Source organism: Drosophila serrata, unplaced genomic scaffold (genome assembly GCF_035046125.1).
Source record: "Drosophila serrata isolate PLE 108 unplaced genomic scaffold, ASM3504612v1 contig_376, whole genome shotgun sequence".
Lineage (NCBI taxonomy): Eukaryota > Metazoa > Arthropoda > Insecta > Diptera > Drosophilidae > Drosophila > Drosophila serrata.
The window spans coordinates 2,247,032-2,390,241 of record NW_028257274.1 but is presented as its reverse complement, the minus strand read 5'-3'; the positions used below and the strand labels follow the sequence as shown (position 1 = coordinate 2,390,241).

Here is a 143,210-nt window from a genome sequence, read left to right as displayed (position 1 = left end):
TGTCATAAATAATTGGTCGCTAACTCGCAGTTGGAGCCAAGACGAGGACCAAGACCAAGTCCAAGTCCCGGCCAAGACGTACCTGCTCCAAAAGGAGAACCCGCTGCAGATAAGAGAACCAAGAACCAAGAACGAAGAACGAAAAGCGGACTTGGGCCAGAAATTGTAAAAGCTGAAATTACGCTAAATGCTGATTAAGTGAACATTTATCATCGCTAGTTGGTTGAAAACTGGGAACTTGCAACTGAAAGCTGGCAACTTGCAACTCAAAACTGCCACGGCAGCTGTATCGAGGAAGTGAATGTGAATGCGAATATGGGGGGGCGCCTCTCTGTTGGGTTAGTTAATTTTCTTGGAAAAGCGACGGGCCACAGAAGCCACCAATGTCCATTGGCCATAGGCAATTTATGTGCGCGGAAACAGCTGTTACAAGAGGAAAAGGTATAGGTCTGAGAGGATTGAAATAAATAAGCCCAGTGCATGGTAGTTCAAGCTGTGAATTAAGTGGTAAAAGTACTTTCAGAGTTGGGAGAAATAGAAACAGAAGCTAAACATATCAAGGAGTTTAGAAGTATTTTTATCAATCACTTTTCTCTAAACAATTTTCCAAATAGAAATCCACCAAAGTCTATCCAGTAAATGCTCTACAAATCTCTCCTTTAAAGCTCATTCTTTCACTCCTATTTCCCTTCATTCCCAGAATACTTGGAACCCTTTTTCCTAACTAAGAAATAAAAGCTTGTTGCAAATCCTATAAGGCACAACTCACTCGACAGGCGCACCAAAGTAAAGAGAACAAATTAAATGGAACTTGGCGGCGGCTTATCAAAGACCAACTCTCGTGTCCAGTGTCCACTGTCCACTGTCCAATGCATCCTCCTCCTCCTTCAGTTCAATGGCCATGGACAATGAGGGAAAATCAAAGACAATGACAAGTAGCCAGGAGATGAAAATTCAAGAAGATGCAACGTCAATTTGATACATATTTATGATAATATGCCTGGCTCAGTCAGAGCCATAAAAACGGTTCCAAGTCGGTTCAGAAAAGGCGAAAAAAAGTACTACAAACAACAAAAAAAAACTGAGAGAGAGAGAGAGAGAAAAAAAGGGGGAGGCATCCAAGTTTCATTTGGCGGCAAAGAAACAAACGAATCGAATTGAATCGATGTCCGAGGAACGCTAAAGCCTCAACGGTTCCGGAGGCTCGGCAAGGTCCCAGCTTGTTAGTGGCCGGGACAGACAGTAACCGCTAGGTCTTGGCATCGGGATCTCGGGATCGAGAGCCACATCCTTAGCCTCATTGTTATCGAACCATATCAAAATGATCGGCGAGCGTCGTCGAGCCAGCCAGCCGCATTTGCGTACCCCGGCTTCAAGGCGGCTTCAACTGCGATTGTGTCCGCCGAAACAGCTACAAACAATCGCCGCCAACGATCTTGGTAAGGAGATTCTAAAGGGGATCCACCTCGAAGTAGGGGAAGGCAAGAGGATACGACCTGAGCCCCTCTTTTGGTATGCAGATCGGGAGCCGGCGGTTTGCATTTGCATGCGGTGCCAGCAAAACAGGAGTCGCGGTCTCATCCACAGACTCTTAAAGCTAAAGCTGATTCTGACTGTGACTCCAAGTCTGGATCAAAGCCCAGACCCAAAGACGACGCCAAGAGTGGCAGTACACTTAGAGAAAACTCTGCCTCAATCAAAGTCTTAATAAAAGAATGAAAGCTTCTTTCTCTAAGGTATTTTAAGCAAAGAATTATGCCTTGAAATTGGTACTTACTAAACCCAGAAACTTTCCTTGTTTTCAATGGAATTTTAGGCAAAAATCAAATAGATTAAAGTCTAGAATTTACACCAAATTGTACCCCAACTTTTCTCCCAGTGCTGACTGAGGAAATCGAGCATCTCGCAGAGCTTAGGCTTGAGTCCTCTCGGCAGCGCGATGATTTCTGGCCATTGATAAAGCAACGGCTGCCTCGTGTACGCGCTGTAACTAAAAACTAGAAGCATTTACCGCAATTGTAATGTCGAAAGTACATGATATAAGATCATAGATAAACGCTTCAGATTCTGTGCCATCTCCCTGGATCCCCTGCTGCTGCTGATTCTGATGCTGCTGGATCCTTGCGATTCCCGCGATTCCACTTGTCGGCTCGTTTGGAGCTTCAGCGTTTGTTCTTTCATGTCGTTGCTCTTAGCCTTGTTTTTGTTTCCTTTAGTTTTTAGCCTTTTGCCCATCGCCATCGGTAGCTGAAGCTGAGCGCTTCTGTCTTTTGGGGGCTTCCGATACGTGGTGGTGGTACGTTTTGGCCTGGTAATCCACGCCAACTGCTCCACGTATCTGTATCTGCGACTGGCTGGGTTTCGGTTTTATTAGATCATTAGTTGTCTGCAGCTCGATAAAGATCGCCCAGACGCTCCTCTCAACTCCCAAGCTCACAATCGATATTGGCACAGAAGAGAGCCTCAGTTGGATCGGTTTGGTTTCCTTTCCGCAGTTTTTCGTACTTTTTTTTTTTAGTTTGCTGTCCATAAAGTCGTTTTGTTTGTTCTTAATGACTGCGTTTAGATCTTGATAGTTGGCGTACTTCAAAGCGACATTGCCGCCGGCATAGGCACCAATGTGAAGCCGGAGGAGCCTGGACTGGGCCAAACTCAGATGGTTTATGGCACGATCTTGACTCTGGGAACAGGATGGCCAAGGAAAGCTTCGAGTGTCTTGGGATGACACAAAAAAATATATAAAATAAATGGTAAAAAGGAACCGCAGAAAAACCCCAAACTCAAAACACTTACAGGTGCAGCGAACTCGGGCTATTGAGTTTTCCTGTCATTAAATTTGAAAAAATAGATATTTATTTGGCCACAAATGTCAGCAATTATAATTTGGACAATCTTCGAGGAAGAATTACTAACTGTTGGGAGTTTGAGTTATTATGTTGGCCTTTTTGGGGATTGAGTCTTTTGAAGTCTTTTCAACATAATTGGGATTCCTTAAATACAGATATAAAGACTGCATAAATCAAATTGCAAAAGTTATAAAGAATTTATCTACGTTGAGTTCATAAATGTATATATTTAAAACATAACATTGTATACGATTTAGTTCCCATTAAGATCCCCTTAAATATCCTTTCAATTCTTTCAAATCTTAATATTAATCATAACCTTAAGTTGCTAGTTGAAGTAGATCGCATATTTCCTTAACTACCAACTTAATTTTAAGTTAAAATCCCTCAAAAAACCGTAAGTTTCAAAATTCCCAAAAGCCCCTTCTAGAGACTCCATAAATCCATATCTCAACCCATTTTTCGGCCAAGTCCATCAGCCAAAAATCCGCCTGTTTATGAAGTGGCCAAGACAAAAGCCCAAAATCGAGCTGTGAGCAGGTTCAGGCCATTAAGCAAACGACACTGGCCACAGCAGAGAGGTCCCTGTAGCCACCGGGAACTGCTGGAAAAGGACCCCGAACAGGATCGTGGGGGGGGGACCAGGAGGAGTGCGAAAAAACCCACATTACGAGATGCTGTGAAGTGCATAAATCGATGAGAATGGCAGGGACTATGCCACTAACAACCTAATAACTGCAGCAGGCGACTCAGACGACAACCTCGTCGACCAAGGAGGTCTAATCAGGGGCGGGGCTGTGGGCTTTTCACCCCCTCAGCCCACACATTTTCCCAACTGCAAACTGCAAAAGCCCAAGCAGCAGCAGCAGCAGCAGCAGCAGCAGCCACTTGCAGCAGGCCTGGGACTCTAGGACTCCAGTTTGGTCAGCAGGCATTGTTCTCGCAAAGGCGTTGACTCTGCGGCTGCCCAGGCATCCATTCAAACCCACCACCCCTCCCCCTCTCGAATCCAGTCAGTACCTGGCCACACCCCACTCCTCGCTCTCCCCTCACCATGCAACGGTAAATTTTGCACTTTAGCTGGCCCAAAATGTCATTGGCAGCAATGGACGCAAAAACCGCAAGTACACTTGAGTGCTGCACTCCAGGTGCCGTTGTTGCTCCACCTCTCCCCGCTTGAACCCTGATCCACGCCCACCTCTGGGACTATAGTCCTACTCTCTAGGGTGGGGTAGGGAGGACTTACGGGGTTACCTGCTCCTCATAATGTGGATGCGAACGTGGCCGGGACATGCACGACGTTGTTGATGTCTAGCCTGCCGGTCTAGTGTGTCTAGAGTGTGTGTGTGTGTGTGTGTTTGTCAAGACCGAGGCCAAAAACCACCAGACATGGCCCCAAACCCAAGCCGAGGTCCACGTCCACGTCCAGCTCTAAGCTCCAGCTCCAGCTCCAGCTCCAGCTCCAGCTATAGAGAACGATGGAGCCAAGCCGTCGGCGAGAGATTTCATGTGAAATTAGCATGTCGTGACACAAATGACTTAAAAGCACTCAATCGCACCGAACACACCAAACAAGGAGAGAGAGCTCTGAGCCTGGCCAGGAGACGGAATTGCAGAATGGCGGAGTAGGTGCACTGAGAGAAAATATATATAAAGTCTCAATGATTATTTGGGGAGAAATGAAAATCTAAATTCAAGTTTAAAGATATTTTTATGGATTTAAAGAACATGCTAGCTAGTTTTCCTCATTTTTATTAGCTTCCCTAACATTTTATATTATATTTTTGTGATTTCCTTGATTTTTTAAAAGTTTTCTCTCAGTGTTTAGAGTGGCGTAATGATCGGGAGTGTGGGCTCTGAGCCTTTTGGCCAAGTGTCGCTCGCCCGCTGCGTGCAAAATATATTCACACGTAGAGTTCATCAACTGAACTGTATGTGGCAGTACCGCCGGACTCTCCTCCTTCCCCTAACCCCCCCCCCCCTCCTCCCTTAAATCCCCCTAGATCCAACGCCCCCATTAACCCACCTGTGCACAACTTAATTAAGCCGCCGAAGGGGAGACTTCAGTGCATCTCATCGTCTTCTTCAATGGCAGCCGCCAATGGGATCTGGATCTGGAGAGACCCAAGCTGCATTCCACACAATATCCATATACCCATCCCATCCCATTGATTGCATTAATGTATTTCTTCAAAATTATTGTTTGCCCAGCCGCGCGCCTGCTTATCATAAATTATGTAAATGGAAAAACGCGAACCGGAAAACAGGATCGCAACGAACAACAATTCTCAATTAATGAAGCCCCCCGATATCAGTATCATGTGAGTCGCCGGTTTGCCAGATAAAAATGCAAAAAAATAAAATATACAAAGCAAAAAACAGGACCGCAGGCAGCACAGCACAGCCCTAACTGAGTGCTACCTGGACCGCGGGCCAGAGAATATCCACAAATACTCCTCGAATCATCCACAAAAAAAAGTAAAAAATACTCTGTCCGAGTGCGCCAAAAATTAAGCAGTGACAGTTGATAATTTGTCAAAAGCCATGGAGAGTCACAGTCACCACAAGGAGAGTCCTAAACTCGTTTCCATGTTCGATTCCAATGTCCTTCTTTGCCCGAGAAGGTTCCCTCGACTAGGATATATACCATGCAACAATGTATATTTTTATGACTCAAGAAGGGTACATATATTAATTCCCATCATAATATAATGCTATTAAGATTAGCTTTAAGAGTTTATAGTGTTAAAGATGTCAGGGAATATAATACCAAGGGGTTATGTTACCAAGATAATGCTGAGCTCATTAAATAATTAAGTTTATTTACTTTTTAAACATTGCCTTATATTATTACGATTATAATAAGAGTATTTAAAACCCGATCCTATAATGTTGTTCATAATTCAGCTTGGTTTTTTTCGTATTTATTTATTTCCCCAATGATGACAAACATGCACTGCTCATAAGCCAGGCTCAAACCGATCTGAGACGGCTAAAAGATGGCCAGGACCTGGACACGCATGCCTAAGTCGTTGTCGGTGTAAGTGTCAGTTGTGGCTGATAATTAGCGATTAAGGAGAGACAACTGTACCCTGGTTTTGGTACTAAATTAAGAAGGAATTAAATTAAATAATAATTAAAGACAATAACAAGAAACTTATAGAGTGGACTGAACATTACGAAACATATAGAATTTTAGTCAAAGTTCAAGCTTAATAAGAATGTAAAATATATATTTCTTTTTTTCGAATAGGAAGTAGTATATATTTCCAAACTACGTTTGTTTATATATAAATTACTAATAAAAACATATATTATATATTCTTTAGCATACTATCCCCACCTGTAAATTAATTTCTCAGCTCTACCTGCAACTACATCTAAGGACCTTGGTTTGTAAACCCAATTCGGGCTGTCTTGTTTTGAGGTTTTCAGGACGCTGATTAACTGTCGGCGGTTCAAAGTGCTCTCGAAAGGTGCCTTTTGACCACCACCAAATATAACCAAGTTTCTGAGCGGGGAAAACTCCAACTGTTTGCACGCACATTCTCTACCGGGGTCAAGCACGAACATTTTAATGCGATAATTTAACCAGAATTTGTGGTTACATTGACTAATTGAACAGGTGTGGCCATTAAGCAGCCGCAGGCCCTCTGACTGCAACAGCGACATCGACTGTGCGACTGCACACGCATTTGCATGCTGAAGGAAGTGCAGGACATCGTTGGACGCAGGACGCAGGACATCCCGCCGTTACTTGACCCTTTTGCGTGACACCAAAGGCTGGGCCTGTGTTAATTTGTTAGCTTGTTGAGTTGCTAACCAGGAACCAGGAACCGGGAACCATGAACCCAAAGGGATGCGTCGCCTGATAGTAATAACGTGAATCCGGCTGGTTTTGGTCAAAGTGCATTGCGGTTTTTGGACCAACACACAACAGAGAGAAATTAATTGAAATAAAAGCTTAATTTCATTAAATGTTATATATTTATTCTAATCATATTTTAAATGAATAAGAATTGTTAAAATAAGATACAAGCAAAGCTATATTTGCAGCATAAACCTTGACATTTTCAAGTCAAAACCTTTACAATTTCTATTTATATTATATAAATTACTATAAATATTCCCTCAGTGGAATCAGTATACGTCTTGTATTGGTTATATTCAGAAACCATTGCATGTGTCACGGCAGAGGGACTCGTAACTGGGGACCCTAGGAACCCCCAGTAACCCCGGGAACCCCCGAAAATTAAACACTGTTGACAGCTCGCACTCACACACGATTTGAATATTAGAATGAGGGGAATATATATATATATCTGTCGTATCTATATGTCTGTGCTCAACAATTCAACAAGCGACCCATTGTCTTGACAGTTGTTGGATTTCGTCTTTGTGGTTTTTGGGCCAGAACAAAAGGGGATTTGGTATCCAGAAACGTTTCGGTATTTCATATTTCACCTCATAATTAGGTAATTTGAGCCAGGTTGTTGTAGCCAATTAGGTGGCTTTAAATGCGACCAAGTGCGGCTTGATAACCGAAAGGCATGCTAGCCGCCAAAATTGGTTTCGAGAAATTACATTTCATTTTCGGAAAATCAAATTTTATCTGTCCCTATTAGAGATACGTATCTAGGAGATACACACGCATGCACACACCACACCACACACTCTGCACCCTTTTGTAACGCATTTTCCACCGACAGAGAGAGACAGAACTCCCCTCAGATTTTCCACTTTTCCAATGCGATATGTGAGTGTGTGTGTGTGTGTGTGTGTTGTGCATTTGCATAGTCAACGATTTTTTGACATGTTGACAGTTGATTTTTCTGACAATTTAACTGGTTTCGATGTAAAATCAGTTTCGAAAATTACACTCGAATGTCAGCTGACATTCCGACTTTAAAGGAATTTCCTCGGCTCACCTCGTGGCTGATTTCGATGTGGCTTTTGTTGGCCATGGCGTGCAGCAAATTGTTGTTGCCGCTTCTTTACCTGTTATGTATCTCAACAACAACAATCAACTACGATTTTCGTGTCGCGTTCCGCTCGGCAGGCAAATTATTTAAATTGTTATATAAAGCGGATAATTATCCAACAAAATGTAATTAGTTTTTGATTTTTATATATAAAACTCCCCTTGAACGCTCGCTGAGTCAGTGGAAACTCCGCCCCTCGATTTTTTGGTTTTAATTTTCAAGAATCCAAGAGCTTAAATCAAATTCAACAAAATGGCGCAGACTCCATAATAATTCTAGTTTTAGCTAGTTTTCTAAACAATTTATTGTCAATATACTAATGAAAATATGGTTGTGATCTTAAAATATGGGTTTTAGTTTGAAAACCAAAACTAAAATAATGGAAATGTTCTATTAGGTGGTGGATAAAGTAGAACGGATAACAATATATCTATATATAAATTTGAATTTTCTTTATAAATTTGTATGATCCTTTTCAGAGGAATTCCTAAAGTATCACCTTTTAACATATATATACAATTTTCTTTATAATTCTTTATGATCCTTTTTTCGAGGACTTCCTGAATGAGTATGTCACTCAAAAATGTGCTGCCTACTTTCCGGGCGCCTGTGAAATAAAGACCTCGCCGCCGCGAGTTGAAAGCATCCCAAAATGCAGTTCGCTTAATTAATTAATGCACTCTGGCAATTTATGAAAATATATCAAAAGCTGACAAGCTGGAAATTTATGCGCCCAACTGGTTCGCACAACCTGAAACGGGAGCAGGCAGCAAGAAACACAAGGAGAAATAAACTAAAGAACAGAAACTCTATAGTTCTTTTAGAGAAAAATAAAATCAAACTAAAGATTTAAAATTGAAATAAAAAAAAATTAATTGTGTGAAAAATATATAATCTATTTTGTAGATTGAAATTTAAATTTGTAGTATGAACTATATTCTTTCCGTGCAACTATTTTCGAGAATTCAGAGGCAGGAGTCGGCGCCGCTGCCAATACAATTTGGGCCCCGTTTTGCAGTGGCAAAACTGGCAACCGGCAAACTTAGTGGGGGCAACCTGTAGATAGAGAGGGGTAGAGTAAGGGGAGTGGAGGCAGTGGAACCTGGCATTGCATCTCTTTATGAGCAGCAAATGCAGCGCAACTAATTCGCCTCAAAATTCCAGCCACGGGCCGCTGTCAGCATCTCCGACGGTCCAATCCATTCGGCGGCGGCCGGTTCAATGCCAATGCATTCTGGCACTTGTGAACATTTTAATTATATAGTACACAGTGCGGATTATGGAGGATTCCAGGCAGCAGCAGGAGCAGGAGCAACACGCCAGGTGAAAGGGGAGTCGTCTCTCTCTCTCTTGGCGAGGTGATAAAACACCCGATAATCGGCGAGATCGTTTTGCTGCCGCTGCATCTTCAGCGCTTTTGCGCATCGAATGCAAACATTATAATTTAATTGACAAGATTTATCGCATACGCAATTAGTGTGGCAAATGGCAGAAATGGCAAATGCCGCTGCCTCTGCCGTTTGCCATATAGCTTTTTCCGCGTAATTCGGTGCCCGACGTTTTTAGACAATTTTTCCGCCGCGTTGGCATAAATCTCAGCGGACATCGTAGTCGTAGCGGCGGCAATTATGCACGTTTTGCTTTAAACGTCCCAATTAATAATTTTCACTTTGGTAATTATGACAAGAGCGCTGAAGTGACAACATCAAAGGGGATCTTCATCTAGAATGGGAATCCGGGAGTCATGCAATTGGCGCGTGGCTGCCTGAAAGGAGGCTCCTTGTTCCTTTTTTAAGTCCTAGTTTATTTGGTCTACTGCGGTTGCTTTGCCAGTTATTTTACGGGGGGAATTTTCTCGAGCATTAACCAAAATGCGCATAAATTCCAGCAACGTGCCAGAGAGCCCCAAAAATAAACAGGATAAGAGGAGCAGTAACATAAAGTGGTTAAATGTTGGGTTATCCTTAAAACCTTGCATATTATATAATCCCAAAATAGAAGCGATCTTTAGACTTCTTTTATAATTCCCTCAATTAACCCTAGAATCTTTTACTAATCTTTACTCTGTGTTGTTAGGAATTTCTGTAGTAAATTCTCTGTTGTATCTCTCACACACCTGCCTGCGTTCTCAGGTAACACCCAGAGTTTACCTGGCCTAAAAGAAAAAACCGCAAATGCTAATATTTCTGTCAGAGAGCAGCTCACAAACACACACACACACATACGGGTTTCTTGTCCAGGATTAGGATAAGGATGAGTATGGGAGTCCGCTCCTGGCAGCACCGCAATTCGCCAGGCTGAAAGCACTTTGGATTTCAATTTGTGCAAAGCGAAATATTTCAGCTGAGCTCCTCCTGCTCCTACTACAGCTGGCTGCACAGGATTCCCGCTTTAATCTTGCGGATTTCTTAGGAACACAAAAAAAAAAAGAAGGCGAGTAAAATAGATAAACAAGCGACAGCTAGGAGAAAACCCATACCCAAAGCCAGAACCCAATTCCACACCCACTCGCATGCAAACCCAATCCGTGAGGCCAAAACCTGAGCTGCAAGCCCCGTGTTATCCTTCGAGGCACCTGCTCCAGCACCAGTTTTCTTGGCCAGGATTCTCAGGATGCTTCTGTTAAGGCACTTGGAAAAATAAAGAAGCTTTCAATTTATGAGAAATTCAATTAATTTCAATCTAAATAAGAGTGTTTAAAAAACTTTCTGTATGTTATTTAACTTAAATTCTAAAGAATACTTAATAAAAAGGGCTTTAAAAAGCGAAATTTTGGTGTTTCTGTCTTTTAATGTGTTATTTTATCGATTTAAATACCTAAAATGTTGCCAAATAAATAACATATCCTTTGCAAATACTTGCTATAACTTATTTTCGGTGCATGTCTTAGCTCTTTGGTATGCATGAAATGTACGCGACGCCAAATTTGTTGTGCGGCGAGGCGAATGCTCAAAATGTTTCCAAACCATTCACACACAAAGATACCAAATGGGAGAATTTAGGGGTGTAGTTGGGGAAATCCCCTCCCCCCCTGCACACATAGTCCACATATATTTTCAAATTCTTATTGCATATAAATTCGCACGTGGTACGACTGTAATCAACATGAGGGGGCAAGGACACTTTTTATCCCAAAAACCCCTTGGTTCCAGACCCGAAACCCGAAACCCGCAAACCTCTACTCCTTCGCCTTGTAGCCAGTAGTAGTATCTTTAAAATGTTGCCATTCCTTGGCACTCGCTCATTAATCTTACTAATGATGCTGGCCAGCAAATTGCAAGCCAGCCAGAAGAGAGAGGAACGCCGAAAAAAGCCAGCTAAATGGGAAAACAAAAACAGAATCAGAATCAGTCAAGCAAAAGCCAAGACAGCGGAGTAATGAAAATGATAAGAAAATTTCTGCAGCAATGCACAAAAGCAGGAAAAACGAGCACAGAGGAGAGTGTGATGGTGGTGGTGGAGTCCGGGAATATAATTAAAATACCTTCCATCATTAGTTTTGGAAAATGGTTTTGCGTGACACTTTCGAGGGCAGCGCTGCTGCAGCCAAGCACAAAGACTGCGATAACCCGCAGGACGAAAAAAAAGAAAGCAAGAAATAACAGAAGACCAAGGAAAACCCAAGGAAAAAAGGACTATCGGGAGTGCTCATAAAAAAAAAGTTAAATTAAGGCCGCTCGCAAGCGTGGGAGAGATGCCGAAAAAAAAGGCAGAAATTTTTCATTAAAATTAGAAACAAATCAATATTTTTTTTTGTTCGCTTAGCACGGAGACAAACAACAACAAGAAAAAAATAAAGGACTCTCTTGGAGCGAATCAAAAGTCAGGGCAGGCAAAACAAAACAAGAAACAAGGATAATTAATGATTTCTGTGCGCTTATCTGGCGGCCGAAATGGGGGCTGGGGCGGTGATGTCGAGCAACTTTTGCCATTGTCTGGCATTATCTTTTTGCTCTGCGTGTGTTTATATCCTCAAACCATTTCACTGAGGAAAATGTAACAATATATATTAACAGAGATAATTAATATAATTAAATACGAAAGAAAGGCTTTAAAAATGTAAAAGAAAATCGGTATTCAAACTAAGATAATATTTATGAGAAACTAGAGTCTGTAGGTATATAAGCCCTTACAATTTCTCATCTAATAATGCTTTTACTTAATTCCTATTAAATTTTAGTATAATATAATGATTTCTAACAAATTTCTTTACAGTGTTTCATTGGCCAGGAAAGTACGGAAAGGTAAATGGCAAAAAGTTGCAGCCACATTTGACCAGGGCAGGAGGAGGACACACCGAAAAAAGGACGCGCGCGGCAGGACGAATGCCAAAGTGCCTAATCTTTAAATTCAAATCTCATTTGCTGGCATTCGAACCCCGGATCTCCGCCTGACCTCCTGCTCCTTTCTCATCTCTCCAATCCAATCCCTGTTTTTGTTTTGTAAATTAAGCGCAGTGAGCTTCGTTCTTGCTCTTTCTTTTTTTGGGTTTTGTATTATTTGGTCCTGGCTTGACTTGGGTTTGCCATTGCCATTGTTTGATTACAATTTAGCATTTCGTGACTGACTGAGCAGCGGAATGAAGGATCTATTTGTTGTCGCGTAATCTTGTGCAATCACTACAAAACGGCAATAAATCAGGATTATTGCGAATGTGGTGCGATCCGATGCGATGCGTGTGAAGCCCTAGCCGCAGTCCTGCCCACTTTTTCCCACTTTCCCACCCTCCTCTTGCTTTGGGAAATACAAAAAAATAAGGAGGAAGGAAAATCACAAAGGGAATCAGCAGGACTTGGGTTTTGTTTTCCCGTTTTCTTTTTTTTTCCTCTCTGGGCTGACTGCGTGCAGCCAATGATTTATGTTGGTGAATTTGAATAATTTATAATTAAAAAAATGCGGCGCATGGAATTTGGTTACCGCGGTACAGTGTCCTGTAGCGGGTTCCTTGACTTGGCGACTTTCCTTGGATTCCACTCTATCTCCCTCTCTCTCTCTCTCTCTATTTCTAGTCCGGGTATTCCCCCTTATTTCCCCTTTTCAGGCGTGCATACTTTCGGGCTGTCAGGCCCTCATCTACTGGCTCCTGTCTCCTGGCTTTTGTCTCCTGAGCCGCTGCTCCTTTGGTTACTGGCTTTAATTACTTTTATCCTTTCTGCCTGTTTTTTTATTCCGCGCTTTTTGTATGTTGTTCCCATTTTGACATTTCCGCTGATGCACTGAGAAAATGCTCATTACCTAATTAACAAATATTTTTTTACTATTTTAAGCATGTATTTTTGGTAAATTTTAAGCACAGAATGCAGTTCAAGAAACTCATAGTAAAAATCATGAACTATAAGCTCAGATTTAAAACATTTACAAAATTGTAGCATACCGTAAGGCATTTTTTAGTGAGATTTGAAAAGGCTTCGCCAGCTTTTTTCTAGAAGGTTTAAGCTCATGTGTTTATTTATAAAACAAATTATCTAATAAAATCGTAGCAATTTGTACCATAATTTTCCCCAAGTGCCCTTGCTTTTCCTTTGTTTCTCATTCTTTTTTTTATGCTTTCCCGGTCCCTGGTTTCGTTTCCTTTCATTCTTTTTTCTAATCTAGTTGCAGGCCTTATGGCTTTTAATTTCCTTTCCTTTCGCCCAATTTATCATTGCCCAGCTTAAGGTAGATATGGGTCAGAGAGGCACTTTCCCTGCGATGGGTTCTCTGGAATAAGTATTTCCCCCTTGATATCTTTTGGGTCTTTGCATAGATCATGCCACCTCCTCACTTATATATATACATATATATATATATATATGTACCTAATGACCTCTCAATCTGTCCCCAAAGTGCGGCCCCTGAATCTACTTAATGCAAAAGGGAAGAAGAGAGGGACTGGTACGACTTCCGTCCAGAATATCAGAAATTCATTCAAGAGGCTCCTACAAACTCGTCGGACTCCTTCGACCGATCCTTTGATAAATGCGCTTTTCGGGTATGTAAGTCAGTAGCCAGTTGTCGTCGTCATGTGAAAAATTATTATGCGTTGATTTCGCTGGCTTTGAGCAGCCGCCGCCGACGCCGCCGCAGATTAAATAAATTCTGCCAGCCAGCCAGCCAGTCAGCCATTCAGTCGGACTGCTAAAAGCCAGAGATCCGCAGCCGCATTGAAAACCCGACCCCAAACCGGGCTTAAACCAGGCAATCCTGCTCAATCCCGTGGCTGGCAAAAAGTTGCAAACTCAATTGGTAGAACCTGGGAACCGAGTGGAACGGACGGAGCAGGAGTAGGAGTAGGAGAAAACGACTGGAAATCGGGGGGAATACGTAATCCCAGTTGCTCCATCAGTCTTGTTCGATCAATTGCACATGCGCACAGGTTTTGCCAAGATTTCTGGCCCAGGCTCAGGCGCATTGTTTCCACTTGCCGAGTCGCTGGATTCTGCGTTTCGCGTATATTCTTGAAGATTTTATACTCTATACTAGAAGGTTATTCAAGTTTTCCCATCAGGAAACTAGTCTATATAATGAAAAAATATGATTAAAATATAAAATATAGGAAGAATATGCCCAAGAAAATTGTATATACTACAAGCTTAGACTCTCTTATTATTAGGAAATTATTTGAAAATACTAGAAAATTTTTGTAGTTCCTTCTGAGTTATAATTTATACAAATAACTTTAAGATAATTAAATTGTCTTATTATTTCCTTTAAATCAAACCTCTTTTTCTCAATTAAGAGTACTCTGACATTCGATCTTTAAAATATACCCATTTCCTGGACTTTTTTTGTCCAACTCTCGATCCCTAGCTCCGATCGCTGCTGCAAGGGATTATGTTTTATTTATGCCCCGCACAGCGAACTTAACTTCAATAAATGTCCGGCAAATATGTGGAGCATGTGTTTCCCCCAAGCAATTTTTGTCGTCAATTTTTATGTTTGACGGTCCATGGATGTGGACTTGGTGGACGTGGACGTAAACGTCTGGTTTTGGCCCGTTTCGATTTCAGCCTCGTTTTGGGACCGCATCGCAATGACCATTGTCGGCAATGATGTTCTACATTTCGTCATATTATTCGCGGCATTATTGTCAACTGTGGCGGTCAAGCAAAAAACTGAGATGGCGGTCGATCTGAGAGAGCAACGAAGCTGTCGCTAAGTCGTGATATTTGCGAAATGCAATTACAAACGTGGTTCGGCAAGTGAAACGAGATGGGGGGGGAGGAGAAGGAGGAGAGGGGAGACAGGGGGGCGGGGCCCAAGGCTAAATGCTTTGGCCGATCTACTCTGGCCAATTTCAATATGAAAACCCAATTATCACGACTGCCCTGAGTGACGCTTTTGTCTGTAATTGACTGTGGTTTAATTATAAAACGCCTCTTTGCCATCGCCTGCCATTCCCATACCCATTTTGGATTTACCATTTCCCAAGTCCCCTCCCATCCCCAACCCAACCCAAGTCCTCCCCTTGTTGGAATCGGAATCCTGAATCCGAAAACCGCATCCTGTAGGGAAGCATTGGACACTTTGTATAATTTGCCAGCAGCTGCTACACTGAGGAAATTAGGTGTCAAAGAAAATAACTCATATATCTTGAAGTACATTTTCTACTCTAATATTAATATACTTAAATCGAAGAATAAATTTGAATTAGTTAAGAAATTGTACTATTTTTTAATAGCATTTTTTCTGTGTGCAGTTGTCCAACTGTCTGGCTTCCATTTCGTCGTTTGGTTGGCTGTTAATTTTGCACTCGCATAATATGCATTATCAATACATTTAAGCCATTGTCAGGTTTGGACTCTCTTTTTTGGACGGGGAACTGGATGGCTTATGACCACAGAATTTGTGGAAAAGCAATTATGATTTTGTCATTTCGAGCATCCGAAAGATACCCAGCTATTTGGGGCCAGTTTAAATCTGGGGGAGTAGCTCCTGGCACTGGCACTGGCATGTTGTAATAGGAATAGAAATAGAAATAGGAGTAGGTATAGAAATGGGAGTAGGCACAGGCCCATCGTCTGAGTTATCACTGCTCACGCTTTTCGTTTGGTTTATGGACATGCCTTGCAGGTCCCGCAATGATTAGATTTGGAAATGCATTCATTTTGGTTATTGTCGTTGCCTTCACCTGGGCACGGACACCCATTCCCCTCCCCCCTCCCCACCCCCTCACGCCATCCCCCTTTCACCTGCAATTTGAGCGGCAATTGTGTGTGTTTGTGCTCACCTGTCGGTGCAAGCGTTGCATGTTTTAGTGGGCGGTTTTTGGGGGCGTCTCTGGCTCGCTCTGGTTGGCCGTTTGCGGTGCCATAACTTGGCTGAAATTAGCATTGATTTGGCTGCGGCCTGCCACAATGCATTGCCCCTAATCGATACCCAATGTTCCCTGCCCAAATGTGACTGGTTCATTGCTGCACTCAGACTTTGAATTCGAGAATAAAGTACAGTATTTTCTACAAATAATTAACTATTTTTTAATAGAAAATAAAATGCTCAAAAAATTTAATTTAATATTTATCAATATCTTTATATATTTTGTGGATCAATTAAAGCTTTAAGAAAAACCCTTAGCCACAGAGGGACTTTTTGTGGATTCATCTGCATACACAATTTCAAATATATATACTTTTAAACACTTTTAATTATTTAATAAATGTTGCATGTAAATTCCCAATGCTAAAATATAATAAGGGAAATCGGAGAATATATAAAATTCGCCATTTATTTTTCACCATTTCCTATAAAAATCGATGTATATGTATATAAATATATATTCTATGAAAATGTATAAAAACGCACTGCGTTAAAGGAAATCGAAATACATTCAATATAAAAAATATAACAAATTAAATAGGTCGTTCACTCACCGATTTCTTCATTTTCGCTTCTGCCGTCTTCTACTTCCGATATTTATTTTTTAAATCGGAAATTAAATTAGTTCAGTTCTTGCCTAACACGGGATTTTGTCTCTTTCCATCCTTTCTCTTTTTTTAATTCGCACTTTACACCAGTTAAACACCACACTTCTTAATCACGGAACACATTTTTTGTATTATTTATACACTTAAAAAAAAAAGAAAAAAATTTGTATACATTTAATTCACAATTGGTGTATTGAACACTACTCTTCTTAATCACGGAACACATTTTTTGTATTATTTAAACACTTAAAAAAAAAAGAAAAAATTTTTTATACATTTATAATTTAAAACTCAGAAAACTTTATGTATTAATTAAACACTCAAACAAAAAAAGAAAAAAATTTATTAGATCTTGCATTTGCAAACAACGAACACTTGTATTAAACACTCAAAAAAAAAACAAGAAAAACCCGAAATGGAAAGGGATGGAAAGAACTGTAGAATTTCACTCGCGATCTACAACACCAATTGTCTCTGGCATATTTAGCCAGCATTGTACTTTTATTTTCGCTTAGTCAATACACGCACTTTTTATTTATAGTTCTTGGTTTCAATCGCTTTCAAACTCCAACGGCAGGAAAAACAGTTATTTTGCACTTCTTCTTCGGCGAGATCGCTTGCCAAGCATAGGCGCCAACACACATCCATACATACATACATACATGTCGGCGGCGGCTGCTGTTGCCTTCCCTTTTCCGCGGGAGTCTCTGTTGTTGTTATTGTTGTTGTTGCAGTTTAGTTGGTTTAATTTGATATTCACAACTTGAATGTTTAGGAAATGTCTTCTTTTTATCATTTACGTATTTTCAGAGTTTTTTGTTATTATGTTATTATTATTATATTTAACTTAATAAATAACTAATTATCTGTCCCCGTGCATAAGGCAGTTAATTGAGCTTATTAAATCGCTTGGGAGGTTAAGCTTTTTCCTCGCACTTAAAAAGTTTCTCAGCCGCAGCTCACTTCACTTTGCCAAATTTGATCTGCTTACGCTGTCACTCTCTCGCTCTCATCGGCACTTCTTATTCCCAACTTGCACACGGCATTTGACACTAACACTAACACAATGTTGGCTTAACACTTCGAATTGGAATTACACGTACAGGCGGAGGCTGCTGCCGACTTGCATTGTCCGCAGGTGTCCCAATTGTTCTTGTTGTTGTTTTACAAGCTTTAACACAATTTAAACTAACCAAATACTTTGATTATGTCTTTTTCATCATATTTATGTTTGGTTAGACACCCGTTCACTTTGGCACTTTCTCAATTCCTTTTTAACGCCGCCAGAACATTAACTGAAAAGAGGCACGGCAATTAATTTTAGTTTTATGTAGGAAAATCCATGTTTTCACTGCTAACTTGAGTGTTCCCACATAAAGGGCACTTAGTTTAGTTGAATTAACTATTTTGTTGGTATTATTACACACTTTTTCCGTAGTTAAACGTTTTTTAACAGCAGCGCAACTTAATTTTTCACTTTTTTCCTCCTCCTCCTATGGACAGTTGAAATCGTTTGACATGGTAATGACGGATTTTTCGGGAGCGGGAGAGCGATGCAGCGCTTTACCCAGAGAGTGGGCGAAGATGAGGAAAAGAAGAGCAGATCATAATTGCGAAATTTTTTTTGTGGGCCAATTAAAGCTTTAAGAAAAGCCCTTAACGATTAAGGAATATTTTATGGGTTCATCTGCATACACAATATAAATATATGTATGTATATATTTTTAAACACTTTCAATTATTTAAAAAATGTTGCATGTTAAAACCCAATGCTAAAATATTAAAGGGAAATCGGAAAATATATAAAATTTGGCATTCATGTATATAAATAATATTATATATAAATATATATATATTAATATATATTTAATGAAAATGTATAAAAAAGCGCTGCATTGTACTTTTATTTTCGCTTAGTCAATACACGCACTTCTTTTCTATATTTCTTGATTTCAACCGCTTTCAAACTCCAACGGCAGGAAAAACAGTTATTTTGCACTTCTTCTTCGGCGAGATCGCTTGCCAAGCATAGGCACCAACACACATCCATACATACATACATATGTACATACATTTCGGCGGCTGCTGTTGCTGCCTTCCCTTTTTCGCGGGAGTCTCTGTTGTTGTTGTTGTTGTTGCATTTTAGCGGGTTTTATTTGATATTCACAATTTAAATGTTTAAAAAATGTCTTCTACTTTTTATCATTTACGTATTTTCAGAGTTTTTTGTTATTTTCACTTTGGCATTGGAACAATTTATGATTTTTTCACATTCCGTCTCCCGCTCTCACTGTTCTAATTAAGGAAAAAGCAGAGCTTACTTTAAATTCACTTAAATTTCTTAATATTTCACTTAATAAATGCCTAATTAAGTGTCCCCGCACATAAGGCAGTTAATTGAGCTTATTAATTCGCTTGGTAGGTTAAGCTTTTTCCTCGCACTTAAAAAGTTTCTCAGCCGCAGCTCACTTCACTTTGCCAAATTTGATCTGCTTACGCTGTCACTCTCTCGCTCTCATCGGCACTTCTTATTCCCAACTTGCATACGGCATTTGACACTAACACTAGCACAATGTTGGCTTAACACATCGAATTGGAATTACACGTACAGGCGGCGGCTGCTGCCGACTTGCATTGTCCGCAGGTGTCCCAATTGTTCTTGTTGTTGTTTTACAAGCTTTAACACAATTTAAACTCGCCAAATACTTTGATTATGTCTTTTTCATCATATTTATGTTTGGCTAGACACCCGTTCACTTTGGCACTTTCTCAATTCCTTTTTAACGCCGCCAGAACTCCAATTGAAAAGGGGCACGGCAATTAATTTTAGTTTTATGTAGGAAAATCCATGTTTTCACTGCTAACTTGATTGTTCCCACATAAAGGGCACTTAGATTAGTTGAATTAACTATTTTGTTGGTATTATTACACATTTTTTCCGTAGTTAAACGTTTTTTAACAGCAGCGCAACTTAATTTTTCACTTTTTTCCTCCTCCTCCTATGAGCAGTTGAAATCGTTTGACATGGTAATGATGGATTTTCGGGAGCGGGAGAGCGATGCAGCGCTTTACCCAGAGAGTGGGTGAAGATGAGGAAAAGAAGAGCAGATCATAATTGCCAAAACTTGAGTTGAGTTGAGTTGTGCTGCTGCTGAAAAAAATTTTAAGCGCTAGAACAAAGCTAAATAACACCTACAAAACAGTTTAATCATTTGAACTTTGTGCATTTTACTGTGTGAACACTTAATCAAGCTTGAATCAAGTGAAATATTAAAGAACTTATGAAAATGCGAAGTGCGCGCGTTTTTTCCCTCCAATTTGAGTTGTGGGAGGGGGAAGCAGAATAAACAACGCTTAAATTGTGCAAATAACGAAGTGAACATTATTAAATAACTACAAATGTAGGTACGTAATATAATATTTAGGCATTATTTAATTTAATTATCAAGTGAATATTGAATTTCAGCCACTAAAACTTCAGTAAAAAAACTGAGACTCCCGCGGACAATATGAGGCAGCACAGCCGCCGATGTGTATGTATGTGTGTATTGGAGCCCATGCATTATCTGGTGCGTGGCATGCAACCTCGGCAAAGACGCTGCAAAATAACTGTTTTTCTAGCGGTTTGAGTTTGAAAGCGATTGAAACCAAGAAATATAGATAGAAGGTGCGTGTATTGACTATGCGAAAGTAAAAGTACAATGCTAATAAAACCTGCCAGAGATCACCGGTGTTGTTGTTCGCGCGTTAATTTCACAGTTCCTTTCCATTCCTTTCCATTTCTTGAATTTTTTTTTATATATTTTTTTGAGTGTTCTGTGATTTGAATTTTAAGTCTTGCTATTTAGTGTTTTTAACGCAAATGCAAGTATTTAATATATAATTTTTTCTTTTTTTTGTTTGAGTGTTTAAGCAATACATAAAATGTTCTGATTTCAATCACAAAGTAATATATTTTTTTTTAATTTTTTTTAGTTGTTTAATTAATACAAAAGTCTACTGTGATTAAAAGAAGTATTTTTTAGTGAAAAGTGTTTTTAATTATGTGAGCTGAAAAAGTGCCTTAAATAACAAAAGAAAAGGATGGAAAGAGACAAAATATCGCGAGTGCTCAGAACTAAATGTTCTGTTTAATAATTTAATTAATTAATTACCAATTCAACAAAAGATAAAGTCAAAGAAGAAGAAAGATGCGAAAATTAATAAATTGGTGAGTGAGATATTTATTTATTTAATATATTGACTGTATTTTGATACCTTTTTACCTGTAATGCAAAAATTTTGTTTCTTGGCCTGCGATATTGAGCTAGTTTTGACCCCTTTTAGATTTAATTTAAATGGTTTTCTTCCCAAAATGGTTATATAAACTTTTTAAATTGTTTGATAATATATATTTTTTAAAGTGCTTGCTTTACTGGGTAGCAAACATTTAACTAAAATTATTATTTTACTATTCCAGGGTCCATTTATTTAGTTAATTGTTTAACTCTGCTTATACTTGAGCAAGTTGCCGCCAAATTAATCGATCAGTGGTCAATTAGTAGGGATTATTAATGTAGTTTGACAAGAAACACGATTCTTTTATAATCTTCTGAATTACAGCATATTTATTACATTTATTTACACATTTATACATTTATATTATTACATTTTTCTTAGACCATACATATTAACTATTTATTGTCTATAAGAACATTATTATTTAACCTTTTTTACAGCCACAACTAAAGCCCCTAAAGATATTTATAAACACCCAAAATTAATTAGAAAATCTTCAAAATAATAACAAGAAACTAAATAACTTTTATTTAACCATAAAAACAAAAAAACCGTAATCCATAACACATAGACACGTGACCTCGAACCAATCCAATCCCCACAAAGTTTATTTTGATAAATGTTTTTGCTTGTAATGAGTCTCCAAGCAGAACAAACCAAAGCCAAAAGGCCCAGTATAACTCGGGCCTGTATTCCCCCTTTTCTAATTACCAATGTTAATGTGGTCGAAATCCTTTGGGGAGTGCCAGCCAGTCGTGTGCGACTCGAGTGTGTGTGCAAAATATTCGAGGGGTTGACCAAAACTCAGATCCTCATGGATCAGTCACCCTTTTTTTGCTGGATTGTTTTGCCACTCGAAAAGTTTGCTTAAATTCGGGGGAAAAAGTTGGGGAACTTTTGGGAAAGCCAGGAGAAGAGGCGGCAAACACTAATTGACAAAGTGTTGAATTACATTTTCGGGGGCTTCAAAAATTCTTAACTGACATTAAGTAAATTATTTTTAATACGTTTATGGACTTGTGCATATGAACTATGAGTGGATAAGTATTCTCGCTGCGTGTGCGAGTTGTAATTATGTAATTTTCACATGGATGTGATTTAATTACCGTAATGGGATTTGATCCTTCCTTCAGGAGACACACAGGGAGGGTCTGGGTGTAATAAAACACTTAATATGATGAATGATGAATGAATCGCAGCAGCGAAGGGTTCGCTGCCCCTGGTGACCCCAGGGATCCTGTCCCCTCTCCTTTAGTCCAGTTCTGCAGTGCTCTAGTCATAGTCCTTTAGTCCTGTCTCTCCGAGTTCCATATATATGTATATATAGAGAATTGCCTTGCACTGCAGCTGGTTATTTCCCAGGCTTCCCTTTTAATTTGGCGCGTGTGGCAAATTGCGCCAATTTACTTATTAGGAACGCAAAAGGAAAAATATTTTCCCACTAGCGGCAAAAACATAAGCAGAGGAAAAACGATTTTCAATTTTACACTGAGGTAAAATTTGTTAAGTGAAGGATATATATATAAAGAAACCCTTAAAGTTGTTTGTATAAGTTAAAAGATTTCACACCGAATTTTCACCTTTATTTCAGAGCGGGTAAAGGGGCCTCTTCATCTTATCTTTTATCTTAACTAATACATATTTTTAAAAGAAAATTGAAACTATTTTGGGAAGTCCAGAGCTTAAACTTGCAGCTTGCAATTTAATTGTAGGATCTAATCGAAAAGCGAATAAATATCCCTAGAATAAATATATTAATATGACGATTTTTTCGACAAATCCAAGTTTAAAAATCTCATAACTAAGCCAAAAATCAATTAATTTTAATATGGAAAGCTGTCGTATGTTAGTTATTATAAGATTTATAAATCTGCATATTCCATTTAAAATTTAAAAAAATTTCACATTTTGTCAATTTTTTGATAAAAGAAAATTACTTAAAAAATGTTTAAAAAATTGGTAATATTTTTTTTCTCTCTGACATAGCCAGAATGAATCGTCTGATAATGCTGATCAAGAATATATATGGTTTATAGTGTCGGAAATGACTGCTTCATTGATTTTTAAGCTTCGGAATAAAATTATAATACACAGAAAATGTAAAAAGATCATTTTTTGTTTTCCTCATCTGCCTATGGATAGGAAAGCGCTCAATATCGCATTGAAAATATGATTTCTTTAATTAAAAATTGTATTGAAAATGGACACTAAAAGTGAATTTATTAAAAGCATAAATATCTCTCCAAATAATCCCCGTACATCCTATTTAAAACCAGGAAGGAAGCTACTTTCGAGGAGGCAAATTTTGTACTCCCTCGCAGGAAATCCAAAAATGCATCAATTTCAATTCGGAAAGCTGTCCTATGTCAGTTTTTATTAGGTTAATAAATCTGCATAATCGGTTTATCATTCTAAAAAATGTCAAATTTTGGCAATTTTTGATAATAAAATTTGGACTTAAAAATGCTGAAAAACAGTTTGAATTTTTTTTCCTGCCTGAGATGTCTAGATCGATTCGCCTGTTAATGCTGATCAAGAATATATGTGATTTATGGGGTCGGAAATGATTCTTTCACATAGTTTCAAGCTTCTGACTAAAATTCTATCTTTCAAGGGTATAATTATGTCGAATCCTTAAAGGTATTACTAATAGAGTGCTTTAGAAATAACTAAGGTTATTAAAATTCTTAAAAAAAAGTATAAAATACTAAGAACTAATACTTAAACTAAGAGCAAATGTTTGTATTATTTTGTAAAATGTTTAAAAATAATTTTAAAAAGATCTTAAAAGGGTTTCAAACCCCGATAGATTTATATTTTCTAGGAAATAAAATAGGTTATACTAATCTGTTTTTTTTCACTTTTTTCATTAAAGTGTTCTCCTTTATTTTGCTTTAATATTTATGAATCATAATATTTCTTTCTGTGCATTTAAGTTGCCTTGGAATTTTTACAGGACGGGACCAGAAATTGCGTTTCGTCCTGTCAATGTCAGAGGAATTTCAGTTGCCGTTGCTTGCGTTCTCCTCGTTTTTTTTTTTATTTTTTATTTTGGCTTCTCGTGTTTTTCTCTAAATCGAAAGTCAAAAAAGTTAAATTATTCATGGCAAAAAAGCAATTTGAAAGCGCAACGGCTCCACGTATTTGGTATTTCGATGGGTTTTGCTAGGTTGGCTCGTTGGTTGGTCGGTTGAGTTGGCTTAGTTTGGTGGTGGGGAGAACCCAAAAGTTTTGTTCGAGTAAACGCAGTCAAATTGCAATTAGCCTTTTGTTGGGCGCCGTCTTGATTGCCATTGTTGTTGTTGTTGCTGCTGCTGCTGCAATTGTTGCTATTGTTGCACTTTGATGCATGCGTGATGAGGAGCAGGGGGGTTGGTACTGTTGGCTGACAGCAATTTTCCAGTTGTGAATTATGTGAAATTTTCACTGCCTGCTGCTGCTGCCTTGTGCCGTGGCTAATGGAAATGATTGCCAGCTAAAACGCAATAAAAGGGGGGGGAGGCGGAGGCGGAGGAGGAGGGGCTGCCTGTCAGTTGGCTTTAATTTAATTTTGCACACGAATTATAAATGAAATGAAAGCAAAAAAATAACAAGAGGAAAAAAAACACCGTGCACAGTGCACTGAGCACTGGGCACTGAGAAATTCAAGTGAACAAGGGAACATGGCCAACAAAGGGGGGGCGGCGGGTTAGGGGGTGTGGGACTCGGTTCTGATGCCAAACAAGCGCAAAGAAATGTAAACAATTCATTGAATTTGCAATTACACGCACATTTGGCGCACACACCAACACACACACAGCGAAGTGCGTGTAATGCGCTCGCATTGTTTGTATTTATTTCGGAATGTATCTCGCAGATACAGATACGCGTCATATATCCGCATCCGTGTGCGTATGGCATCCCTCCGCCCCGAAAAGTGGGAGTGACGCCATTTAATGTTTGCACACATCATGACTCGCCCGATACGCTTTTGTAATCACAAACCAATTGGAAATACGTTTGGCATCCGCACAAAAAAAAGAGGAAAAACAACCAAGGGGAAAAAAACACAGTTTACAGTTTACACGCAGATGTAAATAAATAAATAACTGCGGTCTCACCCGCTGGCTGTCATGGGTTAAACCCACTTTAAACCCGCCCGCGAATCGCAAATCGCGAAATCAAACCTGGCCCAGGAGCTCTGCGGGTGGCAGAACCTTATCGCAGCTTTCCGAGGTCTGAGGTGAGAATTAAAGCCAAAACCGCATTATGGCCTAAAAATTTGGATAATGGACTTCCATTTCTACAATAAATAAACAATTTTATTAAAAAGCAAACTAATCAATGTGTTCAGGAGGCCAAAATTAAGATTTAATAGTAATCAAATGGGGTTTCAGCTAGAATGCCTTTATAAAGATATATAGAAATGGAATATTTTAATTTTAAACAATGCAAAATATTATAAATTATCATTAAAGTAATATTTTAAGTATTATCTATCACTTGAATATTTACAAATATTTAATATTCAATGAGAAGTATAGTGTTTTTTACGGCCTCCTCAGATTAGTTAATTCCATATGTTTCCAATTCATTATTAAGTCTCATTAGTGATAGTAAAACAAGGCTAAAAAATTATATAAATTTAATACTAATTATAGAGACTGGATTTTTACTTCTAATCTAAGTTTTCTTGAATAATTATTAAAGTAAAAATATTAACACATATGTCTGTGTCCTGCCAAAGAGATGTGTCACAAGAGTATTTTATTAAATTGAGCAGTCAAAAAAAGAAAACCCATAAACAAAACACCAAAAATGCATTTAATTTGTTTAAAAAAAATGCTTAAAATGGCTGCCAAAGCTGCGGCTCAGGGCTTTTCCTATTTTCTCCCAAGGGGAGGGAAAAGGCAAACAGGGAATGGGAAAAGGAAAAGGAGTTGGGGAAAACTCCCTAAAAGCAATTAAAGTCGCCGGCGGGCAACTGCAGTTTGCATTAGAAGCAAAACCCCCCGAACGATGCTTTCGGTTGCTGCAACATCGCCATGATTAATGACCAGACCCCTCCACACTCCATCCACCCCCCCTCCATTTTCCCAACCCCCTGTGCCACATACCCTCAAGTGAGGAGCAATTATAAACCAAGAACTGAGCAATGTTGCGAGTCTCTGGCAGACGTCAATCAGACTAAGAAACCTGACTCTTGGCACTATGAGAAAATATTTCAAATTTATTGTGTTTATAGTAGAGAATTCAATTAACAATTATTTAGGAGGTTTTTAATCTTATTTAAATGTAATTGAAGTTACTTTTTAAATATTTAAGTAAAAGGTTGAAGACCAAGTAATAAATAGTAGCTTAAAACATACAATCAAATCTCTAAACATTCTACTCAAGATAGTTTCATATTAGAGCTTTACATAAGTCTCATTTAATATTTAATTAATATAAAATCACCCCTCTTAAACAGACTTTTTCCCTCAGTGCATAAAATAGTTACTTTACTTGCCATTCCACGTACCAAAGGCCAAATTAATAAAATCAAAGCAGGAGCAACAAAAATTTAATAAAATCTCGCACTCACATGGCGGCAAGAGAGAGGGTTCAGAGGGAGGGAGGTCCTTAAGGCGGGTGGGGGGTGGGGGATGGGGTGAAAGTGCAGTGCAGGGGGTGGCAAAGTATTAAAGGGGGTGAGGTCCAGCAAAGAAGATTAATGATTGCAATAAATCCAGTGACAGACAGACACAGCCAGCGAGCGAAGGACGCACTAATAGTGCCCACCAGCAGCAGCGGCAGCAGCAAGGACACAAAAGGATGCCCCGGCTGCTGCTAATAATGCGCAAGTTGAGCCAGAGTCACAGGAGTCGCAGGACTCGAAGGAGTCGCTGAAATCGTGGCCAGCTTACACGGAGCACGGAGACGGGACCACCAGCAGCTGGCTCCGCATGTGAGCTCGGGACGGGGGCGGGGAATGGGACCATTACGCTGATTAACACACACGCAGGGGGGTGGCTACTCCTGCTCCTGCTCCTGCTCCTGCTGCTGTTCCTTCTGGTCCTGATTCCGCTGCTGCTCCCGCTGATAACGTCGCACAACATGCCATAAGCCGCCCGGCTGCCGATTGCCAACTAGCGACTGCTCATTTGACCGTTCCCATATCCTGCGGGACCTTGGGGTGCGAAACGCCAAAACAGCAGCAGGAAGTGCACTAGGAAAAACAGTTTTATTACATTATTATAAATATATATTAGATATTCCCCTATATCTAACTTAGAGAGAAGGAAAGTCGTTAATTAAAAGCTAAATTCACTTGGGAAATTCATTGTGAACTCTTATAAATTTTTGCTTTAAGAAAAAAGTATAGATCATTTTCTAGACATCTTTTAACATTTTGTATAATTCACAAATCTTAACTATATTTATTTTTACAACCATCTTCTTGAACACTTCCCCTTTAATATTTCTCTCTGTGTAACAACCAGGGCCTGCAGAGAAATTCATCATCTCGCTGGGCCGCTGGTGCCATATCCTTAAATCTAATTACGACTTAATCGACGCCACTGGCGACAGTTGCAGCGAAAATGAAGCAGTATCCTGGATTGAGGATTTGAGAATACAGGAATACAGGAATACTATAGCGTTCAGGATACAAGAAACCAGGAACCACCACCATGAGCAACCCACAGGCAACGGTGAAGGGAAAACTTCCACCACCGAGGCTTATGATGCTCAATTGATAAAGTCAAGCCCGGACACAGTCCCATGTGCTGGCCATATCCTTTTTTGGCACCATCCTCCCCGCTGGTTTTTCGCCAACTGCCACGCTTTACATGTGTTAATCACAGTCGGCACACAGTGCCCCCTGGTCCTCCTTTTTCTGGTCCTTTTTTCCGTGCTCCTTTGTTCTACTGGCCAGAGAGAGAGTGCATTGTTAGTTTTAATTGTCTAAAAAAAGCGCGAACAACAATGCACTTGGCAGCCCACTGCCACCAGCAACAACAACAACAATGGTAATAGCAGTTGCAATACCAGTAACAACAATTGCAGGAAGGACACTACACTTTACGCGGGGAAGATGAGCAGGGGACCAGGACACGGCAGGATACTCTGCCAAAGTCAAGTGGATAATTGATAGTTCTGTTTAATTTATAATGTTTACAGATGGTATAAGAGGGGAGTATTCTTTAATAAATCGTAAGAGATTAAGAAACTAAAAAGAAGGCAAGGATTTCTATTCAAATGATATTATATTTTTATTAAAAACAGTTCTAATATTCAATTTCTTAGCCTAAAAAATGACTATAAGCAAACCTGATGCTAATTAACATTCAAAACTCAAAGTAAAGTTACTACAACCCTCTCAGGATTCACAAAGGACTCGCCTACTCCTACCAACTTTGCACAAAAAAAAACAAAAATAAAAACTAGCGACAACATTTGATGATGGTTTTGTTTTGCATATTGTGCCGTGTTGTCCTGTCGTTGTCCTGTTGTTCATTTCGCTTTTGTTTTCTAACACCCGCAGCGACAAACACACACACTCACACACATAGACATTTAAGGAGCAGGGAAAAAGGACGAGGACGAGGATGATGAGGGGAATGTTTGTATACGTGCGTGCAAATATCATTGCAAAAAGCGTACGTGTGGGCGTAAATGAATAAAATGGCTCGAGCCGCCGAAAAACGATAAATTCAATCGAAAATCGTTACATGTCAATGCATTAATCGGCCATAATCCCATTATGGCGCAAGGATATGCCCGCTCCCGCACACACACACACACACACACACACTCGCTCTCTCTCTCTCTCTCTCTATCTCCATTGAGCGATGCGTGAAAAATATGGCCACGCATCCTTTTGTTCTTCGCCTGTGTGTGTGTCGCATTTTATATTCATGCCCGCTTTTTGTTTGCCCGTTTGATGTTTGTTTTGTGCTTTTCCGAAACGGTTTTATCTGCGGCTCAGCGTCGCGCATTTTCCGCTTTTCCGCCGGCTTCGCCCGCCTCCGCCGACCAATGTTTCCACGCATTTGACAAATGGCTTCTGGCCTGCCTGCCAGTCCAACGATCTGGGATTCCCGATTCCCGGGATCCGGGATCCAGGTTCCAGGATTCATCCAGCATGTCGTCCCTTTTATATTTGATAAAAATTCCATCTATTGCATTATATTTACCTTGCAACTTGCAGTGTCGCCGGATTGCTGGATTGTTAGCCGATTGTGTCCTGTTTCCCCATGTCCTGCGGCTGCTGGCCACAATGTCGATGCCGCAACAATGGCTGACACTAAATCCTAGAGATATAGATGGTTGACGAGTGCCGGTTGGAGTGGAAGTGGAAGTGAATGTGGAGTTTCAGTTTCAAGTGCAAACAATGCGACAGGGAATTAAGAGGGATCAAATTAGAAAAGCAACAGATTTTAAAGGGAGTTTTTCAGCAGAGATATATTCTAAAAACTTTGATTTAAACTAAAAATATTGTAAGAATTATTTTATATATTTTTGTAAAAGAATTTAAAATGTGTAAAAAGTAATTTCCCATAAACAAGGTTAAGGTTAACTTCGTAGCAAAAAGCAATCAAAAGTTGTTTGAATTTCCTTTCTTTCTTTTTTGTGAAACAAGTCCAGAAACAATAACTGAGTTATAGCCAAAACTTTGCGACATATCCAATATGAGGCATAAGAATTTATTAATATATTTCAGCGAAGGCTGCTCTATATACTCCATCCTCCATCATAACACATCCGAATCCCCCATTTCGTATGTCATATTTCAGAAATCATAAGCTCGGGCGCGACAACAAATAAAATAAAAAAAAATAAGAGAGAAAAGTAGCATGAAAATTGTTATAATTCCCCGGCAAACCGACAGCCATGGGACATGGGGGGGAGGAAATCCAGGGGAAAAGCGGATGAGGCACGACGACATTCGAACGCATAAAAATGCCAGAGAGCCGGTGCGATGTTTGTGCCTTAGGGCTGCTCCTTGCTCCTGCTCCTTCTGCTGCTTCCTCTTGCTACTTTATATCCACTTTATATGCTCGCAGGATGTCCCAATTACTTTGAGGCACCCATACACACACTCGCACACACCTTGCTTGCCGGGGAAAAGTGTGTGTGGGTGCACTGATAAAATATATATAGAGTATTATAATATATAGAATTGTCATCATAAATATATATAAAATACACCTGGTTACCTTGAAATCTTGAATTCAGCATGGTCTGGTCACATTGATACTAGATCCTACAAGAGTTTTTAATGAATTCCCTTAATAACTCTATATTTTAAATGATAAATTATTAAAATTTACCAATTTTATAAGTGAATTTTATTGATATAACTTCATAAACACAGTTGATCACATTAAAACCACAAGAATAATCAGGTCTGGTAGTAGTAATAATATATTTTAAAAGAAATTATGAACAGCTCACGCAATCACTTTTGTTTTACATTGCTTAACCTCAGAAATATAAGATTTATACTAACTATATTTGTTTCTTTAACATCCCCTTGACTTGATAATATTATTATGGAAATTTTCCATTCATGCATCATTTTTCTCTGTGTGCATGTATCGTATTTCAAGTCAGCCATGTGCGAATAGAACTTAATCTGCAACAAAATGTCGCCAAAGGTGGTTGGCCACGTCCTTTTTTGCCTCGCAAGATTACTTTCTATATTTTCCAACGTCTTTTCCACATATGTATCTGTGTGTATCCTTGGCACTGCATGAGGAGTATATGTGTATGTGTGTATGTCTGTGTTTTGTTGGCGTGCCTGCCCCATAACGTAGGCCACATAATTTTTTTCGCATGCCCAGGGAACGCTCGAAGGATTTGTGACGGGATTTCCTTTTCTATTATTGGCATTAGGCATGTCCTGTGTGTGTTATGCATTTAAATTGCGTATTTTTCTCAGCGATTTGTTTGCTTATCGTCGGTTCAAGCCCAGCCACGCCCCCCGGCTTCAGTTCTCCCCCTTCCTCCTTAAGGATTTTTCGTCCTGGGTTTCGGGAGGTGGGGCTAAAATTTCTTAATGTTTATGACTGGGCGAACGTTTTTCATTAAATTTTGTTCGCCTAGGCCTAGCTCTAAGTAGTTTACGATGTCCTGCGAAATTATGGCACTAAAATGTGCTTTTCATATTGCCAACAAGGAGTCCCTTTTTTTCTTTCCATTTTTTTTTTTCCAGCGCACAGCAATTTTTATGTAATTTTAAAACAAATACTAAGCAGCGGCCAAGAGAGTCCTGCCATGCTACATTACACACACACACAGGGGGAAAGAAAGAGGCTGAAAAAAAGGAGGGGGAAGGGGCGTTGGACAGACCCGCATTATCCTTTTATCCTGCCACCGCTGCTGACCAACGCTGCTGGCCACGTTATCAGCAGCAAACCAAAGCGAAAGCAAGGCAAAAGCTGAAGCCAAAAGGCAGCGGCAACAGTGAGCGGCGACCGCAGCCATTTTCAACCCTTCTCATTAGAGGATTTCGAAGGATAAAACGCGCTGCGATGCGCTTTTGTTGTTGAGTGATACTTTGCCTAGCTATCTCCCAAGAACACGATGAAAAATTAAATGGAATAATAATTGCAGTTGCATAATATTAGCTGGGAATATTGGGACAAGATTTTATGGGTGTTTTATGATTTATTTCTTAAAAACAATATACTTTTACTATATAATCTATAGGAAAATTCCTAAACGTTTCATTGTTAATTTGTCTTACTTGATTTCTTTTAAAATTCTATATTTTGCTTATTAATTCTCAAATGATATTAAGAAGTATATACATTTTCTTACTAGTAGTCTAAATCTAAGTCTTAGTCTTTGTCAAATTCTCTATTAAATATATATTTATTATCTGCTGTATTTATTTAAAATTGCTTGGAAATGTATGTGTCTATTGATATTTATAAAGATAACTGAAAAATCTCTCTCTGGGGGTCTCCTAAGTCCCTTTTTGTAGTCAGTATTTTTCCTATTTTTTATCTATGTAATGTTATCCTGGAACAGTATTAAGTTGAATTTTGAAAGTTTCAACATAACCAAAATGTCCCATAAATATTTATAAATCCTTAGCAAATCGTAGACACAAATCTGAGCTGTATTTTCTTCCAGTGCACACTCTCTGAGTGGGAGGAGTTTTCAAGCTAGCCGCTGGCCATTTGGTCAGCATTAGTTTTGGGCCCATCTCCTGCTCCTGTTCCTGCTCCGACTCCTGTTTCTGTTTCTGTTCCCATTCCTGTTTCCATTTGCTGTCGCTGTACGAGCAAGGGTTACATTTCCGTGTTTGTTTATTCAAACGGAAGCAAAGTCGTTCTGTTATAACGCCAGAAGACTGAACTGAACTGAACGGAGCTGAGCTGAACCGGGCCCCTGTCCTCATATCCTTGCCTAGTATACAACTATGTACATCAACATCCTTTTGCACCCTTTGTTGGGCACATCCTTCCACGACTCCTGTTGTTGTTGCTGATACGGATACTGCTCCGGCTCCGGCTCCTGCTCCTGCTCCTGCTCCTGCTGCTGTGCTGTGCATGCAGGCGATCAAAGCTCAGGGCAATTAATCATTTTGTTTGCCCTTTACACCCATTTATTCAGCCTGAACGCCCCAAAGAGCAGCCTCGCCTCGAACGGGTGGTGGCAATGGCAATGGCAATGGCAATGTGGGGTTTATCCTCGCAACGCTCGATAGAGCAGGACCAGAAATTCTCCTCGGCATTGGCTAGGGAGCAGCAGGAGTGGTAGGTAGCCTGGCAGTCATCATGGCACTTGCTGGCCGGGCATCAATCTCCCGCCTAAGAAGAGCGAGGCACTTTTGGGCGCTCATTTTGCTGGCCCAGAACAGAAAACAGGAATCAAAAGGACCCACCGATACGCACACGGATTTGAACGTATTAATACCTAGTTCTTGGAGAATATTGAAAGAGTTTTCTGTGTATAGAAATAGTTAGGAGATTCTATAAAATAAAAGAGATACAAATACTTTTTTTTTGGTAAAGTATGTAAAGGATAAGCTTAGGCTTCTGAAGGTCTATGAACTTCCATTTCTTTTCCTTTATTAAATTTGTAAAAATATAACTTATTGTCTAGGAGTGTATTTATATTTTCTAACATTATTTAATGATGTATTCTATCTTTTATACATTTTCTATTTAAAAGGCATCTATGGTACCTTATCCTTCTGATATTTTAACAACCTAGAATACCCACATTTTGCTTTCACTATAGTATCTCATCTTTGACGCAATTTGAAATCGTTAGGCCGCCGTAGGACTAATAGTCAGCCAGCCACCACTCCTTTTGATCCTGCCCACGCCTCCATGGAAAGCCAGAGTCCTGCACTCTTGTTCGTGGGGCGTTCAAGAGGGCGGAGCTGGGGCGTAAACCTGGCCGTGGGCCATGGCTTTAACACTAATGGAGGCGTGGTCCTGGCGTGGCATACTCGTGATGCTGGCCGATGCCATAATGAGCTCAATTCCCAAAGAATGTTGTATGCGGTCCATCCGGAATATGGCAAACTTCCCCCCTTCTATGCCGAAGCCTGTTTCAGATTTCAGATTTCTGGCTGCCGGCTTTTGGTGTTTGAGCTTCACTTTGGCATTGGCATCAATGGCGTCAATTATTTCATTGTCCCCCCCAAAATGCTCGCGTGGTCGTGGCTCTTCATCGAATCCTGATATTCCCGTCTCGTCCTTGTTGTCCTTGTGAAGTTGTAACTGATGACGCTGCTCTTTGTGGCGTTGAAAATTTTGTGCTGATTTTGCATGAAACAATTGGGATATATCATTGACTTGAGATACTCTTTAGAATGGGATTAAACGGTTGGATAACGGAGAGGATTTTTGAAGAAATTGCTATATAACAAATAAAAGAAATGGATATTTTTTAACTTATTAATAAAAGGAATTAAATTAATCTTTAACAAAGCTGATAAAACATACAATTGAGGCACTTTACTAGGAGAAGTTCACTTCAAGGTGGTGTTACTGTTGCCTTAGATTAGCAAGGACATCGGAACGTTTCGCAGAAACCTGTTCCCTGAAATCTTTTCTAAATTTGAATATAATTTCTTAAATAACTTTTAATATTTAAGACTCTAATAATCCAACTTAGAACATCACAAATTCGTTTTTATGAATTCTCTTCATTTCAAGTCGGTTGTTTGTCTGATTTGTGAGAGGTTGGTATGTGGTTTTACTGCGTACTTTGACAAATTTGAAAGCAAAGGCCAAGTTAGTAGTAAGAGGAAAACAGGATGGATGCCCGAGCAATAGACGATAATTGAGGGAATTTAAGGAAAATGTGTAGCCCGAGGCTGACATCACTCAAATCGAGGCTAGGAAAAGCGCCTCAGCTTAATTTCAATGATGTCATCCTTCAACTCCTCCTTGCTGGCGCAATAAAAAGAAAAGGACACAAATCTAGACCATCTCCGCACTGTCAGTTATTCTCAGTTAATTTTGAGTCCTGTGCAATATTTAAAACACTCACGCAGAGTAGAATCCCCTTGGCTGGTTAATAACTTATGCGGCTGAGAGGCACTTGGGTTCACCTGTTTTCTTTTCATTTTTTTTATACTGGTGTCACGGATTTATATATTTCCCAGCACTCCCCCCAAGCACCCACGCATCCTTGCTTCAAACGAAACTGTCACATTTCAGGTTACATTTTTATTTATTACATTTATTATGAGAAATTCTGCATGCGCGCATACTCAAGTGTTGAAATGCAATAAAAGTGAGATGCCAGGATGCCCGCATCTCAACCCCATTTTCCCACCCATTTCCACAGACCCGTTTTCCACAGGCTACGTGCATGAATATTCGCTCACCTTTTTTTTTGGTGCTCCTTTTTTGGTGAGCTTTTTCCCCACTTTTCTTTCTTTTTCCTCGCTTTTTTTTTGCGCCATACGCAATTCGCATAATTTTACACACGAAGTAATTTCGCAACACCCCACTCGCACACACACACTCGCATAACTCACACACTCGCAGCTCCTTTTGAATTTTCACACCAATTTTTCAACTCGACAAACCCGGTTGGAAAAAAACGCAAGTCCTGGAAATATAAAACAGCAGCCAAAAGAAGTAAAAAAAAAGAAGAAAGGATACCCATAGCGCATATAAGAAGCCATTCGGCCAGAAGAGGATGGGGCTATCATCAGGATTCCATAGGAAACGCACGCTGATGTGCGAGAAAAACACATCCTGCAGATGGAAATGGCAATGAGGAGACGGAGACGGCAGGAGGCAGGATGAAAATCCTCAATCGCACGGCCAGTCCGCCGGTTCGTTCTTCGCTGGTTCGTCTGTTAGCCCAATTTGAATGCGCTGGCGCATATATCATTCCGGTTGACAGGACAATTCTCTTATCTGCGCAAAGCCAACACAACAGCCGCACAGGCCAGGCTGGGGAAGCAGGATATTTCCAGGATATTTCTGGCCTGGCCAGCAAACGGGACTCTGACTCTGAGCCCTGGCCAAAAACCAGACCAGAGCCAGACCGATTTCGAGGCCAGAAGCCAGAGGCCAGCGGCAGCAGGATTCGGTTACGGAAAACCCAGGAGTTGGAGTTGGCTTCGCTTTATTTTTCTCTGTTCATGTCCTGGCCAAGTGTCACGGCCAAATGAATTTTTAAAAGTGAGCGAAATAAATGTTCATGTCAAATCAACTTGAACGGGGAGGCAGAGAACCTAAATCGAACTTTCTGTGGGAATCTTGTTAAACCAAAGCTATAGGGATTAGCTTAAAGCTGACTTAGTTAAATCTAAAAGAAGGTTTAAAAGGTTATGATATGTTTTTGGGTATTTTAAATAGGTTTTTTTGGAGGAAGTGAAGGAGTTAAGAAGATTTTAATATCTTAAGAGTTAAGTAATTACTTTACTTCCTCTTAAATCTCTGTTAACTCTTTTCTTTACCTTAAACTTCTGTATTAATAATCAGTTTTCCTGATATTAATACCCATTTTCTCCAGAGAAAATCCATTCCCAAACTTAACCACTTAAAGTGACATCAAAAATCGAATATCCCTCTGAAACATTGACTGTAATCAATGAGCTTGTGAGCCATTAGTGGTACAAGTTTTGATGAAGTCGCGCCATGTCACAACAAACACTCATCCATGACTACTACTCATCCACTCATCCAATGGGATACCCGTACGTGTGACCCATTTATCAGGCAGCTGCAGCACCGAAGACGATCCAAAATTAACGCAGGACATCATCCCATGCTGCTGCTGCTGCAGGAGGAGGTGGTACGGTCAATCAGGACCTCACTCTCGCCGTCTCTTCCTGCATGTGAGCTGGCTTGTAATTTGTACAAGCTGCTGTTGTCGTCGTTGTCATTAAAAAGCCATTTCGCCCATATATCATCGAAGGCAGTGGCTGTCGTCCGCCCCCGAATCCCCCGATCCCGTTTCGTCCTGCCATCGTCCTTCGCCAGGCATATAAATTACTTTATGATATTGTTTTGAACCTGCGCGACAAATAATATTGTCAGCGATTCAGGGGGGAAGGTTGGATTTAACGGTCGGAATTGGGTGAGAGGTCATGTCGCCAGCTGGCAGCGTCAAAAATTGAAAGTTTTGTTCCGGATTTTGTCCCAATACTCGGACTGGGTTTCAGTTTCTGTATATATGGATTTGGATTGAGATTTAGTCAAGCGAGCGAAGCGCTTTAACCGCACTTATGGCCCATTTGAATATCCTGTTTGATCCTGTGTGCCTGCCCGCACAGCCACTTGGAGGTGGGACTTTGTGTGTCCCGGGCAATAAAAATGTCACAGGCAACTGCCACACTTTCATTTTTTTCCAGGAGAGCTCTTCGGGGGTACTGAGAGAAATAATTATAAAACTTAATAGTTAGCTAAAGCATATTGAAGGTATTTAAAATATATTGGTTGTATAGATTTGTATATTTATGGGTAAAGGTAGTATAAATTTGTGATTAAAATAACACAAAATAAATACTAAATAGGCAAATCTAAATGTAAGACGTTTAAATAAATATCTTCGAAACTTCTTTTATTAAGAAGATATTTGTTTACTTTTCATTTAACACATATTCTATTAGGAAATGCTTTGTAAATATTAAATAATTGTATGTTTCTGGGCTTTATTTATTTATTTAAATATCCCAAAGAATGCACTTCTAAATAAGCTTATATTTTAAATTTAATTCAAAGCACAATTCCTTATTTCTTGTGCTGAATTCTCTCCCATTTCTCTCTCTGTTCATATACTTATCAGTGAGACCCCCAAGCTCCAGGACCCTGAAAAGGAAGCAAGGACATCAGTGTCAATTCAATTTTATTTTCATTGTGTCATAACAATAACATAAAATTAAAATAACATAAAAGGGAAATTGAGGATGCACATACACATCCTCCCTCCCCCCCAGATGTAGATCCTTGCGGAACACAGACACAAGGGGCATAAGGATGTAGGACGTAGGACGAGGGGCATCGAATCAACGCGGCGTGAAATCGTCAGGCAGTTATCCTTCCTTGGCTACATTTCATCAGCGGCAAGCATTTTTAAAAATGAAGAAACACAAAGCACAAAAAGGATGCCGAGCCGAAAGACGGACGAAAGTTGTGCATAAAACAGGAAACGGAAACACATCAGCGTGGCGGAAGTCAAAAAGTCGTCACATTCACATAACAATGATGGCAGCCATCGCATCCTGCCCCTTCCCCCCTTCGCATTTCATTGTTTTGTCCTCTTTTCTTTTTTTAGCAACGCACATGTGCGGGGCGAGTGTTGGTTGCCATGACGTAACAACATTTATGGCGTAAAGTAAGTAACGTAATAATGTCGCCAACAGTTACCAAAAAATAAAAAAAAGAAAACAAAATATATATATAAAATCGCAGAAAAAAAGGGGGAAAACAGCAGCGGGCTGCCACTGGCCGACAATGGCTGCCCCCATTTTTTGTTGTTTTTGTTATCCTTCGGCGTCCAGGATAACTTGCTCTTTTCTGGCGCTGCTGTTGTCATCGTTGTCGCTGTGTGTCTTTTTGTCGTTGTCAGGAATTCATTTGGAAAATTAATAAAAATATATACACACAAGAGATGAGGCTGGAGAGACAGAAGCAGGAGCACCAGTATCAGGAATCTGCGGGCTCTTTAAGGGGAGCAGCTTAAAGAGTTAACACTTAAGCCATTAGAAGAAGGGGAGAAAAAAATTAAAAACAGGGGTAATAAATGGAGGGTAAAAGTTCTACAAAAAGCATTGAAGGATTTTCTGTTCACATTTTTTGTTCAAATTTAACTTTAAATTAAGTTGCCTTAGGCCTTTTTTGGTCAAGCAAGATAAGCTTATATTGACCATAAATAAAAGTAATTTAATATCAATATAATGTTTACAGAACATATTACAGAATATATTCCTGTTTGTAATTATTACATATAGATATCCATAACCATACCTCATTACTTAATAATTAATTAGTAAAACAGGAAGAAAAATACATAACATTATCTGAGCTTAGTTACATGTTATATATAATTTGTTTTTGTTTTAAATGTAATCAATAAAGGAAAATAACTTTAGAAAGCTGAAACGTATATACCCCTGCAGTAAGTAATCGAATCGAATCGGAAATCTGTTACGACTAAACTTAAAATATTTGCATTCTTTGAATCAATCATTTGAATATGTCAATTTTTTCTAAACTCCAAGTTTAAAAATGTCATAACTCTGCCAAAAATGTCTTAATTTTAATTCGGAAAGCTTTCCTATGCTAGTTTTTATTATGCTAATAAATCTGCGTACTCAATGCAAAACGTAAAAAAATTCAAATTTTTATGATTTTTTTTTTAAATTTTTACGATGTAAAAAAATTTGAAAAATTTTTGAAACTTTTTTTTCTGCCCAAGATACCTAGATCGATCCGGCTGTTGATGCTGATCAAGAATATATTTGGTTTATAGGGTCGGAAATGATTCCTTCAGTTTGCAAAGCTATAAAAACATTCTTAAATATGTACTTAAATGATTTATTCTATCAAATTTCCTCTTTTAAAATAATAGTATTTATTTTCTTCATTATCTAATTATATGTTTCGTTAAAAAATCTACCAAATAACTTAATACATTTACAAATATGTTAATGAGTAACTGATACTATTCAGTATTTCTTTTATGCTATCACTTAATTCATTTTCCTTAAGTGCCTGTTCATCAATGTATCGTATCAATGCCCCTGGCTTCCTTTTTCCTCCTCCTCAGACATCATTAATGCCAAACAATCTGATAAGCATTATGCAACCCCCACACCAAAATTTCCCTCACCGAAAGCCAAACAATTCAAATTTTTCCCCCCTTGAAGAGGATAGGAAATCCACCCAAATTGGGAAGCAATTTTTCAATTTCCCATGCAACGCATATTTGGAATACAATTCGATTAGAAATGCTTTGCTTTTCGAAATAATAAATTAAATTTTTTCTACCACGCACCCCCCCATGCACGCGAATTTCCAATGCCATTAACACCATCTAGCCCCCCGTATCCTGCCTCCCCGATATCCTGCATCCTGTATTTTCGTACATCGCGGGGCGCAAAGGTTGCGAAATTGCGACTTTGTTGGGGAATTCCTGCGGCAGCGGCCTGGAATAAAAAAAAAAAAAAAAACAAACCCGGGGAGGTGAATCAATTTCCTGCAAACCAGAATCCTTAGAGCCTGCGAGGGCTTTTCTTAAAATAACAAAATTACTTTCCGCATGCAGGCCAAGTCAAGCCCAAAAACCAAGTCCCCAGCCCAAACCCAAACCCAAGCCCGATCCGATCCAAGCGGAATGCCATTGACAACCATTAATCATGGACGCCTGTCAGGGCGGGTCGCCATCCTCGGAGGGGGTGGTGGCAAGTCGGGCAAGGAAAGGACGACTGTCCTGCAATGTTGATACTTTTTTTTTTTTTTTTTCTTTTGCTTTAAACTCTGCCTGCTGGAACATGCTAATGCCTGCCACTGGGGCTCAAGGCAGGATTCCAGGCCACGCCCAGCTGCGAAATTGACAAGCCAGCCGAGCCGAGTGCGTCGTGTGACATGACACTTGCCAAAGGACCAGGACCAGAAGCAGGAGCAGGAGCAGGACAGGAGCAGGACCAGGCGTAGGTCCAGGACCTGGCGTGGGCGTGTGCCAAGTCAGAGGCGGAGGCGGAGGCGGAGGCATTCGGGGTAGCCAGGTTATGTATGCCATCATTAGACGTGGTCCGTTTGCCACGCCCGTGCTGTTGCAAATTGGCAGCTCGGCAATGGACGGCCATCATGTCATGTGACAAGATGTGCCACAAGGAGGCGGCAGAGAAGGACATGAGCAACCCCAGGACCATATTTAGGCACTGCTACAAAATATTAAATAATGAGATCTTAAAGCTTGACTCTATAAATAAGTATTTTAAAGTCATGAAAAGAAAAGATATTCATTCCTTTAAAAGGATACTTCCAAGAACCTTTCTGGTTATCTTTAGGGTGTGAAAAAAGGATTCTCTTTAAAGGATTACTATATGTAACCCTTTCATTAATCTTAAATTTACATTTATTTAAGAAAATGATACCCAATTTTCTCATTGTGCACTTGAATGTTGATGGCAAGTCAAAGTTCAATGCGAAAAGCCAAAATTCCAATTGCCAAGATGCAGGATACAGGAAGGCCTACAGGAGTTGGGGCAGGTTGGGACATTGTCTAATTGCTCACTTTATGGCTTGGGGCAGAGAGGGAGGTGGGGGGTGGTGCCATGTCATAAAGTGCAAATACACCCGCCCCTCTCTACCCCCCTTTCGAATTGAGCTACGAAAATTGTGAAATGCGCGCTGAAACTGTGATTTGTGTGTGCAGCCGATACTTGACATGCATTTTCAATTTAAAGGCCAGCACCTCGGCCACGCCCCACCTCCACCTTTGGCGCAGGACAACTCCTGGCCAATAATGAATTCCATTCGTTTCGTCTGTGCACCTCCTACAGCTCCTGCACCTCCCTCTTTGCTGTTCATTTATGCAATTGCAAATGCATTTCGTCCCGGGGCAAAAGTTCCGAGTCCTTGCCAAGGAAACGTGACACAGCAGGAGCAGCGGGGTAAAGTTTTTCGCCTCCCCGATAAAACTTTATGCACTCGAAACAGGAGCAATGAGCAAAGAAAGAGGAGTGAGTAGAGGGAAATCAGGAAGGGGAGGAGGCAGGCAAAGGAGCCAGGATCTGCGGGGCCCAGCATTGACATTTCAAGTGGACCCCATCCTCGGAAGCGCCATCAGAATAGTTTTAATAATGCACAAGACGACGGCCAACGAGTGAGTCCGGTCTGCAGCATAAAATCCAGGACATACGAGCAGAAGTCCTCCACTCGGGGAGGGAGGAAGGAGGACTAGGATGGCCGATAAGACCGGCACAAGTAAGTGAAAGAAATAAGAAAAAAGGAGCCAGGGAACCAGGACCAACGGAAGAAGAACAAACATGAAAATTCAATGCAACTTTGTCTATTCGATGTCAAAATGAATACTTTTGCATTATTTATGTCGGCGCATTTGTTTTGTCCAGCTACAAGCGATAACGAAGGACGAAGGAATGCTGTGGAGAAAAATGGGCTAGGGACAAAAAGGAAGTGTCCTCCGTGAGTGAGGGCTGTCCACAGTTAAAGCTTAAAGTACAAATGAAGCGAGGGAATATACTTGTATCTAACAATAAAATATCTTGTATCAAATATTTAAATTCACAGAGTCTTCAATTCATTTAAAATATATACCTTACTTCCTTAAGCTAAGGAATTAATATCATATATATCAGATATAGATGGCGCCATTGAGTGATCTTCAGATATTGTTTCAAACATAGAGCATACTTTCAGGCTTAGTTTACAATGAAGATCGTTTGAGGTTGACTATAGATTTTTTTTTAATAATATATTAGTCTTTAAAACATATATTTTTACTACCTACTATATTAAACATAATTAAATAAGGTAAATTTAGTGTTAAAGGTGGCTTGTTTTACTTTTCCTTAGCCTTAGTGAGACAAAGACATGTCCTTTTCTATTGAAAAATATTTAAAAAATATTTTAATCTTCAGTAAACTCACATCTTTATGTATTTTATATACAAGTTATATTTTTAATACAAATCCGAATTGAAATACCTTCAAACTCAAGGATTTTCTTAACTTCTCAAGACTCTATATAAACATCTGCAAGTATTTGTCCTGTATCGTCCTTTCTGTCAAGCATCCTCTTCAGATGCCGGAAAATGCCATCGTTATTTTTGGGGGGGAAAAGTCATAAAGAAATGTACCCTCAAGTGGATGTTGGTGGCTGTACTGAGCTCAAGAGGACACTCCAGCAGCCAGGACATGTGTATGTGACCAGAAGCACTCGAAAGTCTTTAGCCATCCACAGTTAAGAGGAGTTCACTTACAGTAAATAAAATAACATGATTGTAAGACAAGTTTCAATATTCCCTTTGAAATTTAAGAAGTACTTTTGTGGTGAGAAATATAGGTTTTATTTTAGTAATACAGGTTATACAATTTTTCTTCCCTGAGTAACATTTAAAAGTCTAAGGTTATCAATCGCTGCGATCCACAAACTTGAACTTAAAGGGAATATTGGCTTGAACAAAGAACCTTGCCTTGAAGGCATGTTCAATGGGATATTCGAAACCGATCTGGAAGTTCCTTACCAGCCGGGCAATTGCTATTTCCATCATCATATCCACGATCCTCTTACCGGCACAGGCTCTTGGCCCGAAACCAAAAGGCAGGTACATAAAAGGCGTGGCCGTGGCCCCAATTAGGTGAGAGTTCGAATTGGATTCATCCCTTAGCCAACGTTCGGGTATGAATTGACGTACATTCGGCACAAACTCCTCCATATTGGCCATTTGATAATTGGAGGCCATGCCCACATCCGTTCCAGCCACGACTCTATAACCGCTAAGTACCACATCGTGGGGCATGCGACGTAGGGTACCAGGACCAATGGGATACATACGAATGCCCTCCTTGATGCAGGCCCTCAGATAGGGAAGATTATTCATGTTCTCCATGGTCAGGGGAGAGTTCTTTTTGGGAAGTATGCCCTTAATCTCCTCCAGAAGTCGAGCTTGCTTGTCGGGATTCTTGGCCAGACTCAAAAGGGTGCCGCTAAGCGAAACCAGGGTCTGAAATTATTACAATATATTATTAATAATCTTTTATATAATTTTAATATAATAACTCACCGGATCTGCTCCTGCAAATAGCAAATCCATGGCTATAATCACAGCTGTTTGACGATCAAAACGTGCTAACTTTTCCAGTAAACTGGTCTCTAGACCTAACTCTGTGAGTTTTCCCGCCTTGGCATCATCTTCAATTCGTTTCAATGCATCTTCAATGTGGAAAATGCAAACGTCTGTTATCAAATCCAATGAACGCATAAGTTTCTTAAAGTTCGGCATGGGCAGATATTTCCAAAAGGCAGGCATCATGTCCAACTGGAAGCCTAGTTCAACCACATCTTGAAGCGCTGTTATGAGTTGCTTAACTTCCTGATTTTCTCGATTTTCCCCTAGAATTCCCAGATGAGTGTTGAGGGCCACCGAGCAAATGGATTCTACCACCAAATGGCGAATATCCATGGCAAAATCATCTGGCATTTCCTGGCTCACGGGATCACGAATAGATCGAATGCTGTAGAATTCAATTTAGAGTTTAGAGTTATTTCCAGAGATTGTAGTTCCTTAAACTTACCGCTCTAGAAACTCATCGCTGACCTGCAGCAAGTTTTTCATATAAAGTTTGGCATTGCGGGGCTGCAAAAGTATGGGATTCACAGCTGTACGCATTTTACCCCAAGATGGACCGTTGCTAAAATAATAAATTATTATAAAATAATTAAAAATAATACATTTTACACAACTCACCCCGAAGTCAAGCCATCGTAGCCATCGAAAACCTCACGTCTGTGTACTTTCTTGAAATAATCCATTACCTCGAAGCTTCTCCTATGCGGATACTGTCCCTCATTGCGGAAAATGATCTCATAATCCTTGGGATTCATGGTCAGAACCATATCAGTGCCAGCTATGCTGGGCATTCGAAAGATACTGCCATATTGTCGGTTCATATCAAGAAACATTTCATTGACAGGCAAGTCTTTATAGCGACCTAAAAGGGAATATAATATATTATATATATTATATAGATTATGATTATATTAAGAGATCTGCAATTCTCCAAAGAGATTATTTTAAGAGAGTGCAAATTCTGGAAAGCTTTGGCTTCCCTCACTTACCGCCCGGCAGAAAAGCTCTTATTAATTGCATTTTGCTGGGACCCGGAATATCAGCATAAGGTTTGGCCTCTTCCAAGTTCATCGATGAGGTCTAGTAAATATATATTTAAGAACTTGTATATTTAATATGATTTACTTTGTGAAATCTTTACCTTATTGGTCAAACCTCTTTGGAGGTGGTAGACCTGCCTGGCGATTTGTTTATTTGCGTTCCACTGCCTCGACAACATTTTGCAGACTGACTTAATATTATTTTCTACAACTTTTGATTAGTAAACTTTTTTTTCGTTTTCTATTAATTTGTGTTTAGAGAGCTTTACCAAAGCTTTTCTCGCTCTTTTTCTTCTCTCTTTTGTGCTCAGCGGGTGAATATTTGATTAGATTTTGTTTATGTTTATTTTGGTTTTTGTTTTGGTCTTATTTTTTGTACTTACTTCAGGGGCTTAACTTATTGGTAATGAATGAAAAACTGATGAAATTCAAAGGTTTCTTATCATATCTTGGGTTGTTAGGGTTTAAATTCAATATACTTATGTTGTGACCTTAATTATTGCATCATTTATTAGGGAAATCTATAAAATAATGCTCGTATAATAAAAGATAACTTTTTAGGCAATTGTTTAGAAATCATTTAAGTTCAAAAAATATTACAAATATATAATTGTATATATTTTTTGTATTACTTTGCAAATTTTTCCTATCTTATTGTTAGATACAACTTTGTTTCTTATCACGAAAAAACCCCCTTAAATCGCTCCCATTACGTATACGCACTGTTGTAGTTCCATGAAATTTAAAACCTTTCACTAAACTAAACTAAGCCAGCAAATTTAAGCCCGTCACACACACACACAGAAAGAGAGGTGAACAAGAGACAGACAGACAGGCAATATCTGAAAAACACAGTGACAGAAAATCTATATAGACGACGGGGCCCAGACTGACGGCTATAATAAAATCGATTTTTTATGTTTTTGGCAACTGACAAGGACGCGTCGCTCGCGTCTCTCGACCGGCGGACCCATAAATATCCTTCACATAGACACAGACAGAGTGGCACACACACACACACACACACACACACATAGAGAGACAGAGAGCGAGACAGCTGATGATGGGCATACAAAAGTTGACCTCGACTTTGAGCTGTCAAAGGCAGCTAACTAAACTGACCTAAACCAACACACAAAAATCGACTTTCGGGGGCGGCCTTAAACAACACACAAAAGCCTGAGGATGACAGCGCCGGCAAAAAAAAGGGGGCGTGGCCAATATAGCATAGGGGGCCGGGGAGGGTGAGGGGGTTTTAGGCGTGTTAAAATACAAAATATCAGCATGACGCAATGATTTCCGGCTTCCTGGGAGTGAAAATGAAACCTGTTGGAGCGGCGAGCTCTCTGTGTGTGAGTGTTGGCAATATAAACAAATTCAATTTGACAGCTGACAGCGACGGCGGTTCAAACACAACAACAAACACACACACACACAACACAACACACACAGTAACAAAAGCCGCAAGTAATAAACTTTTACGATCTGTTTTACGGCCACGCGGCACGTGCAACTAGGCCCAGGATATTTCCAGGATATTTCGGTGTAAAGCGTCTGGCTGCGGGGGCAGCTTCGGGTGCTGCTGCAACATAAATTTAATGAAGCTAAAAGCGAGGCGCAACAACAATGCACACACACACACATAGCAGTCACAGGAAGTGTAGGAAGGACACATGTTGAAGGAGAGAGAGAGAGAGAGAGAGCTGCCACAGAGGCTGGGCTGCTGCCTGGGCAATAAAAATAAAATAAAAGTAAATTGTTCAAGGCCAGCCATATTTTATGTTATTATTTTACAAATAGAAAGCATAGGCAAAGAGGGGGTTAGGAGAGCAATAGAAGGGGGGAGGCCAGGGGAAAAAGGAGAATGAAAATCGCTTCAAAAACCGGAGAAAGTTATGTTTTGGAATTTGTTAAAGGTTATTATGTGGGGTTGGTAAAGAGAAGACGTTGCGATTTTTCTAAAATATCTGTTATTTAGTATAAAAAAGATTAATTAGAAATTTTTAATATTTACTTTTTTTTTTAAAACTTAGTTTTGGATACTTAAATCTATAAGATATCTTGTTTATCTTAGTTCAAGAAAGTTTTACCTATAAGATATCGTTCTAGCTAGGTTTAATTATTAATACTTTAACTTCTTTTAATGAATTATTTTATTTTCTTAGCTTTAACATGTATATGTTCTTTTAAATAAAAATATATGGTTGAGGCATTTATATTTCCACACTATTGTAAAAGTTACTGCTCTACAGTAACAGAAGACAATATCGATTCACAACAATAAATACCTTTACTAATTCCCCAAAAATTAGGCTTAAATTAGATATAAATAACCTTTTCTTATTAGGTCAATTATAATTGACACTCAAAAAAGGGTATAATTTAAGGCAAAGACCATAAATTATAACCCATTCTTAAACGATTTTTCTATTTGAAACATTTTAAAGATTATTCTTATAATGACAGTTGCATCAAATCTTTATATAAACATATTTCGATTCCGATTTGATTATAATTTCTCTCTTTTGTGACAATAAAAATAGTACAAATTTCGCCGCATGACTCCACCGAACCAAAAACATAAAAAAGGGGATGCTAGCCAGATCCAGATCCTTGAACCAGCCCCTGCCCCCCTTTTTTTTAGTGTTGTTGTGTCTGCGACACAAAAACGTCAGGAGCACTCACCGAGAGTATTCGCCGCTGTCCTTGCCGCAAATGCCATTGATGGATGATGCGCCTGCCCATTCGCCCACTTTGCCCAGCCACCTCCCAGCTCCCATTTCCCAACCCCCTTCCAGTCCAGGCATCCAGGACGAAAGGACATTTCACCCCCTGGTTTTTGGAGGGCGAAAATAAAAACACTAAAACCTGCAATTTGTATGGAATACATCAGCAGCAGCAGCAGTAGCAGTGGCAGCCAACGAAAGTGGACTCGGGACATGGGCCAGAAAGAGGCGGCAAGAGTCCCTGCGAGTCCTAGTGAGTCCTGCGAGCTCTGAGTTCTGAGTTATAGAAGGCCATAACCTGCAGTCGCCTGCTCACTCTTTCTCTCTCTCTCTCCCCCTATATTGCGCTCTCTTTTCGTCGCTTTATTGCCAGACATAAATAAGCGCAAAAGCACCCCAATGTGTGTGTGTGTGTGTGTGTGTCCTGTGTCCCATAGTCCTGGAGTCCCGGAAAGTGCACTTCCCGTGTCCCTTTCGGCGAGTGTTTCGGTCTCACCTGTCCGTGGAAAAGTCGTGGGTGGGAAAGGGGAAAACCCAGCGGCTGCACTCCTTTTTTCGTCCCGCTGACAGCTGGATAAATGTGTATCTATGCGAGGTCCTGTCGCTGTCTTTCCTGCTTGTTTTTTTTCCCCTCCTAGTTCCTAGCTTTGCCTGGATATGTACTCAGCTCATCTCGTTTCTACTTTTCTCCTGTCTGCGCATCATCTCTTCGGAGAGCTCCAGGGTGTGTGTGTTTGGGTGTGTGTGTTGAGCCAAAGTAGCAATTCATCATAGAAAATGGCGGAAGTAAGCGTCCTTTTTGTGGGGTGTCCTTTGTAGATGTGTGTGTGTGAGTGTGCCTGGCACGCACTCTCCAAGTTGGGCATCAATTAAAACCGGAGGGTGCCATATGATAATGGCTCTTAAAGTGTTACCAGAATAAGGTAAATTGAGGAAAAGAATGATAAAACTTAAAGGGAATATAGTAAGGAATTAAATTTGTAAAATATAACTTAATGGGAATATAGTACCAATATGAAGTTAGCCAGGTTTAGGAGGAGAAAAAGTTATGTTTTTATAATTTCTAAATAAGCTTTTTAATATTATACTATTAATAAGCTATTAAATAAGGGTATTAACATGTCAAATATTATACATTTTGTGTGGTTCAATATAAAACCTATGAGAAACAATTGAAATGAAAAAAAAAAAAACGATTGAATTTGTCATTATTAATATACATCTAAAGACTAAAATAGGTACTTAAAGAAATACCTACTGATAAAAAAAGTAAAAGGAATACGAAATTATTAAATATATTAATTAATTAATTACTTTACTAAGTGACAAAAATAGACACACAAAACTTAACTAGAAAACAAATCAAATTAAAAGGAAATTATTTAAAATGTCTTTAGTAATCCGTATCTTGATAAAAGAAACATCATAATTAAAGATTATAAGAATACTTTATATAATATAATTTATAAATAACAAGCATTTTTGTAATCAAAACAGGTTATAAAATGCATTTGTATAATATAAATCTCTTTAACATTGATTAAATAGTCACCAAAATATGTTATAATTTTGTTAGTTTTCTTGAGATAAAGTTAATCTCTATTTAAACCCAAAAAAAAAAAAACCAAACCAACCAACCAAAACCAAAATATAAAAGAAATTCTAATAAGTAGACTATACATGATATTATAGTTATAAAGAATAATACTAAAGCACACCTTAAAATAATTCAAATTAGAAAAGAAAGTAAAGTTTATTTAGCTTCAGGTTTGCTTAATAATAATTCCCCAAATTAAAAACCCCTGAAGACCATTAACTAAAAATCCCACTTATTGATTTCAAATGGCAATTATCCAAGTCCAAACTGTTTATGTCAATTAAGGAACATTAAAATGCCAGAAGCTTAGCACTTGCCCAGCCACACAAGTTTTCCAACTCAGCCTGGAACTGAGTACTAGAACTAGAGCAATCAAATGTCACTTGGCACACACTCAAATGTTATGGCCCCCATCTCGAGTTAACACATGCCCCGGCTTCCAACCCATTTCCAGTTCTGGTCTCCACCATTTGCAGTTACATGAAAAACGCATCTTCTGTTCACTTAACGGCCCAACATCTCGACTATAAAGCATGTTATATAACCTGGTTTTACAGCCCCAAAGGAAAAGACGAGAAGACAGGCGGGACCAAGGGCCAAACTCATCAACTTGGGCTTAAGAGGCGGGCATTTAGTTAATTTTAAATGCTGATTAGCGCACTTTAGAGAGAGAGAGAGAGAGAGTGGAAAGCGGGAAAACCCAGGATCCCACGACACACACATATGTGTGCGAGTGGGGTGACTTATAATTTTATTATCATTGCCAGCGGCGAGTGTCTTATCAGCAGAGTTTTACGAGGCCACAGATCGCATCATAGGGGTCATGTTTTTCCGGTTTTCGTCCTTCCAAATGAAAATAAACTGTAGCTTAAAATGTTTACGATGCGTTGACGACATCGTCATCATCATCATTATCATTGTTTATATTGCGCAGGGTTTGGGGTCTGGGTTTATGTCCTTTTTATGCGCTTTTTATGCGCCATTCCTAACCTCGATTTAATTGTTTAGCCGGTGACAATCATTACCCCCAAACATATGTACGACGGAGCAGCCAGACCGACCAGACAGTGGCTTGAGTTTTACGACTCCAAGGAGCTGTCAATTTGATGTCCTCAATGGCATTGACAAACCCGCCCAACCAACCAACCAACCAACCAGTAGACCGTCCTAATAAAAACATGAAGATTACGTCTTTATGGCCCTGGAGAACCTCAACTCAACGGAAGTTGTAAAACACTCAAGTGTAATGATGCCCAGAGAGCTTTGCATCCGCTTTTCACTCACTCTCTGCCTGTGTTTGGGTGTGAAAACTAACGCCAGGACCTTCCTGAGCTTCACGTTTTACGACTTTCCTTTGGATTTACGATGATAACATCGTCGATGCATCTCAACTTCGCTTATTATTTTTCTATTACATTATAATTTACAGCATTTGATGGTTGATTTTACGATCGTTAAATGGTTCTCTGACTCGATGCACAGATTTGTCATTTGGCCTGTTAAATAAAGCGCAAAATTTACAGGTTGTCATTCTTTGCTGGTGTCGTAAAATTTTTGTGTTTTTTTTTTTGGTTTGGCCAAAAGAAAGACCATTGAGCTATTTGTGAAGGAGATTTTGTAGAGTATAAAAGGGTATATGGGATTCTTATATATGAAAGGGAATAGAGTCTTTTTAATTATAAAAGACTTATATTGAGCCTTGCCTAAGATTTATTTCTAAGCATATATCTTTTATCATAAAGAAAATTATATATTTACTTTTCAACTCAACCCTTTTCCCACTGCCTTAAAGTATGCAATATTTTGTACAAACAATAACCTAGGTATTCCATAGTCTGAACTTCAACTCTAGCTTCTTTTCTACTGCTTTTTTTTTATGGCCATACTGTTTGGCCAACAAAATGTTATCCCAGATCCTGGAATCCCCTTTTGTGGCTGCCGTGGAAGAGGTGTAAAAATGTTCCGCCATTACTATTATTGTTTTTACTGCTCATCTTACGACCCAGAGTCGTCTGGCTGAGGTCCTCGTCTTCTGCGGAGAGTCTCGCTTTTGGCTGTTTATTCAAGCGCGAAAATGGATTTGTTTTTTACGACTTGATTATTATGACTCCCGACTGCGTTTGATTACAAATATTATACTCGTTTTCTGTGCATTTTTTTGTTCACTGATTTTGGTTTTTTGATTTTGTCGAGCAATTTGTTGCTTATGTTTATTAATGAGTCAACATTCGATGCAGAAAGCTAAATAAAATCCATTTATATAGAGGGAATGGAAACTTTTTTAGTTTTCGCCTGTCCTCAGACTTGAATTGAGTTTTTCAAGTGTCCCCCAGAAATATTTTCTTGATTAAATTCCTTTGGCAATCTCTTCCATGCCATCAGATGCCAGGACAATGAAGCTTCCTGCAGCATAAAGAAACAATTTTCTTGGGCCAAAACCTGAGAGAGAGAGAGGGAGAGAAAAGTGCAATAAAATAAAATTAAATCTGCAATTTTGAGGTTCTTCTATGGCCCATAAAAAGTGTCTGCATTTGTGTCTGGCTTTTCTTTTGGCCTTTTCCTTGCAAGGGTCCGAGACAGGAATTGCATTTACCTTTGACCCACCTAAATGGCAGTCATGCAAAAACTTGAGCTTGATTAAAAATTAAACAACTTCTTGGTTTGGTTGTCTTATATTTTTTCTTCAGCGATGACAAAGCCATTGTCTTGGGTTGTCAAAGCACGTTTTGTAGCAGATTTTACCTCAAATTATGCTCGATTTGGTGGAGGATAAAGTGGTTTTAGTAGGGACTTAAGAAAAACTTAAGTATTTTATGGGTTCTTTCAAGTTTACGTAGTTTAAGCAATGTTTTTTGGTAAAAAATATATACAGAAATTTGCAATTGATTCAAAATTGTAATGGCTATTTTGCCTTATTCATGTTTATGTTTATTTAGTAATGAAATGAGCCTGCCTTTTCCCCCATCTAATCAATGTAAATTAAAGTCCAAAGCTAAGCTACGTTGCCTCGCATAATTCGGCATGAAAATTCTAAATTCAAATACCCAATTCAAATTTGTTCACGCTGATAAGACCACAGAAAAAAGGTGGGGGAAGAGAAATTCCTTGGGCTTATCAGCAGGGAGACAAAGGCTTGGGCCCCCGGATGAGTGATGGCCTCACAGTCTCAACGCCCGCGAGCTAGAAATCTCTCTTTGGTCTGGTCTGAGTCCTGGTATTTTCACCCACCTAGGAGATAAGATTACCTAACCCTCACGGCTCGGATTTTCCAACCCTCCCCCGCTGGCAGTTCCAATGAAAAATGAGTTAATTAAAGCCACGTTCTGAATGCCAAGGCGATCAAATTCATTTCGCAAAAACTTTTCCCTCCGCTCGCTGAAGATAAAACTGTAAAATGCTAAACATTCAAATTCCTTTTCGAGTCTTCGTGATGTTGTTGCTGATGCTGTCCAAGGCGCTTATTAAATCAAGTTAATAACTTTTAGAGCCGCAATAAAAGTGTCAAAGATTATAGCATAGTTATAAGGGGGCACAGATCCTTTTTTGCCATAGGATGGAGCGGGGTAAAGCAATTAAATTCGGTTTAATTACGACGCATTTTTGTTTCTCGGTCAGGATGGTGAGGAGAAGCGGCGTGGGGGCCACAGGATGTTTGTTAATTTCAACGCCTCATGCGGCTCGGCCGGCTCTGATAAAATGGCAGACAAACGCGCAGAGCCGGAAAATTTTTGTGACCAATGTCGTCGTCGTCGTCGTAGTCGGTGTCCTTTCCAATCTCCTCCACCCGGTCCACACATCCTTCGCTCCGTTTTGCATGCACAGCAGTTGCTGGCGGAGATTGGCATTGGTTGCACTGGGAAAAGTAAGGTATAGAACAAAAAGACACTGAAAAATATAACGAAATTCTATTAGGAAAATAAGAAACCAATGAAAAACTGCAGTAAATAAATTATTTATTAAATAATATACAAAAATATATATGAAGATCATGAAGTTCCTTTGCAAACTTTTCGCCAAGTGTCTTTTGGGGGAATGGGTAGCTGGTCGGGCATGTTTATCTGCACGCCGACAGATACGCCGCCTGTCGAGGATGAGCACAAGGATGCAAAAGGAGCAGCAGCAGCACGAGAAGAAGGATCAAGAGCAGGACCGGGAGCAGTGTGTGCAAATGTTGTGCGAGCCATTAATCACACGATTTCATGAATACATCAGCCAGTGAGGCGCAGAGTCAGCCAGACGATGTCACCAAGACTAGGACAACTCCTCACACACACACACATATATACACACACTTACGCACTCGCAGGACCCTCGCACACATAAACGCAACAAAACGAAATGACTCAAAAATCTTATTTTCAGCTCATGTTGTGCTCGTTTGTTATTTTTTCGAAACTGAAATGGGGGGAGAGGGTTGAATTTCCATCAGTCCGGAAAATTTCCAGTGGGTCCTGGAAAATTCGCAGGACATGCGGCCACCAGTGCAAAAGTAGAAATGCAAAGCATTTCGGGGTTCGGCTTCAATTCCCCCCCCCAAAAAAAAAAGGGTTAAAGGGGTCTCTATAGAGCCTCCAGCTGCATTAATGACCTCAGGGAGTAGGAGGTGGAAATGGAGTTACATAACCACAAGGATTGGGGGGTCTAGAGAGAGAAAGATTCTGGCTCACTGATGATGGTCTCTGTGCAAGTCGAAGGCCCAGTCAGTCACTCAAACGGGCTGCGGCTGTGACTGTCACTGGATCTGTCTGCCACGGTCAGGGAGCTTCTCCTTCTCCTCCTGAATCCTCTTGATGAATCCTTCTCTAGTAACCCTCCTTTTTTAAGACCCAGAAACATGGCCAATACTTTCCCCCCCGTTGTTGTGGTAGTAAGCATTTTGGTTGTCAAAAGCAAACCATTAAGCTTTTGACTTGTCGCCAGCAGCTGATTCTTCAAGGCTCAGGACATTTACTGGTAGTGGTCAGGGGTTTGGAATTAAGAAGCTTATATGCTTGGGTTGGTCATGCAATTATGGCTTTAATGAAATATAATATATAACATTTTTAGGGGTAAAATCATGAAGTCTGGTATTAAAAAATAGGAGCCTTATATAGAAGGTTTTATTAAAACTATGATAGGTAGCAATTTTTATGTAAAGAGTATTGCAAAGTATGATTAATTGGCTTTACATTAATTTCAAAATGTTATAGTTTAGTTTTCTTTGAGTACACAGAGTATATCTTTCTTTTAATAAATCTTCCTTCAAGTTTATTTAATTTAAAAGAAAATACATATTCTTATCCTTCAAGTTTATTTAATTTAAAAGAAAATACATATTCTTATCCTAATCCTTAACCCCCCAAACATAATTATTTATCAAAGTTTAAACCATAAATTATATAATATGAGCACTCTCCTGACTCCTGATTTCCCTTGTCGGTTTCATTTACTTTTGACAATTCCTGCAGCACTGAAAAGAAACTAATTAAGCATGCGGATTTTCCCCCAAAAAACTTTTCATTCGCTTTTCACCGTGTTTTGTGTATGTTATAATTTTTTCTGTGGGTATGAGGCTGTCACCTTCTTTGCCACGTAGCAAACATTTGCAAGTTACGCCAATTTGGCAGCTCATTTGCGAAAAATCCTTTTACACATGCATGCTGATAAACATGCCAAGGAACTTTTAAATACAACAGGAGGCAGGCAGCCAGGAGGCAACAATCCTTGCGCTTTATTACCAAACACACACACACACACACACACACTGGCATACACACTCATTTCCGCAGGAGACAAAGTTTTCTTTGGCGGCTTTAAAATAAAGTTTTTTATATTTTTAATTAGATGCACATGAGGTTTTACTTAACAAAACTTTTGACATCCGACCCACACACACACACACACACACACACTCACGGTTATGGCATCTTTAATGCCCGGTCATATTCAACGAGCTTTTGCACTTTGCATGCGCCACTTCCGCCTCCTCTGCCCCTCCACCCACTACGCTTTTCCAGCTGCAACTTCCGCACCCGTTGCGCCAAAAACTTTTCCAACACAAAACAACAATGGTGCGGGTACGAACAACAAAAGCCAAACTGGAATTTTTACAGACTTATACATCCTGACACATTCCATGCCCCGGACTTTAGTTGCAGTTGCTGGGAAAACCCTGCCCTGCATTTTCTCCTTATTTTTTATGTTGTTTTTCATTTTCCATCTCTCTTTTTTTTTTGTAATAATTTCTGCCCGCCCTGATTGGGCATATCAAGAAAAGTTTTCGCCTCGCAACTTCCCAGCCGAAAAAGAAAGCAATCTAATGCTGAAATTACTTGAAATCGGCTTAGGGAAAGGTGCCCAGTTAGCGGGAAAAGTGCACAAAAAATATAAGAAAACTTTCCCTGCTGCAGGTAAATGTCAAAATTGATGCCACTCAAAAATTGTGAAAAACTTTACGTTTTTCCCAGCAAAATTTAGTTGCTTCTCATCAGCCGTTGTTTTCAGTTGCTAATTTTTTGTTAGATTTTCCCCCGAAATGTCCGAAACAACAACAGGCAAAGTTTTGCTTTGTTTGGAAAGCGAATTTGCACAGTAAAAAATATATATAAATATATTATTAAATATGGTGTTAAATCTCTTAAGGGTTTATATTACTGTATTTTTTGTTTTTATTTATTTATTAGGTTTCAGAGATATCTATACACAGATATGAAAATTGTTCTGAATTGAATTGAATAAAAGCAATAAGTTGGTGTCATAATCCCATAGTGGAATTATATAATATTGCATCAAATGTCAAAATATCTATATAAGGGGCAGATATACCATTTATTTAATTTAATTTCCTTTTTTTAACTTTTAAGTTAATCCAAAACTATTTGCAAATGTACATAATGTGTATAACAATTATTTACTTATTATTTCCAGTGTCATATCACCATAATAATTTATTTTACTCCTTTTCAAAGAGTTAAATAATTTATTCTGATTTTGGTACACATTTCTAATAGAAATAAATGTTATTAAAGTAGAAAAAAAAGAAGGTACTATTTTTCTTCATAAGATATTATTATTATTTTTGTATAAATTGTAGTTTTTTTACAGTATGACCGCACTTTATCTAGTATATATATAGAGCATAGTTCACTAGGAAAAACCTTGGCAACGGCAAGACTCCTCGCATTTCCCTCGCACACACAATTAGCCAGGCCCAAAACAACAGAACCCAGAACCGTGCTGTGTGGAAAAGCGGGGGAAAATCAGAGAAAAGCAGGCACAGTTGGCAAGTTGGCTTTGGGCCTGGGCTTAGCCTAATTATAAAAATGAGACGTCAGCGTCACATTTTCGGTGGGCCACTGCCACTGAAGGCTGAAAATTTGCAAAAAGGGGGGGATAAAAAGGGGTAAACAAAAAAAGGAAAATAATAATAAAACAAGAAAGGAAGCTAACTTCGGCACGCCGAAGTTTATATACCCTTGCAGATAGAACTTCTATGACTTGGAATCTCAACAATATAAATTATATTTATTTGTGTTAAAAAAAAATTAAGTAATACCTGCTTTCATTTCATTCACATACATATTATATTTGCAGTTTTACATTCGCAGATTTGCATTTTTCCTCTACATCAAACAATCGTTTATATGGCACCTATATAACATAGTCGTCCGATTTTCATGAAATTTGACACAAAATTTAAGACTAATACAAAATGGCTATACCTCAAATTTGATGAAAATCAGCTGAAAACTGAAAAAGTTATAAATTTAATTGTATTAATTTCTCGATCGTTCCTATGGGAGCTATATGATATAGTAGTCCGATTTTCATAAAATTTTACGCAAATTTGTAGAGTATAGTACAATGGCTATATCTCAAATTTGATCCAATTCTATTGAAAACTGAAAAAGTTAAAAAATTTTTTGTAAAAATTTTCCGATCATTCCTATGGCAGCTATATGATATAGTCGTCCGATCCGGCCCGTTCCGACATATATACGAGTGAGAGTATATGGAAGGCTAACTACAAAGTTTCATTCAGATAGCTTCAAAACTGAGAGACTAGTTTGCGTAGAAACGGACAGACGGACAGACGGACAGACGGACAGAAGGACAGTCGGACAGACGGACAGACGGACAGACGGACAGACGGACATGGCTAGATCGACTCGGCTGTTGATCCTGATCAAGAATATATATACTTTATATAGTCGGAGGTGCCTCCTTCACTGCGTTGCAAACTTCTGACTGAAATTATAATACCCTGCAAGGGTATAAAAAAGAAAAACGAACAAGGGATTGGGTTAGCAGCCGCATGGAGAAATTTTAAATTGAATCAACTTGAGTGCTCATAAATTTTTCTAGAGCTTGTGGTAAGGATTTTGCATTGCGTCACTTGCAGCCCTTTTTGCTTCGTCCCTTTTCCCCCGGAGGGGGGGAGGGGGATGGGGTATGGGCTCAGGTGGATGAGGCAGCCAGGACTCCAGGACTCAGGACTCAGCCTGTGTCTCAGCCGCAGACGCAGACTGATACTGAAATGATGCTGACATTGCGGCAAGTTTTGGTTACATATACTTTCTAAAGAATAACAGCAATGCACGAGAAGAAAATCATTTCAAAATGTAAAAATTTAAATATAAATAAAATTACATTGTGAAATTTATTGAAATTGTTAAAGAATTTTCAAGAAATTTCCAAATTATCATACATTTAAAAAGGCTTAAAGGCAAAATATTGACAACGTTGTAATCAATGTTAAAGGAAGCTTATAAATTCTTTTAGAATTCTTCCTTAATTCTTAATTTAATATGAAGTTTTTAATATTTCTAAATACAAACTATTCAATTACCTTATATTTCCATTATTTATTCCGTTTTTTTTTATATCAATTCCCATATTTCATTTAAATATTTCTCCATGTACATCTGTAGTTGCTAGCATTTAAATTGTTAACGGTGGTGGCATCCTTTACAAGGATTTAGTGCTCAGTACAAAGTTCGAGCTAGCTAATTGCAAGTTTCTACCGGGGAGGAAGATTTCCAAGAAAACCCAATTAAGTTGTCTGTCAATCAACGAGTCTCATTGCCGCTGCCAAGGTAAGTATTCACACAAATTAATTACACTCTTGCCATTTCCCTTTTTTTTATTTTTTAAATACCCGCCAAAAAGATTCAGTTAAAAGAATCACAGAATCCATGAAAACTCGCAGCAATTTAAGGCAATCAAAAAACGGGCAACAAGCTGAGCAGAACTGAGCTGAGCAGAGACAAAGCAAACACAGATACTCACAGCGTGTCGCATGGTAATTTAAATTTTAATTTTGATCTTAATCTCTTAATGCGAAATAAAATGCCGCACACTGGTGCCCCGCGACGAAGGCACGAACCGCATTCCGTTTCAGGGTCCTGGTGTGGCATCACCAGCTTCCTCCTTTGCCACCTTTTTCCCACTCCCCCCTCAACTTCACAACATTCCCCGTTTAGATATATACATAAGTACATTCTTATCTAGACAGTCACAGTTGGCTTCTAATTTACATTTGCTCCGCCACAGCCTCCATCTACCTTCTTTCTTTCTTTCGCTGCTAACTTGGCTTTTGTCGCTTTCCGTTTTCTTAACAAAAAAAATTGTTATTTATGGCAGTTGGTTCGCAAATAACTTCATCAAATTAGAATCTACGATGGCAGTTGTCCTACTTGGCAAAGTCTAGATGGTAAGGGATATCTTAAAGTACCAAATTTGGTGTCAAGAAAGTTGAAAAAGCAAGTAAAGGCATACCTTTGAAAGGAAATGTACTGCAACAAAGGTAAAAGCGTAGCTAAATGATTAAAGTTTGAAAGAAAACTAAAACAAAACACCTAAAATAAAACAAAATAGTTTTTAGACAAGTAATCTGGGATTATATATTTTGTATGTACCTATAAATCTTTAATATTTTGAACTACTACAAGATATTAAAGAAATACAACACAAATATAGTTATCCTTTTCGAATTAGCGCAACTCGGGCACACTGGAACCCCCATAATATGTTCTATTATGAACTACTTTTATAAATAAAAGCCTGAAAATAGCAACAAATGCATAGAAAGTCTTCTAAAAAACAATAAAATCAAAAAGCAAGAAATCAAAGATATAGAAAGCGTAGTAATTTCCGTAAGACTTCACCATGTCTCGCCTTATTTCAATTGGAAGTAAATCGAAGGTTTGTTCCTTTGAGAAATGTCTGATTGGACTCGTGGTGCTAACCTTGTGTTTCCTCTGCTTTGCCATCATTTTCCTACTGCCGGAAAACCGGGTTCTCTTGGTCTACAAGCACTTGCAGGAGGTGGAGACAGAGATCTTCATTCCAGCTCCATCTGGAGAGGGTCAAGTTGTCCAGGATCCTTCCCAGAAACTTGAGGAGACGATTCCTGCCACAGACGAGGCTCAGGCTCATGCAGCAGCACCGGTGGACCAGCAGGATCAGGAACAGGAACGGAATACCAATGACGACGATGATCAGCATGTAGGGACACCCGTTCAAGGCAATGACGGCATCACCCAAAAGTCGCATCTTCCTCTCGGAGGCGGTGGCAATGATCAGGCACCAGATTCCCTGAATCCCGACCTTCAGCAGCGTCGGCAAAAGGTCAAAGAGATGATGCTGCATGCGTGGCACAACTACAAACGGTACGCTTGGGGCAAGAACGAGCTGCGTCCCCTATCGCGGCGTCCCCATTGGGACAGCGTCTTTGGTTTCCATGATCTAGGTGCCACGATAATAGATGGTCTGGACACCCTGTACATTATGGGACTGGAGAAGGAGTATCACGAGGGTCGTGACTGGATTGAACGGGAATTTCCGCTGGACAACATTGATGTGAAGCTAAATGTCTTCGAGACAAACATTCGCTTTGTTGGCGGTATGTTGACAATGTACGCCTTTACCGGGGATCCACTGTACAAGGAGCGTGCTCAGCAAATTGCAGACAAACTGTTGCCTGCCTTCAAAACTCACACGGGGATTCCCTATGCACTGGTTTACTCACAGACCGGTATGGTCCGGAATCACGAATGGACATTTGATGGCACTTCGATCCTTTCCGAATTTGGTACCTTGCATCTAGAGTTCACCTATTTGAGTGACATAACTGGGAATCCGGTGTATCGGGAAAGGGTTCAAACCATTCGTCAGCTGCTTAAGAAGATTAGGAAACCGAATGGCCTGTATCCAAATTATCTTAATCCAAAAACGGGTAAATGGGGACAGAATCACATATCCCTGGGAGGACTAGGTGACAGTTACTACGAGTATTTACTAAAGTCCTGGCTACAATCGGGACAAACTGATGAGGAGGCACGCGAGATGTACGACGAGGCAATGGTGCCGATTCTGGAGAAGATGGTGTACACCAGCCGCAGTGGCTTGATCTATGTCTCTGATCTCCAAAATAATTGGCTGGAGCACAAAATGGATCATTTGGCCTGCTTCTCGGGCGGCATGTTTGCCTTGGGAGCGGTCACAAGACTAAATGATTATACGGACAGGTACATGGAGGTTGCAAAGGGTATAACAAACACCTGTCACGAGAGTTATATACGAGCACCAACCCAATTGGGACCCGAGGTCTTTCGATTCAACGAAGGTGTGGAAGCTCGAGCCTTGCGATCGGAGGAGAAGTATTATATCCTGCGACCGGAGACCTTTGAGAGCTATTTTGTTCTATGGCGACTGACTCATGACCAAAAGTATCGCGATTGGGGCTGGGAGGGAGTCCTGGCACTGGAGAAGCATTGCCGCACGGCACATGGATATAGTGGTCTGCGGAATGTCTATCAAAAGAAACCGCAGAAGGACGATGTTCAGCAAAGTTTCTTCCTGGCGGAAACACTAAAGTACTTGTACTTATTGTTCTCGGATGACTCGTTGTTGCCGTTGGACAAATGGGTATTCAATACGGAGGCTCATCCACTGCCAATCAAGGGGAAGAATGTGTTCTACAGGCAGGCGTCAGTAGGGGTTACAGCCTCTAAGGACTAGGAAGTGGGTCTATCCATAGACCTGCCTCTTACTTTGCTCGAAATATTAAAATATTTAATGTTCTTGGGATATAACGAGCTACCAAAGTAACTCTACAAATCCCTGAAGCATTCCATGTCGCTATACTATAGATATAGATACTTTCAGGAGTATACATTTAAATAAATACAATCCCAAGTATATCACAACAATTTCGTCCCATCAACTAAACACGCTTTATTGTGTGAAAAATATATCCCGAGGCTGGTTGATCTCAGATACCGTCATTTCACATTCAATGTTAGACCCAAAAACCATCACAAAACCCCAGGCCAATCCTATTTTGTGTGTTCTGGCCATCCAGGAGATTCGGAGTTAAGCCAGAGCACTTACCCGGCTGAAAATTAAACAGGAAATGTCATGCATTTTGCATTCGAATTTGTTCTGGATACATCCTTGCATACGTATGCGAAAATACATGGTATAAACCCCCTCGGCCATAATTGTATTAGATATCGAAGTTACTCTCTCTCCAATTCAAGTCTCGGCCATTATACAAATGGTCATATTTAATTCGTTATGCTGGCAATCGAAAGGAAAAAAAAATAGAATGGTAACCCCTATATGTAGATACGCACATATATGCGTACAAGGACCTCCTCGTCCTCGTCTCCCCACCTGTGTGTATATGTGGGCATTGTACTAAATCCCGTGTCTAATCTGTGGCAATAATGCCGCATATAAAAAGATAAAGTTTCGCAGTGGACAATGTTGGTAAGGTGACCATAAACTCGTATGATTTGTTTTATGGCCATCCGAGGACGTTATTATTGCTAAAAGGCACGCCCACCCGTCTCCCTTTTATTTTCTATGTTTTCTTTTTTTTCTCCCATTTTGCCAGGTAGGAAAAGCGAGTCCTTTGGGTATTGAAAGATACATTCGAAAGAATCCTGTGCCAATGGGGGTGTATCCTTGAGGGCGGTGGATGGGGGCAGTCAATAAAGCATAATGTGGGCACGTTTTTAATTGGCGGCGCACCGATGAAAGCTGGCCGAGGTCCTGAATCCTGCATCCCTTCAGGACGGCGATCCTGACCAGAAACCAATTAGCGCCAGCCCTATTTCCCTGTGTGAGTGTGTGTGGGTGTGCTTGGTGTGGGGTGTGAGTGACTGGCAGAGTCTAATTACGCTTCAATTGCGCCACTTGCATTTAGATCGCTAAATTATGGAAATTTTTATTTTTGCAAGGCGCATTTCTTACGCTCGCCGTGTGAGAGCGATGGCCTGGGAGAGTGTGTGATTTGGGGCGCGGACACTGAGAGATAAAGAAGGTTAAATGAGTACAAAATGTTTCAGAAAATATATATATAACAAGAAAGGAAGCTAACTTCGGCACGCCGAAGTTTATATACCCTTGCAGATAGAACTTCTATGAATAGGAATCCATACAATATAAATTATATATATTTGTGTTAAAAAACAATGAAGTAATACCTGCTTTCATTTCATTCACCTATACATATTATATTTGCAGTTTTACATTCACTGATTTGCATTTTTCCTCCACATCAAACGATCGTTTGTATGGCACCTATATGATATAGTCGTCCGATTTTCATGAAATTTGCCACAAAATTTAAGACTTATATAAAATGGCTATACCTCAAATTTGATGAAAATCAGCTGAAAACTAAAAAAGTTATAAATTTAATTGTATTAATTTCTCGATCGTTCCTATGGGAGCTATATGATATAGTAGTCCGATTTTTATAAAATTTCGTACAAAATTGAAGAGTATAGTAAAATGGCTATATCTCAAATTTGATTCAATTCTATTGAAAACTGAAAAAGTTAAAATTTTTTTTGTAAAAATTTTCCGGTCATTCCTATGGCAGCTATATGATATAGTCGTCCGATCCGGCCCGTTCCGACATATATACGAGTGAGAGTATATACAAGGCTAACTACAAAGTTTCATTCAGATAGCTTCAAAACTGAGAGACTAGTTTGCGTAGAAACGGACAGACGGACAGACGGACAGACGGACAGACGGACAGACGGACAGACGGACAGACGGACAGACGGACGGACGGACAGACGGACAGACGGACATGGCTAGATCGACTCGGCTGTTGATCCTGATCAAGAATATATATACTTTATATAGTCGGAGGTGCCTCCTTCACTGCGTTGCAAACTTCTGACTGAAATTATAATACCCTGCAAGGGTATAAAAATATATTAACGATTTGACTCTTTAAAATTTATAGAAGTAATATTAATAAATATTTTTGTAGGGCATTTGTATTAGCGTATAAATCAAGCAAAACATTTAACATAATTGTTACCAAGTTGCTTAAGATTCATTAGAAAATTATATACAAGAGTTATATGAGTCGAAGTCTAGCAAATTATGTATATATAATGTTATCCTACTGAAAGTATGATAATAGCAAAAATTGAAACTAATAAGATCTTTTTGATTATGGGTCGCTTCTAAACAAACATTTCTATAATGATCTGTTTTCGTGTATGTAATGAAACCGCCTATATCTCAAGTTAGCTAAAATCCTTCATATTAAACCTAAAATGAGGTATTTATTAAAATTAAGTATAATTATCTAAAATTTTTGGTTTATTTAAGAACCAAAAACAAACATTCCGCTTGAGTTGCACTAGAATTCCCAAAGGTTTCTATCTGCAAACTGCTGATCACCATACTAAATGTGGAACTGGTTCAGTTACTGATGATAATGAGGTAATTTTCATATAAAATATCTCCATACCAAAACCTTTATGATTGTTTATGAAAGATCCTAGTGTTTCTTAAGGACTGTTTGAGGGAAAAATACAATATTTCTGAAATTTATTCTCTTTGTCATAAAGCAATATACTAAATCTAATTAGAAATGTTTTAAAGAATGTTTTGTTCAAAGTTTACATAAAATATTAAAAAGTCTGTTAATGTCAGCTGTATTATGAATACTGTCCTGCATAAATCGATGAAGAACTCTCTGACATCGAACTATCAAATAGATATAATTTCTAGAAAGATTGTTAAACAATTTCCCAAATATATTTATCTAGAATTTTTTCTCAGTTTATTCCTTCCTGGACACGTGTGTGTTTGTGCATGGGCGAAAGGCAATTTTAATTTCAAATTGACAAAGCGCAATTAGGCAACCGTCTGTCCCAGACTAACTAACCAAACCCAGTACCCAGCACCCAGCACCGGCAGGAATCGTCTCAAGCCACACCATCCCTGGTACAGGACGAAATCCCCACCTAAGAAGGACTCCTGGCCCTAATGTATTTTATTGACGTTGCCGAGGTTATTGCATTGGGCATAAATTAATTTCACGACGCGTAAATTGAGCAGTTTTTGACACAGCCGCCCCCGCAAAGCCAATTATGTGGAGCTGTATTTCCTTCTATTTCTCGTTTCGTTTTCTTCTCTCTCTATATATATGTATATATATATATATATTTTTTTTTCCCCCTTCTGCCTGAGCCTGGTGACAATTTTCGGCGCTGCTTACCTAAGATTTTCCCTGTCGTAATTGTGTGCCACACTGCAAACCATTAATTCTCGTTAGCGTCCGAAATGGCACAGGAACAACAAAAACAGCCGAAAGGCAATAAGGTTGGGGTGGTCAGCAGCTTGTCAGCTTCTTGGCTTGGTTTTCATATTAATTTAGTTGATTTTTGTGTGAATTAATTAGGCAAAAGGTGAAAATGAAGATGAATGTTTTAATTAGGCCGGGCAGGTGAAGGCATCCGTGGGTGTGGACTGAAATGGCGCGGATTTGAATGTCACACGGCAGAAAACCTTTTCAATGGCAGTCCTTCTGTCGCCTGGAGGGGGGGCAACACTTTAAGGACCTTTAAAAAGGCAATCCGCGCTGCCAAGGGACATCAGTAGAAAATCCCCACCCGGCAAAGGCTTAAGCAATGTCTGACAAAACACCTGAGACATTCAATTATATCGCCACGCGCGCAGCTCCAAAAGGGAGCAGGACCAGCAGGAGCAGGACCAGGAACAGGAGCAGAAGCTGATGTTGTAGCTGGAAAAAAGGAGCCGGGAAAATGGTTAAAGGAGGCTCAGACTATGGCCATAAGGACAGCAAGGAGTTAGAGGAACCAGAGAAGCAACAAAGAGTCCACGCTTTGCTTATGGCTTATGGAATTGTCAACCAACAAAGTTGGAACGAAGAGATACAATTTTAAAAATATTAAAGGAAATATATAGAAATTTAAATAAAAAAGGTTAAGGTGTAAACAAGGCAAGAAAGTGTTATATTTTGTAACCTTAGGGTAACATATTTGTATTTGTAAATTATTTTATTCAATGGTATCTTTCACAAGTAAACTAATGAGGCATAAACAATAATTTTTAAATGAGTTCTGCTTACTTCAAATATTATGTCTAATTTTAAAAGTATTTCTATATCATATCAAATATTCTGCAGCTCTTTTCCACACTTTTTTATATATATTTCAAAGAGCACTCTCTGTTCGGTTTACATTTCCTTTTTATCATTGCAAAACTCTAAGCTCGACCAAAGCTTGGCTGGCAAAGAAAAACAATAATAATTTGCTTGGTGGTTTTGCAAAAATTGTTAACTGCAGGCAGCCGGCAATGGCAGCAGGCACTTGAGGCGGGGATTTCAGTTTAATAAGCGCCAGACGAACCCGGACCAGATGTGTCTTCAGCCTTTTTTTTACCAGTCCCTTCCTCTTGATGTCCTTGCAGGGTATTTTAATTTTACTAAAAAGCTTGTAACTCGTTTAGAAGTCATTTCCGACCATATAAATCATATATATTTTTGATCAGCATCAAGGACGAATTGATCTAGCTATGTCAGAAAGAATAAAAAATTTACAATTTTTTTTCAATATTTTTAACAACGTATAAATTTTTAAAAATGGATAAAAATTTGAATTTTTTTACATTTTATATTGAGTATGCAGATTTTTTAACCGTGTAAAAACTAACACAGGACAGCTTTCCGATTTAAAATTAAAGCCTTATTAGCTTAGTTATGAGATTTTTATGCTTTGATTTGTTGAATAAATTTTCATGTAAAAATATCTATAAATATTGATTACAAAATTTTGTAATTCTAAGCTTAGTTATGATCGATTTTCGATTAATTATCCTACAAACAACTACAAGGGTATATAAACTTCGGCTTCCCGTTGTTAGTTTCCTTTCTTTTTTTTGCACCCCGACTGGTAAGGGAGAATGGAATAAATTGGTGAAAAGGTTGGGGTTATTTCAGTGGGTACCAGCGCACTTGTCATAATGTTTTTGCATACCACGAGCCACGGAGTTTGGAATGTCGATGAACTGGCAATGATGAGAGGCATCAACCCGGAGAGATTTCCATGCAGGAATCCGGGAAATTCCCTGCGCTATGATAAATAGCAAAAGGCAAAAGTGAAACGAACACGCTTTATGTCCTTTTAATCTGTTTGTCAAATTATATGTTTTCCGGTGCGGGATAAATATCAGTCTAGGGCCACAAAAGGCTCCCTCAATGACTTGTCAAAGAGCAAGGACATTAATAGAGCATCTGGGTGTAACTGAGGTAAAGTTTATGTCGGGCAGCTTAAAGTCCTTGGCAGCTGTAGGGGACCAACCATAACTCCCAGTCCCCCGTGTGTGTGTGTGTGTGGGTCCAAGTGGGGAAAGTGTCCTCCGAAAAGCTCATTCATACAACATTTAAACACAGGTCCCCCACGCACACTCCCTCAGACACACTCGCCCGCGCGTGTGTGTCAACCTTTGGCAGTCGGCGTAATCGCTTTCAACCACTTCAACGGCCATTTTGGGTTACATTGGGATCTCCACACACACACAAACACACAGGACACATATATATAGTGGCAGGATACTCGCAGGACAAACAAGCAGACATACCTTTATCGCTTCAAAGCACAGAAGCCGTGCTGAAGAGTGGAAGATTTATGGCGGATGTTGGAATTTAATGAAATTGCAAAACGAAAATGTAACAAAACTCGGTAGCGATTCGGTAGCGAAAGGGATGCCCAAAAAGACTCACACACACACACACATACACAAAATGGCGGCGAAGGACAAACAACAGCTGCTGCTAGGATACACCACACACCCACAAACACACACACACACTTGGCTCGCCCCACAGCTCCCAAACACACACACAGACACTGCAGGAAAATGGGAAGTTATAGGAATTTTAATTAAAGGAATTTAAATTTAAATATTGAAAACAAGTTAAGTGTAAAACAAAATATTGGAATGTTTATGGTTTATTAAGAAAACAATCTATTTTCAACGTTCTATATTATTCATTTAGTTGGAAAACTATCTGTTAATAAAACTATAAAGGTTTATCGTACCTTTAATATCAACTTGTTCGAAAACCATGTACATAGAATTTTAATTATATAGAGAAAAACTGCTTTTATCAATTTTGTCATAGTACTATTTATTTATTTATTTACATTTTGTTTGCTTATTGTTATAAATATAGCATTCTTTTTTTCTTTGGGCTATATTTATAGTCTTTTTATTTGTTTATATTTTATTTTAATACATATTACATATACATCTATTTTATATATATATATATATATATATTTATTGATTAGTATAATTGAGAAACCAGAAGCTAACATTTTCGAATTGGTTTAAAATATTAAAATATGGTTTAAGTATTTTCTCAAACACATTGTTTTATGTTAACTTTATATTTCTTTCCTAAGAAACATAAACAAAGAAGCTCTGTTTGCTTTAAAAATTAAATTATTGTCTTGAACAATTACATACAAATTTTACAATACAATTATTTAGCCTCTGGTTGACCTAAATTTTATATTTTCTGGAGACAGATTTTCTATAAATTGAAAAAAAAAAAAAATAGTACAAAAGTCAGTTAAAATAATTATTGAAACTTACAACCTCATATTTTAAATTTAAACAATCTAAAACTTACCCATTTTCCCTGTGTACTAACCCTTTCCCTTTTGTGCACTCTTCTAAATACTTGTTTTTGTGCCTTTCGGCCATCATCCCTTTTGCTTGACTTCCTTTCTCATACTCATCCTCATCCTCATACTCGTCCTAGTCCTAGTCGTCGTCCTGTTTTTTGTTTAGATTGCTGCTGTGACATTTGCCAGCTCGCTCCTCTAATTTGAATAGCCATTGCTTTTTGAGGGGGCTGTGTCAGCTTTAAGTTCCGTTTCCCCCCCTAAAATCCCATACTCTCTGTATGAAACACACCAACCCTATGCCGATTCCGCACACACACTCTCTGCCCCGCACACACGCAGTGCATTAACACGCACTTGAAAAGTGCAATCTGGCCGCAATTGGAATGAATACCCGGCCGCGAAATGGCGGCGGGTGATAAAACACGTTTTAATATCATCGGCCAACCTGCACGATTCCATTGACAATGGGACCTCGCTGCCAGGGATCAGGACTATAGCCCCCCAGGATCTGCCTTGCTCTTGCCATGTCCCCCCTCCCCCCTCTATCGCCGCGACATCCAAATGTTGCACATAACGTTTTACAAACTTTCGGTTAACTTGCAGGCTCGCTCTCGCGCTGCCAGGCTGGTGGCAAGGACGCTGCAGGCGCTGTTAAAATTCAATGAATTGAAATTGTAAAGCGCGTCGCGACGCCACAGGATATAGCCCACACACACACACACACACACACAGAGACACACACACAACACTCACAAACATACGAATAAACAGGCGTACATATAGGACTCTGACTGAAATCGAGTCCTGTCAATGCACTGCAATTTAAGTTTATTAACTGTGAAAAGGAAAGGGTTTTGTAAATGGGTTTTAAATAAAGAAAGTCAAGTAAAAATATCCTGGATACGTTAACAAATTGTACATAAAATAATTATGTAGAAATAATGTTAAATATTTTAATTTTTTTTTTTTTTTTTTTTTAGAATATTCAATATTATTTATTGAGCTGAATTTTATTATTGTACAATTACTGTAGTATAGCAACTTTTTTACAATAGTGAGGGGAGAAGTTCAATGGAAAATGGAAGGAAGGTCCGGGGGTGACCATGCTACTTACTACCGGGACTCGAACCCGGACCGGCAGTGCTACGGGTTCCAGTGTTTGTCGTCTCAACCCTTTGAGCTACCACCGGCGGCAAATATTTTAATGTATTAGAAAGAAAATATTTATGAATTCAACCTTTTCCAAGCTTTTCCTTAAAAAACCCCAAACAGTGTATTTTGATTTAAAGAATTCAAAATTCTTTCTTCAATATCTGACACTTAATTTCCAGTAAAATAAGTATTTTTTTAGCAGTGCAAATTATCAATTTAATAATTATTTAGATAGAATTAAAAATACTTTTATGTATTCGAAAAGAAAGTTCTATAAAATCAGAAGAAGAATTCAAATAACTTAACTGGTCAAAATTCAATATGCAATATGTAACACTTATTTCAAGTAATAGAAGTATTTTTTTAGCAGTGCAAATTATCAATTTAATAATTATTTAGATATAACTATTAATATTTTAATATATTCTAATGGAAAGTTCTATGAAATCAACCTTTCCCAAGTTTTCATGCAACAAAACCACACCAGTTCAATTTTATTTAAAGAATTTAACAAACTTAACTTCTCAAAATTCTTTCTACAATATCTGGCATATATTTTCCAGGTAAAATAAGTATTTTTTTTTAGCAGTGTAAACATTTAACAGTTCAAAGCCATGGCCATGACTGACTCAATGTCTATGCCTCTGTGTGTGTGTGTGTGTGTCTGCCGTGTCTGGCCGCGTGTCTGCAGCTGCGATTGTGTCTGTGTTTGTGTCTGCAACACCGGTAATTACCGCCACGTGACAATGAAAATTACCAGCAAACACCGCAGGCAGCCAAAGGTACCACCCGTATTCAGCATCCAACATTCAGTTGCTCCTTAAAGTCCTCGCTGGCGTAGAAATTCAAGTGTAGGCTCTGAAGCCACATTCGAGTGTCAAAAGCCATTGCTTGGGAAGATCTACGACCTGCGCCTAAATGACTCGACGCCTCTGCGAGAAAGTCGAGGACACTTTATGTAAGTCACAGGCACAGGGACAAAGACGACGGCAGAGGGGGAGGGTGGGATGACAGTGAGCGGCTAAAATGCTAAAATGTGGATGGGATATGGCAGCCTTGTCCAGTAGAAGCTCGAGGAAAAGCCAGAATTTAGCTGCAATTTTTTAGGCAGGGATGGGAAATCAAAAAATTATACGGAAAACAGATGGGAAATCCTTGAAACTCATTTGAAATTAATTAATAAATATTTAATAAGAGTCCAAATATATTTTACTTTCTTAATAACTGAGAGGTAAAAGCTTAATTTGCTGGAATTAAATAATTTCCGAGTTGGAATTCATGTAATTTTTGACAGAATTTCTGATGATGATAATGATTAATTTGATGTAATAATTGTTGAGCTTGATTTTCTCCTCTTTCTAAAAAAAAAGAATTAAGTTGAAAGATCTTCCCTTGAAGGACTTTGCATCCCTGAAGCTGCTGCAGCTGCCCCGCCCATGGACAGCTGCTGGGCCATCAGAGGAGCTCGTAAATAAATCAATGAGCAGTTTGGTATTATATCCTTGCGCCTTGGACTCACTATAGCCAGCGTCAAAGAGGAGGAGATTGCCTTCTATTTCTTTTTCCTATTTTTTTTTCTTCTGTTGTTGCTCTTGCTTTTCTGGGGCATAAATTTGTGCGACTTGGGCCAGGGAGCAGAACTCTGGCCAGGACTTGGACTCGGACTCGGGCTCGGGACCAAGGCTCGTCACCGCTGACGTATGTTTAGCTTGAGTGGATTTTATTGTGACAGCGTCAGGATTTACTAGAGACAGCAACTGGAACTGGCAGTCAGTAATGAGAAATACACAGGACGCTCCCTATTCACTATTCTGGTTTTGGTCAATTGGATTTTGTTTGGTTTATATGTATATGCAACTCGCTTGTAATTAATTTTAAGTTAATTTATTTACTGAAATATTGCGTATACGATGGGGTGGGGACAGTTGGGATAGATTTAAGATAGCTTAAAGTAACCTTTTTAATTACATTTTGTAAGGGAAACATATTTTATTTATTTAAATAAAGTATGTAGAACAAGTAAGTTGTTTAAAAGTGGTGTTTAGTTTAGGTAACTTGCTGAAATATTGTGTATACGACGGGTGGGACGGTAGGGAGAGGTACAAGATAGATTAAAATTATTTTTTTATTACATTTAATAAAGGAATTAAAATGTTTTACAATTTAAGTAAAGTATGTACAACAATTAATTTGTTAAAAATGTTGTTTAGTTTATGTAACTCACTGAAATATGAACGGTAGGTATAAGTAAATGTTACAAGACTAAAGGTTATTTTTCTAATTTTAGTCAAAAGATTGTAGAGCAATCCATATAAAGTATATATATTCTTGATCAGCATCAACACTTTAGCCAATCAAGCCAAGGCCGCCGGACAGGTGTCCGTATCTACACAAACTAGTGTGGCACTTTGCACTTAGTTGGATCGGATTGGATAGAAGGACTGTATCATATAGCTGATATAGGAACGATCGGAACATTTCTAGAAATGTTAGAAAGTTAGCTTCCGCTCTTGTAATATTATTATTATTATCGAGACAGTGAATAGCTTACTCTCACACTCTCTCCCACGCTCCCTGTCTCTTGCTCTCTCATTCATACTCATTGCAGCTGTAGCGATGTCGCTTACGCTCTATGTTACTCAGCCTTGCTCCAGCGACATCACTTACGCTCCCGCTCTCACTTTCTCTTTTCTCTTTCCGCTGTGACTATAAATAGAGGCGCTGCTGCCGCTCTGGCCTCATTCCGTTCGCGGCATCGCCGCTGTTAACATCTCAAGTGATAGTGTTATTGTTGTGATTAGCCTTCGACCCCAAAAATATGATGTGACCAATGAGTAAACTATGTACAACAAATTATTTTTTACTTAAACAAAATAAAGTCAGCTTTGAAATCATTTATATATATGTATATATTTCCCTTTACATATATTTTCAACTCTTACAGAAAGAGTAAAAATTATAACAAACTATACTCTTTACCCAACTAAACCCTGATTAAATCTATTTTGAAAATAAGTTTAAGTCAATATAATTTATTGAGTGCACCACCGACAGGGTTCCCTAGGGGTCATATAGGAGCTCCTCACCAAAATCAATGCTAAAATATGCAAATTTTTATTTCCGCGACAATTTCAATTTAACGACAACCAAGGAGACGGCGACAAGGAACCATTTTCTATTAACATTGGCTTGCCTTTCTTTGTATTTTTTTTACTCTCAGCAGAGCCGTTAACACCGCTTTTCCCCTTCTCCTCCTGCGAGCAGCATCTTTCCCGCTTTCTTGCATTGGAAAATGCGCCCCCAAGGGTTGGGAAAATGGCTTTCCGAAAAATAGAAATCTGTAAGCTGTAAGTAAACTTTTTCCGGCTGGCTTGCGAGTTGCCACGCATTGAGCCATTCCGGGGGATCATTATGCGTGTGCCCGCGTTATGGGGCCTCAAAGTGTCGTTGGTGGCATTGGTGGAGGGTTCCGATGCGGAAAAGTGGGTGAAAATCGGTCGACGCCGAGGGGGGTGACCGTAGGAAGGTTGACAAAGGTGTGTCTCGGTGGGATTTAAACATTCAAATTTGTATTAACGGAAAGTTAAGGGGGGCTTCTTGGTATGAAAACTGTCCAGGTTAGAGAAAGCAAAAGTTAAGTCACACTTTTTGCAATCATTTTAAGTGTGGTTTTTAGGGGAAAACTAGTTATTGATATAAAAAATTTGAAATATTATATTCTAGATTGAAAATAGGAAAAATGCAATTTAAAGAAGAGTAAAGTAGAAGATAAAACTAAACCAGAGTTTATATGAATACAAATAAAAACAGTTACATCTTTCCTAGATCTTTTCAAAGGAACTATTACTCCAATCTGCTTAAAAAAAATCATAAATTATATATTGTATTAAAACGAGTTACGTTTTTGACTCAACCCAAAAAAAGAAAAGCTGAAAGGTTAATCAAGTGTCTGTATTTATCGTTCGTTTTTCCCAAGCATTATTTATTTATTTCCAACTTCATCTCTGGGGGAAATAAATTTATTTTCCACTTTATTTTAGACCCTGTACCACAAGGACCTCTCCCTAGGACTTCTTTCGATTAAAAAGCTCTCGCAAATTGTCAACTGTCGGGGGTTCGTGTTCGGTAGTAGAATTATCGGATTAATTGCCACAACTAAATATAGAACGCATTTGTAGAATTGAATTATTTATTATTTATTGACAGTTTCCTTGAGATACACAAGTCCTGCTGGCTGGGCAACTAGCCCTAAGCTTAAGCTCCTTGGCGTATGCACACAACCCGGCAGCAGGACCTCCAACCTATCCCCAACAACACACACACACACACAACTCCCTAACATAACCCCCACCGAAGCGAACTGTAAGATTTATAGCAGCGGACTAGAGGGAAAACTCATGGGAAAATAACTTTAGCGGAACAGTGCCGACAAAATACAAGAAAATGCTTAACCAACAGAACGCGGAAAGCAGAAGGCCCAGTTGCCCAGAAAGGACCCAGACCCACTTACAAGGATGCGAGTGAGGGCCACCCAAGTGGCTCCTGACTCCTGGCTCCTGGCTCCCTCCGGTTTCGCCGACAGAAACTTCATGAATTTAATTACCGAATTTTTTCGCTGTAATTACGAAATTCTTTTGGCCGAAAGTGGAATTTTCATTTCATTTTCATTAAAATATTTCTCTGCTTGTAAGTGTTTACAAAATATGTGTGTGTGTGTGCCAGCGGGTGCCTCTACTCTTTCTACTCTTTCCTTCCTAGTTTTCTATGTATCTTTTAGATACAATATTCGGTTGATAAAGCAAAAATGAGGGAACTAATTTTCAATTTTAGATAAACTATGATGTTTAAATCTTCACTAGAAGTTCTTTCTGAGTTTTTTTTAAACCCAAAATAAGGCATAATTCATAATCCTAATCTTTTCTTTGTAAAAATCTTTACAAGTACAGAAAATATATGCATACCTAAAAATATATTGCTAAACCATTAACTCTTATCTTTATGTTTTTGCAATTACTTAAATTTAGTAACATTTATCGACTGACATACCAACGAATTTGGCTCTATTTATGGCCCACACTCGGTGGCAATGCAATTATTCATTTATTGACCCACAAAAGCCACAAAATGTCGGCACACAGCTACAGAAACAGAAACATAAACCAGAGTGAGAATCGGTAGCATTCGAAGGTGGTTCCTGCAATTGCATTGTCTTCACCTGGGCATTATTAACACGACCACGGTATAAGCTCATAATGAGGCCGAGGCTCATTTCTTACGGTCTGAGCCGTATTTTGGCCGGGTTTTGTCCTCAAATGTGCGGCCAGACGGACATCAGTTGGCTGCCTTTGAGTGTTTATCTGTGCAGGAAGACAGGATGCATTCTCTAGTTTTGGTTTGAGATATTTAAATTATTAATTAAGCCTCATTTTGCAGGGGATGTGTATTTATGATCTATTATAAATATATACTGTAGCTAGCCCTCAGACATCTAACTTAGCCACAATTATTGAGTAAAATTAGCTTAATGTTTTCTATCATTTTTTTTTTGTTTAGTATCTTTAACAAATTACCCAAGAAAAAATTACAAGAACGCAATTTTTATCAAATTTAAATTTAACGGCTGTTGAGTTCCCCAAAGACTATCGGCAGTTTTCGGAACTACACTTCCAGTCTAAGCCACCCAGCGGCAGAATTTGTCACTAATACACCCGCCTTTGTTATCGATAACTTGACCATCTGTTTAGTGTCATCTCTAAGACTTGCATAATTTTTAAAATTCATTCCCGATATTAAATCTGAATTAAAACATAAATACCATGAAACGGAGCTGCCGGGCGTTAATTCGCCACGTGCGGCATGCCTCCACCACTGCCCCCAAAGGAGCCACAACAGCTGCCGCCACCGTGTCAGGAGAAAACGTAAACAAGCCAGAGCCGGCTGCACGTGCCACATTTCTGGAGAGGATTCATCGTGGTCCCGGCCTCCAAGACTTCTTCGCGGTTAAACCCGCTGCCAGGCTGAAACTAAACGAAGAGGAGCCGGTGGACACCAGTGTTCCATACCTCAATGCCGTGGATTTCAATGGTCAAGGAAGGAAAGTGCACTTCGAAGTCTACGGCTGCCAGATGAACACCAACGACACAGAGGTGGTGTGGAGCATCCTGCAGAAGGAGGGTTACCAGCGGTGCCAAGAGCCCGAACAAGCAGATGTCATCATGCTGGTAACCTGCGCCGTGCGCGATGGAGCAGAGCAAAGGATTTGGAATCGATTGAAGCACCTGCGAGCAATGAAGAGCAAGCGTAGCCCAAGACGGCATCCCCTTCAGCTTACCCTCCTCGGCTGCATGGCGGAGAGGCTTAAGGAGCGTTTGTTGGAGCAAGAACAGTGCGTGGATGTGATCGCCGGTCCGGATAGCTACAAGGATTTGCCCAGACTGCTCGCCGTGTCCCGTCACTATGGCAATTCGGCCATCAATGTACTTCTCTCCCTCGATGAAACCTATGCGGATGTGATGCCAGTGCGATTAAACTCGGAATCACCCACAGCCTTTGTATCCATAATGCGAGGATGCGACAACATGTGCACCTACTGCATTGTTCCCTTTACCCGTGGACGTGAACGCTCCCGACCGCTAAAATCCATAGTAAACGAAGTCAAGGCCTTGGCGGAGCAGGGCGTAAAGGAGGTTACCCTGCTAGGTCAGAATGTCAACTCCTACCGGGACAGAAGTGCTGTGGAGGCCGGAGAAGAAACTAATGCCACTCCTGTGCCAGGTTTCAGCACCGTTTACAAACCCAAAAAGGGTGGAACTCCCTTTGCTGAGCTGCTGGAAGCCGTAGCCGAAGCTGTACCCGAGATGCGCATTCGTTTTACCTCCCCGCATCCAAAGGATTTTTCCGATGAGGTTCTACGTGTCATTCGAGATCGCCCGAATGTCTGCAAGCAGCTGCACTTGCCCGCGCAATCTGGAAATACTCACGTTTTGGAGAGGATGAGGAGAGGTTACAGCCGTGAAGCTTACTTCAAGCTGGTACAGCACATTAGAGAATTTCTTCCCAATGTGGGCCTCTCCAGTGACTTTATTTGCGGCTTTTGTGGAGAGACTGAGGAAGAGTTCCAGGACACAGTGACCCTTATCCAGCAGGTGCAGTACAACGTGGCCTATCTGTTCGCGTACAGCATGCGGGAGAAGACCACAGCCCATCGTCGCTACAAGGATGATGTGCCATTGAATGTAAAGAACGATCGGCTCAAGCGCATGGTGCTGGCCTTTCGAGAGGAAGCCACCAAGCTGCATCGTCTAATGGAGGGCCAGGAGCAGCTCATCCTCATAGAGGGCAAGAGCAAACGTTCGGACACGCACTGGTTCGGCCGCAACGATGCCAATATCAAAGTAATTGTGCCTGATATGAAATTGCCCACTGAACAAAGTGGGGGAGCAATTAAACCCATGACTGTGGGTGACTTTGTGGTGGCCCGAATTGACGAATCCAACTCCCAGGTGCTCAAGGGAACTCCCCTTCAGATCAGCAGCATAGGCAACTTTCACAGAAAACGGGAGCTTACGCAATAAATCAAACTTTAATTGTAACTTATTCTGTGGTTTACATCACGCCTCCATTGATTCCGGCTGCTCCTTCACCTTTTCCGCTATCGCTTCGGTCCTGCCATGGTACTTTGCTATCTGGCTGCGATAGAAGTTGAAGATCTCCGTTGTGACGGATCGGCACAGGCACTCGATATCATTAAACTGGGCGATTTTAAAGGATCCCTTGGTCTGCACCATCAACAGGTCTCCGTTGACGGAATCGAAGGCGAATGTGAAGCTGGCGCGTTGGTGAAGCGTCTCACTCTGGTCTGGATCCAGGACATAATCTCCCTGTTCGTTGATGATGCAGTGAACCGCGGCAAAGCTGTACTTCAGGGGCAGGCCACCAATGATCATGGCTAGGCAGGCGGAATTCACGGCACAGGCATCGATCTGTTGGAGAAATCTTAGTTATAATTGAGATTATACATAGACTAGAGCTAGAGCTCCTACACTGCCACGATCCTCCAGCTCCTGGACCTGCACCGACATCTTGGAACGCGGATGGGCCTCGGCTAGGACTGCCAGCTCCAGTATATCCCGTATGGTTGACTCTCGAATGCGATCCTTCACCTGGGGAAGTCCCGCCTTTGGCCGGTAATTGCACTCCAGATAGCAGCCATCTATGCTCAGGTTCTGGGTTTTCACCTCGATGGGTCCCAGCACGGCGGCTATTACCACTGTGGCACCTAGAAACGTTTAAGAACCGGACAACTCTTTTGAAGATTGCTCAATTACAAAAGCCGGCACAGAGACAAACCCTGACTGAACATCACAGAGCCATCGCAGCGGGATAAAGGATTGAACTCGCAGTTCATCTGGCGCAGCTGATCCTTGGGCACGTCCATTTTCTCCGGTAAATTCATCATATTTTGTTTAATTTCAAGAAATACAACGTGCGCGTGGGAAAAATAATGTTAAATCTGTTTATATAAGAATACCAAAGAAATTTAAAAACATTCGTGGATTTTCTAAATTGTTTATCAACGGTCACACTACGCAAAGCGGTGAAATTATCGATAAACAGTAAAACTATGGCGGGTCTTTAAAAGGTGATGTGATACAATGGAAATCGAATGTTTTCAATCACTATTATCTCAAATTGAGCTTTAAGTTTTTTTCATATCTTAAACCTGCTCAATCGTAGAAAATGCGCGTTACCATCGATCGTACATAAGAGTCGTTGCTGCTCCTTGAACGGAGCAAGTTCAGTAAAGTAGCTATAAAGTGAAAATTAAAATTAAAAACAGCACAAATATGTCTGGTAAGCTATAAAAATAAACTTAAAGAAGATATGTTCCGTTTATAATTTTTATAATCTTACAGGGTCAAATCCATTTGCCAAGTTCCAGAAACAATTTATTCTGTGTGGAACTACCTACAAATATTTTGATTTGGCGTCGATTGATAGCAAATACAGTAAGTAGTTTGTTTAAAAACAAGTTTAGTTATTTAGAAATATTTTAGTAAAAGCTTTTTAATTAAGAATCTGTATTAAAAGTTTTAGTCGGGACATAGGAGCTCAGTGAGTGTAAAGCTAATAATTATTTATTTATATTGAGTGTATTCATATTGATTGCTTAATTTTTTCCAACAATAAGAAAGAGTTATATTTTTTCTCTTAATTTATTTGTGTTTGCTTAACTTACTACTTATATTTCTGAACGTTAATTTTACGTTTTAAGCCTTTTCCTGTTTATAAGGACAATCAATTAAACAAGATTTTCCATTAATTGATTTAAATTATATAATTATATAGTTATCTCTTGACCATTGGCAACATTAAGCATTTGCCCATCATGGAATCCTCCATTCAAACAAAACACCTAATTTTTTGCGATAACGATTCGCGTGGCTCTCTAGTAAGTGCAGTAGTTCTCAGTTATCAGCTATCAGCTACAGGTGACGTATGAGCTCATTTATTGGGAGCTGTGGAATATTTCAATGGGAGTGATAAGGTGCACTCTTCAGGGGTTTCCTCAATGGATATGGTGTCTGGTGAAATTGTGGTTTCTATAAAAAGTTCTATCAAAATTCAGGTCAGCTGCCCTACTCGATCCGTGTGCTCTTGGAGTCTGCCGTGCGAAATTGTGATAACTTCCAAGTTACCGAGAAGGATGTAAAGAGCATCCTGAACTGGACGCCGGACATCAAGCAGGGATCCAACGATGTGGAGGTCCCCTTTAAGCCTGCCCGTGTGATTCTCCATGTAAGTTAATGTGCCCAGCTGATACCAGTCATACCTCTCATAATATTAATAATATTATTATAGGACTACAATGGAGTTCCTGTCATGGTGGATATTGCTGCCATGAGGGAGGCTGTCTTGAAGCTTGGCGGTGATCCCGAGAAAGTGAATTCCATCTGTCCTTCGGTGATGGTGATAGATCACTCAGTGCCGGTGGAGTTTGCCCGGTCTGCGGATGCCATGGCCAAGAACCTGGCTGTTGAGTTCCAAAGGAACAAGGAGAGGTTTACCTTTTTAAAGGTAATTGTCATATCAACTTTTAAATTAAAAATTTTAATACCATTTCCTCTTTTAGTGGGCTGCCAGTGCCTTCAATAACATGATCTGCGTGCCACCTGGTTCTGGTATAATTCATCAGATAAATTTGGAGTACTTATCCCATGTAGTTGTGGAGGATGAAGCCGCCGATGGCTCCAAGATCCTGTATCCCGACAGTTCTATGGGCACTGATTCCCACACCACGATGATTAATGGACTTGGAGTCTTGGGCTGGGGCGTGGGTGGAATTGAGGCAGAGGCCGTGATGCTGGGACAAGCCATTTCCATGGTATTACCCGAAGTTATTGGCTACAAGTTGGTGGGTAAACTTCACCCGCTGGTTACCTCCACCGACGTGGTGCTGACCATTACCAAGCATCTGCGTCAGCTGGGTGTGGTCGGCAAGTTCGTGGAGTTCTACGGTCCCGGAGTGGCGGAACTCAGTCTGGCAGACAGGGCTACGATCAGTAATATGTGTCCGGAGTACGGAGCCACCATTGGCTTCTTTCCAGTGGATGAGAACACGCTCAGCTATATGAGGCTATCAAGTTAGTTTGGTTATTCAGAATGCAAAAATAGATATAAATATAATACCGAATCTGTTTCAGATCGCTCGGAGAAAAAGATCGACGTCATAAGGCAGTACTTAAAGACTACGCAGCAGTTCCGGGACTATGCTGACCCAACCCAAGATCACAAGTACACACAGGTTTGCAGCAACAGATCCTTGATTTAATTCTTAAACTAATATCATAAATATTTTAGGAAGTCACCTTGGATCTAGCTACAGTGGTTTGCTCAGTTTCGGGTCCCAAGCGTCCTCATGATAGAGTTTCTGTTTCAGACATGCCAGAAGATTTTAAGTCTTGTCTGTCCAGTCCTGTAAGTATTCACTAATTTCAGAGATTAAGTAAATACTAATATTCCTTGGTTACCTTAGGTGGGCTTCAAGGGTTATGCCATTGCGCCAGAGGCTTTAAAGGATGTTGGAGTATTACATTGGGACGATGGAAAGACCTACCATCTCCATCACGGATCCGTGGTAATTGCTGCCATTACATCCTGTGCAAACACCTCGAATCCCTCGGTGATGCTTGGTGCCGGTCTTTTGGCCAAGAAGGCGGTAGAGAAAGGATTAGATGTTATGCCCTACATCAAGACCTCGGTGTCCCCTGGTTCAGGAGTGGTTACCTACTACCTAAAGGAGTCTGGCGTCATACCCTACCTTGAGAAGTTGGGCTTCAACATTGTAGGCTATGGCTGCATGACCTGCAGTGGCAACTCTGGACCACTCCACGAGAAAGTGGTTAATGCCATCGAGGGTAAAAACCTGGTCTGCGCTGGAGTTCTCTCTGGCAACCGAAACTTCGAGGGTCGCATTCATCCGAATACTAGAGCCAACTATCTGGCCAGTCCTTTGCTGGTCATCGCCTATGCCATCGCCGGACGAGTGGACATTAACTTCGAGAAGGAGCCGCTGGGCGTGGATGCCAATGGAAAAAATGTGTTCCTGCGGGATATCTGGCCAACTCGATCCGAGATCCAGGAAGTGGAGAACAAGTATATAATTCCCTCCATGTACCAGGACACGTACGGTAACTAAACATATTCTCTATACTTATATAGATATATACTTACCATCCTTCCCCTCTTCAGGCAAGATCGAACTGGGCACTGAGGAGTGGCAGTCGCTACAGGTGCCCCATGGCAATCTTTTTTCCTGGAACCCTGACTCCACCTACATTAAATGTCCACCCTTTTTCGATGGCATGACCCGCGAAGTGCCCAAGCTGAAGGACATTGAGAAGGCTCGCTGTCTGCTACTGCTGGGTGACTTTATCACCACGGATCATATCTGTCCTGCAGGAGCTATTGCCAGGACCTCGCCGGCAGCACGTTACCTTGCCGATCAGAAATGTGACAGCGCGAGACTTTAACACCTATGGCACTCGTCGTGGTCACGACGGCGTCATGTCACGCGGAGCCTTTGGAAATATTCGATTGGTAAACAAATTGGTTGACAAGACTGGACCTCGCACTCTGCACTTTCCCAGCCTGGAGGAGCTGGACATTTTCGATGCGGCCGAGCTGTATCGTGAGGAGGGAATTCCTCTGATTTTGGTGGCTGGCAAAGATTATGGCAGCGGCAGCTCTCGGGATTGGGCCGCCAAAGGTCCGCATATGCTTGGCATCAAGGCTATTATTGCCGAGTCCTTTGAAAGTATTCATCGCTCCAATTTGGTGGGCATGGGCATAATCCCACTGCAGTTTCTGCCAGGACAGAGTGCCGAAACATTGAAACTTAATGGTCAAGAGGTTTACAATATCCTTTTGCCAGAAAGTGGCTTGAAACCGGGACAGAAGATTCAGGTTAAGGTGAGTAAGATCTATTATTATTAGGATTTATTAATTCATTTATTTTGTATGCTTGATTTCCAGGCTAATGGGACTGCTTTTGAAACTATTCTGCGCTTTGACACTGATGTGGACATCACTTATTACAGAAACGGAGGCATCTTGAACTACATGGTTCGGAAAATGCTTTCGTAGTTGGCCTAGATGTTAAATGTTCTTTATTTTGCATCTTAAATTCTAAAATCAGACAAATTTATTACGAAATTTCAGTCCAAAATGTCTTATAAAGCTGCAACTTAAATGGTTTTTATATAATATATTTCTTTTTAATTATTTAATCTAATTAATTACCTTTAGGAGTTATATTTTTTATACTCTTTTCATTTGTGAACAACATTTTGACCTTTATTGTTTATTTATAACTTAAATTAATGTCCTGGCTTCTCTTAGTTCTTCGTTTAAAAGCCCGCGCTCAGAAAACAACCTCTCGCCAACTTATCGATAATGGCAAGTTTTCAGCCCTGGCGTTATCGATAAAATACCAAAAAGCTGGTCAAGTTTCAATCCGACGACAGACTCGCTTCTCCAATCAGTTTCTAGCTTTGCTCGTCCGCAACAAGTTCAGTAAAGTGTCCCAATAAGATGTCAGGTGGGTGCAACATCCGGAGAACCGAATCCGAAGAAGAACTTCAACCTGATCCCGATGTCCTGCGGCTTACATAACACATCTCTCCTCCCCCCCACAGGCGCCAATCCCTTTGCTCAGTTCGAGAAAACTTTCTCGCAGGCCGGCACCACATACAAGTACTTTGACCTCGCCTCCATCGACAGCAAATATGGTAAGTCCAGTGGCTATATAAGATCTCTAGCCCATAAGTGGGGCGGGGCAGTGTCGACGTGGTATCTCCAAATAACTTGCATTAACTAGAAATTTTTGGGTAGGAATTTAACCTGTTGAAACTGGAGTTTAACCCTAAAAGTTGAAAAAATAAAATAAAACGAATGAACACCTTAATTTGCAAGTCGAAGCAGTGTCAATGGGAAGGTGCTGCTTGCCGCCTTAAGTGAATTTTTTCAATAGTTTCCATAGCGAAGCGACTGCAAGCTCGTCTCGCGCCGAAAGCGAAAGTTATCACCGATGGATGATTGGGGCTCCAAATGGGGCTCGTCTACCGGTGATAACGATTCATTGTGTGTGACTCTATGGATTTTAATTCGTATTATTAATGTTACGTGCCCACACACACTTATCGCCAAAAATCTGATGTTTTCGGGGGTCGTGTGGTCCGGTCGGCGCTTTGGGGCTTCCTAAAAGTGGCGTGGAATCTTTTCACTGGAGCAGCGCGTGTCCAAGCATCCGGGGGTCGAGTCGCGTCTAAGGTGAGGGTTTTTCTTTAATGGCCACTACACATATAGTATATAGTATAGTGCCTCCTCCTATCAGTCGGTACCCATCATTGAGTTCTAAGCAAACGCAATCATTGTGCTTCATGATAACAGGTGGTGGCTATGGGTGTTATCTCAGAAAGCAAGTACAGGGGGAACCTCTATAAGACGGACTTCGTATAAGAACAGAAAGGAAGCTTTGGGGAACCGAAATTTCTATACCATTGCACAGAAAATCCATCATAACTCAGTCAAAAATTAATTAATTTCCAATCGGAAAAATCTGCATACCTAATAAAAAATTAAAATTTTTATCAAATTTTGACCTTTTAAAAAATTAAAATTTTTATCAAATTTTGAAAAAATTTGTCAAATTTGTTTTTTATCTAACATAGTTAGATCGACTTTTGATGCTGATCAAGAATATATATAATATATATGATCGGAAATGACTCCTTCACTGTATGGCAAGCTTCTGACTAAAATTATAATACCGTACAAGGGTATAAATATTAACCTTAGAATGACTTGTATCTAAAGATTATCTATATTTAACAGCTTGAATTAAGGCAAGTAACTATCAGTAAATTGATTTTAATCACGCAATTTGATAAAATGGCTTTTCATACATGTTTACTACATCATGATTTGCGAAACTTTATCTCTCTTCACTGACAAATAATACCTATTGATATGATACAGTACCTTGTTTTTATAATTGATACAAAAGGGTTAAATAAAAGGTGTTTTTAAGAACGATTCTTGCGAGGTTTTACTGTACTATATTTGTGATAAAGTGTAATAATTAATTCCTCATTATTTCCCCCTAAACAGATCAACTTCCGTACTCGATCCGTGTGCTCTTGGAGTCAGCGGTGCGAAACTGTGACAACTTCCATATCCTAGAGAAGGATGTGCAGAGCATTTTGGGTTGGTCGCCTGCCCTCAAGCAGGGTTCCAACGATGTGGAGGTGTCCTTCAAGCCCGCTCGTGTGATCCTACAGGTAAGCTTCAAACATAATCTTCACAACTAAGATACCTTATTCATTTAAGATTTATCTTTTAGGACTTCACTGGCGTCCCTGCTGTTGTGGACTTTGCCGCCATGCGTGACGCTGTCTTGGATTTGGGCGGTGATCCCGAGAAAATCAATCCCATCTGCCCCGCTGACTTGGTCATTGATCACTCGGTCCAGGTGGACTTTGCCCGTGCTCCTGATGCTCTGACCAAGAACCAGACTCTGGAGTTTGAGCGCAACAAGGAGCGCTTCACCTTCCTGAAGGTCGGTTTACCTTTCACAAAACTATTTAGGAGATGTGTCATAGATTTGATATATTCTTTTGATTTCAGTGGGGAGCCAAGGCCTTCAACAACATGCTTATTGTGCCACCCGGCTCTGGCATTGTCCATCAGGTGAATCTGGAGTACTTGGCCCGTGTGGTGTTCGAAAACGATACCACTGACGGATCCAAGATCTTGTATCCCGACAGTGTGGTGGGCACTGATTCCCATACCACGATGATCAACGGCCTGGGAGTCTTGGGTTGGGGTGTGGGTGGAATCGAAGCGGAGGCCGTGATGCTGGGACAGTCCATCTCTATGCTGCTGCCAGAGGTTATTGGCTACAAGTTGGTGGGAAAACTGAGCCCGCTGGTCACCTCCACCGATCTGGTGCTGACCATCACCAAGCATCTGCGTCAGCTGGGTGTGGTGGGCAAGTTTGTGGAGTTCTACGGTCCCGGAGTAGCCGAGCTCAGCATTGCGGACAGGGCTACGATTAGTAACATGTGTCCGGAGTATGGAGCTACTGTGGGCTATTTCCCCATCGATGAGAATACTCTTGGCTACATGAAGCAGACGAGTAAGTTGAATCTGTAATCTCTTTAAGGTTCCTTCTTAATGTCTTGTTTACTTCAGATCGCTCGGAGAAGAAGATTGACATCATTCGTCAGTATCTTAAGGCCACTCAGCAGCTGCGCAACTATGCCGATGCTGCTCAAGATCCCAAGTTCACCCAGGTACACAATTCACGAACCCTATAGGATTCACCTTATCATTCAAACTCCTTTAACAGAGCATCACCTTGGATCTGGCTACAGTAGTCACCTCCGTCTCGGGTCCCAAGCGTCCTCACGATCGCGTTTCCGTCTCTGACATGCCCCAAGACTTCAAGTCCTGCCTGACTAATCCCGTAAGTTTAAACTACATTGTTAATTCTTTAGTTTAAATCATTTCTAAAAATTTAATTCCTTTTCTTAGGTGGGCTTCAAGGGCTTTGCCATTGCTCCGGAGGCTCAGGCCGCCTTTGGTGAGTTCCAGTGGGACGATGGCAAGACCTACAAGCTGCAGCACGGATCCGTGGTCATTGCTGCAATCACATCCTGCACTAATACTTCGAATCCCTCGGTGATGCTGGGTGCCGGTCTGCTGGCCAAGAAGGCGGTGGAGAAGGGCTTAAACATCCTGCCCTACATCAAGACATCCCTTTCCCCTGGCTCCGGTGTGGTGACCTACTACCTGAAGGAGTCTGGCGTTATTCCCTATCTGGAGAAGCTGGGCTTTGACATTGTGGGATACGGCTGCATGACCTGTATTGGAAATTCTGGTCCCCTCGAGGAGAACGTGGTGAACACCATCGAAAAGAACGGCCTCGTCTGCGCTGGAGTTCTCTCTGGCAACCGAAACTTTGAGGGTCGCATTCATCCGAATACCAGAGCCAACTATCTGGCCAGTCCTTTGCTGGTCATTGCTTATGCCATTGCTGGACGAGTGGACATTGACTTCGAGAAGGAGCCGCTGGGCGTGGATGCTAATGGAAAGAATGTGTTCCTGCAGGACATCTGGCCAACCCGATCCGAGATCCAGGAAGTGGAGAACAAGCACGTGATCCCTGCCATGTTCCAGGAAGTGTATAGTGAGTTTTTAAATTAAATCAAATCACTGCTTTATTTTAAATGCATAAATACCTTTTAATTCCTTTCTTCCACAGGCAAGATCGAGCAGGGCTCCCAAGACTGGCAGACACTTCAGGTGTCCGAGGGCAAGCTCTTCTCCTGGAGCGCCGACTCCACCTACATTAAGCGTCCTCCCTTCTTTGAGGGCATGACCCGGGATCTGCCAAAGCTGCAGAGCATCCAGAAGGCACGCTGCCTGCTCTTCCTGGGCGACTCTGTGACCACGGATCACATCTCGCCGGCCGGATCTATTGCCAGGACCTCGCCCGCCGCCCGATTCCTTGCTGAACGTAACATCACGCCCAGGGACTTCAATTCGTACGGATCGAGACGTGGCAACGATGCCATCATGTCCCGCGGCACTTTCGCCAATATCCGTCTGGTGAACAAACTGGTCACCAAGACCGGACCCCGCACCGTGCACATTCCCAGTCAGGAGGAACTGGACATCTTCGATGCTGCCGAGCGGTATCGTGAGGAGGGAACCCCTCTTGTGTTGGTCGTGGGTAAGGATTATGGTAGTGGCAGCTCCCGGGATTGGGCCGCCAAGGGTCCCTTCCTGTTGGGCGTGAAGGCGGTGATTGCGGAATCGTACGAGCGGATCCATCGCTCCAATCTGGTGGGCATGGGCATCATCCCGCTGCAGTTCCTGCCGGGACAGAGTGCCGAGACCCTGAATCTGAATGGTCGCGAGGTCTACAATATTGCGCTGCCAGAGAGTGGCCTAAAGCCGGGTCAGAAGATCCAGGTGGAGGTAATATATATATCGAAAATCTTGACTACACTCGGAGTTGTTCTAAAACCTTCTTGAATATCTAATTTTCAGGCTGATGGCACCGTTTTCGAGACCATCCTGCGATTTGACACCGAGGTGGACATCACTTACTATAAGAATGGCGGCATTCTGAACTACATGATCCGCAAGATGCTCTCTTAAGCATCTCATATATCATATTATTTGTACTATATTCCAATTGCATTTCTACACTGTAAATTGTAGTCCCCTAAGTTTTTAGTTTGTGGCGGTGCTTCCCAAAAAAACAACCTGGTCAAACCAATAAAGTAAGCCCTAATCTTGGAATCCAATTAAAATGAGGGACTGTAGATGTATTAAAAAAAAATCGCTAGTTATATTGAAAGCAATTTTAATGTAAAATTAAACCTTAAATCACATTTATCTCTTTAAATAGCCCCCTTTGCTGATAGAATTTCGCTCTTATGAGATAAACAAAGCCCAGTGATGAGGATAAAAAAATTGTGACAAAACTGAACTGTGTGTATCCCATAAATTGAAACCGGGGGCAGTCGATAGGTCCTTTAAGGACTAACACTGAACTCGGATTCGGTTCTAGGCTGCTTACAAAAGAGCTATCTAAAAGAAACAGCAACTGTGATATGAGAAAGATACTGGGGGTAAAATCACGGCTACTATTTCCTTAGATAACTCGATATAAATTCAGGACGCGATCGAGACTTCCGAGGCACTTTTCACATTGTTCACCACCAATCGCGACACCTTCAAACCAAGAACTAAAACCTGAGAGTTGGAGCCACGGAGCTCTTATAAGCACGGGCAGCGTTCAATGGCCGCTGCCAGCGCATCAGGTTTCCTCCTGGATCGTCGATGGCTGATCGGTAGCTCCACACTCCGCTCCGTTCTGACTTTCCACTCTTCACAAAAATCGCTGATCCCTGCAATTGGCTTTCTGCTGTTGATTTTTTTTCTGACATGCTCGACATTTTTATGCCGAAATGCCAAAATTTCCCAGTTCTTGGTGCTCTGGTGCGCTTGCTGCACTTTGTCCAGCTCCTAAGCCCTCGGCGCACTGAACCCAACATTAATGGAGGGTTGGGTATCGGTGGGGGTTATAGTGAGTTCTCCGGTGGCTTCCGCAACCGAATTGACCCACAAAAGCCATCGGTGGGGTCAATGAACATGCAGTCACGTTGCCACATATATGAAACGCACTAAATTTTTGGGTCAGCTAGAAGAGGGCTTTTATTTTATTTGATAATTGCAAAAATATCACCTCGATTTACTCAATTAAAAAAAAATTAATTCAATTTAAAATGAGGTTTGATTAGGAATTAAAATTTAGCTTAGTTTTCATTTAATTTGTGTTGAAATAAGAGTAGTTTTGTTCTATGTAAGAATTTCAATTCATTTCAATTTACTCAACTAAAAAAAATTAATTCAATTTAAATAGATTTGATAACAATTACACTTTAATTCAGTCTAAATGTACATTTTGTTGAAATAATAATTGTTTTCCCTAATTATTTAGCTTAATGCATTTTAATATAAACATTTCAAAAGTTTAAGAAATAGTATTGAAAATTTTATTAGTTTTGCGAGTAAAATCTCTTTTATTTTTATTTATTAACAACAGATCAAATATAAACATTTAAAGATAATATATAACATAATATGTAATGCGTAACATTGATAAGCCAATATTCTGATTTAAATTCCAATTTTATTATTCTTTTCAGGAACATAAAAACTTTGTAAATTTCTATGAGTGAAAATTATTTTTAAACTTGAAATCTACAACTAACTTAAAAAACAAAAAACTAAAATTGAAAATTTAAAAATTCTTATATTCTTCTTATATTCCCTCTGAACTATTTTAAATTTCGCGCTTAAAACCAATCGATAACCGGCAACCGGTGCCCGTTGCATATGTTCGTTGGCTTAGTCTGGTCACACCGCCGGCAAATATTCGCAAAAGAGAAAAAAGTTGTAGTTAAAATTCAGTTTATTTATAACGAAAAAGTGATGGTGCTGTAATTAAGGTCAACTCAGGCAATGGATTAGGGACAGCTGAGTCCGATGAGCACCACAGCCGCCACTTGCCAACAGCTGCGGAGGCGCTAGGAGCCCAGGACCTAGGGGCTTTTCCCCCGAGGAGGAAAGGAGAAATAAGAAAAAAGGAATTACATTAAGTCTGATTTTGGAAAAAGTGAATTGAAATGGACGTCGAGTCGCTATCAGGAGTGTCCTCTGACGAGGATGATATCTCCACAATGGACAGCTCTGACGAGTCTGCGGAGGAACCGGCCCGTGGAGCCACCCCAGCCTTTGGGGCCAGGACACGGAATCTGGTGCAGATGCTGTACGACAGGGAAGTGAGTATTGATCAATTGGGGGTAAATTATTATACAGATCTTGACTAGAGATTGCTATTGTGAACCTTTAGAAGTCAAGGACACAAGAGAAATTTGGGATTTCGAGGGTTATTCCTTTGTACTCGATGTGTTTGCAACCCCATAAAGTACTTTTGTGGAATAATCCTCATCCCTGCTTTATTCTTCTTTCTCTGAATGATCTTAAGTTGACCGAGTATGACCTCTGACCTACTTTTTAATGCCATCCCTATTCGATTGATTTTTTATTAATTAAATATCCATTTTTAAGCGTATTTATTCCTTAATATTTCCCTGTGATCTTTTCTCAGCGCACTGGCTTCTTCTCTGGTTCTTCACGCGCCTGCCAAAAGCCACAGCTTCCCTACGACAGAGTGCCAAATAGGTTAAAGCTCTACCTCAAAGACGTATTGGCCAGCAACGTGATGGAGGGGTAAGCATCGATTAAGCGAATGACATTTGATTACCTTTTAAGTTGGGTTTCCATTGGCAGGCACATATTCATGGGACTGACAGCCTGTGGCCAGTATATGCTTAGCCACCGGGTGGTGTGCAATGACAGCTCCTCGCTTAACCATTACTCCTTTAATGTGGGCTACAAGTACACGTAAGTTATAGCTTATTAAAAGGTTTCCTCTTACTAAACATGATTTTTCCCCTGCAGACTCTATTTCTGGCTGTTTCAACCCCACAAGCATCTACGCTACTTTTTCTCCCGACGTCTATTCGACGACCATGTGGTGGACAACATCAAGACTGTTAGTATGACGCAGTGGAAGAATGCCCAGCATCAGATATTAGTCATCCATGGAGCTGCCACTGAAGAGGGCGAGGACAGCTACATCACATACGTAAAAGTTCCTAAACTGGGTTGTTTGGAGTGCAAGAAACTCAACGACGACGGTCCATGTGGGTGTCATCATCATCACAAATACGAATAAGACCAATTATAATAGTTATTCTCTTTACCAGATTCCTTTTATAATGCGCACTGCCTGAACTGTCACTTGACTGTGCACACCAAGTACTCCTCGATTGAATCGGATCCTGTATTCGAGCCGAAAATCAATCTTCTCTGTCCGGAGCGCATCCTGATCATCTCCAATGGTTTTATGCACATGCTGCGCATCGATGTGGACACGCCGGCCGTGACCTCAAGCAGCAGCAACGTCAGCAGCTACCTACCCCAGCAGAACATGATTCTGCCCAGTCTTCAAACTCCGGCTCAATCAATGCCGTCACCATCCTTCCTGCTGCCGAGAACTCTGCTCTCCAGCGAAGAGGATCGTGCTTCGGCTGCCTTTACAGCTTCGGGATCGGAAGCGGAGTCTGGCAGCGAACAGAGCGTTGTGGCTCGCATCATAGCTGACTTCAGTGACATTGAAACCGAGATGTCGCAGCGCTCTAACAATAATAACAACGAGGTGCCAACGGTTGGCAGTAACTGCTGCTCTCCCAGAGCGTATGAGCGGCTTATCTTTACGCCACACTCCAGTCCCAGCAGCCTAACCCTGCCAGAGACCACGTTGCCGGTAACTAAACCAACTAATATCAACGAAGCTAGTCAGTCGCGCAGACGCAACCAGCGGATAGTGACCAAATCCTATCGCAACGGCATAACTACCATAGACTTGCAGGTAAACTTTACTCGCTTTCCTTGAAATCTTTGAGTTCTATACATAATTCTCCTCCCACAGAGCACGCCCAGTTCGAGTTCCATGACTGATAAATCCAATGCCTACGAGTTCTCCGAGGACAACGAGAAGTACGAGAAGATCTCCACGTTCCGCAAACGTCGGCTGGCAGAAAAGAAATACGAGTTCTCGGAGGACAACTCGGAGAACATTATACCCTTTACGAAGGTCCGGCTAGCGGGTCGGGCTTTTAATTCCTCGGCCACCAGTTCTGCGGCTCGCAGCTTTTCGCATCGCTTTTCACCAACGGCTCACTTCTTTCACAATTCGCCCTGCGCCTCGCCATCCTCTTCGCCACATCCCTCCTCGCAGCCGGCCCAGACGCCGCCGCATCTGGGATTCCGCTCTCCTCCTTCCAGCTCTATGCTGATGCGCTCCCCCAGTCGAAATGCTAATACTGCATCTCAAATCTTCAATCAGAAGTCGCCGCCCCTTTCGCAGGCCACTCAACAAATGCTCAGCTACAAGCCGGTGGGTCCGCTGGGAGCTCTATCACCGCTCCAAGTGACCATGACTAAGCGGTTTGAAATTGGCGGCTCCATGTCGCCCAATGCCGGCCTGTCGTTTCTGTCGCCGCGACGCGAGGAGCCACGCATCGTGGAGATGCCGATGCAAGGCGGCGTGATGCCAGAGAAGCCGGTGTGCACCAAGAAGCTATGTCGTCGCTATGTGGAGGAGGATGACGCCACCTCGGTGATTACTAGCGAAGAAGGTGAGTATAAATATATTTTGAGTAGTAATAGAAGTTGAATAAAATCTATTGATCTCTCGCAGACGATTGCATATCGCCGGGATATCACACTTCGCTGCCCATGGAGGTGCACGGTTCTTGCTACTCAGAGATGCAGATGATATCGCAGGCCTCCTACCAGCGCCTGCGTGCAAGCAGTAGCAGCGTGGTAATCACCCAGCACTCGTTCGACCTGGAGACCTTTACATACTACGTAATAAGCATGCTATGCCAGAAGCACCAGAAGATGTACAACGTCTTCTACGACTGGGCATATGAGGTGATCAGTGTCTGCCCCCTCAGCCAGACGATTGGCTGCCTGCTGGTGGCACAGTTTTCGGCTAGGGATCATCCACTGGCCAACTGTCTGCATTGCACCGGACGGATGGATTGTGTATTCCACAACCGGCAGTATGAGTGCCGCATCCTATTCACCTGGAACACGGAGAGTGGCCAATGGCAGGTGCTCGACTACGGCGAACTCATGGAGACGCACGAGCAGTTCAGTCCACTGAAACGGCTGGGCAAGGCCCGCCTAACGTTCGCTCAGGTGGCCAGGAAGATGGGACAAGAGATGGCCGACAGTCTGAGGCTCAATCTCCCCGATTACGCCTCGAATTTGCGCGTGCTCAACTCAGATATACGAAAGTCCAAGGCTTACATAAGCGACCTCGATAACATGGTGGAGTTTCACTTGAAGCGCACACCCCAGGGAACTATCTAAAAACTTTGCTTAAAGGGCTGGGCACTGAACAGGATAAAAGGTTGTTTTCTTTTAAAAGTAAAAGATGGACTCAAATGTTCTTAAAAAACCAAAGTTAAATGTGACTTAGAAAAGAGAGTTTATGGCTTACCTAAAAACTTAGTTGCAAAGAATCTTCCGGTGATACTTGTTAATTTATTTGCCTCTTTTAGTTGTTCCTTTTTATAATTTTTTTTAAACTTACATTGTTTTACAAATTTTAATATTTTTTTATATTCTCTGTTTTAGCTTTTTTTTTTAAACCAAAAGATGTTTGCAAATAATTTGTTTATTAGAAAACATGAACTCAATTTTTAAGACCCTTTATCGGCCACAAATAACTTTGGGAACAACCAGCTTTTACCTTAAGGTAAAGACATCTTGTATCAGTGTCTATTTAGTTGTAAGACACTCGCTAAGGTTGCGCTCTTATCTAGTTCAGTTCTAAACACAACAAATCGTGTGCTGTATTTAGTTTTTAGTTTACAAAAAAAATCATACCTTAATAAGTGCAACGAAACGCTTTTCAAAACGGTTGAAACGCGTCTTCATCTCGACTGAAGTCATTTAAGAGAACCTTGAATCTAGCTGTAAGATCCTGCTCATACTTAAACACGCGATTATCTCGTACATATACTTTTTGATATTCGGGACTTCGATTTGACTATTGACTCTACTATTAGTTAGCAACACATTTCGATATTCGGTACTAGTTATTGCAGTATCTTATTAGTTAGTCGCGTCAAAAAATATACAAGTTTAATAATCGAACGAAAGACCTACTATACATAAACATATATATATATATATTGGTATATATTGAAGCAAAATATTCTTTCGCCAGTTAAAAGTCCTAAAATAAAATAAAATGCTGGCTCAAATACAAGACAACCTAACTATGAAAAAGCAAAGTGTCTCCATTGCTTATTATGGAGTAAAAATAAACCAGATATTCGCTGCAATTAAGCGAGTTCCAGAAATACTTTAATCTCTAATTAAATACTTACGGTTTATCCAGCAGGTTCCACACATGGAGTGTAAGGATGATCAAACTCTACAAACCCATCGACCGGCATTAAAAAAATTGTCAGAATAATGGAAGTAATTTAAACAAATGCGTTATAATTAAAAAGGCTACTATGGCAGTTATAGTAAAAGCCCTTGAACCGCCTCATCGAGAACCTTTCCCATACATCACAGTTTAAGACTGAAAGCCATTTACAAGAACTAACTAACAGAGCCTTAACCCAATTTTAATATTAAAGTAAGCTCATCTTACGAATTTTAAGATTAAAGATCAAAGATTCGGTCATTACCATTTTTCGACTATTCAAAGTTTTTTAAAATCTCATAACTAAGCCAAAAAACCATTAATTTTCATTCGGAAAACGGTTTTATTTTAGTTTTTATTAGGTTATAAATCTGCATACTCAGTTTAAAATAAAAAAAAATAAATTTTTGACAATTTTAACGATGGTTAATTTCAAAAATGTATTTTTTAACCGGACATGCTTTGGTCGATTCAGCTGTTGATGCTGATCAAGAATATATGATTTATAGGGTCGAAAATGACTCCTTCACATCATTACAAGCTTTTGACTAAAATGATGATACCCTCCCTACAAAGGTATAATAAAATTAATCATCATTAATTAACATCTTAAGGTGTTTAAAGAGATTACGACGAGCAAGGTCCTAAACTCAACATTTTGATACCCATTTTACTTTCCAATTTGTTTCCCCAAGTGCATTTATGCATTCAAAATACAACTCCAAAGAAAACCATATAGAAGCAGTGTTTAATTTTCTGACATTTTTTATTACATCTGTATACATTTATAAAATATATTAAACAGTAACATAGTTGTATATTAACAGTACCGTACACAGTAAAAGTAATCGTACACATTAATAAGAGTCATAAAACATTCATAATCTATATCTTTGTGCTATATCAACTTTCAGTTTCAGCCGCACACGAAGCTTAGCTTGCCAAACAGGATTTTATGGAAACAGGTGACGACATATAGAAAGATCTTGGAAATTGCATTTAATTGTTGAATAACAAGAACACAAAGAAACAATCAACTTAGGTGTTAGACAGTAGCAATAATAATAATAATAATAATAATAATAGTAATAGTAATTACAATAATAATAATAGTTGCTATATCCGCATTTCGAGAATGAAACGTGGTACACATTTTCTTGAATAGAAAAGTTTTTGGATTTTTTTTAATTTGTTTTTTTTTTTGTAATGGATTTTGTTTTTTTTTCACATGTTAACCAACCAACTTAAAATAATTTGTCACTAAAATACAAACTTAAACGAACGACAATTTGCTTGCAAATAGTATTTACACATAGAATTTAAAATAATTAGTTTTTTGATTTGTTTTTCCTCCCATTTTGTTTGTTTGTTTTTTGTTTTACGTCTTCGTACATGTTCTCTGACTAGTGGTTTACTATATATATATATATATATGTATGTATTTATCAATATATCTTCTTGTATATATATATTTGTTACTATATATGCCTGACGGGGAAGTCAGTTCGCATTATTAGACTACCTGATTTGAAACCACAACACTTATTTAAATTGCAAAAACGTTAAACCTCTAAAAAATACATTTAATTCACATTTAGTTTTGTTTTAAAATCCATTAGATTTCTGTTTACGTGGGACTGACTCTTGGCATCATATACATACATGTTTTCTACACATATACATATATGTTTGGTTTTGTTATATAATAGACATTTATGCTTTGTTCAAAAATAGTTAACTAGCAAAACTAATTGTTTGCTTCTCCTTCATCAAGTTCTTGAATTGGTTTATCAAACCAAATAAGAATAATAAAGCCGGGCGCTTCTGAAATCTCCAGAGACTTGAAGTCTACTCTTGTCAGTTTTCTAAAAGTATGCTATGCTCAATGTCGTTAATGTTTTTCTACTTTGTAACCTGTTTTGGGTTCTATAAATATTTGTAAATGTTTGTTTTACACTTTTTAAGTATTTCTTGGCTTGGAACAAGTTTTTAACTTTAGGTTATCCCACACTCTGTCTATTTTCTTGGGTTTTCCCAATCCCTAGAGCTCTCAGAAGCACCCTCAATGGATTTACTTTCTCCGCTGCCCTCTTCACTTTCTTTTTTATACTTGGCCGCAGATGCCACTTAATTTGTTTTTTGTTTTGTTTTGAGATTAATCATTTGATGATTATTCACAGAAGTACTGAGGTAGAGTTGTTCCATCTGCTGAACCCGTCGCCTGCTCTGACTTGCTCTCTCTCTAATCCTACCAACTCTGGTTCATGGCCTGTTCCATCTTGGCCTTGGCCACCGCTGCCGCCGCTACTGCTGCCGCCTGGGCAGCCGCTGAGTTAGTGGAAAGGGAAATCCCCGCTCCGGCGGGTTGTTGCTGCTTCCCGGCGGCCACAGCAGCAGCAGCAGCAGCGGCGGCCAACAGAGATGCGGACGGGGTGCTGGGCATAAAGTTCACATTGATGTTGATGGGATGCACCACCGGCATGCTGGTAAAGCTCTTCTCCAGCAGATCCATGCCGTTCAGGTACGGCACCAACGCATTGTAGTCCACATTGAGGGGCACATAGTAGTTGCCCTGACCGTGCAGTGCGAATATGGGCACTGTGAAGGAGTGCCTCGGTGGCAGCGGAGCGGTGGTGCTGCTGGGAGTGCTTAGCTGGGCTCCGGCAGCTGCCACTGCACTCAGCTTGGCCAGGAGTGGACTGGAGTTGGAGTTCCCATTATGCAGCTCGGACTTGATGTCCTTGATGTCGCTGAAGTTGAACGAGGGCGAGGGCTTGTCCAGACGAGCGGGATTCGCATTAGTGCCACTTGCCTCGGTGTGCACCTCCAGCGGTATCTCACCATTGGCCGCCGCCTCGGCCAGCTTACGCTTCTTGGCCATAATGGGTGCTATCTCCGGCTCCGTGCCATCCTTCGAGTGCTCCGAGTGAGCCTGCATATGCGAGTGATCGCTCTGCAGGTGAGCAGCCACTGGACAGTGTTCGCTACTCGTCTCCTCGTCATGCAGTTCGTGGACGAAGCGCTCCTTGATGTGGTTCTTGTACTTGTAGTTGTTGTTGTGCTCCACCTCGTGCGATGACTCCGAGTAGTTACGCATCCGCACGGACAGCAGACTGTCCTGGGTGTGGTGGCTATGAGCCAGATGGGGATGCTGCTGCAACAGCAGATCCCTGGGCGGCGGCGAGTGCATGTTGGAGGTGTCTGTGTGAAGGATCGGTTCCCGCGACGACTCAAAGTCGTGATGGCTGCTGTCCGTGTTGTGGTGATGATGATGATGGGGGGCTGTGGAGGTGATCACGGGCGCCTGATGCGGTTGCTGATGGGCAGCCAGCGGAGTGACCTTGGGCGCCGGTGGACAGGTGGTGGAACTAGCCGCATTGCTGCTACTGTTGCTGCCACTGCTGTTGCTGTTGTTATTGCCACCGGCCACTGCACCGGCTACGCTTCCCGTGGAATTACTGGGCACATTGTCGCCCGCTAACGAAGCACCACCATTGACTGCTCCATTGGTCAGGGGAACCTTGGACTCTAGACCGCCATTCGAGCTGCCATTGGCCACAGCAACGACAGCGGCTGCTGCTGCCGCCGCCGCCTGCTGACTCCTCTGCAGCTGATTGAGATGATTGCGGAAGCTCAGATCCTTGACATCGTTGTGATCCTGGCTGTGCTCCACATCCGAGGCCGAGGCGGCGCCCAGCATGTCACGCAGGTGGCACAGCGGAGGATGGTATGCCTGGTGCGGGCTGCCACTCGAGGCACTCACATTGTCCGGCATGTGGCAGCTGCGCGTTGACTTGTAGCAATCCGCTGGAAAGGGAAAGAGACAACGATTAGCTAATTGATTCTCTACGTTTAAGTTCATAAGGACTCACTCTTGAACATCTCATCGATGTGCTCCTGCAGGCGACCCAACAGGCGATGGCAAAAGTCCTGCATGTGGACGTCGTAGAGGAACTTGGCCGCCTCCTTCATGCAGTCCATGTAGCCACTCCGATAGTCACTCTCCTTTTGCTGGCACTCACTCTGCAGGTGCTTCAGGTGACGGATGGCCATCTCGATGATCTCCGTCTTCTCGATCCGGCCACGCCCCTTGCGCTGATACTGCGGCGGGATGAGGCGGGATAGATCCGCCAGGCAGGAGTTCATCCGATCCCGTCTCCTCTTCTCGATAATGCGATGGGAGAGCGGATCTTGCTATGGATAGATAGGTGTACATAAGTTCTGGTTAGTGACATTTACGAAGGGGTGCGTTTCGATAGGTCCCTTTATAGGGGGTGGTTTTTTTTTTTGGGCTTTTTACGACCCCTAAACCTAAATGATTGTTCGTTTTTCTTTTGCTATTTCATTTCACTTTATTTTTCACTAATTTCGGTTCTCTTTTTTTCGCTTTATTATCATTCTTTCATCAATTTCGGCTAACAATAAAAAAAAGGGTCAAAAGTGTCGGCTGCGTCGATCGATGGCGGACGGGGGGGTTGGGCGGCATCATGGCTCAAGGTCATTGCTCGTGTGTGTAGTAGTGGGTGGTGGTTGGTGGGGTGAGAAGTGTGTGATAGCTAGTGGCCGTGGGCGTCATCATCCTTGCGCTGCTCTAACGCTCTTTTGATCCTTTGATCATGTCTCAGTGCTTGCTTTTTTTTTATTTCTTTTGTTCAATTGATTCGAAATTCGAAAATAAATATGATCGCGAATTGTTTTTTTTTTTTTTTTTTTTGTCGCTCTCTAAAATTGTAATATTTACCCTCGATGTTTTATTACGTCTTCCGGTGGCATATTCAGCATCGTCCTCGCTGTATGCCGTGGCGGATGTTGAAAAATTTAAACTAGATTCTGTGCAATAAGGAAAACTGGAGACAGCTGCTTCGCTATAATTCGTTTCGATATGCAAAAAGAAGTGGGAAGGATAAAGAAACACAGATAAGTCCAAATCTTGTTCAAAAATGTTTTAATATTATTATTTTCTTGTTGTTTTGTTTTGATCAGATTTTCGTTTTGGTTCAGATTTTTTTTTTCGTTTTAGTAATGCATTTATTAGGCGCATAACTTAGACTGACTTAGGAGTAGTAACTAAAGCTAATTAATCTAAGATTAATAGTTAAAAGCGTTAAAAACTAATTGGGTTTGCTTTGCTTTTATTTATTTTCTTTATTCGAAAAAGGTATGTAAAATAAATTAAGGCTGCAATGGAACAGAAAGAACAAAAAATTAAACATGTTGCTGGTTCAGTGCCTCCCAAGGAGCTCTCTCCCTCAGCTAGGTGGGATTTTTTTGGGCCGAGAGTGGTTGGTCGCTTGGCTAAAATCAAACGAGCGTTTTGTTTGGTTTGTGTTGTAGTAAAACAAGGTGCAAATTCCTTAAATTACAATTAGAGCAAATACAATACGTAGTTGTGCAGGTGCAGGAGGGACACAGTCCACAGGAAGGGTCTTCACGTCCAGGAACTTATCATCACTCACATTAACACTCGAATTATCAAGAAAAACAATCGGGTGTGGATCTGTCTTTTCCTAACTAAAATACTATCTCTTAAGTCATTACAATTATATATAAAATATATCCCACAGTCACAACAAGATCTCTGAGTAAAACCCATCAATCACACTACGTAAAAACATTTTTAGTAGTTTAAGCCATTTAATTTTCATTATTTATTTCAAGAACTTGCCCCGCCAGATGCCACACGTTTTCATACATGTGTGTACTCCATATATACATACATAATTCTATATATCGGGCCATCTAATTTTAGACTCTACACGTTTTTATTGCCATGTGCCAACAAAAATATAATAAAAAATCTGAGCGCAAAAACTCGAACAACATTTTTGTAAAGAAACAACAAAAACTATAAGAAATCCCAGAAAATTAGTTGCCAAGCGCCGCTGCAGAGGAAATATCATAGAGTAAACACACAGAATAGAGCACATCCTACACGATTCTACATTTAACAGACCCATTGAATGCCAATTTCTCGAACCAAAACAAAAGGCACACACATCATAACGATGATGGTAAGACGGCCAAGACAAACGGCTCGAAAGCGCTAGAAACCAAAATAAAATAAAGTGGCCTGCTGCTGCTCGTAATAATAAGTGTCATGGCTCTGGGCGATAAGCGGGGCGACAACAAACAAATCATATACTATATATATATGCGTTATTTATCCGTCCACATATAGTATACATATGTATATATACATTGGCGAGAGATACCAGAACGCACCAGTCCCCGGCGCCTAGAACTTGTTTATCCGATTTAAATCGACTTGGCCCCGCCCCTTCCGCCCTCTCTCTCTCTTAATCAAAAAAAAGGCGTCAGCAACTTGTTTTCATCTCAACGTTTAGCACAATTTACTGAATTCGATTTGTAAACCGTGGCCAATTATCGGTCCACCAGTTCTTCAACACGCTGGCTCACACTGCGTATGAGTAATGCAAACAAAAAAGTGATTTTCAAACTGGGCGTGGCACATCATGAATGCCATTGGGGGGAGTGCAGGTTGACGACTGCACTTGGGACAATATTTATAAATGATTTAGAGACAGATTGAGGGTGTTCTTGAAGGGTAAATTAAAGAAAAAATACGGTTTTGCAGAGTCAGAAGCTTTGTAACTTTGTGAAGGAATGATATCCGACCCTATAAAGCATATATATTCTTGATCAGCATCAATAGAGGAATCAATTTAGCTATGTCTGGTTAAAAAATTAATTTTCCAAAAAATCGTAACTTTTTCACATTTAAAATTGAGTATGCAGATTTATTAAACTACTAAAAACTAACAGAGGAGTGATTTCCGATTTAAAATTCATGCTCTTTTGGCTTAGTTATGAACAAATCAAATCAATAAATATCGATTCAAAGAATGCAAATATTCTAAACTCAGTTATGATGCAATTGCAAATTTCAAGATTACATAAAGTTCAATTTCCCAAAGTTAGTTTCCTTTCTAGTTTTCTGATTGATTTAAATTTAATTTAACTAGTTTTCTTGCTCAAATAATTGCTTTTACTAGTAAAACTGGTTTTAAATATTTAAATAATAATGGCTTGTAACTGAACTAGATATATTGATTTATTACAATTACTATAACCAATCATTACTAGTCATTAAAACATAAAAAAAATGGATCAGTATTCCCAGAATATATTTAAAAAATCGAAAAGGGTTTGTGCCCAATGATTAATTTATCTATAAATTCAATTTACATGACTCTCCCATTGTTCTTTGTCATACAATTCTATCGAATTGATCAGATTGTTATTTGCGAAGGCTTGTTTTTAATTTTGGGGGCTGCGCCATCGGGAAATCGCGTTCAAACAATCCCGTGAACAGGGCGTGTACTCATTGGCGCACTTTACATCATTGGCCAAAAGAGCAGAGTCTGAGAACAAACGTCAGTCAGCGAGTATCACTCGCTTGATTCATGAGAATATGTGGACTAAGAACACCCCCAAAGATGCCCCGAAATTCCCAAAGTTGGCAAGATGCCGCCACCCCCCACACACAAAAAAAGATGGCGATGGCGATGTCGATGGCGCTGGCGCTGGCCCAGTGAAATGGCTTGCGTTTTGTTTACGTTCTCAGCCGTTTTTGTCATCGCACTATTAAGTAATTGGCACAGAAAGACAAAGTACGCCAAAATACGAGGGCGAGATCCACAGGTAGTCCGCGACCCTGCCACCGATGACGACAGTTCCGATCGATCAGTCGTCGTGGTTTGCCAAAGGCATGGACAGCATTCCCCCATCCGGATCCCACTTAGAATGAGAGCTTTTGGGCACGTTTGTCTACGCATGAGTCGGTGATAATTGGCCCGTAGTAATACATAATATAGTTTGCACACGCTCACTTCGATATCTCTCAACTTGGTTCATTGATATTCGAATCTAACCATTTCCTGCCCTTATCGCGGGTAGTTAAACCCTCTAATGATAAGATTACAGAGCAACACGTGACGACGGCCTTTCTATTATGTTATTTAGCAATATTTTTGCTGTTTTTCTGCCATTATTTGTTGGTCATTTCAAGTGCCATAAACAGTACAGCAAACTGATATAAGCCAAATACAACTAGTACTTGGCAGTTCATGTCGGGAAATTCCCAAGAATTACACACCAAAACAAGCTATTAAGATTAGTAAATAATCCCCCGCTTCCTCTGAGATGTATGTACTATAATGACAATGCTCTTGGGACAGTCATATCTTGATGACCGAAAAATTCAAAGTTAATCAAGAGCCAAAGTGTCATTCACTGTTGACTCACTTCAGATGTGATTCATATATAGTATCTGCTAAGATCATAACAATGGCCATATAAGGCAGGGAAAATTATTAAAAATTAAACTATTTAATACTTTAAAATATATAGGAAATGTAAAGCAATCTCGCCTGTTTTAGTTCTACTAATGTGTACATTTTATTAGCCCTCAAATATTAACTTTGATCCCCATATCTTACTTTATATATATCCAAGTTCTTGTGCTAATAAGAACCATTTCTCGCTGTGTAATTATTTATACAACCCAGATGGTTAACGGTGGACATTCAATGCCAACAGTTTCCGCCGCCGATCTGTGTCACAAAAAATTTCCATATCGACATTGGGCAATGGAAATGCGCTCCGTCTATGTCTCAGATTTTGAATTGTGAAATCTTCGAGGGCAGCATCAACAGCGGAAAACAACCGAGACAAGTGATGACGCCAAAGACGGGGGGGAAAACAACACAACATAAATCAAAATAAATAGAATAGAAGAATCTCTGTGCTCAATGTGTGTCTAATTAACAAAGTGGGCGGGTCTGGGACTGGGGACTGGACTAGTCCGGTTCTCGCCTGATCGTCGACCTTGAATGCTGCGCTTGGCTGATAAGATTTATCACGAATATATAGCCCAAGCTAGATTAGCGCCAATTACGCTCGAAAAGTTGCATCTGCGGTCAGGTGAGCGATGCGCCCATCACGTGAGATGCCGTCGACTGGAACTGGAACTAAAACTGAAACTGGAAATTGCCAAACAACTCATAAATACTCAGATAAATACAGACGAAAAAGAAAAACTACGTTTCGTCGGGCACGTGATATAATTGTTATTGGCCAAAGTGCAAAGACCAGAAAAATGTGAGCGCCGAAAAATTGCAGCAGCAGCGCAATTCGAATCGCAGCAATTTCAGACTTTTACCAACACAAACGTGTGCACGTGCCGGATGGTTTGCTCGGCAACAGGGTTTTGGATAGGTTGGATTCGCTGCGGGGGAATGATTGGTGGAATCGGGGAACTGAAAATGGAAACGAAATTGATGAAATTGCGGTGGCGAGGGCAATAGTCCGTACCCCTACAAATGGCTCTCTGGCGTGCTGTCTAAGCGAAAAGCAACTCGGTATGAGTATAAACAGATACATGTGTGTATATGCCATGCAAAAGATACAGATACAAAAGGCAACAGACACAGATACAACTACCGAGGCCAATTGTAGGAGGTTTCTACGCACACTGTTGTCGGAGCCATCGAATTTTCAAGATTCACTGGAAATGTGCAAATGGAAATCTCGTAGCTTCGGATGATGAGATAAAGCTGTCTTTGTTTTCAAGGAAAGTGAATCACAAATGGCGGAGTACAACAGCTCAGTTTGAGAGAATCTGACTTATGAAATTCGCCCACGAAGACTTAAAGTGATATAAGTCACCATTGAATGAGAATTTATGCACAACACTTGGTAAAAAGTTTATTAATTGGTATTAAAACTTTTTATTTTTAGACCCATTTTCACATGAGAACTATCAATCAATGACAAATCATTTGGGAATAGAGAAAGGTATACAAATGAGACAAGCAATTACCTTTACCCCAACTATTCTATGCAAATCATTCACAAAAACCATTCACTATTATAAGTAAGAGCTCCATAAGGAACTATTTACTTTTATTACCCCGTTTAACATATGCAAATGTTTACTAAAAATGGTTTTCCCACCCACATACGCTCCAAATTCCAACGTTAATCGTACAGCCCAGATATGCAGCCCCCGGACCAGACCCATCCGCATTCCCCAGATGAGATGAATGAACCGCTCCGCACTCTCGCCATAACTGGGTCAAAAGACACTCAAATCCATCTATTTAAATCGTTTAGCGGCAATCAAATGCAGTGGTCATGAGTCACCACCATTGCCACCATCAACGGACCCCGCCAAAAAAGCATCGAGCGGAGTGCATTAATCACATCAGTCACGAAAATCCACCACATACCCGTACATATATGTATATGTATATATACTATGTGAATTTCACAATATCTGCAGCACGTTTCAGAGAGGTTACAATGGGGGTTTGGGGGTTTTCCGAGGGGGGTCAGCTTTGGCATGGAACGTGAACGTTGCAGGGTCTACGTGCCCGCCTCTCAAATGCCAATGGACGTCGAACCGAACGGACGATGACGAAGACGATAAGAAGACCGGCGACGAAACGGAGCGAAACGGATCGATGCGGATCGGATCGAGATCGAAATCGAGATCGGTTCGGGGTTCGTCCGGGACACAGGCGGGATATATACAGATGTATCTGTCCATATAATTTATAACACTCTCCGTTCTGAGGCTATTTATAGCCTGCAGCATGCGTTTGTTGTTTGTTTTGTTGATAAACACGATATACGATATATGTATATGTATATATATTGGATCGAAAAAGTGAAGGAATTATAAACAACTGTGTTTATATGGGAATTTTGACAATTAATTAGTAAATATTGTTGTTGTTTTTAGAATTTATTTATAGGGTATTCACCTTTGTTGAGTACATTGAAATGAATGCAAATAATTGCACTCTGAATTCTTGTTCGTCTTAAAATTGTAACTCATAGAAATCACATACTTAATCACTTTACAAAATTCACATTTATTACCGCATTTCCATTGGAGTTTTCTTGTTAACTTTTGCATATCCTTGTTGATTATTTTGACGTGTTGTCTTGCTGAACATCTGTGAGTTGATAAGCCTACAGGGAATCCAATCTGGATTTCTGTAACACAGACGTAGCCAGCAAACAAACACACTTTCTCAGAGTTCTCAGGCCGGTGCAGTTTTTGTTGAGTTTCCATTGGATTTTTCCACCGTAAATAACACTAATCACTGGGTCAGGGTCTTTAGATCGTCCGTAGGCGTCGTTGACAAGATCCCGAAATCGAAAACAACGAGAGACAGCTGAGTATTAAATGGGGTTGGGGAGTGTATTATTATTATTTTTATAATTTTTTTGTTTTCCATTTAGGGGGGGCTTAGCAACTGTCTCGTCGTGCAACAAACCCGAGATCTCACTGACGCTTGACAACTCTGGACACTTGATGGATACACATGGGGGCTATAGATATAGATACAGATAGAGATAGAGATAGAGATAGAGATACACTATACTTTCCGAGGGCGATTGTGCGTCACGCCCGCTTTGCTTTTTATCGCGTGTTTGCCTATCTCCATAGATATTTGTGTGTTTTCTCTCCGTTATTTTTCGTTGTTTTTTACTGCCTGACTTTGGTGTTGATTAAGATGGCAGCGCGTAATGCAAATTATAAACACTTCAGCGGCGACAAAGACGCGTGTTTACCCCAAGTGCCATTTGATAAGGCATCCAACCGCAGGGGCAAACTGAATTTATAATGTTTATTCTATTTTTTGTCGTTTGATCACGCGTGGAAAAGATTATATTTGTACCGAACCGATCGTTTAAAAACGTATTTAACCTGTTTCGCTCATTAGTTTCAAGTTTTCAAGCTAAATATAGCGACTAGACGGCACACGTGACGTATACGTAATCATAATCATTCATACGCCATGGGTAACTTTCCCCCCACGGAGAAAAAAAACCAATCACAGCTGAAACCCAAAAAACAACTGGAAAAACCCCAAACCGTATCGAAAACCCTAACGAAAACATAAACTAAGGCCAATCAAATGGGGCTGCATATTTGATGAGCGGTTCATTCGATTAGCCCTTGTGTATTTATAGAGGAAAACGCTCCCAGGAGCCATAGTGGTGGTCACTGAATACCAAAATAGCCAAATACAATGCTCAATCAAAAAAACACAGCAGCTAGAACAGCAGAAACATGAGGGAACACACAAAACTTGTTGACCTTCAAAAGGACACCGACTGGCACCCACAACACACCACCCCGTCCCACGCCCTCGAAAGCCCGAACAAAGACACGTGAAACGCACACCCATCCCACCCCCAATCCGATGGAGTTGGGAAAGGGCCTGCCACGCTGTTGTTAACTGATATTTATAGCCACGTTTTGGCCGTTGACATTTACCAGACAGGAACAAAAGTCCGTAAGGACTCCGCTTTAATTAGTTATCCCAACTCCGGCCACATCTACTCGGTCAAGTTTAAGCCCAAATTCAAGTTTAATGAAATAAATACGTTAAAAATTAAATAGTACTCGGCTTAAATTTATTTATTTATAGCTGCCCCTGGCCACATCAATGCCTTAATTTATTTATCGCAACTCTGGCCACACCAACGCAGCTTTTTTGTGGTTCCACTCGGGCCCGTTTAAACGAAATTCAAGTTCAAAAAATTAAATTCGTTGGGCAGGTGGAAGGGGAAACCTCGCAGGGAAAATCAACGGAACATCACGTTTGGCAAGTCGTGCGTTGGTTTTTTGTATTTTTTTGCTTGCTTTATTTTTTTTGTTTTGGCAAACACAGAAAAATAAAGATGAAATAAAGCAAAACTAAAGCAAAAATCTCTACTAAGAATAGCCCGGCGACAGAGTCTGCCCACGTTTTCTTCGCCCGATTTTCGCGTTTGTTTTGCAAATTCAAAATTGCTTTCTAGCTCGTTGGCTAAAAATACGTGGCCCACACAAAAACACACACACAAACACACTTTAATATCCAAAAGAGTTCCCCAGTGATCCACACCCGATCCTGTCAAGCTCACACGCATAAAAAATAATAATAATGATGATATAGAAGAGGCGAAGACTTAGGCTAAAACCACTAAATGCGAGTCTAAGATCTACACTAAACCATTAATTAATGCACAGAGAAAAAGCATCACAAAATGGTTTACAATAAATAGGTAGAATTACATTTACTAGAAAATAATGAAGACATCCTTTGGATCTAACCAGCGAGACCTTAAAAAATGTATTGGGAATTCAATACAAAAACCAATAATTAAGAGTTACTTTACAAAAATTAGTATATAAAGTTAAATACAACATATTTAGACACAAATTAAGCTTATTTTGTTAATCTCTGATGGATATTTGATATCAATTTATTTTAAAGAATACTTCAGTCATACTTTTGACTGCAGTAAACAATTTTCTTTGCTTTATTTAACCCTTTTAAATGGTAAAATTGCTATTACCCTTTGTGATATTTTTTCTCTGTGTGCTTAAGCTAAACGCGCGCAGGTGAAAGTGAGTTTTTGGGTTTTTTTTTTGTTTGCTTCGATTTTGATTTCGGATTTTTGTCTTTTTGCATTGTTTCGATTTTATTGATCATTCGACTTGCAGTCCAGCGGATCTGTGGCTGTCATACCTACCTCTCATACTTAACCGGATGTGCGGCGTGTCCGTTCGCCTCGCTCCAGTAGGGCTCCATGGTGGGGCTGCCGCTGCCGCTGCCGCTACCGCTGCTCCTCCGCGATCCACTCCCCGATCCTCGCCGGACTCCGATGTCGCTTATGAATCCGCTCCTGGGCAGTATGACCGTTGGCTGCTCCTGCTGCTGCTGCGTCGCCGTCGTTTGCTGCAGTTGCGGTGGAATGGTGGAAGTGGTCTCGGCTCCTTACGTCAATGCAGAAATAATTGAGAGATAAATGCCGGGGCGAGTTATGGCCGAGCAAACAGGTTGTCGATGCGGCGAAGGCGAAGGCAACTGCTGAGACTACGGCGAATTCGATTGCGGGGCGAATTACTCTTTTCTTCTGCTGGCTGGCGGCGAGCCTAGGTACGTTTATTCTTTGTATTTCCCGGATTTGTTTCAAATTTAGAATGGCATTTCGAAGCGTGTGTTTATATTTATGTTGGAACGAGTGGAATATGCTGATAAGTGTGGATGTTTACTCTTTCCGCTTATCAGGACGTCTCGAGTGTCCGAGTGTATGTGTGTGCGCGTACGGGCAGCGTGTGGGCGATAACGATAGCGATAACGTCGCGTTATTTTCACCCGAACGAACGGTTTTATTTTGTACTCTATTTTTGGAGCAGCAATTAAAGTGCACTTGTTGGAGCAGGCTCGCACCCTGCGCGACTCCTCGTTGGCTCCCTTTTCTCTCGCGAGAGCGGCGGTGCACACAAAAACAAAGAAAACAAATAATGTCGAAAAACGTGCCCGCCTTTTGTTTTATTTTCTGCAATACTGCTCGTATTCCTGTTATTTTTCGCCTGCCTGCTTACACGTTTTTTTAAATTTAACAACACACACCGAGAGCAGAGTACACTGTTATTTGTTTTGTTAATATGCAACAACAATAACTTCCTTTCGTTTCACAGTGGAATTTTACCAGCCGCCTATATACACACTCATACAGCTGCGGATGCGAGCGGACAACGTGCGTGTGCGAGTGTGTGTGTGCGTGTTTCACTATTAAAGCACATACAGATATATATATATATTTATATATCAAATTTGTTGTTGCTCCTCCAGCTAATTTTGCTGTTTTTTTTTTTGTATTTTATATGCTCTCTCCCTCTTTTTTTGGATTTGGTTTGATTATTACTTTTTATATTTTTGCACTGTCACTGTAGCGTTTTCACCGCTTTTTTACGTCCGTTCGCGGCCCGAAGCAAAAACGAAATGAATGAATCGCTACTCGGCGAGCGGCACGAGACCCCAAAAAAAGAGCCGAGCGAGCGAAAGCTCCACATTGATGACGTGCAACAGTGCTGAGCGCTATGAGCTAGATTCTGAGTAAAATATAAACTAAAATAAGGTAAATATAAAATTAATACATTTTAATGAATGAATACATTTTATATTTCACAGTTTATATAGTGGAACATATGTAGAAAATCAGAAAAGTAATAATTTATACAGTATTGTATATTTTACAGAATTTTTCGATTTGCCTATTAAGCTCCAGTGGAAAATTGTTGCTTATATTTTACAAGGAAACTATGTATGTATGTATGTATGTATTCTATTTATTGATCCCTCAAACTGCTAGCAAAGAAAACTGTCAGCTGATCAGATTTTACATCAGTCATGTATGTACATTCATACATGCATGCCATATTTAAGGGTATAAGCTACTTGCAACTTGTATAAGCTTCTCTATTTTAGCTAAACTGGCAACACAAACATGTCTGCCGATGACGGGAGAGAGCAACATGTGTTAGTGGGCGTGTGGGGCGCCGGGGGGTGGTGGTAGATAACACGCCAGAGAGCGGCTGCGGCTGCCTCCGTCTCCACTGTGCGTGTGCCTGTGCTGTGTAGCTGTGTGGGTGTGTGTGTTATCGCATTTCGTGTGCGGCGAACGTGATTGCCACAGTGGGACCAAATTCCATATTTTACGGTAACAAAAGTCCCCACAGAGATTGGCTCATGGGGGATTTGCAAAAGACAGACTGCTCAATTTGCTAGATTGCTTGTTTACCTAATTGTTTTTAATATCTGTGGTTTTAATGACGGAATATAAAGAAAGAAATCCTATTTACACGAATTTTCAAATGCATAAAGTGGCTGCAAAATATTGTAGGTTACATAATCATTGTAAAAATTTAATAATTTCAATTGATTTCAAAGCTAAAGCTAATTTCAAAGAACGATTAGCATCTTAATTTTATGAAATATCTCTTTCAGACATTTACTGTTAATGTGTAGATTCAGAATTGATTTTACATTAAAAGTAATAGTACCAGATCTCAGGAGAGCCTCCATAAAAACAGGTCTCAACTGATTGAAGTTAGTATTTTTTAAGTCACGCCTCAGACAGTCTGCCCACTTACACGACGCGACCTTCGGCTGCACGTATGGTGACCTTTTCGATCCACCCGCACCACTGTGCCGCCGATTGCCCCGTTTCGGGGGCTTGATGACTAGACGACTCTATAACTCGGTGCTTGTACTGGTAAATTCACGGCACTTACACAACCACAACTCATTCAATACATATATGTTAGTTGGCATTGTCGTTGTTGTTGCTAGACAGGCATAAATTAGTTGCGTGTGAATTATATTAATGAGCCAACTAAATGTGCGATTCCCATAAATAAGTGCAACATACATGTTCTTCTCTTTATTTTATATTTGTTTTTTATTTATGTATGTATCTTTTGGAGGCGATCAAACCTCAAAGGTACCGTTATAATGGCTTGCCATTGTATCTGCTGTCAAAAAAAAAGAAAACAAAGAAAATATATAGTATATAATAATAAAATAAAAAAAAAGCACGACGCAGAAGCTCAAGGCGAACAATAACAACAAAGCAAAGCGGCATACAATAAAACACGTGAACGTGACAAATTCCAAAGCGAAACGGCGAAGTCAACTGGGCGGCGGCTGAGAAGCGAGAGAGCGTGCACCGAGAGAGAGAGAGCGCGTTGAGCTGATAAAGAGCGCTTGGCAACAACAATCGGACACACACATACGCACATATACATACATAGGCCGGCCGAACTACCACTCGGCCGACATTTTGTTTTTATTACAGAGCGCAACAGTCGTGGCGGCTTTAGCTTACTGTTGTTGTCGTTTAATAAACGAAATAATAATCATACGCAACGTTGCCCCTATCGCGCTGTGGCTCTCTCCGCCTCTCCCTCTGGGACTCTGTTTTTTAATCGAGACACGTCGAAAGTGGCAAACAAAAAACAAAAAGCAACAAGAAACAAATAATAACAACACAAAAATTCGTGGCGCATGACGTAATTTCTCACGCGAGCCGAGCATGTCACACACACAAATACACACTCTCGCACTCGGACACACACACCAAGACGGCGCTCAAGTTTGTTGTTGGTCACGTGTTGTTGAAATGTTTTCGCATTAACAAAACGCTGTTGTTTGTGTTCAAGTTGATTTCGGATTTTACAGTTTGCATTCCTTAACCCAAACTATAAAGAAAAATTTTTTAGAAAAATAAAAAGCGTTTTATTAATTAATATTGTTTTAAATTTTTGAATTTTCTGATATGCCATATTTATATTCATATACACTTATTATTTATTATTTATTTTAATATTTATATATATATATTACATTTAAATATAGTAATATTTTTATGTTAGAAAAAACCATATTTTTATCGCTTTTCAAAAATTCATCTAATCGACGCTTTACTGTATTCCTTTGTGTTGGGCTTTCCAGCGTGTTGATGTATTTAAATGGCTGTTTCTGGCTATTTTTAGCTGCCCCTAAAGGTCAGTCCGTAGCCCGTAATCCGAAATCCGTGCTCCGAGCTCCGTGCACCGTGATCCGCGATGACGAATGACATAAACGTGTCCAATTGGGCACTGGACTTGCATAAGTCTGTGCTTGGAACTGGGACCTGGGCCTGGGGCTTGTTTTTGTTTTGGTTTCGGCATTTCGCTGATCTGTCTCACTCTCTCACCCTCTTTCTTTTCGTTTTAATTGCAGGGCGGCGGCTTTGGCACGTGCATCAGGTATCGCATTGCATGGCGTTACGTATACGTAACGTGTACACTCTGAATATTACACATACGCCCCGGTGGAGGGCACGTGCAACAGCAACTGAAAACTGGCTCACCGTTACTCATGTGAGTCGCTCCCTTCTTATCTCAGCTGTAATACACTTACTTGCTCACATGCTCCGGACGTTTTTTACGGTCACGTGTTACTAATCGAAAGCGTTACGTGGTTTCAGTGAATTTCCACGTAAAATTGAAATGCAATGGCACTGGCTTTTCATCAACATTTGGAGCAAGCACAGAGCAAACAGAGCTCAAAGCGAGTCGAAATGGAGTGACAGGCCCCGGCACTTGTGTGGATTGTTTTCATGATTTCATGTTTTCCAGTAGCATGTGTGCCCCGCTCTTATCTGTATACAGCTCCCCGTCTGCGTTATAGTGTTATTTTATTATGGTATTATTGTATTATTTTATTATTGTTTACTACCCCCCCTCGGTTGCATGGCCGTAGAGTAATCACGAAAGCCACAGGAAAACCCCCCAGCAACCGATAGCAATTGCACTTGCCAGACCTGGTGAAACGTATTTGGAAGCCACCTTTGTTTGTTTTCCAACTGGGGAATCCAAAAACACAGTGTGTTTGGGAGCTTAGGAACAGTAAATGGAACGTAAACACGTATAAATATTGAAATACTTGTGTGTATATCATGTTTGAGCAATGAAATAGTTCCCCTTCCATCACGTTATAGATTATCAGAGGCAGAAACTAGTAGGAATTCAAAAAGTTTATATTTTATAATATCTGATACTGTGTTTAAATCTTACTTAATGAAGCATTTAACATATATTTCACGGTTTCATATCATAAATTATCTAAAACTAATCACTTGATCAACAGCCTTATTAATAAATATTACTCAATAATAGATCCATAAATGCTACAAACTTGCCTTAATATATTCGTTCACACGGGTAAACAACAAAATAACTCAGAAACTTGTTTAGTTAGGGTATATTTTATTTAAAAAACTATTCGCACTGATTTAAATTAATTTGTTAAGGTAGAAATGTATATCACTTTATAGTACGTATTCCTAACTTAATAGAAGTATTCATTTTTGTATATTTCTGTCCACTGTGACTTGAGTAACGCATCAATCGCTGATGACTTCCACAAATAGTGGTGAGGCAAAGTTTCGTTTTCTACTCTAACACTTGTTGTAATTCGCACCTTTAATTTGGGACAGGTGCGAACGACATTGATGCGATCAGCAGACCAACGAAGGGCTAATCGAAAAACGGGGTGTACTTAGCTAGCTGGGGCATGGCGAATAGCCTTTAATCGTGATCAAACTTAATTGATAGAACCGAAAATAGACCCGTTACGGAAGGCTGAGTCTTAAACCATATAAACGGCATTAACTTGACTGATATTGCCTAAGCTTATCAGCTTGCGAAATTTCAATTTCAAAGTCGAGGTGAAATCAGAAACAATAAAGTGACAACGTACGAAATGCCATATAAAAATCCTGATAAGAACCAACTACAGAGCTGGGAGTAAAAGCGAAAATAATCAGAAATTAAACCGAAACAACACAGAATCAAGTGGAACGGGTCTGAGAGCTACATATATAATATATTTTGAACACAAATTGCGATTGTTACTGCTGCTGATACTTCTGTCTATCTCGCTATTATTGTTCCTGTTGTTGTTATGTAGATTAGAAATCTCGAGAAATGTTTATAAAAAGCCCCGGGGACAGACCAACAGAACGAGAGAGACAGTGACAGGGACAGGGGCAACGACACGTGCGCCCGCAGCTGGACAAATAGAAATAAAAATATAAAAAAAATATTTTACATAGACCCCGGCATTTGTTTGTACAAGTATACAATATATCGGTGTATATATAGGTGAATATCAGCCGAGTCATGGAGCAAATGCATGTACAGTGTCAGGCATTAATTAGTGGCAGTCACACATTCAAAATTTATCAACAAAATCGAAATTATTTGCCTCGCAATTTCTATCTGTGAGATTCCAAGTAATTATTTGATTTGATTATTAACACGAATTGAGTTTATTAAAATCAGCAGAGTAGCTGAAATATTAAGTGAATGGAAATCGTTCACATTTGCCCCAAAAAGTATGCTGCATTTTGCAAGCCGAGAATGCAGTATTATAATATACCAATATCAAATAAATACTATATACATTTAAATACAACAATTTTCTATTTAGCATATTATATATAAATAAAAACTCACCGAAAAGAAGAAATTAAATTAAAATAAAAGGGTTTTACAGTTTTTAGTTCAATCTAACCTTGTTCTCGAGCTTTCTATTTTACACTTTTGATATTAAAACAACCCTTACATTGCTTACAAACACAAACTGCTTAAATGTTTTATAACATTTTTAACCTAACCCCACTATAGATTGATTTTTCAAGTTAAATCTATAGATTAATTTTTCAAGTTAAATAAATGGATTATTTTACAACTCGTATGGAGGACGGGCCTGGGAATTATCTTTAACTTACGAGCCCGCCTGCCTGCGATGAATTTCATTTGCTTTTAATTGATTTCGTGTTTGTTTACGGTTACTGGCTATGGTTACGAGTTCTATTTTCTATCCAGCACACCTCCCGCTTATGTAAAACCCACAAATTGCTACACGTTTTGCATGCGAATGCTGCTGCTGCTGCTGTTGATAAATCAAGCAAAAAAGGCAAAAGGCGGTTTTGAATTTCCTATTGGGCTCGAGATGTCAGCAACAACGACAACGGCGACAAGGTGACGCCGCCTGTAACTCTCCAAAGCCCGGACTTTGGGGCCACAGTAAGGCTTCAATAAGTGGAACCCTTTCTTGCAAGGGTTAATGGATAAGAAATTTAAGTGTGATTTAGTTTTTACGAAATAATCCGCTTTATTTGAGTCCATCTCACAAGAGGGAAAAAAGAAGTAAACTACTGAAACACTTGGTCATCCAAAAATACATCATAACTCAGCCAAAAATAGTTTAATTTCGACTCGGGAAGCTAGTTAGACTCGACTGATGATGCTGATCAAGAATATATGTAGATATATGATTTATAGGGTCAGAAAGTACTGAAATAATAATACTAAAAATCAAGGTAAAAATTGAAAATCGAAGAAATTTAAAAACTGCTCTGCGAATAGGAAATACAATAGTCTCACTGTATTTTGTTTGGCTTTGTTTCATTTCCAAGCCCGACTTGGTGCCTTTGGAGGAAGTCAAGTTAATTATATGCACACTCGCACACACCACTAGGGCGGTAGAGATATGTGCACAGTTGCTGGCTGTAATGGCATTTGCATTAATTGAATTTGCATGTGATACATGCTCCATGGAAAAGAGGGTTACGGGTCGTCGGAGGGTTACGCGGGATGTGCTGCTACATATATGTATATATGTAGATATATCATATCCGCAACTTGTCAAATCGTGTGCAAGAAATCGGAATAGGCGGCTAGTGTCTCGCCGGGCAGTCTGCTCATGACATCGTCTTTTCTGTTCTTGATGTTTTTGCATTTCTCCCCAAGTGCCCCAAGTTCGCCTCCGCATTTAGCTGATGTAACGCCAGAGGCTAAGCACGTTACGCATACGCCATGGAGGCCGGTTTAATGGTAAGACGGCAAGAACAAACGCTTTTGCCGCAAGACACAAACATGCTGCAACAGCTGCCCCTAGATGATGCACTGAAAGAAGAGGTCTACATTATTATTATATTAAAATAAGATAAGTGCAAGTGTAAGTGCAGATAAATTCAAATTAAATAAATCCTTTTATTCAGAATCTATTTTATTCCAAGCTATAGGGTTTATATTTATTTAATTAAGGAATTTGCTTGAGATTATCATTTATTATATTCTATAAATTTAAATTTACTTTGAATTTTTATACTTTGGATTTATATCCATTATTTTTTTTAGCAGTGCATGTGTTTTGTATCCATGGTTTTGCCTCTGTTGGTTACATATGCACGTGGGCGGACGAGAAATGCCATTGAAAGCTGACTTTGACGCAGTCTCTCTCGCTTCGCAATTCCAACCCGATTCCCATCCCCCGATGGATCCCAACCCTCAACCCCTTCTCAACCCCAAAACGATTCTCAAACTACGTAACAGCAACAGCGACAAACGTGCTGTGACTGCTACTGTCCCCCTTTTCTATGTCTGAATATCTCCCCGATGGGTCACATTCAGGTACTTGTAGGTTACGCGTGTCCAGCTATGGCACTTAGCCAAAAAAAAAAATTATTAAAGAAAGATAAAAGTTCATTAAAAAATTCACAAATTAAATGAACAAATAAACAATATTTTAATATAATTAAACAGTTTTTATCGGACTCCCCAAACGTCATGGAATTTCTATAGTACTTTTTTCTATTACTTGATAACTTTATTGGGAAAAATTCCAGCTCCCATGGTAATTTTCCATGGGAACCTATCACATATCATGTTAGTTTGCTCAAATAACTATAGTTCAATAGGAATAATAATAATCATTTGTCATTTACTATTTACATCATTAAATTACTATTTAATCTCATAGATTTCGATGCATTTCCTTTTCATTAATAGGGTTTTACCCACATGTCACAGGGTATTAAGAAAATGAAGAATTTCATGACAAAGTCTGAGTAAACTAATTTGCTTGACATTATCTCTTTGAAGGAATGTTGCCCCTTCATTGACTACCGGAAATATTTCATGAAAATTAACAAGAAAAACTCATCAACTATTATCGAACTAAAAATACAAATTGAATGTCATGCAGGCAGATAATTATATAGTTTTAAAAAGATTATGCATTTAAGTTATGTTTACTGATGTTTTAAGCAAAATATGAACTTTAATAGATTTCCTAATCTAATTGAAACTTTCCTAAATAAATGCATATATATTAAATAATTAAAATTTTAATATTTCCTCCCAGTGCAGACCTCCTGCGGTTGCCAACCGCAAGGAGTCCATGAAATGACATGCAAATGACTGAATTTTTTAGATGGTTTGTCAACGCACTGGACTTGGCAGAGAATAAAACTACAAACATCCATTACAGAGACCCCATTTATCTTTTCAGCCCGGGAAAAGCCCCCTCGTTTTTCCTATCAACTTGCGACGCAGTTGAATTAAATAAAACAAAAGCAAATCTGCGAGAGCGACGAGAGCAGTGCAATAAATTCCAGGTTATGGCATTAATGTGCAACACGTGTGCACTTCACTCACCTGCCTGTCGAGCGCCGAGTTACCTAGTTAATTAAGCGGCAAAAATGGAAAAACTAGAAACAAAAAACAAACCTAACTAAAAAAAATAAATAAGTAAACAAGCGGACGTAAGAGGCTGTCTGCTACTTTTATTGCTTCATTCCAACTCGCATAGTTTTTTTTTTTTGTTTTGTCTTATTTTGTTGCTGGCGCAATTAACGCAAGTGTTAAAATTGCAATTCGCAACAAATTAATTAGCGAACAATGCGCAGCGAATTTATCACGTTTGTCAAAGGCGGAAATATAGATATACATGGAGCCGTGCACTATGTGTGAAAGTTGTTTTTAACTAGAAATAACTTGGCAATTAGTATTCAGCTAGCATTTTTTTAGGTTTACAGATTTAAAAAGCCCGCCCTTTAGTATACGTCATGATAACGATATCGATAGGCACACTGTTAGGTTAACATAACATACGCTATGTTAATTAACATACTGCTACCGGTGATGGACGTTTATCAACACTACTAACAGCTGCTAGGTTGTTAAACATCGATAAGTCAGCGCTGTGCACATTTATAAATTACTTTGAACTTCTTAATACACAAACAAGCGAAATTTTCTTTCTTTAAAATATGAGAATTTGTATATTTTAAGTCTTTATGAGTATATATTTTTAATATATATAAGTTCGCTTTTCCCGCCATATTGATATTAAAAACTATCGGATTTAGTATCGCAAGTGAATTTAACAAAAGGTATCGATTATCGATATGCAGTGCTAGTCAGCTGGTCGGTGTCATTATTATTATTATTTTTTTGTTTTTCTTCAAAACGTGCAAATAATTCCTATTAGAAGTGTGACTTTTAAGGAAAGGGATTCGGCCCAAGGCGTATGAGCATAGAGTGCATCAATCGAATGGAGGCAGGAACCTCTGGAATCCGAGGACCAGGAAATGTCGGCGCGCCGAATGTTTGTTGTTTTTTTCGTGTCATCTGTTGCTAGGCAACCGCAAAAACGCAAACAATTCCGTTACGTCGAATCGGAGAGCCATTTCCTTCCGGTCCCTTTACTGCGCCGTAATCAAGTTGGAAAAACCCAAGGATTTGCCAGCGAGAAAACGACGCAGCAACTTGGCAAACGAAGTTCTTGGGAAAAACAACAAGGAACCCACGGATTCCCAGAAACATCCAAAATGATTCACTAAACACACGGAGGAGTTCCAGTAGCCAAAGCAGCTACCTTAGTCGATATGGTAAGTTCTAGATTCGCAGTTCTTGGTAGATTCTAGCACGGCTTACATATACTTACATACAAACACATATACCTAAACATATAAACCAACCACAGAATTTCCTAATTAGCAGGTAAAAAAAAAGAAGAAAAACTGAAGAGCGATAGAAATGGGAGGAAAAAAACTTCTACAAGCCGCAAATCGAAAAAAGATCAAAAGCCTAAGAACTTTTCTCATTTTCCTTTTAACGCGCGAATTTTCATTGAACGAGAAAATGAGAAAATTACCCAACCCCAGGCCAGCGGTTTTTCCGCATTTTCATTTGCGCCTTTCCCAGCCACGGCGCCCTGGCATTTAGAGACAATTAAGTCGAGGCCCTCTCAGGGAAAACCCAAAAAACAGACAGCCAGTCAGTCAGACCTATCCATCCCATCCCCCTGATCCCATCTCGTCCTGCAACCCTGCAGGAGCACCCCTCCACGACCCAAGACCGAGCGCAAGCCAAGTGGCACATCCATATGGAGTGTGCCATGGCCGGTTGCACATTACAGCGAGTCCTAGCGCCAGGTGTAAACACCAGGCATCTACAATTCCAAATATACACTGAGAGAATTGTTATTTGAAGCCAGATTATTATAATGAGAATAATATTTTACTGATATAGGTAATATTATTATATTATTGTATTTATTTCAGTCTCTTGATCAATTTAAGTTACTTTTTAAAACTAAATTTCTAGATCAAGGAATTATATGGAAAAGTTCTTGTAATAAATTCAATATTTATAATTTGTATATACTCCGAATACATATTAAAAACAAAAACAAAAACTAACTTCAGGAAGCTGACTGTGTATTATCTTAAACTTTGCAGTTGGATCAAAGATCATAATTTTAAATCTATCATAACTAAGCTGAAAATGAATTAATTTTAATTTGGAAATATTATTTTATATTATAGATTTTTAATTAAAATGTTCGAAATCTCAATTATTTCAATAATTCATGAAAAACTAATCTGTAGAGTATGTAATTTTTTTAAATCCTCAAAAAAGGTATTAATCCTGTAGTGATTCAGAAATAAAAAGGTCTACACAGTGCTTAGTATTATCTTTATTATTGGATTAAGGATCACACCTATTAAGATAAGGAGCTTCGAAGTAATCGTTTAGAGGGAACTGATTGCGGGGTTATTTTAGAGTGACGTTGCGACCTCGTTTTTAATTGATAACAAAGAAAGTATGTATACTTGTATAAAAACTTAATCTTTAACAAAACTTTTTTATGTATTGGAATGTTTGAAATATAAATCCAATATTATTCAGTGCAGTTTTCTGGAAGCTACAATCAGTACTTATGGATCTGTCAGGTTGTTTTATTTATGATAGGAATGTAGTTAGTTGCTTATAAAGTGCATACAGTTTGCCATTAGGAAAACAAAAGAGAGCTATACAAGAATCATTATAATTTATTATTAAACAGATGTATTAAAAATTCGAATTTATATCATTTTTAATTCTCAATTGCCTCGCATATAAAGAGGTTCTTTTTGAAGCAGCTCTCATTGTGCATTTCCCCTTGCAAGAGATCAACGCAATGCTCATTATTTAATTTTTCCTCAGACTGATTGGGCTGCCATTTGAAATAGGATACTGCCTTGCCGGTGCTCCAGGACACATATTTGCCATCGGCAACCAGGTCGTTCATATCAATCCAGTAACTCTCGTGTTTTAGATGCGAACTAATGGCAGTCAGTTCCTCATCGCTTTGGATGGTCGCAAGTTGGCCACCAATCTGTCGACAGGTCTCTCCGGCTGCGAACCAATTCTTCCTGGCAAACTTTGAGATGTAAAAGAATCGCGTGCCGATCCGCTCGAAGTCTAAAGGAATCTTTTTCTCTGGAGCTGGTACCTTTCCGTCGATTTGATTGGGGGTCAGGTGTTGCAGTTGCGCAAGTGCCGTGGAGCAGATTCCACTCAATTGTTCCATTTGTTCCCGTGAAAAGTTCAGAGAAGCAGGTTTCTCAGTCTCCTGGACTGATCCAGATGCCAAATGGCAAGTGGCAATAATTGCAAAAGTAAAAATTAGTCCGCACTTCAGCATGGTAACCACTGATGCCGATCGATTAGAGTGAACTGATTCTAGAGAGGCGAAAGCACACAGTTTGTTTAAAAGCTCGATTTCTTATATAATTATCATTGTCTTGAGATAACCTTTGTGTTTAAACTTGATCTTTTACTGAAGGTATTTATATTCCTCCCTGGGCGTGGGTAATTCCACTGATTACCATAGCTGCGAATATATTTCTTCCATGATTAGAATTTATTTATAATAATATTATTAATAAGACTTAAACTCAATAGCTCAAAATGATGAGAGTCTAGTTTTCGTAGCGTGTAGAACTCCTTCAACATCCTGCTGGGCACTTCCGCTTTGGTGCCTCGCCACGCCACTCGTCCTGCTTCACTGCCTTCGTCTTCTTCCCTGTAAAGATAGATGGTGGGAAGGGGGTGATGTCGAACAGGAGAGTGAAGGTAGATATGGATGAGAATAAGGATGGGGATGAGGGCAAGGACGCGGTCAAGGGGGCGGGGACAGGACACACGCCGCACACGCCCAACGAGCGAGTGCCATATTACATTCATCATCTTTCATTTGATGAGTCGCGTCCGTTTTAATGAATGTCAATGTCAATTTGGACATCAGTTGTAACCGATATTGAAAAGGAGACAAAGGTGGAAACAATTTGCAAGGATATACACTCATAGATTCGCTATTCATTGAGAACAAAAGGATAGTTTTAAGAAATTGTTTCTATTCATAACTATCGATATTAAAACCTTATTTAGTTACATAAATTTCCCTTTAAAACAAAGGTTTACAAACTAATTCCTTAATCAAAATTCTAATTTCTTTCAAACAATATTCAAAAGACCCAACTTGACAATAAAATTAGAATAATTACGACATGTTTCTATAAAGTATTCACCAACTGTCGGGCAATTTCTATGCACCTTCTCGTCCTGTGGCAGGACACATGTTGTCGTAGCTATTCCACCCGCGTAGGTTACCTGCTGCAGGCATTAACTGAATAAATGAATATTAGGCACATGCAAGGAGGAAAGCGTCGTCACGCTGTCTGAGCTTCAGTCACCTATCCTGCCCCTTGGCTGGCCCCGTGTCCTTCTGTCCTTCTCTCGGGTTGTCCCTATGCCAACGCAGCTGCCGACGGAGAGACAACCTCAGGGGTAGGACTTTAAAAAAGGGTCAATGCCATGGACTAGCCAGAAAGTGCAGCTACCCAGTCCCAGGGTCCTCCTCTGCTCCCACTCTCCCTTATTTAATTCCTTAACCTTTTTATGCTTGTATATTGAACTGAACATGTGCCAAGAACATTTGGTTCTAATGATAAACATAAATAAATAATATAAAAGGTATAGAAAATTTTCGGAATATTTATAAGTTCAATAAAGTATTCAAGGAATTTTTTTGATAAATTGGATGGAGTAAAATTAACAATCCTAAAAAAACAATTACAATTTAGTAACTTCAACTATCAGTTTTAAATATAATGGTAAATGATCTTTGGAGTTTGTTAGTATAAAGTAGTATTTAGTATACAGTATTTAAAAAAAAATTTAGGAAACAAATATTTAACTTTCAAATGTATATAGTTTTATCTTAAGCATCTTCAATTAGTTTTCTTTTGGGAATTTAAAACAAATACCATTCCCAAAGGGAAACACAAATATTTAAAAGGCAAAACTTTAATGAATACTTTATTAGGTAATTAAAACTTAAATTAACTTATTTTTTAAAGCGTGGCTAAATGCAAATTTTTACGCTGTTTGAATGATTTTATGGATAAAACTTGCAATTAACATTTACAACTTTTATAAAAAGATCAAGTCAAGTTCATAGATAAAAGTTATATTAAATTAAAATATGAAATCAAGTTAAAATAACAGTCGAACAATAGACTCTCTTAACACAGTTTTTATTGTTTAAAAAGTATTCCCTTTATCCAGTCTCTACTGTTTTCCGTCATTTAAATTCAAATAATATTCAAATGGATTTCCATCTCGCTCTGACTACTCTGACAGCAGGTTGTGCAGGTTGTGCGCCACATCGAATGCATTTTGACCAATTCAATTTACCAAAAACTATTCAACCCCCTTTTTGGGCCAGGCCATTGTCATTGCCAGAGTTTTCACAGAGTGTGTGTTTTCGATAGCTGCTGCTGCTGCTGCAGTTTTTCAGTTGCGTTTTGTGTGCGTTTCTGTTTTTGTTTCCGTTCCTGCCGCTGCCACAGCCACTGCCACTGCCACTGCTGCTGCTGCCGGGTTTTTCCTTGGTCAAGCTGGTTGAAATATTTTCCCCGCCGTAGTTGCATATTCACGCTCGAACTAAACGCACCGCAGCAGTTTTAACAACTATATATAAACCCCTATATAAACACGGTAAATCCCCAATATCCTGCAAGAGAGACTCATCAGAGAGAGAGTATAGAATCCCGAAAAGAATATTTATTTGATCAATAATTTGGCGTTGCGCGTCCCTAGTGATTTATATAGTGTGTGTGTGTGTGCTGTACAGGTGAACCGGTGTGCAGGTGTAAACACTGCTAGTGTGGGTGTCGTGACTGAAAACTTACCCCAAGCGAGCTGCACTTTTCACGCGTCAAAATTTACGAGCTCGCCTCGCACGCCGTTTGATTTGTGCACTGAAAGCCCAAGGAGTTCACTTCGAACCGGGGAAAAACGCATTACACCCACCACTGCCGTCCATTAAGGAAACTCTCCTACCCCCCCATGGCCAACTTCGTTTATTGTTTATAAACAACAACTTTCAGCCCGACTCCCTCCCAGTTCAGACCAGACCTAAAGTGACGTATGCCGGGTCGTTTGCTCTGTCCGCGCTTTCCAAAATACAAGAAAAGAAAAGGGGGATACCCCCCAGTCGACATTCCCTATAATAATATAATATCCGCCCCCCAAAGTTCAATTCCCTGAGTTTCGGGATGAATTGCCAGCGGTGCTTTCTCCAGACCTTATTTACTTTGAGCCGGTTGCCCTGTGAACAAGTGCATGTGGCAAGTGCAAGAGCGCTAAAGTGGCAAGAAAAGCGCAGAAAGTGTGAAAATCTAGCAAATTTCATAAACTCAGACTGAAATGTAACTAAACATAAAGGAGAACTTAATTAAAAAGTTTTGGAAAATGTATTTTAAACGGATAATAGGTACTTTTTTAATGATAAATTCAGTTAAATTAAATACTAAGGACATTTTAAAATTCTAAATGAAAGTGTTTATAATTTAAGGAACTAAATTCCTACGGGCTTTAGTACATTCGCAATTAAAAATTAACTGTCATGAGTAAAAGAAAAATGAACAGAATGATATTTATCAATTTAAATAACAATTAATTTAACAAATACCATAACAATAATTAAACAATAAACAAATAATATTTTATCAAACAAAAAATCAATAAAAAAAAACAGTTGCTTAAAAATGTCGTTAAAAACTGATAGAAAATCATCAAATTAAAATTTCCAATAAAAAAACAAGTATTACACCAACTTTTAACGCCTTCTAAAAAAAGAATATTTCTGATGAACATTAAAATTGTCTCAATGAAAATGTGCTTTTCTTTGATTGAATCGTAAATGTACAAATTTGTGTCGTCAACAATTACAATTTGTTTAATTTAATTGGCCAGAGGCGTAGCTTTTGTGCAGAAATAGCATCCCCTGGAGGGGGTTAATGTAAGTACAGTGAAAGCTGCATTCGCGAACAGTTCCCCGAGGCTTTTATCTCACTAAGGATAATTAATTAAATAGTGCAGGATAAGTTGAGGATTTTAAGAGGGGAAGTTTCCATTTCATTTAATGTTAGAAGCTTGGTTGGTTGTCATTGTGTATCCATTAAAAGATAACCTTTTGTTTAAAATATAAACCTAAATTGCTAAAGTATATTTTTTTATTATAGTACATTAAATACATTTTACAATTGTAACAATTCTTATTTCATTGCTTGGAGCTATTTTTCTTATATTTTATTGTTTTTCTATACCTGTTTAAATATTTGTTTGAAAAGAAGCGAAATATTTATATGTCAATTTACTCAACAAATTAAAGTTTAAAAAACTCATAACTAAAATGCATAAATTTTAATTTGGAAAGCTGTTTTATTTTAGTTTTTAATAGGTTAATAAATCTGCATACTCGATTTAACATTCTAAAAAATATCAAATTTTGATCAATTTTCGGAAATTTTAATGATGTAACCCCTTATAAAATTGTGCAATTTCGGAAAATTTTCGAAAATTAATTTTTTTACCGAACATGGCTAGATGGACTCGCCAGTTGATTCTGATCAAAAGAATATATATAATTTATGGGGTCAGAAACGACTTCTTCATTGATTTTTAAGCTTTGGACTGAAATTATAACAACCCTATAACTGAATATCCCCCTAGAAAATTGGTTCATACATTTCTTGTTATTACTTGGGCAATTATCTACTTATTTAAATAAACCCCTCCCCATATTTTGACCCAACAACGCCTCTGTCCCCAAGCAATGTCAAGTTTTTACCCAAAACATTGCCCCCGATTGTATGCTATAGAAAATAAAAGGAAATGGCACTGCCTTGAAGATGCCACAGCAGCAATCGGAAGTAAATCAAAATGGCCGACTGGGAGTGAAAAAATACGATGCTGTACACAATAGGCGTACCTTACCCGCACCCACACCCTCCCCCTTCCCCTTCCCCTCACCGCCGGCACTGTGCATTTTCGCATATTTATATATAGATATTTATGTGCTGCTCCTGCTGCGAGGAGAACAAAGCATTGAGGAAATCAAAGCACGAAGAAATACCTGCGAAAAGTTTAATTTCATAGCAACGCCCCAGCGGAAGCAGCGAAGCCACCACCACCACCGCCGCCATTACACACCAAAGAGAGTGGGGGATAACAAAGGATATGGATCCAGGGGACAGGGAGAGGGAGAGTGAGAGGAAGAGGGGGGGTGGGGTGGTGTTGCCACACAATGGTGGATGATGTTGCTTCCTTATTGAAGAAGAAGACCTGCTCTTTGATTGACAACAAACATGCCTTGTTAAATCCATGAAATTTCACTTTCCCTTGCAGCATCCACGAGGGGAGCACCTTAAAGGAGCCTAAGCAGAAGAGGAACCTGAACAGGAAACCAAAACTTAACCTAAATACCGCCATTGCCTTAACTCTTGGAGGAAACAATAAACAGAACGCAACTACTAGTCAACGAATTTAGCCTCAAAGGTGCATCGCCTCAGTCCCAAGATAAATATTTTACGAACAAAGAACACCAAATAAAACGAAACCAATGACCACACGCCTGGCTCCGCAGCGCCAGTTCATCATCTCGACGCGCTCTGCCATTGTGGATGCAGCCTCACCGCCGGTGGATGCTGTGGAGGAGCAGCAGCAGCAGCAGCAGCTGACCGTGGAGGTGGAGAGCGCCACCACGGGCACCAATACCGGAGCCGCTAGCACCACAAATAGCGACACCTCGACACCGCATACCGAGGAGTTTGAGTTCTGCACAGAGGATGGAGTTGTTGTGTCCGCCACTCTGGAGGATGTCATGACACAGGTGGGTTTGAAGTCACTTCAGAGATAATTCTGACTTTGTAGTTTTCTAAATTCTTAGCCTGGTGCTAACAAAACATAAGCAATTATTTAAAATAAAGCTCTCCACCTTACCTTGATAAATAGGTAAAATATCTCCCACTCTTGCAGAACTGCCAGCTCTTGCAGAAGAAACTAGTGGACGACGATTCCACGGGTGCGGTTACCACGGACGACGGCCAGTTGGAAGTGATTCGCGTCGTCCTGCCCATGGATGCCAGCGACTCGAGTAATGAGGCCCACATCCATGGGCATGTGGTGAATAGCAGCAGCGACGGTGGCACTATTGGAACGATCACAACCACAGAGCCCAACGGCAACACCGTGACCCATTCGATACCCATCCATAGCATGGCTGATCTTACGGCCATCAAGGATGGCGTGGATCTGGCCCAGCAGGTGGCCAATGGACAAGTGACTGTGGTGCAGGCCACCGAAGATGACGATGGAACGCCGTTTATTACTGTGACGGGTGAGTTTTTGGGTATATTATTATAGATGTGATAGATATTTCATAAAAATTAGTTACTTAATACGATATGGGGAGGATAAAGGCACTTTATTATAGATGTGATAGATATTTCATAAAAATTAGTTACTTATTACGATATTAGGGGAGGATAAAGGCACTTTCGACATCTTAATGGATTTTAAATCCTCAGACGCTTTGATTTAGACACGTCCTTATACTCTTTAATCAGGAGAGCGTTCTTTAATCTCTGAGAACAATATTTAATTTTTAACGTTGTCCATATAAAACATAAGACCGCTTTAAAATCTTCTATAAAAACGTACACTCTCAATTAGTTTATTCCCCTTAAAATATCCCAATTTGATTCTCACGTTTCGAGTTACAAGTAATGTAATTAATCCTCTTAACAAATACCAATTAACAGATGCCAATCTCCATAAATCTGCCTGCTTATTGGCTAAAAACTCGTTGATTCGAAAACAAAACAAGACATGTGCGAAAACTGAATGGATAACAATCAATTTGCGATGCCACTTCTTTTATTTTTAATGAGCAGAAAAACTGTAAACGTACGATTCGCGTTACCGATTTTTTATTATTTTTTTTTTTACGGGGTGATGACTGCAAATCCGGACCCGAAGCAGAAACTCCTGGTTCCGGGGAATCCTGGAAATCACTGGCAGTGGGAGGGAAATCAAAGCGGAAACCAGCAAACGGGAAACAACAAAACAGCAAAAGTCGCGGCTTTGTAAACAAACATAATGACAGGATCAACATGTCCCCGGAGGATGAGGGGTGAGGGCCGAACTGAACTGAACTGAACACAAGGACCAGCTTAAAATCGGGCGTATTTTAAACGTTTGCCTGATATCACAATTAAAGCGACTTAATTTGAAAACTGAAACTGGGATGAATGGATGGATGCCTGGCTGTCTATCTGCTGGTTGGGTGGTTAGACAGATGGATGGGTACGACTATCTGAATATCTATATGTACATATCTGGCGCACACCCCGCAGAGGATAATGGCAGATACTACCTGTCCGCAGGACACACGACACGGGCACAGATCCAGCCATCCGGGAGCCACGTGCAAGGCAACAAAAAGCAACAAAGAGGCAAAGTGCAGCTGGAACTCGAAATTGGGAACTCTGAATTCAAAATCCCGGCACCCAGACCCGGGCGCTATATCGTCCGCTGCGCACACATAATTATTATATTCCACTCGAGCGCCGCACAATGAATTAATCGAGATTACACTTCGCCGCGGCTTCGCAACTATCTAACAAAATATCGGACATACTGAGCAGGAAAAAGGGTCGCTCGGAGGGCCCATGTTTGCCCACGTACTTGATTTTATTAGCGCAAATTACCACCACCAACAAGGACGACAACAAGGACATGCAGGAGTGGGGGCATATCATATCATTTCAATCCCAATCCGGATGGCAACATCATCGGGTAATCACAACAAATTGAGAGGGCTTCACACGGTGCGTGAATGGTTCAAGAGGGAGTGAGGGAAAACCGGGTATGGGAAGGTCCTTGGTGCTCACGATGAGTCGACGACTCGCTAATAACCGCCCGCTGTCAACTAATACCTTCCTTTTCCGATAAAAGGCTCACGAATTTGTAACACTGTGGGAAAATCTATATGGAAATTGGGAAACTTGTTTTAAATTAATTTCCTCTACTAATCTTGATTTGAAATTCTAAGAACTAGGATAATTTTTAAGTGCAAATATCAGTATCTTAATCAGATTTAAGAAAACTAGATATTTTTCCATATCGTTTTTAATATCGTATATTTATTTTGATATTTTCTGCAACGATGATATCTTTTACCCTCATAAACTTTGTTTTTTGATGTTTAAAATCTATGTTTATTATAAAATTATTTTAATTTAAACACACAATAGGAAGCTAACTTCGGAATTTCGGCTTGCATTTAGCCATTAGATCGATGGGATCGAATTGATCATAACTAAGCCAAAAATGCATTAATTTCAATTCGAAAAGCAGTCCTGTGCTAGTTTTTTTATACTTAAAAATCAGCATTCTAAGTTTTTAAATTTAAAAAATTTTATTTTTTGTCAAAAATTTACAATTTTATCGATGTAACCTTATGAAATTTATAAATTTTTTAAAATTTATTTTTTGTCCGGGCTTAGTTAGATCGATTAGGCTATTGATGCTGATCAAGAATATATATGATTTATAAGGTCGGAAATGACTCACCAGCTTCTGACTGCCTTAAAATACACTTCATTTAGGTATATATTTTTCTCCAAGTGCATTGTTTCTGAATCAAAATTGATGCGAAATCTGTTTCATATCTCCTGTGTTAAAGGGTATCCGTGCTTCTATCCGGTTGTGGGTGTTTTCCAACAAACGTATTCGGAAGGGGCTTCCCCTATATATGTATGTATCTTCCACCTTCCACGCATTCATGTTGTATTGTATTTTTCAATTGATACGGATTTGTGATGGGTGCTCATCGAATCGACGAGGCAGAAGATGACGAGCTTAACGTTTAATAACCAGAAAGAGAGCCACTAAAAATAGGAATCCGTACCAGTTGAAGTGGTTGCTTCACTTGGTCGATGATTGGCTAGATGGCCAGGTGGCTCGCTGTCCAAGTGTGGGTGGAAGGTAGTTACCAAGATCCTTGAGGTATCCGAGTTTTAGCCAGGGAACTGTTGCATATGGCGGGCTTCTTTTAATTGTGCCCAACAAAAAGCTATTTGTGCGAGGAGCTTCCTGGCAATCAAGATAAGCGCACATTTATTTTATTTATTTGTCAAACCGAGTCGTTTGTCGTCGCAGTTCATAATTCTCGCTGAATGCTATCTTGCCGGAGGAATCATGCCACCGAAGCCCTACCAAAGAGGACTCACCTCTGACTCCTGCTGTAACTCCCATCCAGTTGCAGCTCATCCCTGCGATGAGTGAGTGACCGGCTCACAAAAAGGTTAATTGTTTGTTGACGTTGTAGCCGGATAGATTCAGCATAGGATAAGCCAGCCAGCTGGGATTCTACCTCTTCATCCCAGTATTTACTTTGTCCTGCACTTGTCTGTTATCCCTTATCCTGGCAATTTTTGCTCTACTGTGCTTCAACTGGAGTGGGAACTGGGAATTTGGACAAGTGGCGCAGATTGCACACAAGTGGATGTATTGCAATAAACCTTTTGAACTCGAAATATCAGAAAAGTTCATTCATTAAAGTTTGATCTATCGAAGATAGTTTACCTTTTCATAAATGGTTGACTTCTTTTTTAACAAAAATTATTTAAAGATTCATCTTTGGTTGAGAATATCTGCCAGACTTTGTTATGCAGCTGTTTCTGAAGTTAATAGTCTCATCAGAAACCATCATATATAGATGTAGATTTTATTAAATTTATGTTTCTTTCGATTATATTCGTCCAATATATTTATTTAACACCATATCAATTTATCGCACATTTAAAAATTTATTTATGTCAAAGTTGTTCAAATATCTTAGCAGTAAAGATATATCATAGTTTATGCCATTAGTTTTTTGTTTATAATTAAAAGCTTTAAATTATTATTTTATAATAAATGAATTAGAAATCATTATTCATCTGACATAAATACTTAAAATTTTTTTAGAAAATACAAATCATATAAATGGTACCTTATTGATCCTTAAAATATGACTGTGCAAGTGTGTAAATAATTATTTTAATACTATAAAGATTAAATCTTTAAATCTTTAGTCACTACAAGAGTTTTTAAAAGGTAATTAATTAATTAAAGGTAATTTTGTCCAAAGCTTTAAAATCAATGAAGGAGTCATTTCCGACCCTATAAACCATATATATTCTTGATCAGCATCATCAGCCGATTCGTTCTAGCTATATCAGAGAGAAAAAAAAATGTACAAATTTTTTGAAAAAAATCTTACCCCTTTGATCATTACAATTTTCAAAAATTGGCAAAATTTGACATTTTTTAGAATGTTAAACCGAGTATGCAGATTTATTAACCTAATAAAAACTAGCATAGGACAGCTTTCCGAATTGAAATTTATGAATTTTTGTCTTAGTTATGATCGATTTTAATTTAAAAGTAAAGAAACTCCCACGCTTGGAAAACAATAAATAGTACCTTGATACACTCTTGGGGGGTTAAAAGATCTTCATAGTTAAAAGACTATATTATTAAAGAAAAGAATGTTATATTACTTTTACAATTTTACTTTCTCAAAATGAAGTTTATTGTTTAATTAGATCAAAGCTTAAACTTCATCTAAATGTCAAGTTAAATTAATGGCTCCCTCTTTCCTCCATCTTTCGATGAGCAAGAAGATCCATTCCACTTGATCAACTTTTCTTTTACCCAACTTGCTCTTCAATCTGCTGAAAGTTTAACCTTGGTCTATGCCAAAAGGCAATTACGAAAGGAAAACAGCTTTTGCACTACAAACCAAAGTCATTGAGAGCCCAAATGTTTTGGCGAGAATGCGGTCCACTTGAAGGCACCTCAAACGAGAGACCGACCGACCACTCCTCTTGCCTTGGCAACTTTAAAGGACAAATGTCAGAGTGCAAACCTGCGTCCTGCGGCTTGATTTTCCCCAACCCCAACCCCAACCCCATCACCAACCCCCTCGTTCCACTTGCAAATTGCCAAGTTAGCCCCGAGGGTCACCTGTTAATATTTACAGTTTACAGCAGCGTGTCAAAGGGAAAATGGGAAAGTGGAGTGATGAGAGATGGCAGGGTGGATGGAGGTAGATATATATATATATATCCCGCAAAGCTGACCTCAGCAAACTTCAGGACTCGCTGACAAGGACCAACCGTCCCATCGTTGGCGAAAGGAGAGTCAAAATTAATATGTGAAATATGTTCGTGTCAACGAAAGCTTCACAAAGGCCAGGGAGCAGTAAAAGTAGACAGAAAAAATAACGTAAATTTCTGACCTGACCACGGAGGAGAATATGGAAAAATTCCACGCATGCCACCCAAATCTCTCATACAAAAGCCTCCTCCAGCAGGCACCCATATTTCCCATGGCCCCTGGTTACACCCACAACTCACAGTTCTCACATCTCTGGACCCGGGTGGGATGGCAGCCAGCGATTTGGTTGGCCAGGATACACATCCCTCAGCATCCTGCTTCAGGGGTTGCTCAGACCAAGAGAGACAGAGAGCTCTCTTCGGAGGAAAAGAGAGCGAACGGCTGCCTGGCAACCGATGAGGAGTGGGATTGGCCAGGCGTCCGTTGCCTTGACGCCGTCGCCCTGCTTTGTTGCTCTGTTGCCATCCCGCTCCCGCATATCCAGCATCCAGGAGCATCCCCCGAATCCACACCAGCCTCGACCACCACTTGTACAGATCCCAGAAAATGCGACTTTGAGCCCGGAATTAGCCAGGCACACCGCTTGAAGCTGGCGCAGGCATGGGTGTGGTGTGGTGTGCTGTGGTGTGAGGGACCTGTTCGAGGGTCTGGGTTGGATTACTCGCTACGGGCATCCCGGATCATAATAGCAACCACCCACCAGGCAACCCACCCCAACCACCAAGGCAGAAGGAGCAGCAGAAGCAGCATCAGCATCAGCCGTCGCCGCCGCCGCCGCCGTTGCCACCGTTGTTGTAATTTAATTCGTTGCTGCGCCGCCGTCGTCGTCGTGAGTTTTGCGCCATCATCATTATTTTCGGAGGCATATTGCTAGGATAACATTTGATTTTGGATTCAGTTGTAATTCTACCGTTCGCAGGCACTGGTTGCTCCGTTTCCACGCCATCCGCCATTCGACATTCAGCATCCAGCATCCGGCATCCGGTCCCCCAAAATCCTCCATCTCAAACCCAAAAACGTGAAACGGAAAAGGGAAAAGCAAAAACGCAAAAGACACCAGCACCGCCCACAGATTGAAGGAGAAATCTGAATGGAGACTGGTTGCTGCTTGGTCAAGGATTTCACTTTCGCTTTCTGAGCCAGTTTTGGCCAGTGGTTGCCAGAAGCAACCAGGTGGCTTCTCCGCTTACACCACCACGGTGGATTCCTGCACCTCGTTCGGAGATCGATAGTGAAACTATTGAATCAACATTGTGGCAACTTGAAGCTTTGGAATATTGAAATCCTCTTTGGATAAGCATCTCTGGATTACCTTTGGATTATCTTCTATATGGAGTTTATCTTTGGATTAACTTGACAACAAATTTACGGATTAATATCAGTGGAGTTACTTGATTATTATTTGAAAATTGTACTTGTGAGCTGAGGAATTCATATTCGAATGAAGTCAGGATATTTTGTGGACATTTCTTATATTGGAATTGTGATCCAGGCTTTAAATAAGGCATCCTTTGATAGTGATTTCGGAGTTATTGATCTTTAAATATAATATATAGACTTGGATCATTGCAAATTCATCATTGGAACAACAGTATTTCCTGGCTTCTTTACTCTGGAACGTTATTCTTGGGAGGTTCCAATGGATGCTAAGATTATTATATAAAGTTCCTTAACTTAAGTGTCCTGTTCCTAGTCCTTATTTCAATCTTCAATCATTAGTATTGGAACATTATCATTGGTGTCTCCTGGAAAACTTGTTTAATGGACTTTTGTCATGTGTGAATTCCTGGAAACCAGTGTTAACCTCTTGCCACATCTCCAGCACAACCTGGCGGATCACCTAATCTCCTCAATCATTTGAGATCCATTGAAATCAGCTTCCACGCTGAGTTAAGGAGCCACAAAATTTTAGTAGCCTTCGCTCATCAATTCCGGCCAAACGAATGCATTCGCGGTACGGCTTTGACTGCCAAACGCGTCATCACCACCACCATCAGCAGCAGCAGCCGCATCAGCAGACGCACCAGCAACAGCAGCAGCATCAGCTCCAGCTCCAGCACCACCAGCAGTTCCAGTCATCGCCTGCTCCACCAGCTCTTAGCCCCACAACCGCTGCTGCCGTGGCCTATTCGAATCTGTTGGAAAAGTGTCGGTGCAAGCAAACCGTGGCCACCAATTCCGTGGCACCCGTACCACCGCCGCCCGCCCAGCTGCAGTTGCAGCTGCATCATCACCACCACCACCATCACCACCAGACATTCGTGGCCACTGCCACAGCAGCCAGCTACAGCAACTGCTCTGGGATTGGAGCGGGCACGGGAACGAGCCCGGGTAGTGGAGCCAGTGCGTGCTCCCCAGCATCTGCTTCCTGTGCCACAGCCGCTGGAGCCACCAATTCGGTGCTTTCGGCGGGTGGATCGGCCACCAGTGCCACCATGTACCATCATCATCATAGACGCCACAACAACTTGTCCTACTGCGGTGGTAAATATCTGCATCTGTCTGTCCTTATTCCCATTTGAATGAATCTCGATTTCCGTTCAAACTTTGAACTATAATTAAGGTTTCAAAGGCAGCATCTTGGAGTTCTGTGGAAATATAAACTTTGTGTGTACACAGCACACAATTTAAGCAGAGTTTGGCATAGAAATTAACTCACAAAGATAGTTTAAGAAGAAATCTAAGACTGGAACCGAAAGATATATATTTCTTGAGCTTACAAGTTGATTTTCAACTTGATTTATTTTTTTATTTTAATTTCTTACACTATAGAAATATCTTTTTTCTAATATTTCACTTTATTTCTTCTCAAGTTTCCAAAAGTATCCTTATTTCTTTTGGTGTATCAAAGAGGTCCTTGCTGCTGCAGTGCATGTGGCCAGTAAGAGTGTCAAGTGTCTTTATCAATGAATTGGCAAACCAAAGATTTCCTTCTGCTGATTGAATCAAAAGTATTTACACAGAAGGTCTCCTCAATAATTTGTGTTCAAAGTTTGTGGTTTGATATTAAGTAAACTATTTCCATATATACATCGATAGAAAGGGTGAAAAGTTTCCTTCTAATTTATTGATACTTGAAGTAAGCTTGTGCGAGTGCGTAAGTCATTATTTAATTACTAGTATGATAAAGTCTTTAAATCTGCAGTTACTACAAGAGTTTTTGAAAGTTAAAGACGTTTTAACAACTTATATTAAATAACCAATTACCAACCAATAACCGACGGATGGATTATGTATAAATAGAAGGAGAAATTAAAGTATGCCATAGATTTTTCATTTGCAGGGTATTATAATTTTAGTCCGAAGCTTGAAAATCAATCAAGACATTTCATATATATATATATTCGTGATCAGCATTAAAAGGCGGATCGATCTAGCCATGTCCGGTAGAAAAATACAATTCAAAAATTTTCCCAAATTTGAAAATTTTATAAGGGGTATCATCATTAAAATTGTCAAAAATTGTCTAAATCTGACATATTTTAGAATGATAAACCGACATTGGACAGCTTTCCGAATTGAATTTCATGCATTTTTGGCTTAGTTATGATAAATTTCCTGCAAGGGTTTACAAACTTCTAAGTTAAACTTTAAGTAAACCTATAGATTACTTATTTAGAATCTTATAGTCCTGTTCCTATTATTAATATTACATTTCTTTCCTTAACTATCTTCCAGTTTCCGGACAGGAGCAAAACTACCAAGTGCAATATGTGGACTCGGAGCTGTACCACAGCAACTCCAGCCAGACACAAATGTGAGTGAGAGAAGCGTGAAGCTGGTTAAATGAATGAGTGATTCGACCTAAACTCTGTTGCTTTTCTTCTTCCGCCCGCTCATCTGTTCCAGGACGTATCCATTCTGCCCGGTGGGGGATTACCAGGGCAGCGGCCAGACAGCGTATTACTCGACCACGGGTCAGTATGGAGCCACCTCCTCGGCGGGCGGTTCCTCGAATGGGGCCCATTCCACGACGCTGCCGTATCTGGTGCCGGTAGAGGAGGGCCTGCTGCTCAATGGCTCCGCACACTCGCTGTCCCAGGCACAGTCCCAGTCGCAGTCACAGTCACAGTCACAGTCGCATGGACGCGATTCGCCGCACAGCCTGACGGTGAGTAGTCGGGAGTGGGGGGAGCGGGATGATGATGGGGAGGCAGAGCGGTTGAACGTGAACGGAACTAATCGCCACTGGGTGCAGGAGGTCGCGTACATCCAGGAGGCGCAGAGCACGCCCCAGACGCCCACCTCGACGACCACAACGCATTCGGCGAGCGGCGGCAGCCTGGGGACCGGTGGCGGAGGCGCCTCCCCGGACTCGGAGCAGAGTGCGCTCGGCAGTAGCAACAAGATTGCCTCGGCAACGGTGAGTGCATCCATGGATACGCCCTATGGACAGCATCCCCAATACAGAATTCCCTTTCTCTCTCTCTCTCTCTCTCTGTGTGTCTATCCTGCTCTGTGGCGCCAGATCAAGTGGCTGTCGCGCAACTACGAGACGGCGGACGGGGTGAGCCTGCCCAGGAGCACGCTGTACAACCACTACATGCAGCACTGCAGCGAACAGAAGCTGGAGCCCGTGAATGCAGCCAGTTTCGGCAAGCTGATACGCTCCGTGTTCTCCGGCCTGCGCACACGTCGCCTGGGCACACGCGGCAACTCTAAGTACCATTACTATGGCATCCGCATCAAGCCCGGCTCGCTGCTGAATCATCAAGCGATGGACGACAAACAGATGCTGGGCTCCGGCTATGGACCATCATCCGGTGGATCCAGCGGCACCGTCTCCAGTGGCGGCGCTTTGGTCAGCGTCAGCAGCAGCACCGCCGGCCAAATGGGTGCCAATGGTCTCGGCGGTGGCCAGGGACAGCGGCATAATGGCACCAAGAAGCACACTTTTAAGCCGGAGACCTATGAGGCTTGCATACAGGTGAGGATCGAATTAGTGAAACTTGATAAGTAGAGATTAAGGAAGTCAGGAAGGTCAGGCTTACTCTCCAAAAGAGCATTATTTATTGGAAAACACATTTTGTTGTATAAAGATGCCCGTCTTATTTAATTGTAGGAGGTTCAAACTTCTTTAAGTGCTTATAAAAGACAAGAACTTACTTTATCTGTAGGCAAATTACCACTTATGGTCTTTCCTTTGACAAAATGTAACTTCATTTGAATATAATTTATTTTCCTTACAAATAAAACCCAAAGTAGCTCCTATAAATTAATAATTACCATAATATTTCTACTAAAAATAACTTAAAAACTAAACAAACGGCCATTAAATACATAAAAGAAAAGAGTTTCCTTGAAGTTCATTTTGCTATTTTAAAGATCATAAAATATTCACCTAGGACACGAGCTTCCTGATTGAAAATGTCAATTCCCTCATATAAAAAAGAAACCTAAAACCAATTATTGATTGATTTCCTCACTCTCTCTTCCAATCCTTTCCAAATCCGCAGTACATTGGCGATGGAAGCAGTGCCCTGCCCTCGTTTCCGGCCATCGAGCTAAGCCATAGCTTCAATAGCGAACTAACGCTGGAGGATGTGGATACATTCCGGGCCTTGTATCGCGAGCATTGCGAGTCCTTCCTGGACGCTGTGCTAAACCTGGAATTTGGCACCGTGGAGTTCCTGCTGCGCGACTTTTGGCGGGCGAGCGACAACAACAACCTGGATGAGTGCGAGGAGGAGAAGTACTTGAGCAAGACGAAGCTGTATCTGTTGTGCCACTGCGCAGAAGTGCAGAAATTTGTGCGAGAGGTGGGTGTGGAGAAGAATAGGGAGGGTGCCGAGTGCCCTTTTCCTCGGTGTGTTCCGGTTTTCATAGGCTGAAAGGTTTCGCCAAAAATGAAAGCCAACGCATTGTTTATTTTCAATTTAAATTATATATTTATTTCCTTTATTAATCCTAGGTTGACTATCAATTCTATCAAAACACCGTCGACGTCATCATTCCGGATGTGCTGCGCTCCATACCCAACGCCTTGACCCAGGCCATCCGCAACTTTGCCAAGAATCTGGAGATCTGGCTATGCGAGAGCATGATGGGCGTGCCGGAGCAGTTGGCCCAGATCAAGACCAGTGCCGTCTCGGCCTTTTGCCAAACGCTGCGCCGCTACACCTCGCTGAATCATCTGGCGCAGGCCGCTCGAGCAGTGCTCCAGAATGGTGCCCAAATCTCTCAGATGCTAAGCGATCTCAACCGAGTGGATTTTCATAATGTTCAGGTGGGTTTTCCATTAACCAAAATAATATAAAATAGAAATTAATTATATTTTCCTATAGGAGCAAGCTGCCTGGGTGAGTCAGTGTGCTCCCGCTGTGGTGCAGCGCCTGGAGAACGACTTCAAGGCCGCCCTTCAGCAGCAGAGCTCGCTGGAACAGTGGGCCAGCTGGCTTCAGCTGGTGGTTGAGTCCGCCATGGAGGAGTACAATGGGAAGCCGAGCTATGCCAGAGCCGCCCGCCAGTTCCTGCTCAAATGGAGCTTCTACAGCTCAATGATTATTCGGGACCTGACACTCCGCTCCGCTTCCAGCTTCGGTAGTTTCCACCTCATCCGCCTGCTGTTCGATGAGTACATGTTCTACCTGGTGGAGCACAAGATCGCCGAGGCACAGCACAAGACTGCCATTGCCGTCATCTGTGAGCGGATGGTAAGACCACAAGCACATTCCATTCGATTTGATGTTTAACTTATAAAGATAAGTGTGATTCAAAGCAGAAAAAGGATATGGACTTTGAGTTCGAGTGCCAGTTCGCCTACATAACCAGCGACACGGAGCAACAGACGACACCCAGCTCGGCCAGCAGTGGCGGCGACGTGGGCAACGAGGCCAAGCGACTGAAGCAGGAATGAGGCGCCGCCAAGTGGAGAAAGATCTTTAGTTTTTATGTACCAACTAATCGTTGTCACCAGCTCATTCAGCTCTGCATTTAGTAGTCGAAGCGTGTTGTATATCCGTAACCGTAGCCGTACCCTTATCCATATCCGTGTGTTTGTTTTGTAGCCCTAAGCCATTCCCCCGTAAACCGAGCATAGTCAGTCGAAATTTTAGTGGTTAGTTTTAAGGCAGACTCCGGAGACTCGAAAAGGCAGTATAAGCTCTCAATGGATGCATGGGATTTTTGTGATTTTTCACTTGTTTATATACATTTTTTAAAGTTAAAATGAATCCCTAAAAATGTATACAACTTTTTAAGTAGAAAACATGTTCTTTTAAACCGTTTTCTTTAAAGCATCCATAGATTTGATTGATCATTTTAAATTATAGATTCCTTTAATGGTTTTTGCTCTTCCCTGTTAAAGAGAGCTTTTTCTAAACCTTTTACGAGTAAAGGACTGCCCCCGCATCGAAGTGAAGAGCCGTCCAGCAAGCAGCAGGCAAGGGAAAGAAAGCCAGAACTCCTGGCCCATGTCTGCCCTAATCTGTATTCGTAGGATATACGTTTTAGTTTCTAAGTCAATGTGCATTAGTAATTGTAATTAATGCCTAACTGGCAGGTGTCTATTCTACGGTAACGATAACGATACATTCATCAGTTTTGTCTGGTTTCAACAAACACGATCTTGTATTTCATAAAGCGCACGGCGCACACACAACACACACACACACTCTAAACGTAGCACCACACTCGCACTCAGGTGGATAGATCGAAAGGTGTATAGGTTATAGCTCACATCGAAACTGCTTGCTCAAATCCAAAGGGAACGCAACACTCGGCTCAAAACCCAACTCTAGGCTAAGTGAACAACAGGCCTTAAATGTGCAAAGATCAACACTCAATTTGGAAACAATACAATTTACCATATAATTATATATATATATATAAAAGGTATATACATAAATGTATATGTATATTTTAACTACAAGGAATCATTTTATTACGAGAAGCATGTATTTTAACAGAGAAAATCAGGCGCTTATCAATAGTATTTTATGCCATTTTGGGCAACGAGTACAACAAGCAGCAAGCGAGGCCAGTTTTTTAAGTCAACTAACTAGCATTTTAGCCAACTGAAAAGAGGACGTTCAGACCCACAATCTGGAACGTCGTCACCAACTGTCTAGTCGTAAAGCACACACATCTGAACTTATGCTCTGTCTGGCACAAGAAACCAATGATAATAACTAGAGTTTGCCCTCCGGGGGAACTAGTTCTGCTCAAACTGCAAATCGCATAGCTACCACCTAAGTTCTATTGGTTGTTGAACAAAAAGAATAAATAATACATTGAAAACTGAAATTTTAAAATGTCAAAACTATTTATGTATGTGAAATAAAAATTGTCAACTAAAGAAGACTCAAAATCTGTATTACCGGCTTGTTTTGTTCTCTAAAAGTTTACAACAATATTAATTTTTATATTTTTTTGTCCATATCCATATTTTTTTGTATTTAAAACTCGATAGACCTCATACGAATTTTCATCTCGAGTATGCAATTGATGAAAACTAAAATGCTCAGCCTTTCACTGTAATACTCTTACAGGGTATTATAATTTCGTTTAAAAGTTTACAGGCAATTTTTTTTTTAAATTCAGCGTTTTTTTAATTAAGTCAAAATATAACAAATCTGGATTCTGCGTTTGTTGAAGTTGTTAAAAGATTCTGTCTAAAATTATAATTTCCAGAAAAAAGGTATAAAAACAGGCACTTTTTTAAAATAATCAGTGTTTTTCAAACTTCGTAATTAAGCAGAAAATCCGTAAATTTGAATTCGGAAAGCTGTTCTTTTTTAGTTTTTATAGCGCTAACAAATCTGCATACTGCGTTTGTTGATGTTGTTAAAAGATTCTGACTACAATTATAATTTCCAGAAAAAAGGTATAAAAACAGGCAATTATTTTAAAAATTCAGTGTTTTTCAAACATCATAATTAAGCCAAAAATGCTTTATTTTCAATTCGGAAAGCTGTTCTGTGCTAGTTATTATAGCGCTAACAAATCTGAATACTGCGTTTTTAAATTTAAAAAATTCAATTTTTTGTCGAATTTTGCAAATTTTAATGATGTAACCCCTTAACTTTTTTTCAAATTTCGCAAAAAATGCAAAAATGTATTTTTCCACTAAACATTGCTAATTCGATTCAGCTGTTCATTCTGATCAAGAATATATATGATTTATAGGGTCGGAAATTATTCCTTCGTAGTGTAATTAGCTAGAGAATATTACTAATAGCCTGCAAAAAGGTATAAAAACAGGCAATTTTTTAAAAGAATCAGTGTTTTTCAAACATCGTAATTAAGCCAAAAATGTTTTAATTTACATTCGGAAAGCTGTTCTTTTTTAGTTTTTATAGCGCTAACAAATCTGCATACTGCGTTTGTTGATGTTGTTAAAAGATTCTGACTACAATTATAATTTCCAGAAAAAAGGTATAAAAACAGGCAATTATTTTAAAAATTCAGCGTTTTTCAAACATCATAATTAAGCCAAAAATGCTTTATTTTCAATTCGGAAAGCTGTTCTGTGCTAGTTATTATAGCGCTAACAAATCTGCATACTGCGTTTTTAAATTTAAAAAATTCAATTTTTTGTCGAATTTTGCAAATTTTAATGATGTAACCCCTTATCTTTTTTTCAAATTTCGCAAAAAATGCAAAAATGTATTTTTCCACTAAACATTGCTAATTCGATTCAGCTGTTCATTCTGATCAAGAATATATATGATTTATAGGGTCGGAAATTATTCCTTCGTAGTGTAATTAGCTTGAGAATATTACTAATAGCCTGCAAAAAGGTATAAAAACAGGCAATTTTTTAAAAGAATCAGTGTTTTTCAAACATCGTAATTAAGCCAAAAATGTTTTAATTTACATTCGTAAAGCTGTTCTTTTTTAGTTTTTATAGCGCTAACAAATCTGCATACTGCGTTTGTTGATGTTGTTAAAAGATTCTGACTACAATTATAATTTCCAGAAAAAAGGTATAAAAACAGGCAATTATTTTAAAAATTCAGCGTTTTTCAAACATCATAATTAAGCCAAAAATGCTTTATTTTCAATTCGGAAAGCTGTTCTGTGCTAGTTATTATAGCGCTAACAAATCTGCATACTGCGTTTTTAAATTTAAAAAATTCAATTTTTTGTCGAATTTTGCAAATTTTAATGATGTAACCCCTTATCTTTTTTTCAAATTTCGCAAAAAATGCAAAAATGTATTTTTCCACTAAACATTGCTAATTCGATTCAGCTGTTCATTCTGATCAAGAATATATATGATTTATAGGGTCGGAAATTATTCCTTCGTAGTGTAATTAGCTTGAGAATATTACTAATAGCCTGCAAAAAGGTATAAAAACAGGCAATTTTTTAAAAGAATCAGTCTTTTTCAAACATCGTAATTAAGCCAAAAATGTTTTAATTTACATTCGGAAAGCTGTTCTTTATTAGTTTTTATAGCGCTAACAAATCTGCATACTGCGTTTGTTGATGTTGTTAAAAGATTCTGACTACAATTATAATTTCCAGAAAAAAGGTATAAAAACAGGCAATTATTTTAAAAATTCAGCGTTTTTCAAACATCATAATTAAGCCAAAAATGCTTTATTTTCAATTCGGAAAGCTGTTCTGTGCTAGTTATTATAGCGCTAACAAATCTGCATACTGCGTTTTTAAATTTAAAAAATTCAATTTTTTGTCGAATTTTGCAAATTTTAATGATGTAACCCCTTATCTTTTTTTCAAATTTCGCAAAAAATGCAAAAATGTATTTTTCCACTAAACATTGCTAATTCGATTCAGCTGTTCATTCTGATCAAGAATATATATGATTTATAGGGTCGGAAATTATTCCTTCGTAGTGTAATTAGCTTGAGAATATTACTAATAGCCTGCAAAAAGGTAAAAAAACAGGCAATTTTTTAAAAGAATCAGTCTTTTTCAAACATCGTAATTAAGCCAAAAATGTTTTAATTTACATTCGGAAAGCTGTTCTTTATTAGTTTTTATAGCGCTAACAAATCTGCATACTGCGTTTGTTGATGTTGTTAAAAGATTCTGACTACAATTATAATTTCCAGAAAAAAGGTATAAAAACAGGCAATTATTTTAAAAATTCAGCGTTTTTCAAACACCATAATTAAGCCAAAAATGCTTTATTTTCAATTCGGAAAGCTGTTCTGTGCTAGTTATTATAGCGCTAACAAATCTGCATACTGCGTTTTTAAATTTAAAAAATTCAATTTTTTGTCGAATTTTGCAAATTTTAATGATGTAACCCCTTATCTTTTTTTCAAATTTCGCAAAAAATGCAAAAATGTATTTTTCCACTAAACATTGCTAATTCGATTCAGCTGTTCATTCTGATCAAGAATATATATGATTTATAGGGTCGGAAATTATTCCTTCGTAGTGTAATTAGCTTGAGAATATTACTAATAGCCTGCAAAAAGGTATAAAAACAGGCAATTTTTTAAAAGAATCAGTGTTTTTCAAACATCGTAATTAAGCCAAAAATGCTTTATTTTCAATTCGGAAAGCTGTTCTGTGCTAATTATTACAGCGCTAACAAATCTGGATACTGACTTTTTTGATGTTGTTAAAAGATTCTGACTACAATTATAATTTCCAGAAAAAAGGTATAAAAACGGGCAATTATTTTAAAAATTCAGTGTTTTCCAAACATCATAATTAAGCCAAAAATGCTTTATTTTCAATTCGGAAAGCTGTTCTGTGCTAGTTATTATAGCGCTAACAAATCTGCATACTGCGTTTTTAAATTTAAAAAATTCAATTTTTTGTCGAATTTTGCAAATTTTAATGATGTAACCCCTTATCTTTTTTTCAAATTTCGCAAAAAATGCAAAAATGTATTTTTCCACTAAACATTGCTAATTCGATTCAGCTGTTCATTCTGATCAAGAATATATATGATTTATAGGGTCGAAAATTATTCCTTCGTAGTGTAATTAGCTTGAGAATATTACTAATAGCCTGCAAAAAGGTATAAAAACAGGCAATTTTTTAAAAGAATCAGTGTTTTTCAAACATCGTAATTAAGCCAAAAATGTTTTAATTTCAATTCGGAAAGCTGTTCTTTATTAGTTTTTATAGCGCTAACAAATCTGCATACTCCGTTTGTTGATGTTGTTAAAAGATTCTGACTACAATTATAATTTCCAGAAAAAAGGTATAAAAACGGACAATTATTTCAAAAATTCAGCTTTTTTCAAACATCATAATTAAGCCAAAAATGCTTTATTTTCAATTCGGAAAGCTGTTCTGTGCTAGTTATTATAGCGCTAACAAATCGGCATACTGCGTTTTTAAATTTAAAAAATTCAATTTTTTGTCGAATTTTGCAAATTTTAATGATGTAACCCCTTATCTTTTTTTCAAATTTCGCAAAAAATGCAAAAATGTATTTTTCCACTAAACATTGCTAATTTGATTCAGCTGTTCATTCTGATCAAGAATATATATGATTTATAGGGTCGGAAATTATTCCTTCGTAGTGTAATTAGCTTGAGAATATTACTAATAGCCTGCGAAAAGGTATAAAAACAGGCAATTTTTTAAAAGAATCAGTCTTTTTCAAACATCGTAATTAAGCCAAAAATGTTTTAATTTCAATTCGGAAAGCTGTTCTGTATTAGTTTTTATAGCGCTAACAAATCTGCATACTGCGTTTGTTGATGTTGTTAAAAGATTCTGACTACAATTATAATTTCCAGAAAAAAGGTATAAAAACAGGCAATTATTTTAAAAATTCAGCGTTTTTCAAACATCATAATTAAGCCAAAAATGCTTTATTTTCAATTCGGAAAGCTGTTCTGTGCTAGTTATTATAGCGCTAACAAATCTGCATACTGCGTTTTTAAATTTAAAAAATTCAATTTTTTGTCGAATTTTGCAAATTTTAATGATGTAACCCCTTATCTTTTTTTCAAATTTCGCAAAAAATGCAAAAATGTATTTTTCCACTAAACATTGCTAATTCGATTCAGCTGTTCATTCTGATCAAGAATATATATGATTTATAGGGTCGGAAATTATTCCTTCGTAGTGTAATTAGCTTGAGAATATTACTAATAGCCTGCAAAAAGGTATAAAAACAGGCAATTTTTTAAAAGAATCAGTCTTTTTCAAACATCGTAATTAAGCCAAAAATGTTTTAATTTACATTCGGAAAGCTGTTCTTTATTAGTTTTTATAGCGCTAACAAATCTGCATACTGCGTTTGTTGATGTTGTTAAAAGATTCTGACTACAATTATAATTTCCAGAAAAAAGGTATAAAAACAGGCAATTATTTTAAAAATT

General features: G+C 39.8%; 10 protein-coding genes, 3 long non-coding RNA genes and 1 pseudogene across 28 annotated transcripts; 8 read left to right on the top strand and 6 right to left on the bottom strand.

Moving 5' to 3' along the window:
• Positions 1–17,199: 17,199 nt before the first annotated feature.
• Positions 17,200–19,917, bottom strand: LOC147642656 (uncharacterized). Of its 3 annotated transcripts, none has more exons than XR_015273191.1 (2): positions 18,800–19,917; positions 17,200–18,418 (listed from the first exon to the last, which is right to left on the bottom strand). It is a non-coding gene; the product is annotated as an uncharacterized LOC147642656 (long non-coding RNA). The 3 variants fall into 3 exon arrangements; XR_015273192.1 differs by having other exon boundaries at positions 18,804–19,917; XR_015273193.1 differs by having other exon boundaries at positions 17,200–18,292; positions 18,804–19,917.
• A 22,551-nt stretch (positions 19,918–42,468) lies between these two features.
• On the bottom strand, positions 42,469–44,502 carry Cyp12e1 (Cytochrome P450 12e1). The gene is made up of 6 exons (XM_020961726.2): positions 44,417–44,502; positions 44,265–44,355; positions 43,894–44,137; positions 43,721–43,837; positions 43,210–43,660; positions 42,469–43,149 (listed from the first exon to the last, which is right to left on the bottom strand). Exons 1-6 carry the CDS (start codon positions 44,492–44,494, stop codon positions 42,556–42,558), a joined length of 1,575 nt encoding a protein of 524 aa, XP_020817385.2. The 5' UTR covers positions 44,495–44,502; the 3' UTR covers positions 42,469–42,555.
• Positions 44,503–58,728: 14,226 nt separating this feature from the next.
• Positions 58,729–60,823, top strand: LOC110191097 (mannosyl-oligosaccharide alpha-1,2-mannosidase IA pseudogene; annotated as a pseudogene). The gene has a single exon (XR_015273209.1). The product of XR_015273209.1 is annotated as a mannosyl-oligosaccharide alpha-1,2-mannosidase IA pseudogene (transcript).
• A 13,614-nt stretch (positions 60,824–74,437) lies between these two features.
• Positions 74,438–76,338, top strand: LOC110189873 (CDK5RAP1-like protein). The gene has a single exon (XM_020960117.2). The coding sequence runs from the start codon at positions 74,563–74,565 to the stop codon at positions 76,318–76,320; it is 1,758 nt and encodes a 585-aa protein (XP_020815776.2). The 5' UTR covers positions 74,438–74,562; the 3' UTR covers positions 76,321–76,338.
• Rrp46 (exosome complex component Rrp46) lies at positions 76,310–77,409 on the bottom strand. Its single transcript, XM_020960129.2, has 3 exons — positions 77,096–77,409; positions 76,789–77,024; positions 76,310–76,728 (listed from the first exon to the last, which is right to left on the bottom strand). Exons 1-3 carry the CDS (start codon positions 77,202–77,204, stop codon positions 76,357–76,359), a joined length of 717 nt encoding a protein of 238 aa, XP_020815788.2. The 5' UTR covers positions 77,205–77,409; the 3' UTR covers positions 76,310–76,356.
• A 50-nt stretch (positions 77,410–77,459) lies between these two features.
• LOC110191360 (cytoplasmic aconitate hydratase-like) lies at positions 77,460–81,515 on the top strand. The gene is given in 11 exon segments (XM_020962208.2): positions 77,460–77,599; positions 77,662–77,754; positions 78,375–78,544; positions 78,608–78,823; positions 78,879–79,389; positions 79,450–79,550; positions 79,607–79,723; positions 79,782–80,436; positions 80,498–80,751; positions 80,753–81,217; positions 81,281–81,515. Coding segments are annotated over 11 exon segments (2,700 nt in total). The 5' UTR covers positions 77,460–77,592; the 3' UTR covers positions 81,392–81,515.
• A 202-nt stretch (positions 81,516–81,717) lies between these two features.
• Positions 81,718–86,628, top strand: Irp-1B (Iron regulatory protein 1B). Its single transcript, XM_020959000.2, has 10 exons — positions 81,718–81,845; positions 81,943–82,035; positions 83,417–83,586; positions 83,649–83,864; positions 83,933–84,443; positions 84,500–84,600; positions 84,657–84,773; positions 84,842–85,496; positions 85,572–86,290; positions 86,363–86,628. Exons 1-10 carry the CDS (start codon positions 81,839–81,841, stop codon positions 86,471–86,473), a joined length of 2,700 nt encoding a protein of 899 aa, XP_020814659.1. The 5' UTR covers positions 81,718–81,838; the 3' UTR covers positions 86,474–86,628.
• A 1,584-nt stretch (positions 86,629–88,212) lies between these two features.
• LOC110190413 (uncharacterized) lies at positions 88,213–92,829 on the top strand. Its single transcript, XM_020960881.2, has 7 exons — positions 88,213–88,665; positions 88,995–89,116; positions 89,177–89,290; positions 89,348–89,592; positions 89,656–90,320; positions 90,381–91,089; positions 91,152–92,829. The coding sequence occupies exons 1-7, from the start codon at positions 88,510–88,512 to the stop codon at positions 91,829–91,831; spliced, it is 2,691 nt and encodes an 896-aa protein (XP_020816540.1). The 5' UTR covers positions 88,213–88,509; the 3' UTR covers positions 91,832–92,829.
• An 818-nt stretch (positions 92,830–93,647) lies between these two features.
• Positions 93,648–107,729, bottom strand: cwo (transcription factor cwo). Of its 2 annotated transcripts, XM_020962302.2 has the most exons (4): positions 106,458–107,729; positions 97,642–97,765; positions 96,773–97,094; positions 93,648–96,707 (listed from the first exon to the last, which is right to left on the bottom strand). In XM_020962302.2, exons 1-4 carry the CDS (start codon positions 106,514–106,516, stop codon positions 95,149–95,151), a joined length of 2,064 nt encoding a protein of 687 aa, XP_020817961.2. In that variant the 5' UTR covers positions 106,517–107,729; the 3' UTR covers positions 93,648–95,148. The 2 variants fall into 2 exon arrangements, with proteins under 2 accessions (XP_020817961.2, XP_086695848.1); XM_086839722.1 differs by lacking the exon at positions 97,642–97,765 and having other exon boundaries at positions 106,458–107,715.
• A 1,779-nt stretch (positions 107,730–109,508) lies between these two features.
• LOC147642654 (uncharacterized) lies at positions 109,509–112,827 on the top strand. The gene is made up of 2 exons (XR_015273190.1): positions 109,509–110,634; positions 110,742–112,827. It is a non-coding gene; the product is annotated as an uncharacterized LOC147642654 (long non-coding RNA).
• LOC147642655 (uncharacterized) lies at positions 109,985–110,933 on the bottom strand. Its single transcript, XR_015273189.1, has 2 exons — positions 110,675–110,933; positions 109,985–110,615 (listed from the first exon to the last, which is right to left on the bottom strand). It is a non-coding gene; the product is annotated as an uncharacterized LOC147642655 (long non-coding RNA).
• Positions 112,828–115,498: 2,671 nt separating the features above from the next.
• Positions 115,499–138,256, top strand: Rfx (regulatory transcription factor Rfx). 12 transcript variants are annotated; one of them, XM_086839718.1, is made up of 11 exons: positions 115,499–116,996; positions 124,129–124,612; positions 124,759–125,119; positions 133,627–133,705; positions 133,798–134,059; positions 134,147–134,311; positions 134,417–134,875; positions 135,405–135,707; positions 135,860–136,174; positions 136,233–136,601; positions 136,670–138,256. In XM_086839718.1, exons 2-11 carry the CDS (start codon positions 124,343–124,345, stop codon positions 136,802–136,804), a joined length of 2,718 nt encoding a protein of 905 aa, XP_086695844.1. In that variant the 5' UTR covers positions 115,499–116,996; positions 124,129–124,342; the 3' UTR covers positions 136,805–138,256. The 12 variants fall into 12 exon arrangements, with proteins under 12 accessions (XP_086695844.1, XP_086695843.1, XP_086695846.1 ...); XM_086839717.1 differs by having other exon boundaries at positions 136,655–138,256; XM_086839720.1 differs by having other exon boundaries at positions 136,650–138,256.
• LOC110190940 (accessory gland protein Acp29AB-like) lies at positions 118,073–119,131 on the bottom strand. The gene has a single exon (XM_020961613.2). The coding sequence runs from the start codon at positions 119,075–119,077 to the stop codon at positions 118,487–118,489; it is 591 nt and encodes a 196-aa protein (XP_020817272.2). The 5' UTR covers positions 119,078–119,131; the 3' UTR covers positions 118,073–118,486.
• LOC147642653 (uncharacterized) lies at positions 130,819–132,470 on the top strand. Its single transcript, XM_086839443.1, has one exon. It carries the CDS (start codon positions 131,892–131,894, stop codon positions 132,468–132,470), a length of 579 nt encoding a protein of 192 aa, XP_086695569.1. The 5' UTR covers positions 130,819–131,891.
• Positions 138,257–143,210: the final 4,954 nt, after the last annotated feature.

Excerpts from the sequence above, each read along its gene's own strand:
- Cyp12e1 (XM_020961726.2), bottom strand. The coding sequence starts at position 44,494 with ATGTTGTCGAGGCAGTGGAACGCAAATAAACAAATCGCCAGGCAGGTC. Across the intron at positions 43,838-43,893 it reads TACGATGGCTTGACTTCGGG|CAACGGTCCATCTTGGGGTA; the intron begins GTGAGTTGTGTA and ends TTATTATTTTAG. Across the intron at positions 43,661-43,720 it reads AGCGATGAGTTTCTAGAGCG|CATTCGATCTATTCGTGATC; the intron begins GTAAGTTTAAGG and ends TGAATTCTACAG.
- LOC110189873 (XM_020960117.2), top strand. The coding sequence starts at position 74,563 with ATGAAACGGAGCTGCCGGGCGTTAATTCGCCACGTGCGGCATGCCTCC.
- Rrp46 (XM_020960129.2), bottom strand. The coding sequence starts at position 77,204 with ATGATGAATTTACCGGAGAAAATGGACGTGCCCAAGGATCAGCTGCGC. Across the intron at positions 77,025-77,095 it reads CTCTGTGATGTTCAGTCAGG|GTGCCACAGTGGTAATAGCC; the intron begins GTTTGTCTCTGT and ends AAACGTTTCTAG. Across the intron at positions 76,729-76,788 it reads AGCTGGAGGATCGTGGCAGT|ATCGATGCCTGTGCCGTGAA; the intron begins GTAGGAGCTCTA and ends TTTCTCCAACAG.
- Irp-1B (XM_020959000.2), top strand. Across the intron at positions 83,587-83,648 it reads CCGCTCGTGTGATCCTACAG|GACTTCACTGGCGTCCCTGC; the intron begins GTAAGCTTCAAA and ends TTTATCTTTTAG. Across the intron at positions 84,601-84,656 it reads AAGATCCCAAGTTCACCCAG|AGCATCACCTTGGATCTGGC; the intron begins GTACACAATTCA and ends CTCCTTTAACAG.
- LOC110190413 (XM_020960881.2), top strand. The coding sequence starts at position 88,510 with ATGGACGTCGAGTCGCTATCAGGAGTGTCCTCTGACGAGGATGATATC. Across the intron at positions 88,666-88,994 it reads AGATGCTGTACGACAGGGAA|CGCACTGGCTTCTTCTCTGG; the intron begins GTGAGTATTGAT and ends ATCTTTTCTCAG. Across the intron at positions 89,593-89,655 it reads ACTCAACGACGACGGTCCAT|ATTCCTTTTATAATGCGCAC; the intron begins GTGGGTGTCATC and ends TCTCTTTACCAG.
- cwo (XM_020962302.2), bottom strand. The coding sequence starts at position 106,516 with ATGGAGCCCTACTGGAGCGAGGCGAACGGACACGCCGCACATCCGGTT. Across the intron at positions 97,095-97,641 it reads GACGTAATAAAACATCGAGG|CAAGATCCGCTCTCCCATCG; the intron begins GTAAATATTACA and ends ATCTATCCATAG. Across the intron at positions 96,708-96,772 it reads CATCGATGAGATGTTCAAGA|CGGATTGCTACAAGTCAACG; the intron begins GTGAGTCCTTAT and ends TTCCCTTTCCAG.
- LOC110190940 (XM_020961613.2), bottom strand. The coding sequence starts at position 119,077 with ATGCTGAAGTGCGGACTAATTTTTACTTTTGCAATTATTGCCACTTGC.
- Rfx (XM_086839708.1), top strand. The coding sequence starts at position 124,343 with ATGACCACACGCCTGGCTCCGCAGCGCCAGTTCATCATCTCGACGCGC. Across the intron at positions 134,312-134,416 it reads ACAAGATTGCCTCGGCAACG|ATCAAGTGGCTGTCGCGCAA; the intron begins GTGAGTGCATCC and ends CTGTGGCGCCAG. Across the intron at positions 136,175-136,232 it reads TGGATTTTCATAATGTTCAG|GAGCAAGCTGCCTGGGTGAG; the intron begins GTGGGTTTTCCA and ends ATTTTCCTATAG.
- LOC147642653 (XM_086839443.1), top strand. The coding sequence starts at position 131,892 with ATGCATTCGCGGTACGGCTTTGACTGCCAAACGCGTCATCACCACCAC.